Raw genomic sequence first — 130659 nt, forward strand, 5'->3', positions numbered from 1 at the left:
TGCCTGTGCTCCTTTTGCTCTCCACGTTACAGAGTGTGGCAGAGGCAAAATGCCTCATCAGAGTCCCCCACATGTGCCACGGGGCTGCTGCCCGGAGGAGGGTTACAGAGGCAGGGCCCTGTCCACTCCGGGGGTGCTCTGTCCTCCTGGAGAACGGACACTGCATCCCACAGAGACAAGCAAAGTCGCGCGGTGTCTTGGGGTCCCACCTCCCCCTCTCCCACTGGAAAGGTCACTGACCCGAGTGTGTTCGGAGGTGGCCAGTGAGCGCGTCCCGCCGGCGGCAGGCGTAGTTGCAGAAGGGGCATTTGAAGGGCTTCTCCCCGGAGTGCAGCTTGATGTGGCGCAGCAGGTTCCCCTTCTGGGTGAAGGAGGCGCCGCACTGGTTGCAGTGGAAGGGCCTTTCGCCTGCGAGGGAAAGGAGGTGCCGGGGACTGGCTGTGAGGGACTCTGGAGGCTGAACCCAGCCCCCCCGCCCCCACCCCTGCCCCACACTGGCTCAGGGAACGGGCTCAGAACACATTTCTGAGAGGCAGGGCTGTGCCACTCATACTGATCCTGCTTGATACAGATCCCCAGGGCAGTCTGCTCCTGGGAAGGTGTGGATAAGGGGCTGTGGCAGGGAGAAGCGCGCTAGGCCTGGAACATGGGGCCGAAAGACCCTTATCACAAACCAAGCCCCATCGGGCTCTCACTGCCGCAGGAGCCCAGAGCCCAGGGAAGCTGAGAAGAGGCTTCTATATTCCGTATTTTTTCTTTATTCACCGATGGGAGGGCCTAAATAATACCCAGGAGTCCTATCCCCATTAGGTATAGGATCCTTCTCTCTCTCTTTTTTTAAATCCTCACCCGAGGATATGTTTTTTGGTTGTTATCCTCATCTGAGAATATTTTTCCCCGTTGATTTTTAGAGAAAGTGGAAGGGAGTGGGGGTGGGGGGGAGAGAAACATCAAAGTGAGACACATCAATTGGTTGCCTCCTGCATGTGCCCAACCGGGCCAGGGATTGAACCTGCAACCCAGGTACATGCCCTTGACCGGGAATTGAACCCACCACCCTTTGGTGCACAGGCTGATGCTCTCAGGATATGTTTTTTTTTTGTTTGTTTGGTTTTTTAAAACATATTTTTATTGATTTCAGAGAGGAAGGGAGAGGGAGAGAGAGAAATATCAATGATGAGAGAGAATCATTGATTGGCTGCCTCCTGCATGCCCCACACTGGGGATCGAGCCCGCAACCTGGGCATGTGCCCTTGATTGGAATCATACCCGGGACCCTTCAGTCCACAGGACAACGCTCTATTCATTGAGCCAAACCAGCTAGGGCAAGGATATTTTTAAAAAATTAATTTCAGAGAGAGGAAAGAAGAGAGAGAGAGAAACATCTACTGGTTGCCTCCCATATGTGCCCTGACTGGGGATTAAACTACAACCTAGGTATGTGCCCTGAGCAGAATCGAACCCGCAACCTTTCGGTGTATGGGATGATGCTCCAACCAACTGCGCCACCTGGCCAGAGCTAGGATCCTTCTTGAGGCTACAAGACTTTCCCCTCCCTCACTTCCTCAGAAGAGTATTGGCTTTTCTTTATAATAAGAGCTGAAGAAAGTGCCAGGAAAGTATAGGCATTCAGGGAGGCTGAATTTCAACCCTTTTTTCCCCTCCCTCAGCTAGAATATGTGCCAGGAGAGACCCTACCTTTTCCAAGGCTACCCCCCCCCCCCTCCCCAAGGCATGGCCTCCCAGCACTGCCTCTGCCTCTCGGGCCCACGTGGGAGTTCCTCCCTGGTCCCCTGGCTTACTCACCTGTGTGACTGCGTTTATGCACCATGAGCACGTTGGGTCCAATGCAGACCATGCCACAGACATCACATTTGAGCTTGCCATTGGGCAGCCGGATGCCACCAGGGGAGTGAGGCTCTGGCCCACTTCCATCACAGTAGCCCAGGGGCTCCGACAACGAGTCTTCCACGATCACACTATCGTCCTTTTCCAGGAGCCGCTCATCTGGCCCCAGCAGTCTACTCGACTCCTCATCGCTGTACATCTCCACCTTGATGGAGTTGGCTGGAGGGTGGGATGGTGTTTAGGACAGAGACAGGCAAAGGGGAGAGCCTTCCCCCAGGCCAGAATGGCCCTCCTGAGTCCAAAGGAGTCTCTGAGCCCTGAGGCCTTCAGGCTTCAAAGGAGGCCTTACCCTAGGTGTCCAGAGTGGTGACACCAGGGTCCTGCTGGGACCCGAAGCAACCTTGTCCTCCTGCCCCACCGGGCAGGCAAACAGGCTTCGAGGGAAAATCACTGGGGAGAGGAGGAAGCTAAGGGGAGCCTAGTTCTCCCCTCTCTGGTCATTAAGCAAGATGTCTGACTTGGCCCTGGGCAGGAAGCCAGCAAGTAACAGTGTCAGGAAAACAGCCCTAGAAGTCCGAAGAGACAGGGCTAAAGAGAGAGTAAAACTGGGAGACCGACACGGCCTACATTCTCCTCCCACCCCGTAAGACTGAGCCCCTCTCCTCCCCTCCATCACAACCGGAGCGGGATGGAGGAGGGGGAGCCATTGAGGAGAAAGCTTTGGCTCTAGCTCTGACCTACATTCCTGGCTATTCCAACCATTTGGAGAATGTCACAGATCTGGGGCCAGCTGAGGAGAGGCAGTCCTGGGGACCCTCTGGGCAGGAGACTCAGGGGGGTGATGAGGAGACCCTTCTCATGTCTGTTGTTTCCTGTCTACCTCCAGCTCGCGCCCATTGCTATCGACCTGCTATTCTCACTCCAGACTTTCTCTTTGGGGCCTTTACCTTCATCCCACCCATGCCTCTGTGAATTCCACCCTTGCCTGGCAGTGAGAGTTCATTCTTCTTTCAGAAGTGAGGGAAATCCCAGACACGGAGCTCCTTAGTGATTTGAGAGACTCTGAGCAGGAAACCAGAGGGAGGCAGCGATGGGGAAATGGCTGCCAATGGAAGATGAATCGAGGGCCAAACACAAACAGGGACGCCTTGTGCCAGGCGAGGGGAGGGGGGCGCACTTACCACTGAGTGAGCGGCTGGGAGAAGAGTGCTGGCTGTTGGGGGTGCTCACCGAGGGCCCCACTGGGGCCCCAAGGAACTCCTTCTCCAGAGATGAGTCCCCGCTACCTTAGAGGAGAGAGCAAGAGGGCAGGTGAAGCTGTCGCCATTAGTAAACTGCCTCATCTTTTCAAAACTCAGTTACATGGATCTTGTAGCCGTGTACAAGGCCGTGTTGGATGCTGGGCACCATACCTTGTGCCCTGGCCAGCCTGGGTGCCTGTGCTGACTCCGAGAGCTCCGTGGCTGGGTCTTGCCCACCCTACCTTTATCTAGGCCTGAGGGGAAGAGCATCACTGCCTGACGTCCACAGGAAGCAGGGCTGGGGCTGGGCGGGCCGGGGCAGAGAGGAAAATGGGGGCCTCAGCAGGGAGGCGTTCAGGACAGCCGGCTCTTCCCTACTGTTCCTCTCCGGAGCCCCCAACACCAGGTACGGGATCTGCAGGAGGGGCGGCTGGAATTGTCCCTGAATCTAATGATAATAATAGCAATCATAACGATGGCAGCTCACATGAACTGAGTGCTTACTATGTGCCAGGCAATGTTCATACACCTTAATTGAACTATTTCATTTACAACAACCCAATGAAGTAGGTACCAATATTATCCTAATTTCGCAGGTGAGGAAACTGAGGCACAAAAAAGGCTGCATTACTTGCCCAAGGTTATATAGCCAGTAGCGGTAGAACTGGAAGCTGATCACATAAAAGAAGTGCCCATGTCCTTAACCACCACCTACCCAGCCAACTGGGACTCACTGTTTCAGGAAGGGGGATCTGGGCCCATTAGATTTTCTAAAATTAGCGAAATTTGACTACTCTAGAAAGCGTCCTATTTGATATGACTCCAATCAGATATTTACAACTTGGTATTCCCTTGACAGTGAAATAATCAGTTTATTTTCATTATATTCATTTTAACTTGTTGACAAATTGCATTGTAAAAATGCTTTTTGAGAAGTTCATATATCTTTTAAAAAATCAGATAACACACCTAAAGATATAAAAAAAATCCCTCCTCCCCACAATCATTTACACAAATACATAGGTGAAATAAAGCACATGTAGACAAACACACACAGACACAGACAAGATCACATATGTAGATACACATACAGAGAACATACCTACTGGGATAAATATACTCATAGCCTCTACAGTATCTGCTAACATGAACATGCATGGATGTGTGCAGACAGCCCTAAATATGGAAGAAAGAGAGAGTGAGAGAGAGAGAGAGAGAAACCCTAAAATTCATCCCTAAAATCCACCTATTAGTACTTTACCCAATTTCCCAGCTATGAACATACTTACTTTCACAAAATAAAGATTCCATTATAAAATGGTTGGAGTCTTGGGCCTGAGGCAAGAAATCCGGAACACACCCTCCTGAGGGATCCCTCTCCAGCTTTGGTCAGTGGGAAGAAAACAACCACTCAGGACTTTGGGACCATTTCCCATTCATATCCTCTCCTAAAAGTCCCATTTCCCGCACGCTATCCCATCAAAGTCTAAGGAAATTGTTTACTACCTATAGGAAAAGCTTTATGGCTTAAAACCGAGTTTCCCCAGCTGGGGCTCTTTAGATGAGCCATGGTTATCTACAAACGTTGCCCAAATCAGAACCACACATATCACAAAGTGAGCATCTCAGTGTGAGCTGAGACTTGGAGACCCAGACCCAGTTTTAAAATATGTCATTTAAACTACGCGGAGGGTTTACTGAGGTGAGAAGGGTTGAAAGGGCATCTTCTCGTTCCTTTTCAATCCTTAGTGCTGACTTGCCCTAAATCTCTCGATGTTAGCAACCGGGAAGAGCAGGGCTCTCTCTGGGCCCTGGCCCTGAGTCCTTGACCCTGAAAGGAGTAGGACCTCCCTGGAAGTCCATCGCTGGTCCCAGCCTACTAGATTGAAGCTGCCTCTTGGGGCCAGAGCCTTGATATATGGGGAGAAATATCCTTAAAGGGATAGGTAGAGACATTAGGGGGAATATCCTCTGTGGCTCTCCCTGTTACGGCCTGGGAACAGGAGGAAGAGCAGGTGCCTCCAGGATCACGTCAGTAGTTCAGGAGGCTCTCTGATGCCGCTGCCCTCCCGAGGATCAAGGCCAGAGGGGAAGCAGGCTCAAGTCTACTTCAAGGGGCTAACGCATACAAGTGAATCATTCCGGGGCGTAGACAATCTTTATGGGGCCCCAGGGATCGTGATTTCCAGCGAAGGGGAGAAGGGGACTAGAATCAGATTTGGGAAGTTCAGCAGTTCTCCTCTCAGCCTCAGAAACCCCAGTGAGGGAATTTCAAATGCCTGGGACTCCCAGGAAACCCCAGACTGTCCCAGCCAAGCATTAAGGCTGCTCTCAGGTCTCAGAGACATTTTCTTGGTCAAAGTCATCATCGATTGCCTGGACCCCTGGAGGGCAAAGCCAAATCATGAGGCTCACCTCAGAGGCACGAGGAGGTGAGTCCGGGGCAGAAAGGCAGGAGGGAGACAGACATCCCCCAAGCTAAGGAGGGAGTCCGCCGCCTGCTCCTGCTGCCCTTCCTAAACCCTCCGAGGGGCTCCTTCTAGGGAGGGCCGGGAGGCGGGAGAGCCTCCACACTCCTCTGCAAGGGACCTCGTCCTACCGCTTTCCCTTTCTTGCCCAGCAGCTCCAAGGTGCCGGGATGCTAGCTGCCCGCAGCGAACAGCGGGTCCGGGAGCAGAGAGAGCCGCCCATCCCCGGCTCTATTGTGGGGAGGAAGCCGAGGCCCCTCGCATCTCCGTTCCAGGCGGAGGCATCTGCTGCCAAGGCGCCTCTTCACCTCGACCCTCCGCTACCCATGCCCACCCGGGCCGTCTCTGTCCCGGCATTTCCCCGGGACGGCTCGCAGCTGTCCCCAAGGCCTAATCAAGATGTCACCACGAGCTCCCACTGTCCAAGTCGCAGCCTGCGCTTAGCAACACCAAACACCCTCTCCCATCCTCGGCGGGTGCGAGGAGGAACGCCCCCTCCCCCGCCACACACGCGCAGCCCCCATCCTCTGCCTCTCCTCCGTCTCGGGAGTTGTGGCGGCATCGGCTCCCTCGCCCCGGCACCCCCTCGCCCCCCGCCGCTGACCGCCTTCTGCCTGGACTTACATTATCCTTCCCTGGCCGGTGAGACCCCGGGGTGCGAGCGCGGCCGCCGCCTTGGAAACGGCGAGGGGGTGCGGGTGGTGTGTGCATGTCTGCGTCTCGGTGGCAGGCAGGGGTGAGCCCAGCCACTCACCTTCCAGGAAGCGTGGATTCCTGGAAGTGAGGGGAACCGCCGTCATTTCGCAGGCAGCGGCGGCGGCACGGTGAGCAGGGGCCCACGGCTGCAGCCAGCAAGAGCTCAGCCCAGGGTGTATGCATGTGAGTGTGTGTGTGTGTGTGTGCGCGCGCGTGAAAGAGGAGAGAGAGAGAGAGAGAGAGAGAGAGAGAGAGAGAGAGAACGCTTGGATGTGCTTGAGGAGGGGGCTGCAGAGAATGTAGAATGTATATGTGTGTGTGTGTGGGGGGTGCTAGGCTACAGCATCTCTTTCCCAAGCCAGTGCAGGGGCGGGGGTGGGGGGTGTGCACAGGGAGCGGGAGGCAGATGCCGTGGCCCTCGTGCCCAGCAGACAAAGAGGAACTGCACAACAAATGCCTGAGAGAAGCAAGTGTGTGCAAGAGAGAGATGGATGGGCCCTCGGGGTGGGAGGGAGAAAGGGGGCCCCCAGGGAAGGCCCAATCCTCCGCCAGCTGGGGAGGCCAAGGCCCCAAGAGGTCATGGGGCCCAGGACGTGGGGCAGCTTCAAGGCGCTCAGATCCGCAGAAAGCCCCTCCCCCACCAAACTCAGGCACTGATTCCCTCCTCTCCCTCCTCCTCCAGGAGGGAGGTCGCTCTGTCGGATCTGGGGACGGACAGTTCCCTCCTTCTGAGCGGTGAGAGGGCCCAGCACAGTCTGGTCTCAGGCCGGTGTGGCTCTGTGGCCCTGAGCCCTTTCAGATCCCGGGCAAAACGCTGGTCTAGTCTCCCCGCCGCCCCGCCCGGCCCGTGCCCCTGGGGCCGGCTGCCTGCCTGCAGCCCTGGATGAATCCGCCCTCTATCAAGACAAGGCCTCCGCTCCCTTCCCTTCCAGAGGAGCTGCTCAGTGACGTGCTGACCTACTTTGGAGACTAGGTTTTCTGATTCCAAGAATTTGGGGGTGGGAGGGGCTGTGAAACTTTGGGCTGCCTACCCCTGGATCTCTTTCTACTGAGGTTCCCTTGAACATTTCAGGGTCCCAGAAAACTTGGGACAAGCACTGCTCAAACAGTTGTCTGAGCCAGTCCCAGCAACTCGGCTTCCCTGGAGAGAGGGAATGGGGAGGGGAGAGGCTCTGGATGGTAAATCAATGACTCTTCCCTCTCCCCGCCCCCAGGAGGGAATCGTCTGCACCTTTAGAAAAGATGGGCTTTCAGAACTGGGTTCTGTGCGGTGGGAAAACCCGGGTGAAGAACAGGAGAGACACGCCCTTCATCAAGTGGCCAGTCGAGGAAAGGCCACCGGGTGTGGAGTCAGAAGAGCTGGGATGGCCTCGCAGGAGCCACTGGGGTGCTTTGGGAGGGTGTACACTGTGTCAGCCTCCCCCGCTGCCTCCATATCACTCCAGGAGAGATGGGTCAGATGGCCTGCGGGTGGACTGTCTCGGCGATGCTCAGTTCTGCAGGGGCTGCTACTTTTCAGGGCTCATGTTGGCCCTATCTGGGTTTTCCCTTCTCCCTCTCTAAGGTAGCTGCTGACGTCTAGAATTCTCAAAACACAGGTAAGAGGTGGCTGACCTCTACTTTCACCCAAAAAGCCATCCTGTGCAGAGGCCTCTACTTATACAGGACATGCCAACCTGCTGAAAGCAGGGGAAGTTTGGTTTCATAGCACAGTAAAGCAAACACCCTCAGAAATTTTCCTCTAATATCCATGATTCTCCAGAGATAGGGCTGAAAAGAGCCTGTCGTATTTCCTCGCCCACCTTCCTGGTTTCTCTTCTGCCTACCATGGAGCAGGGACTGGTTTTCATCCGCCTGAGCGGTCCCCGGCAATAAAGCAGGGTCCTGAGTGTGCTTGTTGTTCTGCAGTGGTTTTCTGAATAGGTTTAATGAGCAGGAGGTGGGAGGGTTGGCTGGTTCCTCAGAAAGGCTATGGCTTTCAAACCAATAAAGCCTCTTTCAGTTATGTCATTCCCCTTGGTCCCTGTCACCCTGTCCAGACGTGGCAGGTACTGAATGCCTTTGCCCATTCCAATTCCTTCCCTCCTGAAATGAAAAACGGGTCAGAGTTGTCTTCCCTTACATTAATCAGGAGTTGTCAGTGACTCTTAAATGTGTGCCTGATCCACCCTGCTATCTCCCTCAGTGCATGCCCATACTTCCTCCACAAGTCCCACTTGAGGGGAAAAAAAAAAAAAAAGCTAGAAGTCACTTCTACAATGGTGCTTGAATATCTGAGGGGGATACTCATCATGTCAAAACCCAATTCTGGCTTCCCTGACCTCGTATAATCATTTCCTGCCCTGGCATGCTAATGGTCCAAAAAACGATTCCTTCCATCTTAGACACACTCTGTCTTGGGCCCTTTCCTATACCCTCAGAGCGGGAGCCAGATAAAGTTCCTCCTTTCTTTTCACCTTGTTAAACTCTGAGAGCATCCTGATAACTTTCCTATCTCTAAAAGCCAGGCATACCATGAGCGATGATCTCTTCTGCCTCAGTAAGAGTATCCGGCAGATATGAAAAGCTGTATGTTCTGATCATTGAAAAGGACTGGGGGAAAGGAGAATTGAGCGCTGTATCTCCACTTCAAAGGCTGTAAGGCATTGGTCCACTGGCCAAATTCAGCCTATAGATAAGTTTGGTTTGCCCCATGAAACATTTTCTTTTTAAATTGAGTCATTATTTTTATGTAAAAATAATGATTTTTGATTTCTCTTAAACAATTGGAAGTTTTGGCCACACTGGCCACACACACACACACACACACACACACACTCCCACACGGACACTGAAGAGCTGTTGCTCCTCGAGGAAGGACGTATGTTTTCCAGTTCATGACAGTCCCCACCATTCTCTTCTGCTCATTATTCTAACCCAGGTCATTCATTTATATACCCATCGGCCCCCTGCCCCTCCCCCCCACACAGGCCTTTGAGGTTTGAAACCCTGCTCTACTCTCTATTAAATAAATATCATGTTTGCTGGCGACTTCAGAGAACAGAAGGAACTACATCTTCCTTCCATCTCTTTGCCTCAAATCATTCCTCTCTAATAGTCTCTACTCATATTCCTCTCTTATTCCCTTCTATCACCCAAGAAGCCTGGGAAGAAAATCACGAAGGAATGTAAAATGACCAAAATAAATGATTACTATCAAGCACTAATAAGTGTGGGTGTCGGCTCTGTGACTAGGGCACTCAGGTCTGCGGGGCTGAGGCGCTGCTCTACAGGGGTGTCTGCTCCCAGCCCCTTACAAAGAGAATGCACAAGAGGGCATACCAGACATATAGGAGCGGCCATTGCAGTCTTCTATGTCCATCTTAGATTCTGCTGAAAAAGAAAATAGCTGCTTTTAGAAGCCAGAACTGGGAAGGGAAGAGGTTTCTCTCTAACATCCTGGAGTTAGCAAGAACCCTAAAAGATCACTTAAGTGTGCTCTGAAGAAGAAAAACCTCATCCCTTATCCTGGTGAGGAAGACAATGTACCCTGACTTACAAACCCTGGGGCCTCCTCCAACCCACACCTTCTGTTTCCCAGGCTCTGGGGTGGAAATGCTCTCATTTCAGAGTGGTCCTGGTTGTGTTGTTCTGAGAGGAGACCCTTTCCTTGTGGGTGGAGCTAATGTGTAGGAAATGAGGCAGGTTACAGCTCAGCTCAGCCCAGCCCTTGAGAGGCAAAAAAAAAAAAAAGTTCCATAAGGGCTCTATACCTTGTTAAGGATGGGGTAGTAGTAAGAGGAGGAGGCAGGATTCAGTCGTTCAAGGGATTCTGTTTTGTGTGTGTGGCAGAAGGGAGAGGACAGGAAAGTAGAAGGTGGAGGAGAGCAGCCCACCGCAGGTTCCGTGAGGAGAGTTCTCTACTGAAGGTAGATAAACAAATTAAACCTTTTAGTGGCCCTCCCCACCTTCTTGTCAATACTTTGATATGCTTATTGCTTTTAAAGAAGGGGGGACCCTAAATTTGAAATGCAGGTTAGCCCTGGCCTGTTTGGCTCAGTGGATAGAGCACTGGCCTTTGGGCTGAATTCCAGTCAAGGGCACATGCCCTAGTTGCGGATCCATCCCCACTAGCGGGTGTGCAGGAGGCAGCTGATCAATGATTCTCTCTCATCATTGATGTTTCTCTCTCTCCCTTCCTCTCTGAAATTAATTTAAAAATAAAATAAAAAGAGTGGGGCAAGGAAATGAATAGCCTAAGCTGCCTCCAAGATTCTTGGTTTTGAAGGATCTCACTGAGGCAGGTAGATGCAAATTTAGTTTGCTTATAATATTATATTGATAGAGCCAGGGGTGGGGCTGGGGGTTCTGAAGGGCACACAGGGGTAAAATCTATTTTTTATTTTTCTGCTTTTTCCCCCTCCCTGGTTATTCCTTTTTTTTTTTTTTTTTAATCCTTACCTGAGGATTAAAAAAACATTTGTTTTTTAAAAATGTATTTTCATTGATTTCAGAGAGAGAGAGGGAAAGAAAGATAGAAACAACAATGATGAGAGAGAATCGTTGATCTATCTGCTGCGTCCTGCACATTGCACTCGGGATCAAGCCCACAATCTGGGCATGTGCCCTTACCAGGGAATCAAACTGTGACCTCCTGGTTCACTGGTTGATGCTCAACCACTGAGCCACACCGGCTGGGCTTTACTGATTTTAGAGAGAGAGAAAGGTAGGGACAGAAAAAGAGAGAGAGAGAAACATTGATGTGAGAGAGAAATATTTATTGGTTGCCTCCTGCACATACCCTAACTGGGGATTGAATATGGGACAGCGCTCCAATAACTGAGCCACTTGGCCAGGGCATCCCCACCTGGGTTATTCTTGTCTAGTTCTGAGAGACATCATACGTCTCTAAAAACTCTCATGGAAAAGCCTGAAACATTCCCAAAGCAAATCCCTTATATTTAATCAGAGAGATTGCTAGTCTCACCCAGGAAGACAGGGTCTGGACAAAACATTTCTCTAAGTCCTCCCTGGGGTGTACTGAGCTTTGGAACCAGACAAGCCACATTAACAAGTGGTTCCTTAAAAGGTTCCCTTAGGGGCAATGATTAAAAGAGCCCAAGTCCACAGGGGTTAATGAACTTGTACCTTCTGGAATTAGCCAGAGAACTTGCAGTGGTCAGAGATCCAAAGATGGGAGAGGGCAGCCTGGTACTCGCTTTCATTTCCAAACCATTAGCTCCATAATTGCCCTTTGGGATTGTTCAATATCACTGCAAAGTTCAAGATGCCACAGGTGACTTCCCTAGAACCTCCTGATCCCCCGAGTGCAGGAGAAGCAAAGTGAGTAGGAGTTTCTCAATTTTCTGCTTGGAGAAACTGAGGCTCATTGCAGTTAAGTGACTTGTCTCAGGGCTCATGGTGAGACTGAGGAAAATGTATACACGTCTCCTGCCTTTCGGAGACGTGTTCTCTTCATTAAACCATCTTGCTTCCTTTCAAAAGCCAGATTACTCAAGGCCTTCGTGGATCACTTGCTTTTTCCTGGTTCTAACATCAATTAAGGCATAAGGCATCTTTTCCTTTGGTGTGATCCCTGTGGGAGTGGGGTCTGTTACTTAAAAAGAAAGAACAGCCGAAACCAGTTTGGCTCAGTGGATAGAGCGTCGGCCTGCAGACTGACAGGTCCCAGGTTCGATTCCGGTCAAGGGCATGTACCTGGGTTGCGGGCACATCCCCAGTAGGACATGTGCAGGAGGCAGCTGATCGATGTTTCTCTCTCATCGATGTTTCTGGTTCTCTGTCTCTCTCCCTTCCTCTCTGTAAAAAATCAATAAAATATATTTAAAAAATAAAAATAAAAAAAGAAAGAACAAGTTGAACAGGTTCTACCAAGAAATATGCTAATGTAATTGTGTGTGTGTGTGAGAGAGAGAGAGAGAGAGAGAGAGAGAGAGAGAGAGAGAGAGAGAGAACCAGGGGCTAGCTAGACAAGCACTAGGTGGGCAGAGCAGTTGAAGCATAGCATCCAGCTAGCCCTGGCTCTCACTCTTGGACACCTGCCAAAATGGCCCCAAAACAATTCCAAAAGGATCTGAAGGAGTTGGTTTGAGTTGGACTTTGTTCCTAGCAGTAAACTGAGCTCTTCTGCTTCTTTTTTTATTTTATCATTTTTGTTGTTGCTAATCCTCACCCAAGGACATTTTTCCATTGATTTTCAGAGAGAGTGGAGGGTATTTTTCCATTGATTTTTAGAAAGAATGGAGGGGGGGGGGAGATAAGAGGAACATTGATGTGAGAGGAATATCGAACCTGCAACTGAGGTACGTGCCCTTGACCAGAACTGAACTGGGACCCTTCAGTCCTTGGGCGGATACTCTGTCCACTGAGCCAAACCGGCTAGGGCAGCTCTTCTGCTTCTTAATTCCTTTTAACAGGTGCTCTATGACACATCTTGGGCAAAACAAGTCTTTAGCCGCCTCTAACTGGTCTAAATACCAGTTGGTAACCCGGAAGCCAGAGGGCATTGAGATTCTGTCTTGGTATTCTGAGGAACAAATCAGTAGATGAACTTCACTATTTGCTCAATCCCCAGGTGGCACATCCCTCCCAACCTTCCTGCTCCCCATCCCTCAAAGCACCTCCTCCCCTGCCTGGCCAGGCAGGCAGATCTTAGTGTCCCCTTAGAGCAGCGGTTCTCAACCTGTGGGTTGTGACCCCTTTGGGGGTCGAACGACCCTTTCACAGGGGTCGCCTAAATACATCCTGCATATCAGATATTTACATTACGAATCATAACAGTAGCGACATTACAGTTATGAAGTAGCAACGAAAATAATTTTATGGTTGGGGGTCACCACCACATGAGGAACTGTATTAAAGGGTCGCGGCATTAGGGGTTGAGAACCACTGCCTTAGAGGAACTGGGTCAAATTAGGCAGTGCCAATTGGAGACATACCACAGGGGGAGGAGGTACAAGGATCGAGAAGTTAGTTACACCAGACAGGTTTGGCTCCGAGATCTTGGGAGGAAACTGGCTTCACAGCAACACAGATTCAGTGATAGAGGTAGGCACACTATGTACGGCAAATTCCGTTTAGCGAGCTGCATACAGGACGACTAGAAACAGCTAGTCTCCCAATTCAAAAGGAAGTATCTCTGTGAGGACAGAGAAAAGGCTGGTCACTGTAATCTCTGTAGACAAATATTTTTTTCTCTGTTCTTTTGAATCCACTTGGCACCATAACAAGAGTCCTCCATGGCCTTGGCTTTCTCTCATCAACACAATGTCACATATGAACAGGAAAGGGCATCCCTCCCAGACAGATTTCCAATCACACTTCCTGACAAGTAGCAGGTGAGGATCAATCCAAAGTCTGGCTCCCAAGGTCAGGTCAGGCATCAACTACCATCCCCATCTCCTCAAAAACATTCCCGCAGTTTTGCTGGTGACAAAAATGTCAGAAAGTCAAGTTTTCTCTATGTAGTGTCTCTGGAAACCTGAAATAAGATGGATATCACGAGGAATTAAAACTCCTCAAATCCTCCAAGGAAAACGGTTTGATCCAGTGACACTCCAAAATTGAAATTTAAACACACTCCATGTAGCCTAGGCGGTGAGGGGGATATTGTTGGGAAAGAGGATGAAGGTGGAGAGTGTCAAGAACCCATGCCATCGTTTGATTTTTAGTCCTGAACTGCAGCAGGGAGAAGTGGAAATTGTTTCTCTGGTCTGCCTTAGGACCTGGGATCTGAGGTAGAGCCCAGTGATTATTAACAAACAGACCTTCCCACATGCCTGGGAGGGAGGACTTCAGGTACTACAAATAGACCAAACCCACACTATCACTCTCCTTCCTGTTCCTTTCTGAACTGAACAAACAGGGAAAAACCAGGTTGGAATCACATAGCTGGCCCTGCTCTCTACCAAGGCTTTGCAAAATTGCGGAGGGGGAAGAGGTGGAGGGGAGAGGGAAGAGGTGGAATTAGGCATGGTCTGCAACCTGACTGCACACCCCTCTCAAGGAAACAGACCTGGACATGGAGCAGTTTGTGGCTCTGAAATGATCTTTAGGGACAACCTAGCGCCCTCTGAAAGAAACCCACTAACCTTTCTCAGCTCCTGTGTCTGTCTGTACAGCAGAAAGATCTGCCTCATTTTTTCATCAGGCTGTAGGTGGTCACCTTCTGTCTACACGTAACACAGACAAAGACATCTCAGCTTCATTATCCACGTGTGTGGGGAGCAGTGCAGAGGGGGTGAGTCCCCAGGTCACTCTAGGAATGGCCAGCCTCTAAAATAAGAAGGGGTAACAGCTGGAAACAAAATACCCGGGCGGTGGGAAAATATCACCTTTGTCTCCTCCTAGATCTCAGGTGAATGCATCTTTTCTCTTGTTCATTGCGCTCCCCTGTCCTCCCCATGTACACTGTGGAAGAGAGAGAAAGCTAAGGTTTATGGGTGGGAGGAGAGACAATCCCATCCCTCCTGTACCTCATTTCAGAACTTTAGGAATAAGAAAAGGGCCAAACTAAACAGTTTAAATCACTAGGTCTGATGCACATGAGATGATACTGAGTTTTTTGGAGTGCACTCTTGAATATATAGAAAGGCCCCACAGTCACTGTGTTCAGTTGTATGTTTGGGTAGGGTTGGGGAAAGTAGAGCAGGGGAATTCAATTTGAGTTTTATAATGATCAGTTTTGAAGCCAAAGATGTCCAAAACAGGGTTAGCTATATCAGGTGAAGTTTGAAATCACGTAGAAGTTGCGCCCTGGCGGGTACGGCTCAGCTGGTTGGAGCGTCGTCCTGCACACCAAAAGGAGGCGGGTTTGATTTCAGGTTAGGGCACATACCCAGTTTTCACGTTCAATCTCCCATCAAGATATGTAGGGGGCAACTGATCAAGGTTTCTTTCTCTCTTTCAAATAAAATTTTTAAAATTACATAGAAGTTTCAATTAATTACTTTGACTGGGGTAGGGTGGCAAAAAGGTGGAAGAGATAGGAACAATTGCTTTTGGTGGCAATCCTGGACAGAAGTCCCTAACGCATGCTGATCAAAACAGCTCACTGATGTTTGGGCCAGAAGGATGTTTTCAGGCTCCTCCATAACAAAGAACCTTGCTCAGACACCCCAATTTGGTAAGCCTCTCCTCAGGTGGAGGGCCTTGGAGCAGGGGTACTCTAGGAGCTGGAGAATCTTGGAGCTAGAATGGAGTTGAGAGATATCTCCAATTTCTTTTTTTTTTCCCCCCAATTTCTTGTTGTCTTTTTTTGTGTTTTTTTTTTTTTTTAATTGAAGAAGAAACTAAACCTAGAGTCACCCATTTGGTTAGTGATAAATTTAGAAGTAGGACAAATAGAACCCAGGTTACCAGTCTGGGGGTCTTTCTACTGTGGCATAAAGTTAAATCTTGCCATAGCTGGAAGGTTTGGGGCCACCCTGCTTGCTTTTCTCTTGGGTGATAACATGAATAGTTTGGGGTTTACATCTTAGTGATTGAAATCCTTGAACTAGAAACACAGGTTTATAGATGGGGAAATAAATAATTCTCTAGCTTCCATGTTTCTTTTCAGAGATTACAGGACTGAGAAAAAAGCTAACCAAGACACTCACTAAATATCTTTAAGGTAGAACAAGGGCTTCTTGGCTCAAGGATCATACAAGCATATATATGATCCTTCCAGCAGAGTTTACAAATTGATGCTATCCCCAGAGGGACCAGGCCATTCACATCACCACTACTCTTTCTTATATGTTTTCATTTGATAAACCTTGAACTTGTCTCTGTGTTTCCAATACAGAGTCCACAGCTGTCTGAGAAGAGGATGCAAATCCAACAGCCTGGAATTCAGAGCCTTCTCCAGCAGGGTCAAGAGACCAACAGAAGGGAGTCCCTCTGCCTGTGGCACTGTCTACACCCACAGGATCCCACACTCTTATTTGTTTCCACAAAGTAAAATGAGGCTAGAAATAGCTGCCCAACAATAATTTATCTTTATTTTTTCCTTGGCTATTTTGTATGTGTTCTGAGGGAAGAGAGATGGCCAGTTTGAGAGAAAATAATTCCTTTGTGGATGTTGTGGGGGAGAGGCTGGGTGTAAAAGGTGGGATGTTCCTCCCATGTTGGGGAGTATGGGCTGCAGATTTAAATTAAGAGGAAATAAAGAAGAAAATTTTGGTTGCATTTTCACTGGAAAAAAGTCAGGACTTATTTCTGAGCCAACTCCTGAAACATGCTGTATCCTGAACCTACTGTGAGGAAGGGGGCTGCCCAGAAGCTACAATTGAACTAACTGCCCTCAGTGAGCAACAAAGACATCATGTTTTGTGCTTGAGACTTCAGCCTCTATTGACTAGAACAAGATATAATTCTGAAACTGCCAAAGTGAAGGCAGCTCCCACCACTCTGGGGCCCACCCAAGAAGCACTATTGAAACCTCTCCTGCTTTCCAATGGTAAGGCTATTTTCTTCTTTTAAGACTTTATTTTTATCTCTGGAGCCACTCTTCGGACTGTTCTCATGACCTAGGGAGTTGTCTGGATTCTCTGGTTTTAGGCTGTTAGTGGAGAAGGCTGAAGTTCCCCACACACCACAAAGCAAGGTTCGCAGACCCATTAAGGGAAGAGGGACTCCTGGCTAGGCATTAAGCATACTCCTAACACAAGACCCTACACTTTCAGATGGTCTGATTTGGACTTTTATCTGGTCTTGTCCTCAGAATCTGAATTATATTAAGTGGAAACATTCTAGGTAGTCAGACACCTGTTTTTAACGCTTCCTAAGGATATGAACACATGAACTTCACCCAGGCTAAGTGAGCAAGTAGCAGTAAGGGGAGATAGCCAGGCCTCAAAGGCCTTCAGCTTGGCCATGATGATGGAAGACCTAGAGCTGACATGTGAGTGAGTCAGGACCACCACGCTTACCACCGATGCTTTGAGTGCTTAGGGCAGGGAGAGTAGGGCACAGCTGGACATGTAAATGGGAGTCAATAAGAGTCCAAACAGTAGAGTTTTGCTTACAAGAGAGGGGATTGAGGCAAAAGAAGGTGTGCAAAGCATGATACGTGGTAACGCAGCAAATCTTTCTGGGAGCAGAGTTAGTAAATTCTTGACCTTGGAGAGGGGAAAAAATGTACCTTATTTCCTACACATCTCATAACCAGAGGTCCATGTTCCATTAAGCATTTCATTGCCCCAGGCCGGGCCAGTAATGATAAAAATAAATCCCAAATTCAAAAAGAGAGAGTTTACAACCAGCAGACAAAGGGGGAAGAAAATAACTAGAGTTTACAACTCTAGCAGACCACGGGAAGAAAACTGGACGGGGCTGTGTGAGGAGGCACCCGGAGGGCTGTTTTAGTTTAGACCTGCTTCCTAAGTCTGTCGCTCCCCCTGCCTTCACCCCCCAGATCCACCCAGGGCTTCCTCCGTTACCTTCCTTTCTTAGGCTCACATGCCGTGAATACCTTCCTTCTCGGGTCCTCTCGACTTCTCACCCTACACGGTACCCAGAGAGCACTTTTCACTCCACCTTAAGTTTCTTCTCTGCCACGTGTCTCCCACTTTGCTCACTGTCTCCACGATCTTTCCCACCTAGGCCCGTCCTTCCCTGAAACCTCGACCAGACCCTGGCGTCCCTGGCTTTCCGCCCTAGGTACCTTCTCCGCTTTCCCTTTCTCCGCGGTCCCTCCGGTCCACCCCAGCCGTACCCTGACCTCTCGTATGCCGGCCTCTGCATGTCATTGGTCCTCTGGCTTGACCCAGCTCCCGCCTTTTAGCACCCCTAGGTCTCTGCTACCGCCCCCCCAATGCTGGGCCCCGCGCCAAACTCCCCAAGGCCAGCCTCTTTCCCTCGGGCCGCAGCCACGCGGGGACCCTCCCGCCGCCAGCCCTGCGTCAAACCTCCCCCACGCCTCCAGCCCCAGCCCCTCAGGCCCCGCCCCGCCGCCCGAGGCCCCGCCCCCGCGCTTCGCCCAAGCCCCGCCCCTCACTCACCTGAGGCTGCTCCGCGCGCGCTCAGGCTGCGGTGTGAGCGAGGGGACGGTATTGGGGGAGACGGGGGCGGGGCGGCGGGGGTCCCCCACTCTGGCCCGGGAAGCCCAGTGCGGGGGGAGTGGGGGGGTCACTGAGGCGGTGGCAACCGGGCCGAAGCCGGGTCCCGGGTGCTCAGCGGCGGCGGCTCCATATCCATCAGCAGCTTCACCTGAAGAGGGACGGCCCCCCCGGTAAACACCCCCCCATCCCAGCCGTCTCCCCTCCCCTGAACAACTTCCGGTCCCACTACCAGGCGACAGGCGACGTGGCCGAACACCGAGCGCCCCCAAGCCAGGGAAACTGCTGGGGAAAGAAGGGAGAAGAGCTAGGGGAGAGTAGCTGAGCGCAGAAAGACTGAAGTCCGAAAGGTTCGGTCTCGTGCCAAGAGCCGAAGATTGCCCCTTCACCTGCATCTAATTTGCAAACTGGAGGCACACTGGACACCTCATGTGTCCTGGCACATCTGCCCCTAGGGCCAAATTTTGTCCCTGAACCTCGTAAGACAACATTGACTTTAACCTCTTAGCGCTCGTTGCCATTCCTGCCAAGTGCGTAGCAATAGTGAGGGGGCGGGGCTTCGGGGTGGCAAATAGTTTTTCCTCTCTGGAGGGGTGTCTTGCGGTCAGTCTCCCAAGTAGCCCTGCAGATGTGACGGACCGCAGAGAAGGAAGCCCCACTTCTTGACTTCCCTGCACCTGTTTGCTTTCTCCCTTTCCTCCAGCGTTTGTTTTGAGTCATCTCAGGACACCTCCCAGTACCATGCACCTCCCTTCTGCAACATGCTCACTCCCCAGCCTGGAGAGGTCCCAAAAGTCACCACCTTTTCTTTTTGTAGCCTTGTAGTCTTAAAAGGATGCTTTATTGATATATTTATAAAAGTGTAATTATAAAGGAAGAGGGTTACACTGTTCACAACCCCTGGCAACCCGGCGGGGCAACAGCAAATCACATATCCATTTTTCTTACACATACATTCTCTGAAGAATCCAAGAAAAGCAAAATAAGGCCTCAGTGGTGATCAACATTGGAAGTGGAAGTGGGGTAAGAAGAGAAAATAGTGCGTGTTTCCAGAAATATTCTTCTCACTTCTAGCCCCTTGCTCCAATAGCTCTCACCTCCTGGCACAGAGTCAATGGACAGTAGTATGTGACACTGTCAAAGGAGGGTGGCGCCTAGGTGGAAATGTCCAATGTGTGTACCTGTGTGTGGCTTAGGAAGGCAGAGTACAAGTTTCTGAGAGAAGTGGAGAGATGGAGAGAAAGGTTTTTCTGTGGAAATGAGGCTAATGGATGGGTGTGGAAAGGGGTTGAGAAGGTGCTTCTGGGGAGTAGATGGTGCCATTTCACTTTCTCATGAGGCAACACGGACATGGACACGGTGCCACGCATTGCTGAGCACGCCTCGCAGGTTCCAGATTGGGGCCACGTTGTCTGGCTGCACATTGTAGCTGTCATCTACAGCCTTACAAACAATGTTCAGTTCCTTTTTCCCAGGTGGTACAGGGGCTTGCAGCTGCCAGAGCCGCCAGGCCCAGGCCTTGCGGGGGCGCTGTTCCTCTCTATCCAGCTCAGCCACCTGCCAGGTTAGGCCCCCATCCAGAGATACATCCACCCTGATCACAGCCCTTCCACCACCACTCCACGCATAGCCCTTGACAGTCACCTCCCCTGCCTCTACCATCTCCCCATCCTTGGGCTCTGTGATGGCTGACTGGACAGGAAGCTCCTGAATAGATGGAGAAGAGTCAAAATCTACAGAGTCCCAGTCCACGGAAGGACAGAAGCCTTTGTAATCTCGCCGCTGCCAGTGGCTGTAACTTTCCTCCGGTTCCACACTCACTTTGCCCAGCCATTTGACATGGCGGGCACCCACCACACCAGGAACCACCACCCGCACAGGAAAGCCGTGGTCACGAGGCAGAGGCTGCCCATTCATCTCATATGCCAGCAGGACCTCAGCTTCAGGGTCCATGGCCCGAGCCAGAGGGATGGATGCTCCATAGGCAGTCCCTGTGGGGTCCGAGTCCAGTCCCTCAAAGCAGACGTGGGCCTCAGTTTCACGGAGTTGGTGACCAGCCTTGGCTAATACATCACACAGTCGTGCCCCAGCCCAGCGTGCAGTGCTAATGGCGCCTGTTCTCCACTCCAGACCTCTTACTTCTTTTACCTGACTCATCTCAGAGCGCCGGTTGCCAGCACACTGCAGGGTGACCGTGATCTCGTGCTTGGGGAACTTGTGTAAGTCATCCAGGGACAGAGACAGTGGCCGTCTCCCAGGTGGTCCTACAATATGCAGGCGATAGGTGTCTGGGTCCAGGTTAGGTACAGGCAGATGGTTTCGAGTGAAGAAGATAGGATTGGGTGTGATGTAGGTTTCTGTCAGCAGCTCAGGGGGGGGCTCTGCATTAAAGGGGCGCTGGCTGTTGACCTTCAGAGCTGGGTGACGTACAGGATCATCAGCGTAAGGGTCAGAGGTCTTCAAAGTGGATGGCATCTTGTCTTCAGGGCTCAGCTCCCCGATCTTGTACTGAGCCAGTATCTCACGTATGTGGGACTGGTTGTGAACAGCATAGAGGGCCCAGAAGGGCTCTAGAGGACCCCCAGCTGCTAGCATCAGCTTTGATGGCCCCCCTGGGTGTAGGTCCACAAATTCTGTGACATCAAAGACCTCAGAGCCCAGAGTCACCCAGATCCTAGTCTCAGGGCTGCTGTGGGATTTTACTTCCTCTCTGGTGTATATGTGTGGTGACTCCTGAGCAGCCTGCAGGCAGAACAGGGGTGAGGCAAAAGGGAACAGAATATTAAGAAGCAATCACTGCAGCTCACCCTAAGCCAATCCACAAAGTCGTGGCCACTGGGAAATGGAAGTAGCAGATTTCATCTCTACTTGTGCATGAAGACGTGTCAACTGTGGGCTCTGTGGTAACACCCTGGCTTGCCTGGGAGCACACTAGGATCCCTGAGAGTGAAGTCTTTTCCTTTCCCACTTACCCTGCAACGACGGTCATGATAGGCCAACACTGCACCAAGGCCTAACAGGGTCCCCATGACTCTCCATCCCCTGGTGCTGGAGTTATCTGTAGAGAAGGCACGGCTGGGGCACTGATGCTGAAATGAATCATTTGTAGAGCAGGCCTGAATGCAGAGCCTTGAGTGGGTAGACTTGAATCTGGAAGAGAAAGTGAGTCTTCTTAGTAACACACTTCTGATCAGCGAAGGCCTGGGGTTTACCTCTCCCTGGCTGGCCAGTGGCTCCTTTAGTTGGAACTTGTTTTCTCCAGGGATAGGTGAGACAAGTGGGATCTGGCTTACCCTTTCCTTCCTTGCCACCATCGTAATTATCTTATCTGGCAGATAAGATACTGTACTGACAGGATGAAAGGGAATAGGGTTAGGGGGAGAAATAGGAATTTTCTAGAATCACCCATCTCCCATCTTCCACTCTACTTTTGGGCCTAAAAGGCAAAATTTCTTTCTTTTTTTAAACATAAAGATACTGGGGGTAAAAGATATGGGTTAGGAGACCTTTTAGGATGGGCTGGCCTACCTGCAGGCGGGTCTGAGCCCCAGGGCTACAGCTCTATGCAGCAGCAGCAGCATTGTGGCAGACCTGTAGGAGGAAGATTCTGAGATCAAGATAGGAATTCCTGGGAGGGGATGCTATTAGGGCAGTTTGAGGGAATGAGTGGGAGGAAGACACAGAGGAGGTCATCTGGAGGGACTTTTTCTGTGGTAATGAGGCCAAAGGGTAGGAGTGGGGGTCCACATGGGCCCTTAGAGAAAACCTGGAGCATTTCAGACACAGACTGTACTGACAGGATGAAAGGGAATAGGGTTAGAGGGAGAAATAGGAATCTTCTAGAATCACCCATCTCCCACCCTCCACTCTACTTTTGGGCCTAAAAGGGCAAAATTTCTTTCTTTTTTTAAAATATATTTTATTGATTTTTTATAGAGAGGAAGGGAGAAGGATAGTTAGAAACATCAATCAGCTACCTCCTGCACATCCCCTACTGGGAATGTGCCTGAAATCAAGGTACATGCCCTTGACCGAAATTGAACCTGGGACCTTTCAGTCTGCAGGCCGCTCTATCTACTGAGCAAAACCGGGTAGGGCCAAAATTTATTTCTTAATACAGGAGAAGACAACTGAAGGGCAGATTGACTTAAACAGGAACAAAAAGGTAAAAAAGGTAGTGGCAGCCTAATGGGGTGCGGGACCTGATTCTGGAGTCAAACTGCTTTGAGAAACCGGCTCAGCCATTAACCAGCTCTGTTCCCTGGGCAACATAACGAACAAAGCCTCCCTGAACTTGCTTCCTCATCTAGGAAATGAGATCACCCATAGCCAGCTGCTGTGATCAGTAAACAAGTAATAACATTATCTCTGAAGGCCTTTCAGTCCCCTCCTCTCTCTCCACCCACCCTAAAAAAATTGAACCCAGCTGGGAACTGGACCCCAATCCCAGGTCCCCACCCTTACCTTGTCTATGCCACTCCAGTGAGCTCAGCAAATTGAGGCGTCAATGGCCAGTGTGTCAGGGTATGGGCTAGAGTAGGAAGAAGGTAATTATTCTGTTCTCTGCCCTGCAACAGTTTCTTCCTCACAGCACTGAGCAGATCACTGACCCCCACCAAGACCGGAGGAGTGAGTAGAGTCCCAGTGGCTGATGAGATGCTGCAGGGCAGGCAGAAAAACTGAGGGAGAAAGAAGTAGGAGCAGGGTCTGCATTTCACTCCTGGGCCATGGGCCTCTCATTCTCCCTTCCTCCCACCTGCCCTCAATCCCAGCAGCCCACTTGAGTCAGACTGGAGTGGTGCAGGTAGGGCTGACCTGCAGGGGAACTCAGTCAATTCAATGTCGCAGGTTTTAGGAGAGGCAGCCTTCTGCTACATAAAAGATGCCACGCCTTGTGCGGGTGGTGGCTCCCCACTCCTCAGGGGCACTGTAGGTAGGAGGATATGTCCAGCACCAGGGCATCTGGTCCCCATGCCACCATCCAGAAGCTGGCACAAGAGTGTCTTGTAGCAACACCCCGTGCCCCCGGAGCACCCAGAGAGCGGGAGTGGAGGTGGGTACTGGCAATTTTGTTGTTCTTGGAGTTCCAAGCACCCCTGGGTGCCAAGGCCCCCACCGTGGCCCAGGGCACTAGCCCTTCCCCCTCCACTTCCCTCTCCCGGCCCCAAACCCCTTACCCGGTTTGAGGTCCGCGTGATGGACCCGTCCGGCGCCGGAGACCGCTGGTGAAGGGGCGAGGCCAGCGCTGTGACGTCGGTTGGAGTTGAAGGATCATTTGCGTTCCTCGGCTGGTCGCCCAGCCATTGGCGGGCCTGCGAGCTGCTGGGCCCGCCTCCTGGAGCCAAAGCAGGCGGGGCGCCTCCAGGGCTAGAAGCTAGGGCAGTTTGTTTTACACCCTCGCCGGGCAGGGAATGGGACCCTCACTGATGTCCGGACCCTGGGCAGTGGAAGGTGACGAGGACTCCAAAGGTTGGGCTGAAAGATGGAAGACTGGGATGCCCCCGCCCCGCCTACAGCTGAGAATAAAGGTGCGTTCACTGGACGAGGCCGCGGGATCCAGCCCGCTTTCTCTTGGCGGGGAGGCTCGCCTCCACCCTGTTTTTGATCAACATCTATGTTGCAGCGACAACAGCCCTGTTTGCCTTTTAGAAAAAACAAGGTCAAGCGATTCTTATATACAAGAATGAGCAGAAACGAAGCCTAAATAGTGGTTCAAAGACTTTGAGATTTCGTGGACTAGTCAAATTTCTCCCCAAATTAGGGAACCATCAACACAGAATAGCCACGTTTTTTTAATTTTGATTCGTTAAGTCAATTTTTCAAAATCGTCGTTTAACAAGAGCAACGACATATATAACACCCCAAATTAGGAAGATTATAATCGCTCATAATCTTAGAGCAAAGAACACTAATACAAATAATTTGCTCTAGCATTTGGTGCAGGACTAAAAATTGTTTTGTCATTGGCTGGCTGTGAACCTGGGGCAAAGATATCTACACTGCCCTCTAGGGAACAGAAGGTTGAGCTACAACCTTACTCACTTTACATTAAGGACTTCATCTCTAATTTTGGAAGATCATTCCCCCCAACCCTCCCCTTTCTGATCTCTTAAACTGAACTAGAGATATTACCAGGAATCCAGGAGCCTGGGGGAGTACTAAGAAATATACAGAAAGGGGCAATGACACTGAATAGGCTCTAAAGATTTTGGCTCTCAAGTTTTCAGAAATATTTTCAACACAATTAAATTTGTATACAATTAAATCATTGGAGAGGCCTGGTGCAAGACCTGTTAGGTCTGATCAAATAATTGAATGGATACCCCTCCCCTGGAAACTGATCTTTAGGCCACTTCACAACGGACATTCCCTTTCCCTTAGACCACATTCCACTTGCTAAGACCATTATCCTTCCTCTCTGGACCTTCCCAGGATCTGGACCCTCCCAGAAAAAGCCCACCTGGAGTCCTTTAAAATCTAACTCCCCTTTGCTGGGTGCTGGCACTGGTATCCAGATGACCTAATCTATCTATCTATCTATCTATCTATCTATCTATCTATCTATACATATATATATACATATATATATGAGCCTATGCGACCAAGAGACTGGCCAACCAGTCGCTATGACGCACACTACCAGGGGGCAGACGCTCAATGCAGGAGCTTCCCCCTAATGGTCAGTGCGCTCCCACAGCCAACCTCCCGCAGCAGGCCCACTTCCCGCAGCCCCTCCCCGACTGGCCAACCTCCTGCAGCCCCGATTGGCTCCAATCGCCCGCCAGGCTGAGGGACCCCACCTGTACACGAATTAGGTGCACCTGGCCTCCAGTCCTATATGATAAAAGCCTAATATGCTAAGTGTCCAGTTGTCCAATCAAAGCATAATATGCTAATGATATGCTAAGGTCGCTCAACTGCTTGCTATGACATGCACTGACCACCAGGGGGCAGACACTCAGACTGGTAGGTTAGCTTGCTGCTGAGGTCCGGCCAATCGGGACAGAGTGAGATGGGCTGGACACATCCTGGAGCCCTCCCATGACCCCTCCCTAGCTGGCCAACCTCCTACATCCCTCCCCAGCCCTGATTGTGCACCAGTGGGGTCCCTCGGCCTGGCCTGTGGGATTGGGCTGAAACCAGCTCTCTGATACCCCTTGAGGGGTCCCAGATTGTGAGAGGGCGCAGGCCAGGCCGAGGGACCCCACTGGTGCATGAATTCGTAAATTTATAATCCCTTACCACTTTAGCCTTGTGCATTCCTCCTTTGACAATCCTAACACTATCTTACTAGTCTTTTTTTTTTAATTGGTTTCAGAGAGGAAGGGAGAGGGAGAGAGAGAGAGAGAAACATCGATGATGAGAATCATTGATCAGCTGCCTCCTGCACACCCCCTACTGGGGATTGAGCCAGCAACCATGATCTCCTGGTTCATAGGTCAACTCTCAACCACCCAGCCATGTCGGCCTGGCTTTACTAGTCTTAAAAATCAGGCTCAGGCCTGGCTGGTATGGTTGACTGTCAATCAACGAACCAGGTCACATGCCCTGGTTGTGGGTTTGATCCCCAGTAGCGGGTGTGCAGGAGGCAGCTGATCAACGATTCTTATCATTGATGTTTCTATGTCTCCCTCTCCCTTCCTCTCTGAAATCAATAAAAATATATTTTAAAAAATTTAAATATATATATATGTTTTAAAAAATCAGGCTCAGCCCTGGCTGGCATGCTCATTGGTTAGAGCGTCGGCCTGTGCACCTAAGGGTCTTGGGTTCGATTACAGGTCAATGGCAGGTACCTGGGTTGCAGGTCAGATCTTCACCCTGGGTTGGGGCATGAGTGGGAGGCAACCAATGGATGTGTCAAAAAAAAAAAAAAATAGTCGTCTGAAATTAAAAAATATATATATATATATATAAAAAGTCAGGCTCAGCCCAAGGATAAGAGTATTTTTTTTTTTTTTTTGGAAGCGTATGTCTTAACAACAGTATATCTCCTTGTGTGACATACACATGCTCTACATAACTGACCTTTAAACCACAACTTTTCTTTGTTTTACAGAAGAAACTGAGGCAGAGAGCAGCTAAGTCACTTATCAAGGCCACAGCTGGTAAGTTGGCAAGAGACAGGACTGGAATGCCAGGTCTGTTTAGCACCAGTCCTCTTTCCTTTCAGATTCTTTGGAATTTAAAACTTCTCCTGCATCCATACCTAGTTTTTTCTTTGTATCATTCTCTCCCACCCACCTCCATTTAGACTGAGACTAAAGGGCTTCACATACAGCAGGAAATAAAAGCAGATCCAGGATAAATTTTCCTGTTGGGGTAAAGCCACATGATCAATAAAAAATGCTAGTTCAGTATTTTTTTAAAATCCTTTTTCCATTGATCTTTAGAGAGAGTGGAAGTGTGGGAAGGAAGAAGAGAGAGAAACATCGGGGATCAAACTTACAACCCAGGTATGTGCCCTTGACTGGGAATTGAACCCTTGACCCTTTGGTCTGTGGGCCTACACTCTAACCACTGAGACAAACCGGCAAGGGCAGTGATTTTTTTTTTTTTAATCTTTTTTTAAGTCATGGTCCCCTTTGAGATACTAATAAGGCAAAGGACCCGCTCCCTACAGAAATACATACATTTTTGCATAATACTTCACAGGAGTCACAAATTCCACCTCTCCAATCTCATCAACTATCTGCCCAAAGGTAATAGACACCCCTCCACCCCCAATATATATGTTCTGTTAAGAGGACCTAAAAAAAAAAATAGCTGTGGTCAGACTTGATGAGCTCTCTAGTGGCCTGGGAATAGGAGAGATTAAACAGCAATAAAGCCCGGGGCTGGTTGGTTGAGTTTCCTGTACACCAAAAGGTGGCGGGCTCAAATCCTGGTCAGGGCACATACCCAGGTTGCAGGTTCTATCCCTGGTTGGGGCCTTTATGGGAGGCAGCCAATCAATGTTTTTCTCTCACATCGATGTTTCTCTCCCCCCACCTCTCCCTCTCTCTAAAAATCAATTAAAATATTTTTTAAAAATTCCAAAATACCCCCCAAAACAAACAAACAAAAAAACAGCAATAAAGATGCTATTTTCCAAGTTAAGTTATCTCACTATTCAAGAACAGATTAGAGGGAATAAGGAGGCACCAACATGCAGGGGAGGGTGTGTTTCTGATGCAATAAAACTACTGGGTGCCCTTTCTTCCAAATTTCTCATGTCAGACAAAGTTAAAAAAAAAAAAAAAAAAAAAAGAAGCAACACTCCAATACGCTTTTCTTTTTTTTCCATTTTTACTTACATTAAATACATCGGTAAATCAGCAGTCGCATTCTGTTACCACGATTGTTATGTTGGAAGAGTAAGGGGGGGGGGGGGGAAGGCAAATGCTTTCTTAAAAGAAAAAAAGGGAACCCCCCCCCCCCAAAAAAAACTGATAGAAGGAAAAAATGAAGAGCTGCGAAATAAAAACTAAGATTTCCAAGCCCAAGAGAGCTCAAAGAAAAGCAGAGAGCTGGTAGGAAGTAGAAGGAAGGCAGCAGATAGGCCCAGAAGCTAAGGCCAATCCTGTTCCTAAAGGGGCTGGAGAGGGAGAAGAAGCCTGCAGAAATGGTTTCCCAGCCCCAAGGCAATGAAACCTCCTCACTCCTGCTCCATGGGGAAGGCTACACAGAGAAAGAACTTCATTTCTAAGAGACTTAAGAGAGCCATCCTAGTTCTTCCACTTGTAAGAATGCACTGGGTGCTGTTGGGGGCTGGTGAGGTGCTGGCAAAGGAAGACAAAAATGTGTATGTATTTCAGGGCCACGGGAACTAAGGCTGCCCCTGGACAAGGAAGGGAATTGAAGCCTAAATGGAAGAACCTAAGCGGGGTCCTTTAGAATCTCAGCCTCATGGATTTCTCAGCTGCTCTGGGACAGAAGGAAGTCTGTAAGCCACAAGGGCAGAAAGGTTCCAATCCTAGGTCACTGAGGCCTTTCCTATATTACTTTCCCCAACTTTCCAAAACCCTAGGCTGGAACCAAAAGAAGTTTAGAATGCTCTCCTGCCTTGCTGGCTTCCCAAAGACATCCTAAAATACCCGATGAGGGATGTGAAGAGAGGCTAGAGATTTAGAAAGGACCAACTTCGTCTGGTGATGAGAGACAGTTGTGAGGGACCTTCAGTGCCAGTCTCTCTGACCACAGGAACAGGTGTTGTATTTTAAGGGGGCCACAAGTAGGCCTCTGTGGTGCTAGCCCCTAGTGGTACATGGATTAAGCCACTGGTTGCATGAGGGATGAGTATGGGCATAAGCATGGAGGGGCTAAACTGAAGATACTAACAATGGAGAAAAGAAATAGGGCCTGATAGGGGGGGTGGGGGTGGGGGGAGAACAGACTGTACAGTGGGAATAAAGATCATACCTATGTACAGGGAAGTAGAAAAGACATGGTAATGGGTGGGTCAAATTGAACATGAACCCTGGGGAAGGAGAGAAAACTCCTCCCTCTGGCCTGACTCCTCTTCACCCCTACCATGGTCTGTGCTATCCTGAGACCGCTCTCCAGTTGCTTCAGTTAATTCCCCAGGAAAGGCAAACCTATACCCAAGAATATAGGCTGGCAAGAATATAGGTTAAGAATCAGAGTTGGAGCAAGATAGCATTGGAGATTGGGCTTGAGTAGCTGCCACTCGACAGTCCCTCCCCAAACCTCATATACATCTTGGATTCCATTTAATTTAAAAGGTGAGAGGGCAGGTAAATCAATCAAAACCCCCAGAAAACAAGTGTCCCAACTGAACCACCATCAATTAAAGTGCAAACTGCAGGGGGATACAATGGCTGGGGCTGAGGCCATCCAAAGGCCAGAGAGGAAAAAATGCATATGTATAAATCAGAGGATGGGTGTCAGAAACTGGTCCCTCCTCCAATTAGATCACAGCAGAACCAAAGATGCAGGCAACCAGTGAAGATTCTTTGGAGGGCTCTGGGGTCCAGAGTTTCCCCCACTGTGGAGGAGAAGCTACCTCAGAGACTGAGTGAAGGGAAACTAGGCCTTGGAAGAGTTCCAGAGCCACAGATGACACTGTACCTCCACCTCCGCCTCCACCCCCGCCTCCGCCCAGGTAACTAACAACACGACTCCCAACTGGTGCCCAAGAGCTTGCCTTCCCATCCTCACTCTACCTAGAAACACCTTCCACAAGGCCAACTCATGGATGCTGCAGTGTTTTCAAATATGAGAAACTCCAACCAAATAAACCAAAAAGGAATTTTCCTTACTCCCTCCTGCTCTGAGCCTTACTCTCCCCCAGGGCCCTTAATATGACTGAACTGGAAACCTCCATCCTCAGTTCCTGGGTTCACCACCTCCATCCAAGGGAGAGGAGGACAAGGGGATCAAGGACAGGGATTGACCAAAGCAGAAGGGGCAGGAGACAAAAAAATGTTTTCTGAAAAAGTGGGGAGGAGAAGGAAAGGTAAGTAGGTCACTGTCTTGCACCTATAATACAAAGTGAAGAAAGACTGTTTTGGAAGGTAAGTCCTGGGGGATCTGACCCCCAAGCCCCAGAGTAGGGGTAGGAGGTCAGTGGCAACAGCTGCCTGGTGTTGGTTGCTGAAGCGTTAAAAAGTGCCATGACGGAGCTGTCAGGAGGCAGCCCTTGGGAGCCAGGGCTCAGTGTGCTGTTACCGTAGGGGCTGTGTGCTGAGGGTTGGGAATGGAGGTTATTTCTTAGCTCTCGTGCTAGCTCCATACTTGTTCGCTGCTAGCTACCCCCTCAGTTGCTACAACACTGGCTCTTGTTCTGCTGGGACTGCTCATGGAGATCCACACCTCGGCTTCGGCCTGCTGCACCCCCCAGATTCTGGGGTTCACTCTTTGGCAACTTCTTAGCTAGAGGCAAAAGAGAAGGGAACAAAGTGTGGTAGATTTTAACTCATCCCCCCAAAAAGACTATTGGGTGGGGGAGAAGGGGAAATGTGAAACATTAAAAGAATGCTCTGAAGAGGAGAGGGTTCACTATTTGTAAATTATATTAAAGACAGCTAAAGGATGGAGGTCACAATAGAAAGTTAAGGTATTTCACCAGAGGAGACACTCCCATTTATCCTTATGACTTGGGTTAGTGATCTTGCCTAGAGGTAAGGGAAAACGACAGGAAGACCTCAGGCAGCTCTGACCTTACCTATTGCCAGGAAGAGATCATTCACGTTCATAGCTGTCTTGGCTGAGGTCTCCATAAACAATAAGCTGTTGTCATCTGCATATGCCTGGGCCTCCTGCAAGGGATAGGGTATAGTGGTGCTCAGAATGTAGGTTAAGAACAACTATGGCAATAAAATATATTAAAAAAAAAAAAAAAAAAAAAGAACAACCATGGCCTTTCCACTCCCATGTAGCACCAGAGCTAGGCAATGTCCTAGGTTCCTTCACCTTAACTCTCCTCTGAGCCAGTGGGCTCTGGATCCATATTTTGGTGACAACTCCCTCAAGGATAACCTATGGTCTAGACCACTTTATGCAACGAACAGATATCACGAATCCTAATCATGGAAAAGAAAGGTAAGCTGGTTGGGGGCTTTTGGGTTCTGACCCTTGAACAGTCCCTTACCTTAAATTCAATTGCTCCCTCCTTCCTGTTTTCGCACTGGTACTCCCACAGCTGGTATTCCCTACCCACCTCGCTGCTCTGGAATGTTCTCTGACTCCTCTAAAATCTCCTGGCTATCATTAGGGTCACAGTGTTGCTGTTTTTAACGTGGTGCAGGACTGGGGAATGACATGATGAATGTCCTCAGATGAGGTTTCTAGAGAGGGCAGGTTTGGACAAAAGAGGTCCCAAGCACAGAGGGAGTGTATTAGAAAGGAGCTCTATGGGCCATCTTACTTCATACTCCACCATGCGCTTGTTGGCCAGGTCAGCTTTGTTCCCCGCCAGGGCAATAACAATGCTAGGACTGGCCTGTCGCTGTAGTTCCTTTACCCATGTCTTCGCTCGGGCGAAGGTTTCCTAGGAAAACATGAGGAAGAAAATAGGTGGGCTGGAATGACCGTCAATCTAGGCCCATCATCTTTAAAGCCCAGTCTCAAAACTCACCTCTTCTAGGTGGTCTTCCCTCACTGAAACCACCCATCTATACTAAGAATAGCCTAGGTCAGTGGTTGGAAAACTGCGGATCGCGAGCCACATGCGGCTCTTTGGCCCCGAGTGTGGCTCTTCCACAAAATACCATGTACGGGCGCGCATGTACAGTGTGATTGAAACTTTGTGGCCCATGTGCAGAAGTCGGTATTTTGTGGAAAAGCCACACTCAAGGGCCCAAAGAGCCGCATATGGCTCGCGAGCTGCAGTTTGCCGACTACTGGCCTAGGTGGTTGTCATGCCCTCACTCCATGATGCCCTCACGCCGTCACAATCCCACAATCCATCAGTAGGAGGCTGCATGCTCAGCGGGTGGGTGTGGGTGGGCGGGGACTTGACGCTGCATGTGTGGAGGCGGGGCCCAGTGGCCACTCCATGCGGCCAGGCCTGGGGGTCCCATGGCTCTATGCGGTGCAGAGGTGGGACCCCTGGGTCCGTCCTACCTCTTTGGGGCAATCCATCGAGGAGCCCTGGATGGGTGGGTGGGGCCTACCTTTGGGACAATAGGTCTAGGGGCTCTTGCACTGTGAGAGGGCACAGGCCAGGCTGGGGGACCCTCCCCCCCCCCCCGCCAGTGCACAAATTTCTTGCATAGGGCCTCTAGTCTCTGATAATTTATTACCTTTGTCTTCTTAGCACTTGGAAGCATAATTTTGTTATTTTGAGAACTTGTTTTCTCTCCCCCACCTAATTTAATTCCTTTAAGTGAAAGCAAGGATCACCCTCTCAGCCCACTTACCTGATTAGTAATGTCATACACCACAATTGCAGCTTGGGCACCTCTGTAGTACATGGGGGCCAAGCTATGGTATCGCTCCTGCCCTGCTGTGTCCCAGATCTCAAACTTGACTGTTGTGTCATCTAGGCAAACGGACTGGGTGAGGAAGGCCGCTATTGATAAGAGAATGGAGAAGCAGTGGTGAGAGGATGAATGGGTACATTTCCACACCCCTTCAAAATATCTCCACTCTTAGCCTAAGACCAATCATGACTTGGGCAATTCAGCTACAGGAAAAGGTTTAGTGTTCTCTTTATATATATTCCTGGAACCAGGAGTAAGACCACAAGACCACACTTGGCTAAGTCCTTCCTGCAGAAGTTTCTCTCGTCTAAGGAATGGGTGCACATCATAAATAAAGTATGAGGGACAGAAAGAACTGGCACTTACACTAGAGTCATCCCTCTTCTAACCAAAATAAGAGATAATGACAGAGATAATAAGCTTCAGATAAAACTCACATCAAGAACTGAATAGAGAAGAAAAAAATTAACTGATTAGAAGATTTTAAAGTTTGATGGGAGGTCCCACCTTTATCAATGTTATTTGTCTGTTACTTTTTCTATAATTTTCTGCTAGCCTAAGACCACCACATTTTCTTTTTTTTTAAAGAACATTTTTTTTATTTATATTTTGTTAATCCTCACTCGAGGATATTTTTCCATTGATCTTTTAGAGAGAGTGCAAGAAAGGAAAGACAGGGAAGAAACATCAATGTAAGAGAAACACATTGATTGGTTGCCTCCTGCACACGCCTCCTGCACGCGCCTCAACCAGGGCCTGAGGTGTGTGCCCGGAACTGAACTGGGGACCCTTTGATCTGCAGGCCGATGCTCTATCCACTGAGCCAAGCTGGCTAGGGCAAGAATACCACATTTTCAAGGTGACTAGTACAGGCGGGAAATAGTAACATGGAGTTCTTATAAGTGATCTTTTATTGAATTAGCAACCTACTTTTGAGGTAGTGGCAGGGAGAAGGTAGCAAATGTGGGAAAGGCAAATGGCCTTTATCTTTCATATTTAATTCCAGCCTCTATTTTATCAGATATGTGCATCAGAATGCACATACATATATGCCTACACCCCTACCTCCTTCAACACTAATCAGTAGATCTAGGGTAGGGCCCAAGTATGCATAGGATGAAACGTTCCCCAGATGATTCTGGTGTGCATCTCTGATTATGAATCTGCTCCAAACCACCCCTGCTCAAGATGACACTCAGCTGAACCTGACTGGGATTCAGATGAGAATAGGGGGAGGGAGACAGATAAAAATTAGTGGTTTTATTGGTGAGCTAAGGGCAATCTTCTTTCTTGTAGAAAGCAAGAAGATGAATATATACCTGCTTTTTGGCATTATGGCTTTTTCTTTCTGTTTTATAAAGGATTTCCATTCCAGGGAGCTAAGACAGCCAGCTTCACAGTTAGGTCCCTAGATCTCCCTTCAAAAGCCTTACTAAGCATTGAACCTTTTCTTTCCCTGAGATACTCACCTCCAATGGTGCTCTCCTGGTACTCATGGAATTGCCCTTTGACAAAACGTAACACCAGGCTAGACTTTCCCACTGCAGATTCACCCAACAGGACCAATTTGAACTGGCATATTTTGCTGGCCTGGGGCTGCCCATTGGGCCTGGCTGTGCTTCTGCTAGTCATGGCTAGATTTTCAGAGTGGGAAAGGGTGGAGGGAGGGGAATGCCACAAAGCGGCAAAGGGGGGAAGGGGGAGGGGAGGGGACTTCCAGGCTTCAACAGTCCTGTAAGAAAAAAATCGGGTAAAATTAAAACAGACCCATTATAGTTACAATCACTTTTTAGACAAAGGATAGAATCTCTTCATTTCTTTGCTCCTATCTATATATAAAAGGCTAATATGCAAAGTGTCCCCTCGGGAGTTAGACCGGGAGGCCAGGAGTTTGATTGCTTGCTATGATGTATGCTGATCACCAGGGGGCGACATGGAATGAAGGAAGGTCCTGGCTGGTAGCCGGAAGGCCCCAATCGGCCCTGATTGCTGACCAGGCCTAGGGACTCTACCTGTGCACGAATTTCGTACACCGGGCCTCTAGTGATCTTATAATCATCCACTGTTTGGTTACACTACTGAGTGTAACCAGGCAGCTGACACTCAGTGGTAAGAGTGGAGAACGATAAAATAAGAACTGCATCTGAAGTAGAGTTTACCCTACTACATAATCCCCAAGTGCCAACAGAGCCAAAATGGAGACTGAAAACGGTGTAGAAGAATCTTTACTCCTTCCATTAATTTCTCACCATGTCTTTAAAGAATAGCAAATTGATCAACTTTTAGTTGGCCTGAAGAACATCTAGATCCACCTACAAGTACCGTAGATCCTCAGTATCTCCCTGGTTTCCTGAGGCTGTCCTTTTTTTAAAAAATGTTTTTATTGATTTTATTTTTTGTTTGTTAGTGTTTTTCTTTCTTTTTTTAAAATTGATTTTAGAGAGAGAGGAAGGGAAAGGGAGAAACATTGTTGGGAGAGAGAAACATCGATGTGAGAGAGAAACATCGATTGGCTACCTCTTGTACACTCCCTACTGGGGATCCAGCCTGCAACCCTGGCATGTACCCTGACAGGGAATTAAACTAGCGACTTTGGTGCACAGGACAACGCTCAACCAACTGAACCATACCAGCTAGGGCTTGGGGCTGTCCTTTTTCTTCCTCCTGCTCTGCTTTTTTCTAGCTTTGAAAAGAAGGGATTCATTCTAGTGGTGTGGGAATGTCAATCCTCCTAATAGTGGAAGGCTATCTTCTGGTTCTGTATCCTTCATATATGACCAGTCTTCTTGATATTTCTGAAAATCTAACCAAGGTCCAATTGCCAGAAAATATACTCATTTATGGTCAAAGGTGAGTAGAGAAATATCAACTCTTTCATTTCGCTTCTGCCACCTCTCCACGTCTGAAAGTTTCTTAAGTCTAAGAGTCAGTAGGCTTGACCTGCTCTCAACTTGCAGCTGTCTTCCTAGTGCTTAGGGATTAGATTACCCTCCATACTAAAAGGGCCTAACAGCTGTAGTCCTCCAAATTAGAGACAGAGAAAGAAGGTATACCTTCTAAACACATGCAGGAATCTCCAGGGGATGGTGTAAGAGTAAGTCTTCAAGCAATAAATATTTGATGGAAGAATAAACTTGAGGTGTACAGGAGGTAGCCAATCGAGCCTTCTCTACCTTCCTTCCAAGAGGCTAGGAAAGCTGGTGCTGGAGGAGGCAGAGAGAGAAGTAGGGCTTCAGGAGGCTAATCATGCAAACCTGAATACTTCATCAATCTGACTCTGAGGGGGAAAGAAACTAAGGCATTGAAAGAAGTTGTTAGTATTATCAGAGCATGCAGAACTTCTAAAATCTAAGCATTGCTTGGGTTGTACTTTGCTTGTTCAAATGAATTTTTCCCTTCTCCAGTGTGAATAATTTTTCCCTTCTCTAGTGACTCCACAATCATCATACTCTACAGCAGGGGTCCTCAAACTTTTTAAGCAGGGGGCCAGCCAGTTCACTGTCCCTCAGACCGTTGGAGGGCCGGACTATAGTTTTAAAAAAACTATGAACAAATTCCTATGCACACTGCACATATCTTATTTTGAAGTAAAAAAACAAAACGGGAACAAATACAATATTTGTATTTGCATGTGGCCCGTGGGCCGTAGTTTGAGGACCCCTGCTTTACAGTATATGTGGGGAAACATTTTGTCACTATAGCAAGTTGTTTTGAAGTCAAATCAGGGTTAAAATCTCTGCAATCCCAGTAAAGACAGAAAAATCATATAGGAGGCAGTGCAGAGTCCAATTCTGTGGCTGTGGAGTCCAATTCACTGGGTTTATTTTACAGTTCTGCTTATTAGCTGCGAAACTTTGGGCCAGTTACTAAATCTTATCAGTGTACTCCTTTTCTCAGCTGTAGAATGGGTAACAGCCTTATGAGGACCTACTTCCTAAGGTTGTGAGGATTCAATGAGATAATACACATAAAGAATTTGTGTAAGTGTTTGACTTTAAGTGCTCAAATGATTATTAAGTTACTAATCATTATTAATATGACATCAAGAAAAATTTTCTGGCCTTGGCCAGGTAGCTCAGTTGGTTAGAGCATTGTCCCCATAAGCCAAGGTTGCAGGTTTGATCCCCTCAGGGCACATATAAGAAACCAATGAATGCATAAATAAGTGGAACAAATAGAGTTTCTCTCTCTCTCTCTCTTTCCATTCCTCTCTCTCTAAATTCAATTTTAAAAAGAAAGAAAAAAATATGTTCTGCAAGTCTTACCTTCTACTTTTATAAAATGGAAAAAATGCCTACCTCATAGAGTGGCTATAAGGACTAAGTGAAAGATTTATTTTGCATAGTGTTAATAAATGAGATAGTTTTGCTACTGAGTGGCCCTAATTCACAGAAAACATCAATTTAATATACTAAGGTATAATTCAGAATTGGTTATCAATATATTCCTAAAAAGCAACCATAACATAAAAGAGATAGAGAAAAAAGAAAGTGTCGGCTCTGGCTGGCTGGCTGAGTTGGTTGGAGCATCTTCCTGATATGTCAAGGTTGCGGGGTTGATCCCTAGTCAGGGCACATACAAGAATCAACCAATGAATAAGTGGGAACAGCAAATCAATGTTTCTCTCTCTCTAAAAACAACAACAAAAAACAAACAAACAAAAAAACCCCACAGAAAACTATAAAGAGAAAATTGGAAGAGGAACGAGATAGAAGTGAGAACTTAGAAAAGTATATTAGAGTAAGACAGAGGAATGGAACAAATTACTCTGATCCTGCTAGGTATTCTATAGTCTCTTAGGCCAGTGTATCCTAAGAATCCAGATTCACATATGCCATTTTTTTATTAAGTTTTCACTGGTCTATGATGAAATGATAAAAATAAAGACAATATAGCATGTTTTTCATAAAACTAAATTTATTAAACTTGAATATATCCTTTATAACAAGATTTATAATTTCTTAGAATTAATTTTCTCTCATATATATATACACACACACACACACACACACACACACACACATATATATATGAAAAACCTCTAAAATCTATTGTGAAGTAAAAAATATGCTGTAGACTAAAACATGTGGTTGGATTCTATTTCTGTAAAAAAGACAATCCTGCACAGAGAAAAGTATGGAAAGATACACATCCATTTGTTAACAGTGGTTACCTCGGAAGAGAGTGGAAATGAGGAAAATGGTATGTGAAGGATTCAGATTTTTTTCATTCTACATAATTCTTTTTTAACAGGAAATATATTTTTTAAAAACTTCCTAAACAACTGTTTGGGTGGGTTTGTTTTTTTTCAATGCTTAAAAAATTGCCGAAACCGGTTTGGCTCAGTGGATAGAGCGTCGGCCTGCGAACTGAAAGGTCCCAGGTTCGATTCCGGTCAAGGGCATGTACCTGGGTTGCGGGCATATCCCCAATAGGAGATGTGCAGGAGGCAGCTGATCGATGTTTCTCTCTCATCGATGTTTCTGACTCTCTCTATCTCTCTCCCTTCTTCTCTGTAAAAAATCAATAAAATATATTTAAAAAAAAAATTATGGTGACAGGCAGTAGTAAACTTTCTAAATATAATTACTTGGGGAGGGGGGGAACAATTAAAATTAATTGGTCCATGAAACCCAAAATTCTGTAGTGCAAGAATCAGTATTAATTAGCTTCTTAACCAATGTTATAATTCTTTAGCTGTTTTCACCCTCAAACCTTTAGTTTCTCAAACTGAGGCTATAAGCCAATAGTGGCCGTGAAATCACTTGGTGGATGATGATAAGTATATTAAAAAGAAAATTAAGCGTAACTACAAATAGTAAGCATAAGAATCATGTTGTGCCCTGGCCTGTGTTTCTCAGTGGTTAGAGTGTTGGCCACACATTAAAGCAGCGGTTCTCAACCTGTGGGTCGCAACCCCTTTGGCGGTGGAACGACCCTTCCCCAGGGGTCGCCTAAGACCATCATGCATATCAGATATTTACATTACAATTCATAACAGTAGCAACATTACAGTTATGAAGTAGCAACGAAAATAATTTTATGGTTGGGTCACAACATGAAGAACTGTATTTAAAGGGCCAGAAGGTTGAGAACCACTGCATTAAAGGGTCTTGGGTTTGATTCCCAGTCAACTGGGAGTACCTGGGTTGCAGGTCTGATCCCTTTCCCAGTCAGGGTGTGCGCTGACAGCAACCAATTGATGTTTCCCTCTTTCACCACCCCCCCCCCCTCCTTTCTACTCTCTCTAAAAAAATTAATGGGAAAAAATATCCTCAGGTGAGGATTAATAGCAAAAACAACAAAAAAGAATCATGTTGTAAAAATGTCTCTTGTATATGTACACACACTGAATTTTGATGTAAAACGCCTTTTTTTAAAAAAGTGAGTCATGATCAAAAAAATTTTAAAAACACTGCTTTAGAGAGGCCTGACACTGAAAGATGGGGTAGCAGGGGATGGAAGGAAGTCTAGTCTCTGGCCAGCCTATAGGCCATAGTTAATTTCACTCCTAGATGGAATTAAGATGAGGACTGAGTACAGGGATTAGAGGATTCTCCAATCCTGCTATTAAAGTTATGAAAACTGAAAGCCAAACTAGACAGACACAGTCCCATGTAGTGGTAAGGGCTTTGTTACTGTGCAAGCCTGACTTTTATTCCCTTTCTCAGTTAACCCACTGTGATCTTAGGCTGCTCACTCTGATTTGCCTTTCTGAGCCTCAGCTTCCTTATCTATAACGATGAACAGGGGAGAGGGGAGAGTAGCAAAGAGCAGGATTTGAATCCAAAGTTCTGGGTACATTTAAGAAATTTGTTTCTCTTAGGGTTACTCAACTTCTGTGAGGATGAGTTATCTTTTTAAATATATTTTTATTGATTTTAGAGAGGAAAGGAGAGAGAGAGAAACATCAATGATGAGAGAAAATCATTGATCGGCTGCCTCCTGCATGCCCCCTACTGGGGATCAAGCCTGCAACCCGGGCATGTGCCCTGACCGGGAATTCAACTATGACCTCCTGGTATACAGGTTAACACTCAACCACTGAGCCATGCCGGATGGGCAGGATGAATTATTTTTAAAAACCTATTTATGTGGCTCATATACATTGTTTCATAGGAACAGAGGCTAGGTCATCATAAAACTCTACACTTTAAATTTGAAAACAGATGACACAATCGAAAAATAACTACATTAAAAAAAATAACTGCGGGGGGGAGGTTGGGGGTTAATGGGGGGGGTGAGGACACCCTTGTAATACCTTAACCAATAAAGAAATTAAAGATGAAAACAAAAATAAAAAATAAAATATAAATAACTGCAGATGATAAACTGATCAAGTTTTCTTTAGGTGACATTAGACTATACTCTTTTTTAAATCCTCACCTGATAATATATTTTTATTGATTTTTAGAGAAAGAGGAAGGGAGAAACATCGATCGGTTACCTCCCATACATGCCCTGACTGGGGATCAAACCTCCAACTTTTTGGTGTATGGGATGATACTCCAATCAACTTAGCCACTCAGCCAGGGCATATATTATACAGTACTCTAAAGAAACAACAGGAAAAGTTACTAGAATCTTCAAAAACTTATTCCTTTACCTTTTTAAAAAATATATTTTTTTATGGATTTCAGAGAGGAAGGTAGAGGAAGAGATAGAAACATCGATGAGAATCATTGATCAGCTGCCTCCTGCATGCCCCCTACTGGGTATGAGCCCCCAATTCAACTGCCCTGACTGGGAGTTGAACCGGTGAGCTTAGTTTCTGGATGGATGCTCAACTGCTGAGCCATACCCAGCTGGTCTACCTTTTTATCTATTTTAAAACATATGATCTAAGGGGCAGAACACTAAGCCTTAATGTTACTATTCTACAAAATTAAAACATGAAAATTAGAGTAGACTGAATTCTCATGGGCAGACACATCACTGTAGGCTTGGGAAAACAGTAGGGAATTGGGGAAGAGTGAAGATAGGAAACAGTCAAAGACATATGCTGGTTGCAAAGCCTTGATCAATAACCCCCACAGACAGTAAGTCAAACCAGAGCTCAGACACACAATCAGCAAACTTTCTTGCTACTAAGCAACCTTGGCTTATCAGAGATCAATAACCAGTGGGTTATAAAAGACTACCTCCCACCCCAATGTGTCACCCTCAATATGTCCTCCTTCCCTGTTCACAGGAATTGAAGGGCTGTCCATCGCTATGCCTTGATCTTTAATCCCAGCATATTTATAAGGGCATCATGGCTTTTTTTATGCAACAGCTAGCTAGACTCTCAAAAAATTAGGGGTACAAAAATGAAATATCTGTAAGATTCAATTGATTTCACTATTCTGGTAGTGACTTTTTTTGCTAAGAGTTGATAGTGGGCAAATGATCCATTCAAAGGTAAACAATAAACCACAGCCAACCAGTCAAGTAGTGTGATGATTATTACCTCTAGACCTGAGACAAAAATAAAGAGGGAGGAAGGAGATTTTCCTTTCAACCCTTTCAGTTCAGAAGAGAAGAAACCAGATTTAACTTCCCTTAGAAGTGCAGCTCCACAAGAATGACTTATCAGATGACCGTTAACTAGGGAGGACTGAGGCTTGACCCTGGCAACAGCCCACTGGGAGAGGGGAAAGAGGGAGGATAAAGGGGCAGGAAAGTATGAATAGGAAGGCTTTCTCAGCCTGCTGATCCCAGCTAGAACACAACTCTGTTCCTTTGGCTTCCTTCCACTTGGTAGCATAGGCCTACTACATATGAAGCCTCTCACCTATCTACAGAGACTGAGTTCCAAGTACATAGACACTAGAGTCTAGCTCTAGCCCATTCCCAAATGTTAGCCGTGTAAAGTCAGTTTGCCAGGTAAGAAGCAATCTAGAGGTCATCTAGCCCAGTCTCTGTATTTTGTAGGTGAGGAAACCAAGGCACATAAAAATCACCTTGCCTGGTGACACAGCTGTTTAGTAGCAAATCTTCTCTAACAGGTACTCCCAGTCAGGTACTCTTGCTACTATTATACCACTATACCTCCTAGGGAAGCAATAGGTACTGAACTCCGAAGAGGGCACCAGGACAGGAACAAGAGCTGAGATTGGATAGAATTTCTGCCTCTATTCATTTTAGATAAGTACTTCCTTTGGGACTAAACGTTAGGAAGACCTAGGCTTTCCCTGGGTACTGGGATCCAGTCCCACATCCTTCTGACAAAAGGACTCATTATTATGCCTTTCTACAAGGTCTTGACCAACGCCTGCCAGGACAGCTGAAAGAAACAATTTAATGGAAGGTGATAGGGAAAGAAGTGGTAACTTTTGCAGAATTCAGTGGGCCTTGGGATTAATGGGAGAGATTTATTGAGTATGGAAGATAGGGCAGAAGCCAGTAAAAACCTTCAACTTGCAAACTTTACTTAGATTCCAAATTACAAACATCTTGAACTGAGAGCTCCGCTATTTGGCTCAGCTCTTTCATTGTGTTGATCTAGTGTTAACCAGTGAATCACTGGCTGGAGAGAGTCCTTCCACTTCCCCCTCTCTTTCCCTTATATTTCCCTAAGAGGCAAAAAGCATACTTCTCTCTTATCAGCATGGTAGTACAAACTCCCTACTACTGACCTAGGAAAGATTGGAATGCCCTTTCACACCTTGCCTGCCTAGCAAACTTCTAATGTATTTTTTAAAGCCCAGCTCAAATGTCACCTTCTCTATGAAATTGCATAATTACCCTCACCCCAGCAGTATTCATCACTGCTTCCTCTGGGGTCACACAGTATTAAGACTGTATTACCATCACAGCATTTATTATGTCATATTAGTTTAAACTATGTACTTCTCAAAAAGTGTGACTACTTTTTATGTTATCTTGAATCTCCAGAGCAGAGCACAATACCTGATCCCTAGTAGATGTTCATTAAATGCTCCTTATATTAAGGCCAAAGCAATCCTGCTTCCTCCCTCCATTAACTCCTCCCCTTCCATGCCATCTGGATAGCTTCTTACTTATTTCCAGTTGGAAAAGTTTTTAATCAGCCTCAGAGAACCAATTCTCTCCCCTGGCTGCTTTCTGATCTCCCTTGGATGGAGGGCCCCCTAGGGACCCAACCCACAAGGTACTGTTGCAACTCATATGGGCTAACTGCTTTTCCTGTCACCCGTTACTATGCCTCAAATGGCCTAATCACACCGAACATGTGGCCCTCCCACCCTAACACTGAAGCAACTATGGCTAAATAAAAAAATTCCCTGAATTTTCAGTTGATATTAATGTTCAACAAACTTTGGGCCATTATCTCTATTAATTTTTGATCTTGAGAAACACAAATTAAAAACAAAAAACACAACACCTCATACAGCCCTAGCTGGTGTGACTCCATAGATAGAGTGTTAGCCAGCCTGGGGACTGAAGGGTCCTGGGTTGGATTCTGGTCAAGGGCACATACCTCGGTTGCAGGCGCAATCCCTGGCAAAGGCATATGGGAGGCCACCAATTGAAGTGTCTCTCTCACATCAATGTTTCTATGTCTCTTCCTCTCCCTTCCACTCTCTTTAAAGAAATCAATGGAAAAATATCCTTGGGTGAGGAGTAACAAAAACAACACACACACAAATACTCATACCACCACAGAGCTTGAGGACACTGAAAAGGTACCCGCGGTCCCTAAACAGAAGCTACAACCTGGTTCAGAAATGTGCACAGAATTTGCTCACACGGGTGGCTCCTTACTCAGCTTAGTTACTATTCAGTCAATGACTAAATCTTTCCTAAAATACTCTTGGGAAGTGGGAGTGTATTGTGTAGGGTTTTAAGGTATCCTTCCTCCTAGAGAGCTGTTGCATTTCCTTAAGTCACTGTCTTACACTTTGTTTACTTTCCAATCTGAATGCCTTACGAATAGGAGCTATACACTTACTTCTCCTACCCTCTGCCTCCTCAGCAGTCAAATCCTTATCTATGCACACAAACAAGCAAACTATAGAAGAGCAATCTTGCTCCTGGGCAAAGTAAGAGAAGATATAAGGTATGACTTCAAGGGCAATAGGAAAGCCCCCTTCTCCAAGTAAATTTTTGTAACTCAAGGTTTATGTTTGAAATTCTATATTGATAATTCCACTCCTTAGCTCCTTCTTATGAAACAAAAACTCTTGGGAAGATTAATACTTTAAGGGACTATTTGTTACTTACACCTTAATATGAAGCAATTCCAGATCATTTCTTAAAGGTCGGCTTTGATTAAGGGGAAGGTAGAAAAGACCAAGAAATATATAAAGAAAGGGACAGGATATCACCAGGATGTAGAACACGGCAAAGTCTAGAGAGGATTAAAACACACATACAAACTCCTACAATTTTCTCTAGGACTGGCTTTGCCGGGAGAGGAAATAAAAACTCTTGGGGGACACAGTCAAGGTTTCTGTACAAAGGCTGGGCATATCAGAGGACTTCTAAAGCCGGTAAGGATAAATTCAACAAGGAGGTAGTATGAAATGTCCCAGTTGTGCTAGGTTTAAAGGACAGCCAATTTCTTATCTAGAGAAACTTGGGAGCTTCTCATAGAAAGATACAAGGGACCCTTAGGAGAACCATCATCTTCTTTTAGGATAATGAAGGGACAGTCATATAATCTACACAGGCAGAGACCATGAACAAGAAGATAGAGGTCTCAAATTTCTCATTTAGCAGAGATGCCAATAGTACTCCCAAACAAAATGATTCTCCTTCATGTTTTTTTCCTGCTCATAAAAGAGAAAAAAGTTTTGGCCATCTATCTGGGCATTTTCTAAGATACCCACTGCACAACTGGGGTGTGTGTAAGGTGAGGGATAGCCCAGAGTACAGCTCTTTGCTTGTCTGAATTTGATAGAAGCAAGACAAGAAGAACTGTGAAGGAGCACAATAAATAACAGAGTATCATCCCAGAAGGGAAACTGAAAAGAACAAGACCAGCGTTTGGTAGGAACATAAAGCAAAATTGCCTTTGGTGGCACATTCCCCAACGCAAGCAAGATTAGTCTCATCTGCTCTCTCTTATCTCTGACCTTTCTGGATGAAATGTAATTAGTGAGATTATGTGTGGGGGCATTTACACTTTTTACACTTATGTACAGCTTGAATATTTAAAAATATGTACATATTACTTTTCACATTAAGAAGGAATGTAGTGACAAAATACAATGGTATAAAAGGAAAAAAGGAGGAAGTATAAGGGAAAACCCAAAAAGATCCAATCTATGGGAGACTAAGGTCAGAAGACCATTAAAAACATATGGGAGGAGGGGACTCCTGTGCCTTAGAAATACATCTTCCTTTTCTCTACTCACCCCTTCCCCCAAGTGTCTTACTGTTTGCTATTTTTTAAAAAAATATATTTTTATTGATTTCAGAGAGGAAGGGAGAGGGAGGGATGGAAACATCAATGATGAGAAAGAATCACTGATTCTTGCCTCCTGCACGCCCCCTACTGGGCACCCAGCCCGCAACCTGGGCATATGCTCTTGACTGGAATTGAACCTGGGACCCTTCAATCTGCAGGCGGATGCGCTATCCACTGAGCCAAACCAGCCAGGGCTGTTTGCTATTTCTAACCGGGGCTCCTGAAGAAGTAAACAAAGAACAGGGGTGATGGCAACCTTGTGGAATAGAATTTCTCTTCCCCAAATCCCTTCCTCAAGTGATATCACTTCTTATTTCCAGGGTTGGTTCCACCTCATCATTACCTGCCTAGGAAACAACCAAGTCTAAGTCCTACAAAGTTTCACTGACTATGGCTGGAAGCTCTCCTGGTGGCTGGGGAGAGGAGCTGGCTCACTCCCCACTTCCAAGTGCGAGCTATGGTATCCACCACAGACCACATTACTGCGTGGGAAAACAAGCAAACATCCCCCAAATCCAACTTCTCAGCTCTTGCACAAGCACTGCACCCTAAACCATCCGAGGCTGGTAGGAAGAAACAGAGCGTGCACTCTCCAGGTGAAGCCAAGGGAAAGTGGAGGGTCTGAGTTTGGAACAGCCAACAGTCACAGGAGAAAAAAAAAATTACGTTTGTTTTCATTGGCTACCCTGGGAGTACCCAAAACTTCCAGTTACCACATCTCCACACTCAATGGGAACAAAAGGGTGGGTCCTCCCAAGCCCCAGAGCCTCCAGCCCACCCTGGAGCGAACCCACAAGCTGCACGGTGACGCCAGGCCCTGCGTCCAGCTCCCCAGCTACCTCAGCCTTCTCGGTTAGGGAAGCTTTCTTCGCTGGCCTCACGAACCCAAATCCTCCTCTCCGCGCAACTCCGGGGCACCCTCGCTATTGTTATAATTGTCACTTTCCCGGAAAAAGAAGGCTTCCTACCCAACTCAGAACCCTTCTTGGGCCCTTCCAATCAGACCTCTCGAGAGCGCCAGCCCCGGTGACGCTCGGGGCCGGGCGTTGGGGCTGACCCCTCCTCACCGCCCCGCAGATGGGCTTACCTCACCGGCTGCCCGGCCTTTCCTCCAGCTCCTCCCTCTCAGCGCTGCTCAATGAGGCCTGCCCTGCCCTCACACAGACCGGGGCCTCGCGTGCCCACTCCCAGCCCCGCCGCCGGCAGAACCCAGCCTCACCAACTTCGGGCTCCCAGCCCGCCTAGCCCCCTCCCCAGCGCCCCCATAAGGCCTGCCGGGGCCCGGCCCCCTTCTCCCCTCTCCAGCGGGCCGCTCTAACCCCATCGCTGAGGCCCAGACCCGCCTCTGCTCTCAGGCCAGGCTGCTCTCCTCTCCCGGGCGCCTCCGCCCCTACCCTACAGGGCTCCATCAGCCCGGTACCTGGGGCTCCGTCTCCCCCGTCGGGCCCAAGCCTGTGTCGAACAGACAAACAGCCGCAGCTCAACCAAACCCTCCAGCCCCTCCTCCTCCTCCTCGCCCTGGGGCGGGGGCCCCGGCCAATAGCACGATTACGTCTACCATCAAGGGTGGGCTCTGTGTGCGCCGCTCCGCCAATCCTCCGGAGAAAGGCGGGCCTGTTTCGGCGCTGTCACCAACGAGGACGAGCCTGGGACCGGACAGGCGTGTCCCCAGGCCAATAGGAAGAGGGAAACCTTGAATATGGACAGGGTGAGGAGCCATTGACGAGGGAGCTCCCCGAGACAGGAGGCGGTACACTGTTGACAGGCGTACAGACCAACCAATAAACTCTTGACACCCTCATGACCCCGCCCTTTGACTCATAAACATCTAATCAGGTGAGTGACGGAGGCGGGCCGAAGGGAAACTTTAACCAGTACTGCGAAAGTTCGGGACTTGAATGGCAGGCAAGGCGGGGTTGAAGGAAGCCTCTGACCTTCGCCCCTCCCCCCGGATTTGGCAGGGACTGACGAGCGCCCCTCCCTCTAGGACCAATTTGCGGGCGTGAAGGGAAATACCTCCCCGTGGTAGCCGGAGCCTGGGGGTTTAAGCAGCCTTTAAGCCGGGGCTTCCTCCTTTTAGTGGGGCCTCAGAGTACAGGGAAGTTTACGGTGGGCGGTCTGAGATGACTTTAATGAGGGGAGACAATGGCAGCCCCACGAACCGGTAGCTTGGGGAGACTTTAGCCCCTTCATGATAATATTTCATCCATACAATTGACACTATTATAAGTCGTGTTATAAAGGTGAATAACGTATATTTAGAAAACTTTGGTGTTTGTGATATGCAACAAAAAGGAAAAATGACGAGCTTACTGGGAAATGCAGTGTCGAGGTGAAATCCGTGGAGCCCACCTGCAATCATATTGCTGCTCTCAAGCCCTTCCTAACACTGGAATTCCAGAACTCAGTATATGTGTCTGTGGTTATATGTGTGTTGGGGGAGAGGGGTCGGGGTGGGGAGGGAAGGGGTAGGGGGAGATGCAGGTTTGTGGGGAAAATATGAAGGCTTCAGTTTCTCCAGCTGTAAAACAGGGCAATAATTCCCACTTGCCCACCGTCGGCACTATCCCAATTTCATCACAGAAGTCAAAATGCGGTGGGGTGAGTAGGCCTGCTCAGAGAGATGAGGAAAAGTGGGGGTCTGAAACCAATGATCATATATACACATTCATATTCTCTCACACCATTCTTTCAATAAATAAGTACACAAAAGTAAAGGAGGGAAGATAAACTATAAATAACACTAGTAACATTTTTTAATGAATTACAAATAATGTTAATAGCAAGAACACTCAAGGACAAGAGGTAAGAGAAAAGAAAAACAATATTTTTTTTAAACATTTGCATTACAAAACCCCAAGGTGCACATGGCAACAAATTCACCCACTCCCACTAAAAAACTACTATAACCTGAAATATAAATATAATTATTCATCCTTCTTTTAAAGAAATATTTTATCTCCGTGCTCCCACTCATTCACAGCCCTAAAAAAGTGTCAGTATTCTCAAAATGATGTCTAATCTTTACTTCCACTCCTATGGGGGTGGCTTTCAGAGGAAGATTTGCCCTGCCACCTGAATAACTAAGAATTTTAAAAGAGAAAATCCAAATATCTTTCACTTGCCTCATAAGGCTGCGGTGAAGCATAATCCCTGTCCCAGACATCCCTTGCCTATAGGAGGGACAGGAGGGGCAGATAAGGGCACTGGGGGCAATCATTTCTACTGTAGCCCCAACAGGATTGCAGAGGCTGGGAGTCCTGACACTCTCCGACTGTTAGGGGAGAGCAAACACTGAAACTAGGGTATAAACTGGTTGGATCTATTTTTTAATTTTTCAAAACAGGCCCCTCTCTATGTTTTTGTTTTGCTTGGTTTTCAAAATTCCAATTGTCATCAATTGGCCTAACAAACACAGTGGCAGCAGGAGGTTTGGGGCCTCTGTCATCTCAAACACAGGAAATAATAACTGTGGGGCTTTCAGAGATTGGAATGGCAAATCCTATGGGGGGGGGGGGGGGGGAGGAAAGAGTCAGTCTTTTTTTTTTTTTTTTTTAAACACCAGCTCTCCTTAGCAATGACTAAGGAGGGTTGGTAGAGGCTGACTTAAGTGCATCTAATACTGAAGTTTCCTTTTATTTTTTCCCCTCCGACCCCTTGTATCCCCAGAGTTGGCTGGCTAAGAAGGAAGGTAAGGAGTGTTAAGGCAGCCAGACAAGATAGAGGACACCCATAGCCCAAGGCCAAGCCAGATCAGGCCCCCCACTGGAGGAGAGGGTGAGACCGGGGGCTTGGAGAAGGACATCAGAGTCGAAGATGGGGTACTGGCTTGGTCACATCCTGGAAGAAAGGGTGAGTCAGAGCTGCCTTTGCTGAAATCCGTTTGTTGGGGTCGTAGTGCAGCATTTGCTGGAGGAAAAGATGTATATTGACTTCAGTGATGTGACAGCGGGCTTAGTGGACAGCAAGTATTCCAAGAATTCGGGAAACCAGAATTCATTTTACCCAAGGCAGAGTTCCCATTTCCCTCCTCGCTATGTCTGTCCGGTCAGTTGGTATGCCAACAGGAAGACAGAAGCAGGAGCTAGGGAAACACTGAGACTGAATCCAGGGGCTTACCCTTCCTTCCTCCAGGAAAAACCCTGCCCTACGGTAGTCAATGAGAGGAAAGGGAGCCCACCCCCCATTCTCACCGATAATAAGCTCCGTCCATCTTCATCCAGGGGAGGTACAACTTTACTAAAATCTTGCCGGGCCCACTTGGGGAAACTTGGCTTATAATCAGGCATAGAAGTAACTCCTGGCCAAACCACCTCATCTGGGGTCCCCAGAGTCCGAAAGATCCGGAAGAGTTGGTCAATCTCAGAATCTCCAGGGAATAGGGCCCGGCGAGTCACCTGAAAATGGGGAAAGAGGAAAGGCCGAGACCCACATTGGCGTCAGTGAAAACTGCCCCTTGTATAACGGAGGTTCCCGCAGGCGGTGGAAGGTCAGTAGGGCCCCATGACTCCCTCCCCAGGGCCTTTCATGGGGTCAGTCACACAGAGCCTGAGACAATAAAGTCCCTTCATCCGTCTCCTCGCCCCCTCCTTCCTTCCCCCAACCATGGTTTTGCAGATCCCCAAGGCTGGGTGGGACTGGGAGGGGGTGAATGTCTGGGGTGCCACTGACGTGTAGCAAAGGGATCCCAAGCCACTCACGGGGTGTGGGGTAGACACTGCGGTCATCCCCCCTCCTTGTGATGCAGCCACTTCTAGATAGGAGCACAGCGTGCAGAGACTGTGTCTTCCATTTCTTCTGTGTTCCCCACAGCACTTAGCATGGTGCTGGGTACACACTAGGTGCTTAACAAATATTTTTTGATGAATTGAGAGAGGAATATGGGCAATTGTAAAGTAATGCACTGGGGGATAAATGCACATTATATATATAGGCTAATGGTCTCCAAGCCCCCGGTTACAACCCAGATGAAGGACCATAAAACATATTGATTTGGTTTAAAAACTCAGCCCACTCCATTATTGTATTAAATGGGACGACAGTTCACATATTCAGGCTGGGCCTCAGGGATCCTTTAGTCTCAAAAGCCAGAGGTTGAGTGGGGACATGAGCTAAGTTTGCAGTTTAAGTAAAAAATGTGGATAAACTGAACACAGGTGGCTTCACTGCATTCCTCACACCGTACAAGACGGTCTCCAGGCCAAAGGAAGGAAGCACTAAATGGAACTCATGCTACCAAATATAGGCAGACTAAAGCGAAAGCAGCTACAGAAATTATTTAGCTTAACTTGGGGATCAGAGATGTACAAGGATGCTAAAGCTATTTGAGGCTATCCTAGCATTGTGGTTGACACCAGGTCCTATCCTTTTCCCACCACCCCTGAGTGCTACTCTAGAGAAAGAACCCTGTGATAATAGAAGGGCCATGGATCTGGGCCAAGAAACAGTTCTGTTGTTGAATGCGGGGAGGAGTGGGCCAGGGTGGAACTCAGGCATGTATCTGTACCATCTCAGCAAAGATGCAGCCGAGGCTCCAGATGTCCACAGCTGTGGAGTAGTATTTGCAGCCCAGAAGGATTTCAGGTGCTCGGTACCACAGAGTCACCACCTGAGGACAAGAGTAGGAAGGGGAGGGTTGGCATATGGGGCATGGAGATTCCATCTCAGTTCCCCAGCACTACTCTAACTCCTCGCCTCTTACCAAGCAGCTTCTTTCCCTCCATCCTTCCCTTCCCCCTGGATTTCCCTCAGCAAAATGACTACATACATCTTAGCCCAGAATGAGCCTAGCCTGTGACTCTGGGACCATATTTTCTGAACCCCCAATTTGTGACCCGCATGGAAAACTTGAGAGAACTGGTCATAACTTTAATGGTGAGCCATCCAGCTCGCCTGGCTTGGTACCTATCAAAGCCCAGTTAGCGCTGCAGTGTGAACTCTGTGCATACGCTAAGACCTCTTGAGGTGTCAGGCATACTCTCCCTCTAGAGTGGGGGTAGGGAATGTCCAGCTGTGGGCTTTATAAGGCCCAAGAAATCATTTGGTCTGGCCCTGCCAAGGCATTAGGGGTGCGTTAATTAAACGTTTGATTATCAGACTGATTTTTTGTTGTTGTTGTTAATACTCACCTGAGGATATTTTTCCATTGATTTTTAGAAAGAGTGGAAGGGAGGGGGAGAGACAGAAAGAAACATCCATGTGAGAGAGACACATCAATTGGTTGCCTCCTGCACGCACCCCAACTAGGACCAGGGATGGAGCCTGCAACCAAGGTACGTGCCCTTGACTGGAATTGAACCCAGGTCCCTTCAGTCTGAGGGCCGCTGCTCTATCCACTGAGCAAACTGGCTAGGGCTAGCAGGCTAATTTTTAAGTTGGTAATTTTGTATAGCCCTCGAATGATGTTATAAATATCCAAATGGCCCTTGCCAGAAAAAAGGTCCCCCACCCCTGCTCTAGTGAGAGAGAAACTGCTGTCCAAATATTTTTAGTTACTTTTTGAATGTCCTTGTTAACACCTCCCAGGGAGTTCAGAGAAGAAATGTGGAGAGGGACTGACCTCATGGGTGTAAGTACGAACAGGGACTCCAAAGGCTCTGGCTAGTCCAAAGTCTGCTAGTTTGATGGACCCCTCTGCGTTGATAAGCAGATTCTGAGGTTTGAGGTCTCGATGCAGGACCCGGTGAGAATGGCAGAAAGCTAGGCCCTGGAGCAGCTGGAACAGATAGCTCTGACAATGGAGAGAGAGAGAATCATGTTTCTTTATCACCTCCAAAGCTCTACTACAGCTTTTCCTATATTAGATTATAAATGTGTGTTGAATAAACATTTGTTGATAGAGTGAAAGTAGTTTGGGGAGTAAACAACTCAGCTGTAATACAGAAAATAGAGACTCACTGGCTATTTCTCCCACCAAACAGGTAAAAGGACTTTTCTGGAGCAATGTACCAAGTGCCCTCAAGTCCCATTTATCTGAGTTTCATCTGACCTTCTACCGGAGCTGTTATGTTGACTCACTAGAGTTTCAACATTGATTCTCCTGCCCAGCCCTAGGGTTAATAAGCATAATGAGCAGTGAAAGAGCCACAAAAGAAAGGTGTGTGTGTGTGTGTGTGTGTGTGTGTGTGTGTGTGTGTAGGGAGATGAGGACTGGGAAACCAATATCACAAATCTTTATTTGGTCTGATTTGCCTGGCCTTCAGTCCCCACAGGACATGACCATGTCGGGGAGGAGTTGATGAGAAGGATTACCTTGATGAGGGGAAGAGGAATGCCAGTAAGAGCAGAGGCATCCATGAATTTCTTGAGATCTTGGTGCAGAAACTCAAAAACCAGGTAGAGTTTGTTTTCTGTGTGGATGACATCCAGCAGCCTAGGGAAGGGAGGTGCAGGAATGGAGGTGAGAGAGCAAAACCGCCAGACGACACAGAGGAGAGAAGGCATCCTCCTTACTACCAAGCACCTCCCATTTACATACTTACTTGACAATATTTGGGTGGTTAAGCTCCTTAAGCAGAGAGATCTCTCGAATAGCAGTACTGGGGACACCCTCTGTCTCACTTGGAGAGATTGGGAAACAGAGATGGGAATGTGGTTACAAATATTCCTTTTCTCCCAGCCCAGGCATTCTTTTCTCCCCAAGGAGACACCACCCCAGCATCCCCTAGTAAAGTGAGAGGAGAGAAAGTGTGCTGTAGTTCATTCATTCATTCATCCGGGACAGAGAGTGGCTTTTGGACATATGAAGGCCATTATTTCTTTTTTCCCCCCCGAAAGGCAGGTGAGTAAAGCCTGCTGGTATAGCGGGAGAGAAGGTCACAGGGGAAATAGGGGGTAGCAGCACCCAGCCTCCCTAGAGGGGCCAGTGAGGCTCAACTGCCATTCTTCTGAAACAGGGAGAGAATTCTAAGATGAGGGTGGGGCTGGGGCAGCGAGGGGGGCGCTTTATGCAGAAAAGTGCTCTTCACCGGTCCCCACAAAACCCACCTCCACGGGGAGGACCGGACCCCAACTCAGAGGCCTCCTGCCCCTTCCTGGGCCTCCCTGGCTGCACATTCGGGGGCTTCGCCGGGCTCCGGGGAGCGAGTTTCCCACGGCTGGGGCACTACCCTACCGTCCCTGGAGGGGAGCCCTCCACACTCCTCCACCCACTTCTCCACTTCAAAGAAGTCCCTCCCCGCGACCTTCCGGTCCCCGGACGGCTTACCCGCCCGCGGGGTGGGGCGGGGGCCCTGCAGGAGTCCCCGAGGTGGGAGCCCCAGGACGGAGGCCACTCACGTGTCCAGGCGGATTTTCTTAAGCGCCACCACTTCTCCCGTCAGCTTGTTTTTGGCCTTGTACACCACTCCGTACGTGCCCTCTCCGATCTTTTCCACTTTTTGGAAGTTCTCCATGAAGCGCTCGAGCGAGTCGGGTCAGCCGGGCCCTGGGGCGGGGGCCTGGGAACCCTGCAGGAAGCGGACCCCGGTTCTCCGGGGCGGAGGAGGGGGCAGCAGGGCGCGGCACGGCGGCTCCAGGTCCGGATGGAACGCAGGGTTACCTCTCGCTCTTGTCAATTTGTCCAACTCGAAACAATGTTGCCGCCTCCCTCCGGTTCCCCACCGCCGCCGGAGGCCCCGCCTCTCCTTCCCGCGTTTCCCCGGCCCCGCCCCCGGCCCTTCCGATTGGCCAACGTCAGAGCGGGGGGCCGAACCCCGCGCCCCTCGCAGCTAATGAGCCAGCCGGGCGCAAGTTTGGTTCTGAAGAGGCTTCAAGGCAAGTTTCTGCCTCGGTGGGGAGGCCGGACACCTCCTTCCAAACTCACCTGACCTGGGCTCGAATTTCCCACCGTGTCCTGAGTTTGTAGGGATTTCCTGACCTCGCCGTTTTCACGACCCTTAGGGAAAATATATATCAATCTAAGATTAAATGCCACCTGGCCCTGGGGCCTCCTTCAAAAAGCAGGAAGCTGGGATGTGCTCTCCTGAATAATAAATTTAAGTAAAAAAATAAAAAAATAGCCAAACCGGTTTGGCTCAGTGGATAGAGCCTCGGCCTGAGGACTCAAGGGTCCCAAGTTCGATTCCGGTCAAGGGCACGTACCTTGGTTGCGGGCACATACGCAGTGGGGGTGTGCAGGAGGCAGCTGATCGATGTTTCTCTCTCATCGATGTTTCTAGCTCTCTATCCCTCTCCCTTCCTCTCTGCAAAAAATCAATAAAATATATTTTTTTTTAAAAAATAAATATATATATTTTATTGATTTTTTACAGAGAGGAAGGGAGAGAGATAGAGAGCTAGAAACATCGATCAGCTGCCTCCTGCACACTCCCCACTGGGGATGTGCCCACAACCAAGGTACATACCCTTGACCGGAATCAAACCCAGGACCTCTCAGTCCACAGGCTGACGCTCTATCCACTGAGCCAAACCGGTTTCGGCCAATAAAATATATTAAAAAAAATAAATAAAAGCAGAAAGCTGGCAATCTCTCGTAAGGGTTTCCTGGGTGTCGGAGGAGTCTTGGCCTCAGCCTCTCTGCCTACCCTGATACTATCTCTCTCTCTCTCTCTCTCTCTCTCTCTCTCTCTCTCTCTCTCTCTGTTTTTGGATGCAGGATCTCTGTTTCAGTCTTTTTGAGGCTCCTGGTTTGACTCGAACAACAGATTGATTTAATCTCCCATGATGAATTGTGCACATGGGGTACGTGTTATGTAGCTGCCCTTCAGCCAATTCTTTCTCAGTCAAGATGAGAATGAACCTGTGTCCAGGGACCAGGATCCCTTGTCAGTTCTCCGGTTCTCTTGCCCCTCCCAGACCTCCCCTGGAGGGAGAGGAGGAAGGACTATGCAAATGAGTACCCCTTTCTTATATAGGGGCTTGTCCCAGCCCCTCGGTGCCTTTGGTTGCTGGAAGAAAGACAGGATGGTTCCTTTAAAATGCCTTCTCCTTGTGGCTGTGCTGGGTGCTCTTCTGGCTGTGGGGGCCACAGAAGGTTAGTGTGGGGCGTGTGGATATGAATAAGTGCATTTGGGGTTGCACACCTGCTCTGGTTTTCCCCCTCCTAATGGGAGATACCAGCAACACTTCAGGCTTTTCTCATTCATTTGATTTAGTAAGGATATGCGCACTTGAACTCTGAATCTGGGACTGAATCTGAGAGTAATTCCATCTGCTTGGAAGGGCAAAAAAATGGAGGGTCTTTGTGGCCATAATTCTGAGGCCCCCCTGGGGCAGGGGCTCCAAGGGGGGGTGGGGATGAGTGGGAGGCTCTTTTAGGTGATGTCTCGGGCACTTGGGATAAGGTATTTAAAGTGAGGAGTAAGAGAATGTGGTATTGGATAAAAAGAGTAAGGAGGCACCATCAAACCTCTGTAGGGTGGGGATGGGTGAACACAGTCCAGGCTTTTGTCCTGGGCATGGAAAAGACAGGCAGAGGGGTCTCAGCTGAGCATCACATGAAAGGGCTCTGGAGGATTGGGGCCTCGTGACAGGAGCAGGAGGTGGGGGTGAGGAGTGGTGAGAGGATCTGGAATGTCCCGCGGGGCTCTGAGGAGGGAGGGTTGGGAGTGGGAAAAGAATGGGGCATCTTATGATTCTCTTGCTCTAGTGGTAGGATGCTCAATGAAGATTCCAGCTCCTCCCCCAGCAGAATCAACTAGATTTCCAGTACAAATTACAAATGGAGTGAGGATAGTTTCTGCTATTCTGAAATACATGCATCATATCTCAGTTTCCTCTTTTTTTCCCTTTTAATGTTTTTTTATTGATCTTTGAGAGAAAGGGAGAGGGCTGGAGAGATAGAAACATTTGTATCAGTTGGCTGCCTCCTGCACACTACCTACTGAGGACTGAACCCAAAACCCAGGCATGTGCCCTGACTGGGAATCAAACCAGTGACCTCTTGCTTCATGGCTTGATGCTCAACCACTGAGCCACACCAGCTGGGCTCTCAGTTTCTTCTTTCTCACAGACTTCAAGAAAATTCTTCTTGATCTGACTTTCCTCATTCATGCTGCTGTTTTAAGTCTTTTTCTCTTACTATGTTCCTTAGTGTAGTCTGGAAACATTCTATTCATTCTTGTCCATCTGAGGCTCTTAAAGGACTGTGCTTACTTTCTGGATCCTGATTTTTTTTTTTTATATATCAAAAGCCATTTTTATTTATTTATTTATGTATTTTATTGATTTCTTACAGAGAGGAAGGGAGAGGGACAGAGAGTTAGAAACATCGATGAGAGAGAAACATTGATCAGCTGCCTCCTGCACACTCCCTACTGGGGATGTGCCCACAACCAAGGTACATGCCCTTGACCGGAATCGAACCTGGGACTCTTGAGTCCGCAGGCTGACGCTCTATCCACTGAGCCAAACCAGTTAGGGCCAAAAGCCATTTTTAGATATTAATGAATTTTTTATGGACTAGGTTTGATATTTTGTTTCGTGTGAAGTAATACTTATTCAATAAAATATTCATTTTAAAAACAGATACATACTGAATTTGTTGGGTTAAAATAACAAGATGCCTGGGATTAGCTTTTAAAGACTTTAACTAAAAACAAATAGGAGACCTGACTTGGGGTGTTGAGCACACAATACAATATACAGATAATGTATTATAGAATTGTATGCCTGAAACCTATATAATTTTATTAACTAATGTCACCCCAATAAATTCAATAAAAAATAAAACAACAAAAACAAACAACAATAATAACGTATAGAAAAAGCAAATGTGGCCGAAACCGGTTTGGCTCAGTGGATAGAGCGTCGGCCTGCGGACTGAGAGGTCCCGGGTTCGATTCCGGTCAAGGGCATGTACCTGGGTTGCGGGCATATCCCCAGTGGGAGATGTGCAGGAGGCAGCTGATCGATGATTCTCTCTCATCGATGTTTCTAACTCTCTATCTCTCTCCCTTCCTCTCTGTAAAAAATCAATAAAATATATTTAAAAAAAAAAAAAAAGAAAAGAAAAAGCAAATGTGACAAATGCGATAGTTGTTGGATCTGGATGAGGGATATAGAGATTCATCATATCTCTTTTTCTCAGACTATTCTCAGTCAGTTGCAATAAATTTGTCTGCTGTGTCCCCAACCCCAACCTCTGCCTACTTCTGTTTCATCTTCCTCACTGTTTGCCAGGTATCCTTCTAAAAGACAAATCTGATCATATTAAAAAAGATTCTGAAGGGTGAATTTTGTGTATGTGGATTACAGTTCAGTAAAATAAAATCTTCTGAGGTGGCCTTGCCTATAGAGTTAAAGGCCAAAATCCTTCACCGGGCACTCAAAGCCCGCAAGGCGGCCTTTTGGTCTTGTCTTTCCCAGTGTGCATTAACCACACTGCTAGTAGTTCCCTATCATGCCATGTGCTTCCATGCCTCCATGCATGCATCTGCTCATGGTAGGCCTTCTGCCTGGAGTGCTTTATCCCACAGGCCGACTCCTCATTGAAGTCTTTCCTAATCTGCCAGAGTGGAACTATAGAAATCTGTTTAGACTGTCATTCTGTAGTACTTCATGCATGTCTGCTATGGCTTATATTAAATAGTGCCTTGATTTATAGCAATTTACATATATGTCTATTTCCTATACTTTACCTTGAATCCCTTCAGAGCTATGTCTTATTCATTTCTTAAGTCCTTTGTACCTAGCATAGTCCTTTGTACCTGGCACCTAGAGGGCATTCAGTAAATCAAAATGCACTTTGAATGTGAGAATGAGTGGAGTGACATGGGGCACTATTGTCCCCTGAGAAGGGACTGAGTGAGGATCCTAGGGCCCTCATGGTACTTTCCTTTTAGGATCCATAGGCCAAGACTGGCTTGGTGTCTCAAGGCAGCTTAGAACTAAAGCTTGGAACAAGAAGCTGTATCCTGAGTGGACAGAAAACCAGGGGCCTGATTGCTGGAGAGGTGGGAACTTGGCAGATTCTGGGGAGGGCTTGGTGGAAATGGAGTGGGGAGAGAACTGGGTTGAATGTAGCTTGAGAAGAGAAGAAGCGGAAGGGTATATGGGGAGGGGAAGCCAAGGAGTCCCAGCTAATGCAACTGCCTTTTCCAGGTGGCCCAGTGTCCTTGAAGGTCCGTAATGATGGGCCTACTCTGGTTGGAGCAAATGTCTCTTTCTCTATTTCCCTGCACTTCCCTGAAAGCCAAAAGGTGCTGCCAGATGGGCAGGTCATCTGGGCCAATGACACCAGCGTCAATGGTGAGTACCTCTCTGTCCCAGGCCCTCATTCCTATGTCCCAATTCCCTAGTATGCCTAATGAGCTCAGGGAATGCCCCCTTCCACCTCTACTTTAAAAAAAAACAAATTATATATGTAATGCATATTCATTGTAGAAAAAGTAGAAGACACAAAGTGTGTGTATGTGGGGGGGGGGGGGGCTATTATAGTCTCCCAAATGGGGGACAGAAGACCAGTGGACTTAGAAGTTGGATGGATTTGGATTTAAACTTGTTACTAGGATGTGACCCTGGGCAAACACGTGTTTTGTGCTTCCGTTCCCTTATCTGTAGAATGGGGATGATACCTACAATGAAAGGTTGTTGTAAGGACTAAAATGTGATAATATATAAAAAAATTCAGCACAAGGCCTGCCCTGGCCTATAGTAAAGGCTCAATAAATATTAGCTGGTGCTGTTATTTTTATTTTTATCCCATTAGTTAGAGCAAATCTCTCTAAATATATGGCCTTGATATATGGCCTTCCAATCTCTTTCCTATGTAAGTATATACATATGAATCTTTAATTGTAGTTTCCATTCTTTCCACTACCCCCCTTATACCAAGGGTAATACACTTTGCAGCTAGGGAGTATTCCCAGACCACCACCCCCAGAGCCATATTAGGGGTTTGGTGTAATGCCACGGTTTAAAGGTGACGCTGTTTCTGCTTTTCAGGGAGCCAGGTGTGGGGAGGACAGCCAGTGTATCCCCAGGAACTTGATGACACCTGCATCTTCCCCGATGGGGAGGCCTGCCCATCAGGCCCTTGGTCTCAGAGGAGAAGATTTGTTTATGTCTGGAAGACCTGGGGTGAGGGACTCCCTGCTCTGGCCTGTCACCCACACTTAGATTCACCTCTTCTTACCTGATTCTCTTTCCTTTTGGTCCCATCCTTTAAGCTCTGCAAGTTTCCCTAATCATTTTCCCCCTGACTCCTGCCTCTTCCATAGCACCTAGCCCCCTCCAACTCTATAATAGTTCTTTCTGGGAGTCCTTCCCCAATTATAGTCCCATTCCATGGAACCACTCATTAGGACTCCTTCCCTGGCCCCCATATCACCACCTTCCAAATACCATCTAAAATTACCGTCCTAAATACAGCTGACCTTCCTTCTCTGGTGCTATCTCTAATCAATCTTCTTCAACCAGTAACCCTCACTCCCTGCTTTTCTTTCCAAAACCTTCAGGCCAATACTGGCAAGTTCTGGGGGGCCCGGTGTCTGGGCTGAGCATTGGGACAGACACAACAGTGCTGGGCACAAACACCATGGAAGTAACTGTCTACCACCGCCGGGGGTCTGAGAGCTACATGCCCATTGGTCACGCCAGCTTAGTCTTCACCGTTACTGGTAAGGATTAGGAAGGGGCAAGGCCAATCCTACAGCAAGAGAAGAAGGTGGAGAGGTTTGGCTGGACTAGAAGGGGAAAGGGGAAATGTGTATAACCTTAAAGGGGCAGAACCAGGACAACCTGGGCAAAGGAATATGGGGCTCGGAGCCAGTGAAGAGACAGTCATCTTGGGGGTGGAGGGTGTGGCTGTGAAAAGAGAAGCTGTGGCCCAGGTGTGGTTCTGACCTTTTCTGGTTCCAATCCCAGACCAGGTGCCCTTCTCTGTGAGTGTGTCCCAACTGCAGGCCTTGGATGGAGGGAACAAGCACTTCCTGAGAAACCAACCTCTGGTCTTTGCGCTCCAGCTCCATGACCCCAGTGGCTACTTGTCTGGGGCTGACCTTTCTTACACCTGGGACTTTGGAGACAGTACTGGGACCTTGATCTCTCGGGCGCTTGTGGTCACTCACACTTACCTGGAGTCGGGCCCAGTCACTGCCCGGGTGGTGCTTCAGGCTGCTATTCCTCTCAGCTCCTGTGGCTCCTCCCCAGTTCCAGGAACCACAAATGGGCTTGTGCCAACTGAAGAGGCCCCTGGCACCACAGCTGGGTTAGTGCCTACAGCAGAAGTTGTAGGTACTACACCTGGTCAGGTGCAAACTGCAGAGTCCTCTGGAACCACAGCTGTGCAGGTGCCAACCACAGAAGTTTTAAGTACTACATCGGTGCAAGTGCCAACTGCAGAAGGCCTAGGTACCACACTTGCAGGGATGCCAACCGCAGAAGGCATAGTTACCACACTTGCAGAGATGCCAACTACAGAGGCTATCGGTATGACCCCTGAAGTGTCAACTGGAGAGCCCTCTGAAACCACAGTTGTACAGGTACCAACCACAGAGTTGGTGGAGACCACAGCAGGAGAGGTACCCACACCTGAGCCTGAGGGTCCAGATGCCAGCCCATTCATGCCTACAGAAGGTATTACAGGTAAGAGGGCCAGTGTGAATGAGGTTTATTGAGGTGGGGCGTTTGTTTTTTTTTGTTTTTTTAAAAAAAATGTATTTTATTGATATTTTACAGAGAGGAAGGGAGAGGGATAGAGAGTTAGAAACATCGATGAGAGAGAAACATCAATCAGCTGCCTCCTGCACACTCCCTACTGGGTATGTGCCCGCAACCAGGGTACATTCCCTTGACCGGAATCGAACCTGGGACCCTTGAGTCCACAGGCCGATGCTCTACCCACTGAGCCACACCGGTTAGGGCGAGGTGGGGCATTTGTAACTAAAGAATTGAAAGTCTTCCCCAGGACCCAGTTGTTATGCAACCCTTTGCCTAGCAATGGAGTCCCCTCAGAAGCCTCACTGGTTTTAAAGCCCTCACTGGTTTTAAGGCCATGGAATAGATGTGTTCAGGAAGTCAGGGCCTTTCCCTAGGGCCTGGGGGAGAGAGCTCATTGCTTCTCTATCCCTGAGAGCTGTTCTCTGAGGGACAGGCCAGGGAATGACAGACTGTGGTTATTTATAATATTTATATCTCATTTTTTGCTCAAGCGAAAATGCATGGAAATCTTTTCCAGATTCTGACACCATTTCCCACCCCTGGATTCTCTTCCCAAAGCAGATCAGTCTGGAATTACAGCACTGAAAATGGGAGAGTAAGAAAGTGACACTTAGATGAGTTAAACATATGTTGAGCCTAGGGCCTGGCACACTGTATGGTATTATAAATACTTGTGATTTTTAAAAACTCTAACTCTACCCCATCTGTGAGACTGGGGCAGTAATGTCTCCGTCAGGGCCTCACTTTTCTTATCTATACAATGAGATTTCCTAGGTCTTGTCAGATTCCAAGCCTGGATCTAGTAGCTCTGGCTCTTCTGGGAATAAGCCTGCTAGGCTTCTGTTTCCAGGTGAGTCATTTGTCTATTGACTTCTCTCCTCTCCTGCCAGGCTCCCAGAGCCCCCTGCTGGATGATACAGACACCTTAATCCTGGTGAAGAGACAAGCCCCCTTGGATTGTGTTCTGTATCGATATGGTTCCTTTTCCCTCACCATGGACATTGTCCGTGAGTCCTGCCCACTGTGGGGGCTGGCGGAGGGAGGTGCGGGCTGTCTCAGGTTGCCAGTGGAAGCGTGCTGTGGAAGGAGTTGCTCACATGAGCAAGAATACCTACATCCCAGAGTTTTCATTTGAAGGCATGGGGATGGGATTAGGGAAGTAGCCTAGGGATTTCCTGTCTGTGGGCCTTTAGGGAATCCTGATAGAGGAATCCCAGGCTTAAAATCTTGCAACTTTGCAGAGGGCATCGAGAGTGCTGAGATCCTGCAGGCTGTGCCATCCAGTGAAGGGGATGCATTTGAGCTGACAGTGTCCTGTCAAGGCGGGTGAGTGTCCCACTGGTGGCCCTGAGAACTCCTGGGTTGACTGTTAACCTACTCTCTGGTATCAAGTGTTCCTTCCCAGACCCCCTGACATAAGATGTCACCTCTCCCAGGCTGCCTGAGGAAGCCTGTATGGACATCTCATCGCCAGGGTGCCAGCCCCCTACCCAGCGGCTGTGTCAGCCTGTGCCACCTAGCCCAGCCTGCCAGCTGGTTCTGTACCAGGTACTAACAGGCGGCTCAGGGACCTACTGCCTCAATGTGTCTTTGGCTGATGCCAACAGCCTGGCAATGGTCAGCACCCAGCTTGTCATGCCTGGTAGGTACTTGGACAGGAGCAGTGATGAAGAAGGGCAGTGGGCAGAGGCTATCTGTCAGGGAGCAGACCCTGAAGCAGAGCCTGGGATTCTACTCACAGGTCAAGAAGCAGACCTTGGGCAGGCTCCCCTGTTCGTGGGTATCTTGCTGGTATTGGTGGCTATGGTGCTTGCATCTCTGGTATACAGGTGAGAACCCCACCATCCAGCTCACACTCCCTTATTCCTTATTTCCACCACTCACTCTTCCTCAAGGGGAAGGACGGTGTCCAGGAAAGAGCCCAAACTTGGAAGTTAAACAAGTGTGGGCTGCATTCTTGCTGGTGGGATCTTCGGGAAGTAGCTTAACCTTTTTGAACTTCTGTAAAGTAGGAAAACTAACACTTATCCTGTGGGCTATTGTCAGGATTAGAGACAATGTGGCTAAAGCACCTGGTTCTGAAGCAAGAATGCAATAAGTGACTGTTGTTATTGGCAATATCAAAGGTGGAGGAGGTTGGGTGAACTGATGTCTCCACCTGCAAAAAGGGCAGATCTCTAGGCCTGGAGTCCTCAAATAGGGAAGATCGTAGGGAGAGGGGAATGGACAGAGACTACCACAGAAACAAGAGAGGATGAACCCTGTTGGTGAGGAGAAGGTTGGGGAGCAAAGATCAAGGCCAAGTAAACCTGAAATATGGGTGTGTCCTTTGCAGAGGCACAGACAGGCTGCCCTTGGCCATTGCTAACCAGTTTTCTCCTCCTTCTCCCAATATCAGGCGCAGGCTTATGAAGCAGGGCTCTGCTGTCTCCCTTCCCCAGCTGCCACAGGGTAGCACCCACTGGCTGCGTCTGCCCCGGGTCTTCCACTCTTCCTCCATCGGTGAGAGCAAGCCCCTCCTCAGCGGGCAGCAGGTCTGAGTACTCACATGGGATGCCATGATTTACCCAGGGTGGACAGCAATGCCCATCTTTTCTCTATGCAAAGGCTGCCATTACCTGAAATAAATACTCAGAACCTGATGCTGTTTTTTTCTTGCTTCTTGCGAGAATCTATGTCATTTATAGAGTGAAGGTATAAAGGAAGGAGGTATACCACTCACTTAACAGATATCCCAGTGAGGGAAAAAAAGTCATTTTATTCAGATGAGGCACTTTCAATGTATGTGTTTGTGGTGTGTTTGTGTATGTGTGTGCGCACACATATGCGTGGGAAATAGTGGAGGTGGTGCAGGATAATAAATACTGTAAGGGTGAAGGAACACTGCCCTGAGCTGGCAGGAGGGTGTGGCAGCAGTGTACAGAGCCTATGGAGTAGAGTCCAGGGAGGTGGGTTCAAGGCTGGCTTGGAGGCTGAGGTGTCCCCCTCAACACAAGAAGCCAAAGAAATTGGAGGAGCGGGGTGGTGGGCCCATGAGCATGGGCATCTGGTTCTTGTGGGTGATCTTGATCTGGAAGGGAAGGGGGCATGTTCAGATGCAGAACCTGGTGTTTTGGGGCTGCAGCAGCAGAAATTTGGAGGAAGACCCATGGGTTCAGGGTGGGTTGCTGGAGGAAGACCCATCATACATAGTAGGATGGCCAGGGGCTGGGAAGACAGGGTATGAGAGGAATGGTGCACAGGGAAACTTCAGGCATCAGGAGGAAGTAAAGAAGCTATGGCATGGAGATTTAGGATCCATGGAGCCTGAGGGTTCAATATTTGGCAGGCATAGGCAATACTCACCGTACAGGGCGACTGCATCCAGGGTTCTCCATCAATTTGCATGGGAAGGGTTTTTGTGGTGCTGTGGGAGGCCAAGGCAGATTGGTGGAGATTTCCTTACCAATCAAATACCAAAACTCTGTTTCTTAGGTTGGCTTTCAGACCCTTTAGCACTGAGATCTCCTAGTACAGTCCCTCCCCACCATTCCCAAGACCCGGGTGCTCCCGGCCCAACTCCTTCCCTCAGAGCCCCTGGCCAGAATTTTCCTTACTGAAAGGTGATCTCAGAGCACTTGGCCAGCCGACGTCCAGCACTTTTGAGCTTGGTATAGATCTGGCCCATTTCAATTGCACCCTCCAGCCCTACTACTTCCAGCCGCTTGTCACTTGGGTCTGGGGGTGGAAAGTAGTGAGATAGGTTTTGCAGAAGCAGGGTGCCTTCAGAGAGTCACACCTTCCCCTTAGTCCCGCTCACTCCGCTTCCAGAGCTGCTCCTCTCACCTGGGACACTGGTTTTCAGGATGTCAGGGTCGGTGATGACTTTAGCTGCAGAACCTAAGGCCTGGTTGATCCCGTGGATGTCCCCATGGGGTCTCTTGGTATCACCCCAGAGGTTGGATCCACCATGCGTGCTAGGAATGTTCAGGACTGCAATACCTTCTAGAGATAGGGAACTCAGATCTAATGGTTTCCCACAGATCTGAGGGTAGGAGAAAACAGATCCTTACATCACGACATAATCAAGGGCGTGACCTCTTCCTCCACCAAATGACAAATAGGGGAAAGCCAAGATTTTGAGTTTTGCAAGGGATGGAGGGAAATAGGGACTAGTATATCTTGAGAACTTGGGAATTCAAAATTGGAGAACTGGGAGGTCAAAGCAAAGGTTCAAGAATATGGGAAGTTCTTGAGGCACCTGTGTAGAGAGAAACTAAGATATAAAAAGCTGAAAAGGATATAGGGTTAGGTTTCATCATACCCACCTCAACTGTCAAAGACTCCTCCAGCTTTTTGCATGTTGAGAAGATGGATTCAGATGTGGCAAATTCGAAATACCATAGCTTGTTCTTCATTCTGTATCAGCCCCAACACAAGACCCAGTAGGGAGGGGACAAATTATGCAGTTAGCAGTGACAGGGAAGGGCATCAACCTCCTGACTCCATACCCATGCAGAACAGGGTACCTTTGGGTTGAGGGCTTTCCTAGAGGTGTTACTACCCATATAAGTGCTCGGGTCACACTTGGCCACAACTGGTCCCTGCCACTGTGTATACATACCCCCACCCCCACTTTCTCTCACCTGCTGTTGAACTTCTCAGGATATTTCTCTCGCATCATGTGGAATCGGTGAGCAATAGAGGCGTCCTGGGGAGTTCAGGGCATGTAAGATCAGAGGCCTGCCACCTCTCAGCACATAACTTTCTTTAACTTCCCCATTTGGGAGCAGTATGCCTCATGTTCTTTTCTTGCAACTCACACCACTGGGCCCCACCCCAAATTTTCCTGTGGATAGCTTCCTTAACCTCTACCTTTCCAGTCTGCCCTCCTCCAGCCTGTGCCTGCTTGACCCCTACTTCCTCCCTTCCCCCATGCCCACTCCACTGACCACACCAATGGAGAAGTAGTTATTGATGATTTGAAAGGGGACTGGGTCACACTTTTCTTCAGTTCGTTGGGGTATCACCTCCACAGACCATCGATCCATATATACCACTTTACTCATCTCTAAATCCTTGAGGATCTTCCCCAAATTCTGTCCCTCATAGCCTAGGGAGGGGGGAGAACACAGGTTAGCACTCAGCCCCAAGTCTCAGAGGGACCTCCTCTTAGCTCCTAGCTCCACAAATTCCCAGGGATTCTCTGTCCTGATTCTGCAGACTCTCCCAGCCCTTGCCAGTGGAAGGGAAGGGTGCTTGGGCATGGACCTTGCTGAGCCTTTCTTCCACACTGTCATGGAGGATGAGTGTTCCCAGTGTGTGTACCCATCTAACAATCATGCAAAGTTCATCTGGAAGACTAGAGAAAATAGCCAGAAAAATTTTAAAATGAGTGATGAATGGGGAAAATTCATTCTCTATCTCTATCTCCATCTCCATCTCTATCTCTCTCCCTCATTCCCTGACACTTTCTCTGTCTAAACAGTGTGATAAAAGTAAATAAAGTAAAAAGTAAAGGACAGAGTGCCGAGAAATAGAATGAAGTATATATGAGAGTTTAGTATATGATGACATTTCAAGTAAGCAGGGAAAAGACAGATTATTCCATAAATGGTGCTGGGTGTAAAAATTACTCCTTATACCAAAATAAATTCAAGGTGGATCAAAGAATTTAAATGTTAAAAAAAGGAAGCAGAATTTGTACTAGAAGAAAGCACAATGTTTTAACAATCTTGAGTGGAAAAGGCCTTTCTAAAGCATAATACGTACAAAGCTAGGAGCCAAAAAAGGGAAAGACTGATTAACACAAATATATTAAAATTACAAACTTCTGTATGGTGAAATAAATAACACACTTAAAAAAAAAACAACACAGACAAAATAGCCCTACCGGTTTGGCTCAGTGGTTGGAGCGTCTGCCCACAGACTGAAGGGTCCTGGGTTTGATTCCCGTCAAGGGCATGTACCTCAGTTGCAGGCTCAATCCCCTGTCCCGGTCAGGGCATGTTCGGGAGGCAACCAATCGATGTGTCTCTCTCACAGCAATGTTTCTCTCTGTGTCTCTCCCCCACCCTTCTGACTCTGTCTAAAAAAATCAATGGAAAAATATCCTCAAGTGAGGATTAACAGCAACAACAACAAAGACAAAATACAAACTGAGGAAAATTTTCTGCAGCACAGACAACAGATTAACTTCCCCAACATTCAAAAAAAGCTTACAAATTCTATATTAATAAAGTCAATAGAAAAACTGGCAAATAAGGCAATCAAGCCAATCATAGGAGAAATACAGCTCTAGCTGGTTTGGCTCAGTGGATAGAGCATCAGCCTATGGACTGAAGGGGTTGTGGGCTCAATCCCCAGTAGCGGGGTGGGCAGGAGGCAGCCAATCAATAATTCTCTCTCATCGTTGATGTTTCTATCTCTCTCTCCCTCTCCCTTCCTCTCTGAAATCAATAAAAATATATTTAAGCCGAAACCGGTTTGGCTCAGTGGATAGAGCATCGGCCTGCAGACTGAAAGGTCCCAGGTTCGATTCTGGTCAAGGGCATGTACCTGGGTTGCGGGCACATCCCCAGTGGGGAGTGTGCAGGAGGCAGCTGATTGATGTTTCTAACTCTCTATCTCTATCCCTTCTTCTCTGTGAAGAATCAATAAAATATATAATATATATATATATATATATATATATATATATATATATATGCCTGGCCACAGGAGATCACGGTTCAATTTCCAGTCAGGACACATGCCTGGGTTGCAGGTTGGTCCCCAGTGTGTGGTGTGCAGGAGGCAGCCGATCAATGATTTTCTCTCATCATTGATGTTTCAATCACTCTCTCTCTCCCTTCCTTTCTGAAATCAATAAAAATATATTTTAAATAATAATAAAAATATGCCGAAACCGGTTTGGCTCAGTGGATAGAGCGTCGGCCTGCGGACTGAGGGGTCCCAGGTTCGATTCCAGTCGAGGGCATGTACCTGGGTTGCGGGCACATCCCCAGTAGGATATGTGCAGGAGGCAGCTGATCGATGTTTCTCTCTCATCGATGTTTCTAACTCTCTATCTCTCTCCCTTCCTCTCTGTAAAAAATCAATAAAATATATTAAAAAAATTTTTTTAAAATAATAATAAAAATATATTTTAAAAAAAGAAATACAAATGGACAATATGCATATTAAAGATGCTCAAATTGACAAAGTATAAAGAGATTGATAAAATCAAGCATTAAAGGGATTATGAATAAACTGGCGCTCTCATTTGCTGTTAGTTGGAGCATATATTGTTATTTCGTTTTTGGAAGACAATTTGGCAATTTTTATCAAAACGTTATCAAATTTTATCAAAACATATCCTTTGATGTAGCAATTCCACTTTTAGGAATTTCACCTACAGAAACTAACACACATGTGCACAGCAGTGGATATACAAGTAAGTTTGCTGAGGTACTTCTAAAATAGCAAAATATTGGAAAAAATCTAAATGCTCATCAGTAAGGGAAGGTTATATGGATGGTGGCAAATCCATGCCATGAAATAATGAGCAGCTACTGAATGCAAAATGAAATCTATAGAAGCTAACATGGAAAGAGCTCCAAGACACATTAGGCCATGAAAAAAAGAACCAGAACAATTTGGATAGCATGATCCCATTTATGTTTGTTTAAAAGTTCCGTGTGTGTGTGTGCATGTGAAAACAGAAAAATGAGTGCAAATAGGAAGCAGTGGGAGGAATGTGGAATTTGGTGAGGAGTAAGGAAAAAGAGACCTATATGTGAAGACTTACACATTTCACTTTTCAAAATTTTTTACAGTGAAAATGTACTGACGTATTACTTTCTTTTTCTTTTTAATATGGAATGTTTCACAAATTTGTGTGTTGTCCTTGCACTGAGGCCATGGTAATCGTCTCTGTATCATTCCAATTTTAGTATATATACTGCTCAAGCAAGCACTATTTTTTTTAAAAGAAAATAACTAATCAAGTGTCAAATCTTTATGCTCTTGGAGCCAGCAATTTCACTTCTTGAAATCTCTCCTAGAGAAATTCTCACATCTGTGTGCAGAGATAGATGTGCAGTGTCCACGGCACATGGTTTGTAGTAAAAGACTAAATGCTACCCAGATGTCTATCAAGAGGGGACTGGTTAAATAAATTATGAAAGGCACGTTCCCTCCCAGGAGCACATCCATGCTTTTCTTCCCCGACAGGCATGCCTCTCCTAAACTCTAACAGTCCCCACAAGACTTGCAACCAGGGGAGCCATGGGCAGCAGCTGCTCCTCCCGGGCTAACCCTCTGAACCTGTGTCCAAGGCCCCATTTCCTCTGACTTTCCAGTGAGCGAAAGCAGCCCCACCTTGGCTCACTTCTTTTTTCCTATAACAGTTCTAGGGACCTTAAGCAGCCTCGCCTGTCTCTCTCCTGTTGCTTCTTCTATCCTAAGCCCTTCCTCCTTTCGCTATCCTTAGCTGTAATAAACATGCTCTCAAAATAAAAATAAATAAGTAAATAATGACATTCACAGAGCATAGTGCTATTCAGTAATAAAAGGAGTGAGGCAGCCCTAGCAGGTTTGGCTCAGTGGATAGTGTTGGCCTGAGGAGTGAAGGGTTCTGGGTTCGATTTCAGTCAAGGGTACATGCCTGGGTTGCGGGCTTGATCCCCAGTAGGGGTGTGCAAGAGGCAGCCAATCTATGATTATCTCTCATCACTTGATGTTTCTATCTCTCTCTGCCTCTCTCTTCCTCTCTGAAATCAATAAAAATATATTTAAAAAAAGAAATATAATGACAACCAAGATGAACTGTTTCGTTAAAAAGAAGAAGAAAAGCATCTGTAAAATGACCTTGTTGTTTAAATACAGATTAGTATGTCTCTAGAAAGAAAACCATGTGGAAATAGACTCCAAAACTTCAGGGAGCAGATTACAGAGAACTTTCACTTTCTTGGCACGTATATCTGAAACGTTTGAAGTATGTTTTACCACAAGCACGTATTATTTTTGCAATCAGGAAGAAAAAGATTACAAAACTGGGTCTTCACTTCCTCACATTCCATTGGTGGTTCAACCCACTGTAATTTGCCTTTCACCATACAACCCTGCTGAAACGCTTTTGGCAAAGATGCCAGTGATTCCTGCCAAAACCAATAGTGTATCTTTAGTTCTTATTTTAACTCATGGAACTGCTCACTTGGTTTCTAAACTAGCACTCTCTAAGTGACAGAGGGCCCTCTCTAACTGCTCCTTCATAGTATCTGCGGCGGGCAGGATAATGGCCCCTCGAAGATGTCCACATCCTCGTCTCCAGAATCTGTGAATGTGTTGCCGTACACAGCAAGCGGCTTTGCGTGTGTGATTCAATTAATGATTTTAAAAATGGGGAGAGTATCCTGAATTATCTAGGGGGGCCCAAGGTGATCACAGGGGTCCTTATAAGTAAAAGGGGACCCCTAGAGCCTCTAAACAAAACACAGCCCTGCCAGCACCTTGACTTTAGTGCAGTAGGACCTATTTTGGACTTCTGATCCTCAGAACGTTAAGATGATAAATTTGTGTTGTTGTTGTTGTTTTAAATCTATTTTATTGATTTTTTTACAGATAGGAAGGGAGAAGGATAGAGAGTTAGAAACATCGATCAGCTGCCTCCTGCACACCCCCATCTGGGGATGTGCCCGCAACCAAGGTACATGCCCTTGACCGGAATCAAACCGGGGACCCTTCAGTCCCCAGACTGATGCTCTATCCACTGAGCCAAACCAGTCAGAGCTGTGTTTTAAACCACTGTTTGTGGTGACTTGTTATAGCAGAAACAGGTGACTAATATAGACTCCATTAATAATTCATCTTCCTCTGCTCAAACCTTAAATAGGGTGATTACCAGGATCTGCCTGTTCTCATCCACCTTCTCTTCTTAACTCTTTTCCTGGTAACTCTTCTCCAGATGTCAATTACCACCCAGGAGCAGATGACTCTCAAACATGTATCTTCAGCCCTGACTTTTCTGCTAAATTTTTTAAAATTGTTTTATTGCTTAAAGTATTACAAAGAGTATTACATATGTCTCCTTTTTTTTCTGCCCTTGACAATCCCCTGGCCTCCCCTACCCCCCAGTGTCTTATGTCCATTGGTTATGCTTATATGCATGCATACAAGTCCTTCAGTTGATCTCTTACCCCACTCCCCCACACCCCCAACCCTCTCCGGCCTTCCCACTGTAGTTGACAGTCTGTTCGAGGTTGCTCTGCCTCTGTATCTATTTTTGTTCATAAGTTTATGATGGCCTTTATTATCCATAAATGAGTGAGATCATGTGGTATTTTTCCTTCATTGACTGGCTTATTTCACTTAGCATAATGCTCTCCAGTTCCGTCCATGCTGTTGCAAATGGTAAGAATTCCTTCTTTTTTACAGCAGCATAGTATTCCATCGTGTAGATGTACCACAGTTTTCTAATTCATTCATCTACTGATGGGCACTTAGGCTGTTTCCAGATCTTAGCTATGGTGAATTGTGCTGCTATGAATATAGGGATGCATATATCCTTTCTGATTGGTGTTTCTGTTTTCTTGGGATATATTCCTAGAAGTGGGATCACGGGGTCTCCTAAATTTTTAACATTGACTTCTAACTACCCACCACACACTTCCATCTGGGTGCTCCACTGACACCTCAATGCAGCGTGTCTAAAAATGAATCTTTCTTCCTTAAACTGGTCCTCCTCCTGTATCCCATATCTTAGTAAATGCCATCCCATCTGCTCAGTCCACAGACCTAGGAAATGTCTTAGACTGGTCTTCACGTCCTCCTCCACAACCCATTAGTTACCAAACATTGTGGCTTCTACCTCATGGCTCTGGTTGGGGTGCGTGCGGGAGGCAACCAATCAATGTGTCTCTCTCACATGATGTTTCTCTCTGTGTGTGTCTCTCCTCCTTCCTTCCACTCTCTTTAAAAAATCAATGGGGCCTTGGCCAGTTTGGTTCAGTGAATAGAGTGTCGGCCTGTGGACTGAAGGGTCCCAGGTTCGATTCCAGTCAAGCGCACATGCCCGGGTTGCAGGCTTGGTCTGCAGTGTGGGGTGTGCAGGAGGCAACCGGTCAATGATATTTCTCTCTCTCTCTTCCTCTCCCTTCCTCTCTGAAATCAATAAAAATATTTTAAAAAGAAAACCAATGGGAAAAATATCCTCAGGTGAGGATTAACACAAAACAAAACAAACAAATAAATAAAATCTGGCCAAAAATTTACATGGTAATATGTATTCAAAAATATTCCTAGCCCTAACCGGTTTGGCTCAGTGGATAGAGCATCGGCCTGCGGACTCAAGGGTCCCAGGTTCGATTCCGGTCAAGGGCATGTACCTTGGTTGCGGGCACAGCCCCAGTGGGGAGTGTGTAGGAGGCAGCCGATCAATGTTTCTCTCTCATTGATGTTTCTAACTCTCTATCTCTCTCCCTTCCTCTCTGTAAAAAATCAATAAAAATACATTTAAAAAATATTCCTAATTTCTGGAATAATATTTTATATAGAGAGGGTATAATATTTTACTTTACTTTTAAATATATTTTTTTCTTGATTTCAGAGAAGAAGGAGAGGGAGAGAGAGATAGAAACATCAATGATGAGAGAGAATCATTGACTGGCTCCCTTCTGCATGCCCCACACAAGATTGAGCCCACAACCCGGGCATGTGCCCTGACTGGGAATTGAACCATGACCTCCTGGTTCATAGGTTGACATTCAACCACTGAGCACACCGGCCAGTGTATACAAGAGTATAATATTTTACATATATTTTTCATGAGTTTAAGAGCTCCCTATGGCCAAAACCGGTTTGGCTCAGTGGATAGAGCGTCGGCCTGCGGACTGGAGGGTCCCGGGTTCGATTCCGGTCAAGGGCATGTACCTGGGTTGCGGGCACTTCCCCATTGGGGGATGTGCAGGAGGCAGCTGATCGATGTTTCTCTCTCATCGATGTTTCTGACTCTCTATCCCTCTCCCTTCCTCTCTGTAAAAAATCAATAAAATATATTAAATTAAAAAAAAAAAGAGCTCCCTACGGTTCAGGAATTGCACATTCAAATGCCTCAGTTGTTAGAAAGGTAAAGTGGACAAGTGAATAGTAGGAAGCCCAGGGATTGTGGGAATTTGAAGAATACATAACCCACTTCTTAGAAATAACCAAAGTCAAAAAATTAAAACGCTGCAAGGTAGACAATACAAATAATTTCTGTGGGCTGTCAGCTTGCAATCTCCAGCAGGATGAAGTTAAAAACTCCTCAGCACAGCATTTATGACCCTCCACAATCTGGACTCTAGAAAACTCAGTCCTCCTTCTCCCCATTCCCCATTTCACCCCTTATGTCCCAGTAACAATGAATGACTCACACTTTCCCCTAATGCACCACCACATTGTTTGGTGGCTCCAATGGTTTTACATAATTTCTTCCATTTAAAACACTTTTTACTCTCCTTAGAAGACCCCTATTCTATAATCTCCTGTGACATCTCACAGCTTTGAATCCAGCAGCTCAGCTCCAAGATACCTCAAACTCAACCTGCCCCACACTGACATCTTTAACCACCAATGCCTTCAACTCTTTCTCTTTGAAGGGAGCAAAAGACTAGAAATGGGAGTGTAGTTAGGAGACTGTTGCAATACACTTGGGAAGAAATTATAATGAATGAATACATGACCTGATTAACTGGTTGAATGAATGGATGAGTCATGGCCAATCTCCCTACAAGTTCCATCACTCGGCATCTGGCTTACATAAAAATACGTTTTCATTGATATGAGAGAGAGAGAGAGAAGAAGGGACAGGTAGAGAAAGAAACATCAATCTGCTGCATACTACTGGGGATTGAGCTGCAATCCAGGCATGTGCCCTGACCAGGAATCGAACCAGCAACCTTTCTCTGTGCACGGGACAATGCCCAACCAACTGAGCCACACTGGCCAGAGCTGGCTTAGCTCTTATACAACCTTTCTTATTCCTACATTGTCCTCCCTCTACCCCCATTTTCCCTGATGCTCTGGGCCCTAAGAATTGGTTGGGAGAAATAGAAGATTTTTAGATTTATAGGGGAGAGAACCATCACCCTTGACCCTTCTATGTTCAGACTGTGATCCTTGTTCCTTCCACAGCTCTCTTCTTTTGGGACAATCCACTTTGGTACCCGCCCATCTCTGCCTATTCTTCCCAACCCTCTTTGTTCACCAGACGCCTAGATGCTTTCTAGGTGTCTTCCCCTTCCAACCAAACTCCACCCATTACCCAAGAAAAAGTTTCTAATCATTTACCTCCTCCCCATCTTAGACAACGAGCTAGATCATTTCCAGTGCCCAGGGGTAACACGGCAACAGGAGGCACAACAGGCAAGTTGGCTTTGTCTGGGGAGGCAGGTGCGGAGATGCATGGAGGGAGTTAGCTCTGGAAGGCCACTGCCCGAGTGCCCTGCCCGGAGCGCTCCCTGCACTGACCAATGGTCTCGAGGATCCAGCCTACTGTGCCATCTCCACCACACACCAAAATCCGGCAATCGGGAACTTCTCTGAAGAATCTAAGCCTGAGACAAAAGGTGAAAGAGAAGATGAGGAACGATAACTGGAATGAGGCTACCCAACTCCCGGACAGGCAGATTACTTTTTTTTTTTTTTGGACTTTGCTTATAATCCCCTTCTCCTATGTCAAAAGACTTATCTCTATTAAGGGCAGAGAAAAGGTACAATGGGGAGAGTTTATAGCTACTCCTTAGTAGTTAGGAAAAATTGGTATCTCCAACCGTTGAGCAGAACAATGATGAGGCAGAGCACTTAGAGGACAGAATACTCAGTGACCCTAGTGAAAACAGCATTCTGAATTCTGATTTCTAGGGGGTCCCTTGGCCCTCCCCTCCCAACATGCAATCTTTCCTGCTCTCTCAACATACACAGATAGGCAGACACACACAAACATTGTGCTATAGCTCCCAACTTACACTCACCCTGGCTCAGGACCATCCTTTAGGAGGTTGAACACCTGTCGAGGGTTTAGCAGATACTGGAATTTCCAAAGCACCCTATTTGAGGGAAAAAGGAAAGCTCATGGCAGGGGATGGAGTTTCTGTACCCCACCTTCTTGCTGTCCTCCTCAAGGAAAGTCCTCTCCATACACACAGATTCCAAATCTCTGTCGGTCTTCTCCCTCCATCTCAGAAGACCCAGTATTGTTTTCTCACCTCTCTCCCTGCTTCCCACCACTCTTAGGGTTGACAAAGACCAGAAGTGGGTGGGTGTTAGCAACAGGGTCAATCTGCATGGAGGAAGAAAACAAGGATAAGGAACACAGGGTTTTGTTAGAGTTCAGATGGACCCTGGAGACAGGAACAGAAAGCTGTTATTCCCCCAAGATATTTTTTCCCCTCCTCTACCAGGGTGGGGCTTCTGGAGAGCAGGCACAATTCCCCAGGTTTCTACTTCATTCCCCCCAGGAGGGTTCCAGTGAAGGAAAACCATTCCCCACCACATGAAGCCCAACCCTCTCAGCCTTGTACCCGCAGAGCCTCAAACGTGCTCAAATTTAAATCATCCACGATCTTCTGGCTTGCTTTGCTACTTTTATGCTCCTGTCCAGAGGCCTAGGAAGGGAAGCAAAGGGAAGGAAAACTGGATTGTGTGTGAATCCCTAAAGAGATGAGAGTTTGACTTGAGTCCTAAAAGTATAGGCTCTCTGCTCTAAATGGCATTGTGTGCATGTGTATTTTTAAATCGGAGAAGCACTCGTGTCCCCTCCCAGCCACTTCCCACAGCACTCACCAAGACGCTGGGATAGATGGAAGATGGGGGCAAGATGTGATCCCGGAGCAGCCCACAGTCACACTCATGGCCCACAGCTTGCAGGCAGTCATCATGGATCTGAAAGACAAGGTGGGCATGGCGAGATCGTGGAGGGAACCTCATCACTTCTCAACTTGGGGATCTGGTACTGAAAAGAGAGCCCATAGGGGCTGTAAGGGATAAGCTGTCTGGGAGGCGAGAAGACTAGAGATAAAAGAGAAGACAGGGCAGTTTAAGCAGGGGCCCCAAGGCGCAGCCTGTAGACAAAGCCTCTGAACTGACCTCTAGGTGGCACCACACACAATGCAGCCCAACTAGACCGTGGTAGATCCGGATTTTTTTCTGACAGCGGTCGCATCTTCCAGATACACAGCCTCCTCGCACCCACACATGTGATTGGACCTTGGGGAGAAAGGCAATCCCAGTCTGAGAGGGTCTGAGCAAGGACTGGGGAAGGGTTGAGGGTAACAATGGGCCAAGGGCTGGGGCCAGGCTATGGATGGTGATGGGGTAGGCATGGGGGTCACTCACACCAATGTCCTTCCGAGACTTGGCATAGGTGCTGACTTCACAAGGCAGGGCCTTCATGGCACATTGGTCGTGAACGGTGTACTTACAGACTGGGCAAGGAGGAAGAAGGTCAGAGCCTTAGCTAAAGCCCCTCTCTCTAGTTCCTCCTTACCCGGGGGTGAGGTAGGATCACTCACTGAAACAAGACATATAATCCCTTGCTGTGAGGGTATGGTAGATAATTAAAGTTTGGGGTGGGGGTTCACCTCCAAGACCTATGCCTTTTGCTCACTCTTCCCCCTAAGAGAGCAATTGTTACTGCATGACTACCCCTACTCCCTCCGCGTGCCAATAACTGAGTTGGATGATCCAAAGGAGGCCCAGATATAAAACAATAATAATAACTAATTTTTATTGTAGAATTAATAGTAGGTACATGCACTGGATGAAGCACTTTCCTTGCAACAACTTAGTTAATGCTCACAATGATCTCAATTTCAGTTGAGGAAACTAAGGCTTAACTAGGTCACATAACTAGTCAGTGACAGAGGTCAGAGTTCAAACCCAGGTTACACTGAGTTCAGAGCACCATGCTCCCACAGACAGCTGGGCTGCCCCTCTGCTCCCACACTCCCAGGCCCCATCACTCACGGTTACAGCACAGGCCCTGTTTGCCAAGACCAATGCTTGACTCGCACAGGTTGCAGTAGACTGGTCGGGGGAACCTCTTAGGTCTCCACATGTGCTGCCCATTGTCCTTCAGGGTCTAGGAGGGCACAGTAAATGCTAGGGAGTGTCTAAGCCCTTAGAGAACTAACCTCTGGCAAACAACCCAAGGCAGCTGTCTTAACTTCCTTACAGGTCTCTCTACTCACCATCTCCAGGCCCAGCAGCACTAGCAATGGCACCGTAGTGGCCCCAGCCCGCAGCCACTCAGCCAGGGAGACAGAGCCACTGCCATCATAGTCAATCTCTTTCATCATTTCTTGAAGAATCTGAGCAGAGAATGGGGAGACTCTTGGTGTGAGTGGCCCCTCAGATCTGACACCTCTCCAAGGCCCCCCAGGACACCCTAGACCAGCCATCCTAGGTAAGGGTAAAGTAGACTCACCAGGGAGAAAATACAAGAAGGGACATGAAGGAAGAGCTGCCTTACCGGCTTCAGCTCAGACACATCCCAATCCAGGTATTCAGCCACTCGCATCATCTGTGTGATGATTTTTTCCACTTCCTGTGGGCCAAGAGAGTAAGAGCCACAGCCATATCCCACCTCACTACCACCATTCAAACCGTTCTCTAGAAATCAGAGTTCTTACATTCCACCCCAGACCCATCTCTCATTCTCAGGTGCCTATGCTAAGTCTATGTGTGTTCATATGTTTGCAAGGCAGTCCCCAATTCATGTCTCCAGCCTCCTCTTTTAGGGGTCAAGAGCTTGGGACCTACTCCCAAATTTAGTTCTACAAGATTCAACTTCTCCCTCTAGCTTCCTCTGCTTCTTAAGATCCTGGAAGAGTTGAGACAGGAGGGCACAGACAAATGGACACATACTCCCTTGCCCAGCATACAGGTCCCCCAACTCACTGAGCTGTCCAGGATCCCATTTCTGTCCATGTCGTACAGCTTGAAGGTGACTGTGGGGTGTTTTAGGGGGGCCAGGGTCAGTTTGTGAGGGATACCCAAAGAATTCATCATAGAATACAGGGGAAACAAAGAGATAGGGAGAAACCTTTTAGATGAAGAGCCCAGAGCTTGGGGTTGGGACTGAAAAAGGAGACAAAAAGGGAGGGGAAACAGGTCTGGATTCCACCCTCAGTGAACCTGATAGGGGAGATACTACACACCATCTACATCCCAAGAACACCCCAGGCCACCTACATGAAAATGTACAAAACATAGGAACTCGGGTGACTATGGTGGATGGCATTAGGTATAAGGAGTCTGGGGGAACAGAGAAAATGGGCTCACTCTCTGGCCCCACCTTTGTCGGGCCCTGTCGGTCTTTAGGAATCCTGAAAAAATTAGGGAAGGAAGGCTGGGGAACACCCTCTCTCCCTTCACCTTCTTCCCCTCCCCGAGTCCAGAATGGCAACTCACATTCTAGCTTGTCTTCCGGTCGGCCACCCTCCAGCAGGGAAAAGTAGCAGGAGACATCACTGAGACACACCATATCTGGATACAAAACGTACAGTAAGTCTGAGGTGGGGCTCCCTTCACTCTGGCTCTTCTCTTTTCCTTTGTTTGTCCCAACTCTTCCCTTTAACTTTCCTTCTTCCGGCTCCCAGAGACCTCTACCTCTGACCCCCAACCCTAACCCCAGCATGTGACTCAATTCAGCTCTCACCCCAAAACCCATGACTTTTCTTCAGGAGGCTGGGCCCATTCCCACCTGTGTGACCATACCTTTCTTTACAGTCTCTTCTAAGGAGTAACTAGTCTGGAAGGATTGAAACAGGGCCAAGCTTAGGTGACTGGGAACATCATCCACTTCCAGGTAGATTTTCAGGAATTGCTGGAATCCCTCATACCCAATGGCCTATGATGAGAGCAACCATTATCCTGGGGAGTCTGCAGGATGGGAGTTGGGGATTGAAGAATTGGGAGTAGTGGGGACAGAGACAGTAAGTGCAGAATTGAGAAGCACCCAAGGCAGGAGTATAACTTCTTAGGTTGAGTCCTGAATTACTAGAATCTCTTGCTTTGTCCTAAAGCAATAGCTGCAGTAACAATGAATGTTGGGGTATCTCGAGGGAAGAGAGCATGGTTGGGCCCAGAATAATCCCTGGAAGTTGGGGATCCCAATGGTGTAGCAAAAAACAAAGATAGGAGGAGTTGGTCCAGGAAAAGATTTACCAGCTGCCACTCACATCTTCTTGGACATATCCAGCCATTTCACCATCCTCAAAGAGCTTTAGGACATCACTGACCTTCTTTGTGGAGTCTACGGTGTGAAGAGAGTAAAAGAAGAGCATTAGTCTAGTTTAGCTCTCCCTGCCCTCTGCCAGTGTCCCACCCAGACATCCAACAGGAAAAAAGAGTCAAGTGAGACGAAGAAAGAAGAAAGTCTGAAATGCACAGAAATACAGAAGAGAATAACATTTCAGATCCTCCAAGTGGTACCCCTATTTTTTCTTCTCTGAGACTTGGAACAGGCAGTCAAGGTTCAGAGAAGGTAGATGGACAGCTGAGACCCCAGACATCTCCCCATCTCCCTCTCCTCCCTTTCCTAGTCATGGGCATATCTTAGGAGCTGACTGGTTCAAGATCATGGGGAAAACTGGGGGTGAGGGGGGAAAATTGAAGGAAGAGGAGGAGCTCTCTGGGGTAAGGTCTCCAGAACTAAAGGACTGAGAGAAAGACTCACATTCCATGTATTTTTGCAGCTGGGCAAAATCATTGGGGCTTATTAGGCCCCTCTCCTTGGCCATCTTCCTTTTTTTCACAAGGGTGGCCACAAGGGCAGCGTGGTAGTACAGCTTGTGGTGCCTGGACGTGGGCTTCCAAGGGTAGGTCTGGAGGATGACAAGAGCATGTGGCTGAAAGAGCCAGCATGGTCTCTGTGGTTGTCTACTCCGTTAATTCTCCACTCCCACTATTATTTCTGTTCTTTCCTTTTCTCTGAGTCTCTTCTGTGCCTTGTGTTCCTCTCCATGTGTCTCTATCTCTCCCTGACAGACTGTCCTTTGTCTCTGTTTTTGACTCATCTCTTACTCTCCTCCATTTCTGGATCCTTCTCCAGCTCTCTTATTCCCCTCGCCCCCCAATCTGTCTTAATTCATCTTGACCACCCTCACCTTCCCGCCCCCACACCCGCTTTCCCAGTGTATATGTCTTCGTGAGTGTGTCTCTCGCCTGCTTCTACCTTTTCTCCCGCCACCCCCAATCTCTGCAGTCAATTCCAAGCCCGTGCTCTCCATCGCGGATCCCACATCCCGGCCGCCCTGGTGGTTCTCACTGCGCTGTTGGCACGCCTTCCGGGCCAGGACCCCATTTTGCTCCGCCTCCAGCCTCGGTCTCCAGCCCCGCTCTGCCACCCACTCCCCGAGCCACCCACGCCCCGCAACGACCTCTAGCGCTTCTGACGCGCGCGACACAGAACCAACTCTGGTGGGTCCCCAACCTTGGCCCCGCCTCGCCAGTGTCCAGCTCGACTGAGGAAGGGGGGAAGCCAGGCACGTGAGATTGGGAGAAGTTAGGGGAAAGACATCTATCTGCCTGGCTTCCCGGTTGCAGCAGGGTTTAACTAAATGTGGGAGTCTCAAATTATGGGGTCTTCCTTCTACCCACCTAGGTTGGCTAACAGTGTTTAGGGAGCTAATTTTTTAGCTCTGGGACTCAGAGACCAAAGAGGAGCCATCACGTGGATCATGCTGACCACTGGCCCAGAGACCAAGTAGCAGAGGGCAACTTGCCCTGAGTATTGAAAAACAGCAATAATAATATCTCACATTAGTATGGCACAGCATAGGACAGCACCGTTTTGGAGTCAAACAGAACTAGGATTAGTCATATCTGGGTTCTATTTTTAGCTCTGATACCAGCGTCTGATTTGGACAAACTACATCTGTAAAATGGGGAGAATGACACCTATCTATCACAGTTGTGAGGATTGTCAAATAATGTATAAAAAGTACCAACTATAATGCCTGGCATACAGAAGGCCTTCAAGAAACAGTAGTTATTGTATTAACAATTAAAAGAAAATTCTATGAGATAAAAAATGATTGGTATAGCCATTCTATAGGTGAAGAAACTAAAGCTCCAAGAAGAGGTTGGGACTTCCCAAGGCAGGAACCAAACTGCAATCCAAGAATTGTGTGGCAGGGGCCCCTGCTTGTCTTTCTGTATATATATATATATATATATATATATATATATATATATATATATATAAAATTTTTTAAAATTCATTTCAGCCGAAGCCGGTTTGGCTCAGTGGATGGAGCGTCGGCCTGCGGACTGAGGGGTCCCGGGTTCGATTCCGGTCAAGGGCATGTGCCTGGGTTGCAGGCACATCCCCAGTGGGAGATGTGCAGGAGGCAGCTGATCGATGTTTCTCTCCCATCGATGTTTCTAACTCTATCTCTCTCCCTTCCTCTCTGTAAAAAATCAATGGAATATATTTTAAAAAAATAAAAATAAAAATAAATAAAATTTATTTCAGAGAGGAAGGGAGAGGAGTGAGGGACAGAAACATCAATGAGAGAGAATCATTGACCAGCTGCCTTCTGCATGCCCCCTACTGGGGACTGAGCCTGCAACCCCTGAATGTGCCCTGACTGGAAATTGAACCCTGACCTCCTGGTTCATGTGTGGATGCTCAACCACTGAGCAACACTCTCCTCTTCAAACACTGCCTTTTAGTCTCACTGACCTCCTTTCTGATCTGCAAACATACCAAGTTCTTCCCTGCTCAGGGCCATGAGACTTACTGTTCTGTCTGCCTGGAACACTCTTCCATACTCGTGGGCAGAGCTGACTTTTTGCCAAAGCTGAAATGTCAGCTCCTCCAAGAGTCCTTCCCTGATCATTCTAAAGTAGTCCCCTCCTTTGCATAGCACCGTCATTTCTTTCATAGAACATAACACAGCTAGAAATTATTTTTCTCTTTGAACCCTATTTTTTTCTTTGAACCATTTTTTATTTTTCAACTACAGTTGACATATATTGTATTAGTTTCATCCCAGTGATTAGACATTATATAACTTACTAAGTGATCATCCTGATAAATCTCATACCCAATTATTTTCTTTCCTGTTTGTCTTCTCCTACTAAAATGTAAGTTCCTGCCGAAACCGGTTTGGCTCAGTGGATAGAGCGTCAGCCTGCGGACTGAGAGGTCCCGGGTTCGATTCCGGTCAAGGGCATGTACCTGGGTTGCGGGCACAGGATGTGCAAGAGGCAGCTGATCGATGTTTCTCTCTCATCGATGTTTCTAATTCTCTCTATCTCTCTCCCTTCCTCTCTGTGAAAAATCAATAAAATATATTTAAAAAAAAATAAAATGTAAGTTCCACAAGGGCAGGAACTTATCATTTTTTAAATTCTATTTCTTTAATCTTTTGTTTCTTTTTAAAATATATTTTTATCGATTTCAGAGAGGGAGAGGGAGAGAGAGATAGAAACATCAATGATGAGAGAGAATCATTGATCGGCTGCCTACTGCACACCCCCTATTGGGGATCGAGCCAGCAACCTGGGCATGTGCCCCTGACGAGAATCAAACACAGGACTCTTCAGTCTGCAGGCTAACGCTCTATCCACTGAGCCAAACCAGCCAAGGCTTGTCAGTATTATTCATCACTGTAGCCCCAATATCAAAAACAGTGCCCAAACATGATCTCACTCATTCGTTGAATATAATGAACAACATAAACTGATGAACAAAAACAGATCCAGAGACAGAGAAGCATCGATCAGACTGTCAAACCTCAGAGGGAAGGTAGGGGAGGGTGGGGGTAAGGGAGAGAAATGAACCAAAGGACTTATATGCAAGCATATAGGCCTAACCAATGGACACAGACAATGGGGGATGAGGGCATGAGTGGGGGGGGGGGGTAATGTGGGGATAAGGACACATATGTAATAACTTAATAATAAAAAAAAACCCAGTGCCCAGCATGTTGTAGGTGCTCCATATTGGTTGTACAAATAGTTATGTAAAGTTAAGGAGTCATATTTTGAGAATAATAATACAAATATGGTTAAATGGGATGCCAGCGTGTCCATCTTGATAGGCAGGGGAATACGTGAGACAATTTGGAGCACATATAGTAGGTGCTAAATAAATATTTGTTAAATGAATGAATAATGTTAATCTGACCTCTGCCTCCCCTCTGCCCACTTATTTATTCAGGCTCAAGGAGGCAGTTAGAACCTATGAGAATTTCTTTTCTGGTGGTGCAAGAATCTACTCTGTAGCCTCTAACCTTGGGACATCTTTGCTGCCCACCTCTATGTGTATAACATTCCTCGCCTGGGGGCGCTCTGGGAACACTTAGGGAGGGGTTCTGTGACACTGATATTCTGGAGAAAGGAGTCCACCCCTCTGGCCCTTTTCAAAGACTATAATCCAACTTCTACTGCCAACAGAGCTAATGAATACATAATAGTCTTATGGCTAATGGGCCTGTATGGCTTAATTAGCCACTCTGATTACCCCTGGGAATTCTTAGATGGCTCCAAGGTTCTAGGACATCTGCGAGAGAAAGTGACAGGGAGAGAGCAAACAAGGGACAAAAGGACAATACTTCTTTCTTGTCTCTCTTTTCAAAAAATGATCCTTCCTAGCCTCCAAGGTCTTAAATGTAGTATACAGTAGAGGTTAAGAGTATGGACTTTTGAATTCGATAGGCATGGATTAGAATCCTAGCTCTTGGGTGAGTTATTTCATCTCCCTAAACCTGTTTCCGCATCGATAAAATGGTTACCTAGAGAAATTAGTCACCATGTGAGGATTAAATAAGGTAATACATGCAACATACTTAGTAAACTTCATGACACAGAAGAACTCTATAAATGTTAGATAGTATTATTTTTGTTATTTTATTATAATACAAGGATGGTACCTAGAGAAACGCACATCTGGAGTTTAGGGAAAATGATATCTTTGACCCAGGAAGGCATAAATTCTAGGGACTCCCAGTAGCAGTGAGGCCCAATTGTAGACTTTCCCCCGTGTCAGGCACCGACATGTAGCATTAGGATTCTGCATTTTGCCTATGGGGAGTGGGGGGCGGGGGGGGGGGTGAGGAGGTGGCTGCAAACTACACTGTCAGGGTCCAAGGATACTCCTGGGCTGCGACCTTGGACATAGGACTCCTGGGATCTTTTCAGCCATCCTTCGGACTTTCCCCCCGAAAGTTTAGCCACCCCAGTTGCTGGAAGGCAACAAACTGCAGGATCCTAGAACCTTAAAGACCTATAACAAGTCCAGGTTTGTCCTCCGCTCCATCCCAACCCTGAGTCTACAACCTGGGCTAGTCCAGGCGGCTGCTAGGGTTGGGAGGGTGGGGTCAGCTGCCAGCCGCCAGCTACTGTGACTCACCCTTCCCTTCCCTCCTCTGCTTTCCCTGCCTGCCTCTTCCAACTCGGGGTGAGAGAGTTAGTTGACTTGGAGGCAGAGAATCGTCGAACATCCTCAGAGCTGGGAGGAAACTGAGGCCCAGAGAGAGGGCAACCGTCTCAGGGGGACACGCAGACTCCGCACAGCCTGTCCCGGGTCCATTTCATTAAACCTTCGTGCCTCTGGTTCCTAGATCTTATTTTAAACATCACATACTAACATTGCTGGTAACCGAAAGGTAAGTATGCTTTCCAAAGCCAGTGCTAACATTTACAGTTTCCCTTTTCACCTCAACACTCATTGCTCACATTCCAAGTCCCAGGAGTTTACCATTACTCAGGGATCAGCTCTGCCCCCACAACATTAAGGCTGACCCAGCAAGGAACCCCAAGGGCAGGCACTGGTCCTTGAGGGCCCAGGACTGAACCTGGACTTCTGAACCGTTAACCACAGGAGAGCCTGCATCCTCCTCTTCCCTGCCCATCGCTGCCACTAGTTTAGTAGCCCCCTAGAGGGAAGCATTTGGCTTGGCTTGAAGCCTCAAAATTCGTTAAACCTCCACAAACCTCACAGATGGCAGTGTTGCTTGATTAAGGGGGTGGGGTGTGGGGGTGTGGGTGGGGGGGGGGGGTCATTGTGCAGCGCAGGAGGAAGTTCCGATGTTGGCACAGTTGGGGCATGTGGGCTCATTCGTTCTGAGGGTGAGAAGATGCCCAATCATATTTGCGTTTCTTCTTCAGTAAAGCTCATTTCCTCCCCCGAAGGTGAAAAACGGGACTCAGACCCCGGGAGTTTCAGAATCCCGGTGACAGGTGTGGAGACGATACGGGTGGGAAGTCGGGGACCAGGAGGCCAAAACAAGAAGCCTTTTCCAACGTGCAGCGTTGTCGAGGTTCCCAAAATGGACTTTCCTCGCACTCGGGTCCCTGAGAGCTGGGCTTCCCCATCCCTCCGAGACAGGGAGAGGAGGCGGGGAGCTCTGGGTGCACCGCTGCCTCCCCGGCTCCGGCCGAGCCCTCCCGCTGCCCCCGCGCCCCGGCGCTAACCCCGCGGGCTCCCCGCTCCAGCTGTCACGCTTCCTCCTCCGCCGCCCAGCAGCCCTACCCCGCCCGGGGCCGTGCCCTCGCGCGCCCCCGCCCTCCAGCGCCGAGGGCCGGGCGGGCGGCGGGGGCTCGCGGGGTCTGTACCTGCCTGCGGAGGGCGCGCGGTCGGAGCTGCAGCGCGGGAGCCGGAGCCGGAGCCGGAGCCGGGATGCAGGGGCCGGGCCGGGCCGGGCAGAGACGGCCGCCGCGGGGCCGCCCCTCTCCTGACGACACAGCTGCCCGCCCCTCACCCCGGCCGGCCCGCCCGCGCCCGCGCCCGGGGCCCCCAGCACCGGGATGCCGGTCTGGAGAGGCCCCCGTTCCAGCTCACCCAGCCTCGCTCCCCCGCTCCCGGTGTCTCCAGGGCTCCGGTCTGTGCCTCCTTCTCCACCTCCTGCCCGCGCTGCTCATCTTCTTCCCGCCCCGGGGCCCGCTCTGCCGCTGTTTCCCCTTCCTTCCAGCCACTCACGGCCTCTCCCTGCATTCCAGCCCCGGGAGCTCGGGATGATCGGGGGCGGGGGCGGGAGCGGACGGCACAGGGGGACAGCTGCCCCGGGCCCGCGCCTCCCGCTCCTAACTGCTGCCTTCCCAGCTCCGGTGCATCCACTATGGGCTAAGTCCATACCCCGGAGATCTCTCGGCAGCGAGGCCAGAGTTCAGACTCCACATCCTGAGACCCCAACCGCCCCCCCACACACCCACCAGGGGCCCCACTACCTGCCGCTACTTGAGAAAAGCTGCCCCCTTACCTCCAGGCCCCTCACCTCAGGAACACCCCGACCCGGACGCCTCACACTTGTCTTCCCAAGTGTACGGACACTTCCTTCTCGCAAAACCCAGATGGCTCCCTTGATTCTGGGGTGGAGGTTTAGGTGCAAAGAGCACTCTGGCCTGTTCCACCCTTTCTTTATGTCCGCACCCTCCCACGTTACCTGCTGGTCCTGGCAGGTGGCATAGAAGGCCTTGGCCAAAAGTCGGGGTGAAAAGAGGTCTTTTCAGCTTCTTTCTGGAATCTGTTCTGGAGTGAAGACCCTGGGGGCAGCACGGTGGCAAGGGAGAGAGACGGAGGCCAAGGGACTTACTGGTAGGCACTGGGGACCCTGGCATCCTGCTTCCTGGCCCCGCCCCGTCTCCCCCTCCACACACACACACACACACACACACACACACACACACACCTCCTCTTACCCTTCATTGAAATAGGGCACAATAACAAAGGCTTGAGTTCCTGGAATCTTCCTTTTTACACCTGGTGGCAGAAGAAAGGGGGGGGGGAGCCCTGGCTGGGAGGGTGTATGTGTGTTCTGTAAATGTTGTGTGTGTACACACACACATATAATATAGACATACTTCTACATTCTTCGGTGGGGGTTGAAGAGGAGGAATGAATACATGAGGACCTCTAGTGGAAACAGAGGGGTGCAAGCAGTTCTTGATTGTTTTAAGACAATCAAGACAGGCTTGTTGGAAGAGACTCCTCCATTTTTTAAAAAAAATATTTTATTGATTTTTTTACAGAGAGGAAGGGAAAGGGATAGAGAGTTAGAAACATGGATGAGAGAGGAACATCAATCAGCTGCCTCCTGCACACTCCCCACTGGGGGTATACCCACAGCTAAGGTACATGCCCTTGACCAGAATCGAACCCAGGACCCTTCAGTCCGCAGACCGACGCTCTATCCACTGAGGGTCCCAGGTTCAATTCTGGTCAAGGGCATGTACCTTGGTTGCAGGCACATCCCCCATAGGGAGTGTGCAGGAGGCAGCTGATTGATGTTTCTTTCTCATGGATGTTTCTAACTCTCTATTCCTCTCCTTCTCCCTTCCTCTCTGTAAAAAATCAATAAAAAATATATATTTTTTTATAAAGGCCTATTTTGCACCAGGGCTTGTACTTAGTTCTGCAAGACAGCCAAATACAGAGCCTAGTTTAGGGGTACACCATAGAGTGGCCTGGTGTGTGCGAGTGTGTGTATGTGTCAAGTGCCTGCCCCTCGAACCCACCCTAAACAAGCATATGGTATCAGTTGAGAACAAGTCCCCTAGAGCCTCTTCCAATCAGTTTTCTGTCCTTGAACCTCTCATCTAGAAATACTAGAATGCCCCTAGCTGGTTTGGCTCAGTGAATACAGCATCGGCCTGCGGACTGAGGGGTCCTGGGTTTGATTCCCATCAAGGGCACATGCCCGGGTTTCAGGCTCGATCCCCAGTAAGGGGTGTGCAGGAGGCAGCTGATCAACCGATCAATGATTCTCAGCATTTACGTTTCTATCTCTCCCTCTCCCTTCTTTTCTGAAATCAATAAAAACACATTTTTTTAAAAAGTAGAAATACTGGAATGATACTACTCCTTAAAGCACTCAGCTTTCCTTGCAAATAACACTCCCAGTGATACACCCTATGTATGACCTGAGTTCCTCATTCCCTCCTCCTCATCAGTTCTGTCCCTACATGAGGTTAGAGAGTCCCCTTTGACGACATTATTTGAGACGTCCGCGTGAAGCAGGAGGCGATTTCTCTAGTGAGGAATGAGGTGGCATCAGCCTGGGCGCCTGTGTGTCTTCTCTGGGAACGGTGTCACGCCCCAAGTCGGTTACTGGTGGGGGTAGGATGCAGAAAGGCCAAGTAACATCTCAGGAGGAAGCGTCTGATGACTGCAGTTCCAGGTGCTCATTTCTTTAATCAACCACATCATAAAAATCAGAAAGAAAGAAACCGCAGTGAACAAAGGGAAAGGAAAAAACAGCCTTGTTCTCCTCAGCCTCTTCTTTCCCCTCTTCCTCCTCAGGGTGGGGGGCCACATCCGGGCCGGCCGGGGCCCAGGCAGGTCTGCCAGGCAGACACTAAGTTTCACTTCCTGTCAACCTCAGAGCTGAGGCAGGATGTCGGGGGCACCGGGGGGCCCAGGGCTGGGTAGTCAGCGGGGGCCATCCAGGATTCCCTCTTGCAGAACCTTCCACAGAGCAGCTGGAGGCGAGCACCTGCACTCCTCAGGTGGTGCAGCCGAGGCCATGCACCCCCTAGTTTTCAGGGGCCTCCACACTCTCTCCTCCAAGGAGTAACAAGACTAAGGACAGGACGCCAGGTCGGGCACCTGCAGCACAGGTAGTGAGAGAGCAGAGTTGACAATGGCCGTGTGACAACACTCGCAGGAACTGTGCATGGGACGCAAACACGTTTTTCTAGTCTTTTTGAGACCTTCCGAGTTGGGCTTCTGCTGAGAGTCAGCGAGGTGGAGGGCAGGCAGGCAAGCTGTTACCCCAAAACGTTTGAAGCTTCATTTCGAAGCCTTCAGTCGTTCCTAGTTAGCCATTGCTCTCATTTGTGTGTGTGTGTGTGTGTGTGTGTGCGCGTGTTTTAAGTGGGGCAGGGAACTTGGTGATGGAGGTGGTCAATAACATCGCCTCCTCCCTCCCTGGTTTCAGCGCTGCTGTGGGAATGAACGCGAGCCCGTGTAGGGATTTGGAAAAAGGTACCACAGGGTAGAGAAGGAAAACACAGCACGGGGTTGGGGGAGGGCGGCAGTGACACCGGAGGAGAGGAACCCGCCGGCCCCTCCCAGGCTGCAGGGGAAACGAGTTTAGCAGGATTTCGCCCTGAAGGAGCAGAGCTGCTGGAAAGAACCGGGGAGGGAGAACCTTGGGGTCCCATAGAGACTAGGCAGGGCGGGGCAGGGCGGGGCTGCAGAAGGTGTGGCCGCTCGGGCCGCACTCCTGGCGAGTGGCCCGCTCGCCATCCCCGTCGCCCAGAGACGGGGAGGAGGCTCATTCGAATACGAGCGGGCCCCGCCCCGTGGCTGCACCCCGCCCTCTGACCCTGGCCCCGCCCCGTGGCTGCACCCCGCCCTCTGACCCCGGGCCCCGCCCGAGCCGGCGGCCGGGGTCGAAGGTCAGAGCAAGTCCGTCACTTCGCCGCCCGGATCCGGGGGCCGCCGCAGGCCGGGCCGAGCCTGGGCTGCCTGAGGTCGCCGCGACCGGGGACCGGCCGCAGCGCCCTCCGCCTCTCCTCGCCTGGCGGGTCTCTGTCCGGCGGGTTGAGCCGGGCGGCCGAGAGCAATCGGCGCGCGATTTCGACTGCCCATCTTCTGAGGATTAGGGGTCTTCCATTCGCCCCCAGCAACACCAGTGCGCCTGCCCCGGTGCATTCCCGGAGTGTGCCCGACCGGCTCCATGTCCCCAAGCCGTTCTGGGATCTGGGCGCAGACCAGGGCCTGAATATTCTTTTCCTCATTTATCAGCCCCCCCCTTTTCGGGTGCAGGTGGGCCTTGCCCCCTTTTCCCTCGCAGGTCCTGTACGGACTAAGAGTGCCTGTGAGGGGAGGGCTGTGCCTCAGCATTCTTTCGGCGCCCAGCGGACTGCTTTCCACGCAGCAGGCGCTCGATAATGGTATCAGTGACAGTAAAAGAGCCCATTGTTTTCATTTTACTAACGTCTTCAGCTTCTACTCCCTTCCTCCTCCTCCCATCTTCGTCCATGAAATTGTGTACGCTCCCTTTAAGACTAAAATGGTGGCAGGCTACGATCGGGACTCCACTTCCGGTGGGGAGGGGGCGGGACCCCAGCCCGCTCACGCCGGAAGTGGTTTGCGCTCTCAAGATGGCGACTCCCTATGTAACTGACGAGACCGGCGGTGAGTGCGGGAGGCGCGAAGCCGTTTCTCTCCGGGCTCTCGGGGTAGGGGTTCGGACTTGGAAAAGGGTCTGTGCCCCGCCCATCCCGGGGCCCCTCCTTTGCCCCGCCCTTCGGACCGCCTTCCCCATTCATTCCTACGGGGTGCCACCTGCGCCCCCTTCTGGTCTCGAGTTTAGGGGTCTCTGCTTCCGGTCACCCAAACCTTGGGGTCCTTCAATGCTGGCCCCTACTCCAAGGCCCTCACGGGCCTTTAAGGTTTTCTCTAGCAGTCGAAGCTCCAGCATCTCTCTTTTGGGTTCTCCAGCCTTGGGGGTTCCAACACTTAGTTCCCTCCAATTCCTACCTTCCCTTTCTTCCCCTCCCCCATCTTTTAGCTGTACCTGCTTTCTGCGCTACCCCAACCACATTTAAATTCTTTTTCTGGGAGCTGTGTCTGTAGATCTTCTCATTGCTCTATAGCGCTTTTCCCACTTTCTCCCTCATCTTTATTGTTGGTCCAGAGGCGTGAAGGGATGAAGATCCTAATAGAACTTTCAGCACGAGTTTTCTCCTCCATGGCCCCACCCTCCTCTGCCTTCTCTGTCGATAGTGATAGGAGGTGAGGGATCTAAGGTGGAAGAAGGCAAACCAGGAACGCGTCTAGTGGTCTCTCAAGCCCTCTGACAAGTTGATAGAAACCAGTTATTCCTTCTGGCTGGAGAATTCCCAGTCTTGCTGATTGAAATGCTGAAGTGTCTGCTGCATGTGTGAGCTTTATGTGTTGAAACCTGAAAATCAAGATTTTCATTGTGGTTTTGTCCCATCCTAATTTCCTCATCTTTAGAAAAATGTGCATAGGACTATCTAGTCATTGACAATCAAATAAGATAGTATATGTGAAAGCAATTTATAACATGCTGCGCAAGGCAAGGTGTTACTGTTTTCTCTTTTGTGAAGCCTTCAGTGTGTATGTAGAGCCTCCTGTAGAAGGGATGCTGTGCCTGTGCTGTGGTACGTACGGTCTGTTTTAAAATGTGCCATGTATGCTTCTTGCTTTGCTACTTTTCATGTCCTCTATATCCCACCCCACCTCTCCTATGATATCTAATGACAACCCTGGTCTCTGCTACCTCTCCCCAACCTCACATTGTAAAGTGGTGGGTACAACCTTTCCTGCTCTCTGCTCAGTAGGTCCTTCTTCAACTAGCTTCTTTTAATGTGTGCTTTGAAAATATTATTCAACTTCCAATTTGCAGTACACTTCTTTATTCTTAACTGTTTTTTGTTATTGTTGTTACTTTTTTATTGACTTGGGGGAGGGGGGGAGAGAGAAACATTGATGTGAGAGAGAAACATCAATCGGCTGCCTTCCTCACCCACCCTGACTGGGATTGAGCCCACAACCTGGGCATGTGCCCTGACCCGGAATCAAATTAGTGACCTCTTGGTGCGTGGGAGGATGCTCAACCAACTGAGCCACACCTGCCAGGGCTTACCTGTTTTCTTAAACTGATTTAATGAAAATCCAGATATTGCATCTCACCCTACCTTCCTACCAAGGATTATTTTCTGAACTCTGTGACCATGTGGAAGAGGAGAAGGAATCACATTGCTTCTTTGCTTTCTCTTACTGCTTCCAGATCATTGATCTACCACTGTCACACTAATACTCATGGAATACCGGAAGCCGGTCCACCCTTGCTGCTTGACACAGTGGCTGCAGGGAAGAAACATCTGCACAGCTTATGTTTTAAGGGACCTGGCGTATATGGCATATGTTTGCTCCCCCTCTTAGCGCCATGTGTTTTAAACAGGGCCACCTCCCCGAGAAAGGTTGTTTCCCCAGGTGAGGATTTTTCCCTGGAGTTAGGGATTAACAGGACTAACAGGATTAAGGAAGAGAATAAAACCCCTTAACTAAGTGCCAGGCAGGTAATTAATCACTTTAACTACGAACAATCACACTTAAGCTACATAATCTTTACTTAGGATAATCTCCTTCAGTTACTTCCTTGTAGTTTAACAGAACAATAGAGTAGTGACCTTGGAATGGAGATAACAAACGCCCTAACCTTTGGAATAGAATGGATAGGATTAAAATCAACTGGTATAAATACAGATGTAATAGGAGAATAAAGAACAGAACCTGGCTGGAGACCCTGACTAGAGAACCTGGCTAGGCTGCTGATCAACTGAACGTTGTCTCCGTGTCATTCCTTCTTTGCTGACTCCGTCCACACCTTTGGGAACCCCTGGACCTGCTGGGGCTGGACCCCAACAATGGAAGGTATTGCCATGCAATTATAGCTTTTTCTCTAAAACTTCAGGGCCATCATTCTTTTTCTCTCCACTGTTTCTTGCTCTCATCCTCAGTATCTCCAGCACCTTTGGATACTTTGATCTTATAGTTCCTCAGCATGAGACCGTTGACTTTCCTTTGTATTTTCAAACCAGCTACACATCAGAGTCACTACAACTTGGACCTTACCTATGATACTGCTTCCCCTTCATGTGCTCTCCATCACTTATTTTTGCCTCCTTACTAGTCACTTTTTTCACTACGTCACACCCACAGAAGCAGCGTTTTGCCTTCCTTAGGTTCTCTGGTTCTTGACCTTTCCAATTTCATTGAGTCTTATCACTACCTTCATGACTATCATTGATGCTGCCCTTGCTAGACCTCTGTGACCAGGCACTTTGGTACTATCCTCATTGCTTTCTTCATTTGTTTTGATCTATACTAAGCAAGCACTTATGTTATTTTGAGTCATACTCATCAACTGTTTTCTTGGCTTCTGCTTCCAGGTCACAGCATATAGCTAGAGAAAAAGCACAGAAACTAGCAGATCCAGTATAATATAACCTAATGTTAACTTCTGCCAAGATCACAGTTTCTCTCGAATTCTTCTTTCTTGGTTTGCTTACAGTCTACCATGGCCATTTCCCCAACCTTTTCTGGCTCTCTGTAACCTTCCATTTATTTATTTATTTTAAAAATGTAAATAATTTTTTTTATTGATTTCAGAGAGAAAGGGAGAGGGAGAGAGAGAGAAACATCAATGATGACAGAGAATCATTGATCGATGCCTCCTGCATGCCCCCCACTGGGGATCAAGCCCGAAACCCAGGCATGTGCCCTTGACTAGAATCAAACCTGGACCCTTCAGTCCGCAGGCCAACGCTCTATCCACTGAGTCAAACTGGTGAGGGCTATAACCTTTCCTTTTAATTCTCCCTCTTGTGGCAGATGACCTCACTTTCTATTTCATTGAAAAATCAAGGCCTATCATTTCTGTTTCTTTCCTGTCCACAGTTTGATTTCTTGAATGTCAGTTCTATACATACTGTTTCCATTTCCTCACTGCTTAAGAGTTTCCTTAACTCTTTACAGTTTTTACTTTTTACTTTTAGCACCAACCTCTCTCCTGAGTTGCCAATTTCCTTTCATAATTGTTTGGTAAATAGCTTTCATTCATGGATATACTGTCATACTTCAAATACAATCTGACCAAAATCAATATCAGTTCTTTTTCCTTATTTCTGTTAAAGGCACCATTGTATTAGCCAACCAAAGATGAACTTTTTTTGCATTCTCTCCCTCTTTCTCTCCTTAAAATTTTATTTTCTTCTTAAAATTTTAAATAGACTTTATTTTTTAGAATATTTTTAGATTTAGAGAAAACAATTTTCTAAAATTTTTACTTATTGATTTCAGAGAGAGAGAGAAACATTGACTTGTTGTTCTGCTTATACATGCACCCAGTGGCTGCTCCATGCATGTGCCCTGGCCAGGGATCAAACCTACAACCCTGGTGCATTGGGCCAATGCTCCAACCAACTGAGCTACCTGACCAGGGCCTAGATTTATAGAAAATTTGAGAAGATGATATAGACAATTTCTATATATACCTTACATTCAGTTCCCGCTATTAACGTCTTACATTAATATGGTACCATTATTGCAATTAATGAACCAATATTGACACATTATTATTAAAGCCTATACATTATTCAGATTTCCTTACTTTTTTTTTTTTTTAGTATATTTTATTGATTTTTTACAGAGAGGAAAGGAGAGAGATAGAGAGTTAGAAACATCGATGAGAGAGAAACATCGATCAGCTGCCTCCTGCACACTCCCCACTGGGGATGTGCCTGCAACCAAGGTACATGCCCTTGACCAGAATCGAACCGGGGACCCTTCAGTCCGCAGGCCGACGCTCTATCCACTGAGCCAAACCGGTCCCGGCGATTTCCTTACTTTTTACCTAATTTCTTTTTTCTGTTCCAGGATTCCATCCAGGGCACCATATAACATTTAGTTCTCATGTCTCCTTAAGCTCCTATTGGCTGTAACAGTTTCTCAGACTTTGCTTGTTTTTGATGACTTTGACATTTTTAGGAGTACTGGTCAGGTATTTTGTAGGATACCCCTGTATTGCAATTTGTCTGATGTTTTCCTCATGATTAGACTGGAGTTATGTGTTTTGGGGGGGATTAACCACTGAGGTAAAGTGACATTTTCATCATATCATGTCAAGGGTAAATAGTATCACAATGATTTTTTACTGTTGATATTGACCGTGACCACCTGGCTAAGGTTGTTTGTAAGGTATTTCCACTGTAAAAGTGACTCTTTTTCCCTGTCCTTTTCATACTGTATTCATTAGAAGAAAGTCACTGTTCATACTTTTTAAAAAAATTTTCAATGACAGTTGACATTAAATATTATATTAGTTTCAGGTGTAGAGCATAGTGGCTAGACATTTTTATAACTTACACTGTGACCCCCCAATAATTCTTGTACCTACCTGACACCATATACAATTACGATTTTATTGATTATATTTCCTAAGCTGTACTTTACATCCCATGACTGTTGTTTAACTGTCAATTTGTTCTTCCTAATCCCTTCACCTTTTTTACCCAGCCCCCTCAACTTCCCTCTCATTTGGCAACCATTAGTTTGTTCTTTGTATCTATGAATTTGTTTCTGTTTTGTTGTTCATTTTGTATTTTAGATTCCACATATAAGTGAAATCATGGTATTTGTCTTTCTCTATCTGGTTTATTTCACTTAGAATAATACACTCTTCAGTGGTCGGCAAACTGCGGCTCGCGAGCCACATGCGGCTCTTCGGCCCCTTGAGTATGGCTCTTCCACAAAATACCGATTTCTGCGCATGGGCCACGAAGTTTCAATCGCACTGTATGTGCGTGCCCGCACGTGGTATTTTGTGGAAGAGCCACACTCAAGGGGCCAAAGAGCCGCATGTGGCTTGTGAGCTGCAGTTTGCCGACCACGGCTCTAGGTACATCCATGTTGTCACAAATGGTAAAATTTCATTCTTTTTTATGGCCAAGTAATATTCCATTGTATATGTGTACCACATCTACTTTATTCATTCCTTTTTGTTTGTTTGTTTGTTTTGTTAATCCTCATCCGAGGATATTTTTTCCATTGATTTTTAGAGAGAATGGGGGGGGGGGAGATCGATGTGAGAGAGTGAGAGAGACACATCGATTGGTTGCCTCCAAAATGCGCCCCAACCACTGGGAATTGAACCTGCATCCCAGTTACCTGCCTTTGACTGGGAATTGGACCCATGACCCTTTGGTGCTTGAGCCAATGCTCTAACCACTTAGGACACTGGCCAGGGCTATCCATTCCTCTTTTGATTGGAGCATTGAATCTATGTAAGTAATTATTTCTTTTCTCCTTTTCATGTAAGTAATTATTGATAAGTATGTAGTTATTGCCATTTTATTAATTGTCTTCAGATTGTTTTTATAGTTCTTCTTTGTTCCTTTCTTATTCTCTTGCTCTCTTGTATGTTGACAACTTCTGTAGTGTTGTGTGTGGATTCCTTTCTCTTTATTTCTTGTATATCTCTTGAAGATTTTTGGCTTGTGGTTATCATGTGCTTCATATATACTACGCTATGCTTATAGCACCCTGTTTTAAGTTGGTCACTTAAGTTAGAATGTATTTCTGAAATCACTACCATTTTTACCCCCTCCATGTTTATATTTTTGTCATTATTTTTTACTTTTGTCTGTGTGTATCCCTTAATTTATTGTTGTAATTACACGTGATCTTACTATTTTACCTTTTAACCTTTGTACTAGCTTTAGTGTTAGTTGATCCACTCCTTTTATTGTTTGCCTTTGTCAGCAAGAATGTGTATTTTTTCTTTACAATATTCTCTTTTCTTTTTAAAAAAATATATTTTATTGACTTCAGAGAGGAAGGGAGAGGGAGAGAGAGCTAGAAACATCAATGATGAGAGAGAATCATTGATTGACTGCTTCCTGCATGCCCCCTACTGGGGATTGAGCCCACATCCAGGCTCAATCCTTAAGAAAATATCATAAAGAGTATTGTAGGCCCTAGCCAACAATAAAAATTAATAAAAATTATACAGGTTTCAGGTATACAATTCTGGTCATGTGCCCTTGACCAGAATTGAACCTTGGGCTCTTCAATTCGCAGGTTGATGCTCTATCCACTGAGCAAAACCGGGTAGGGCTCTTTTCTTTTAATTTATTGGAGTGACATCTATAATAATAAAAGTGTAATATACAAATGGCCAAACAGCAGAATGACCATCCAGATGACCACGTTAAGACACGCACTGGTGCCAGGCCAGCCAAGGCGGGTGCGATGTGATTGGTCAGGGGGACCCGCCATTGCCCCATGATCTCCCCGCAGTGGGATGCCCAGGCCAACGGCCAGTGGGGCAATCAATTGGGGGGCTCTGCGATTGCCCCACAGAGGGAGGTCCAGGCCACCCTCTGCAAGGTGATCGATCTGGGGCCTCTGCGGAATTGGGGGGGTGTGGCGGCGGGCAGCTCCAGGCCAAGGTGGGCGGGGCCATGAAGCCGGGGGAAGGAAGGCCTACCCTTGCATGAATTTTGTGCATCGGGCCTCTAGTTGGTTAATAAAAATTACACAGGTTTCAGGTATACAATTCTACAATACTCTTTTTAAAAAGTATATATTTTTATTGATTCAGAGAGGAAGGGAGAGGGAGGGAGAGATAGAAACATCAATGATGAGCCCTGGCCAGTTTGGCTCAGTGGGTAGAGTGTCGGCTAGGGCCTACAATACTCTTTATGATATTTTCTTATTCATGTTTTTTTTTTTTCTTCTCCTTTCTCCTTCCTCCTCCCTCCTCTTCCCTTTTTCTTTCTTCTTGATACTTTTTTTTTTTTTAATATATTTTATTGATTTTTTACAGAGAGGAAGGGAGAGAGATAGAGAGTTAGAAACATCGATGAGAGAGAAACATCGATCAGCTGCCTCCTGCACATCCCCCACTGGGGATATGCCCGCAACCCAGGTACATGCCCTTGACCGGAATCGAACCTGGGACCTTTCAGTCCACAGGCCGACGCTCTATCCACTGAGCCAAACCGGTTTCGGCAACACAGTGGGTTCTTAAACTGGACCGGAGGGCCAGTACTGGTTTGGTGGTGATGAACTCTTTCAGCTTTTTCTTGTCTGGGATCAACACCTACACTTGAAAAGTGGAGGGTTATGCTCCCTTCCTTAAGGAAGGATTATTTACATACATTATTTGGAATTCTTCTGAACAGGAGATTTGTCTCTCCTCCCCCATATATTTATTCAATCATTTACTTATCATTATGGACTTCAGGTCATAATACAATATGTTTTATTTATTTTATTGCTCAAATGTTCCTGCTTTGAACATTGGGCGCTCTTTTAGTTGGCCTGTGTCCCTTTGGTATACCCCACCAGTGTGGGTTTTTGGTTTGTTTGTTGTTCTTTTTTTAGCTCTTCCTTATTTTCTGCTTTAGGATGCTTTAAGATCATCTTGTATATTTCTACTCCAGTACTAGAACCAGCCATTTCTCTAAGGAGTCCTTGTTTCTTTTATTGGGGAATGATAATAAGAAACCAAAATCAGAGCACTAGGAGTTTTTGCTGCTTTGGGGGTATTGTTTTGTATCATTTACACCTCTCTTGCTCCTCATCCCTTCCCCGCACCAGCTGTCAAATTATTGATCTTCTATTCCCACTGCCTTACCCTTATCCAATTTTCTTTTCTTTTTGTGTGTTAATCCTCACCCAAGGATATTTTTCCATTGATTTTTAGAAAGGGTGGAAGGGAGGGAGAGAAACATCGATGTGAGAGAGACACATTGATTGGTTGCCTCCCACGTGAGCCCTTACCAGGACTGGGATCGAGCCTGCAACTGAGGTACGTGCCCTTGACCAGAATCAAACCCAGGACCCTTCAGTAAGCAGGCCTAAGCTCTATCACTGAGCCAGATCGGCTAGGGCAGCCGTGGGCAAACTACGGCCCGCGGGCCAGATCCGGCCTGTTTGAAATGAATAAAACTATTGAAAAAAAAGACCGTACCCTATTATGTAATGGTGTTTACTTTGAATTTATATTAGTTCACACAAACACTCCATCCATGCTTTTGTTCCGGCCCTCCGGTCCAGTTTAAGAACCCACTGTGTTGCCGAAACCGGTTTGGCTCAGTGGATAGAGCGTCGGCCTGTGGACTGAAAGGTCCCAGGTTCGATTCTGGTCAAGGGCATGTACCTGGGTTGCGGGCATATCCCCAGTGGGGGATGTGCAGGAGGCAGCTGATCGATGTTTCTCTCTCATCGATGTTTCTAACTCTCTATCTCTCTCCCTTCCTCTCTGTAAAAAATCAATAAAATATATTAAAAAAAAAAAAAAAGAACCCACTGTGGCCCTTGAGTCAAAACGTTTGCCCACCCCTGGGCTAGGGCCTCTATCCCATTTTCAGTACTTGTTAGGTGTCTGGCCTTGGGAATCTAAGCCTCAGTTTTCTTATCAGTGAAATAGGAATAACTCCTAAACACAGAACTAATTGAGAATTAAAATTTAAATGAAATGATGTAGCCCAGTTGGCATGGCTCAGTGGTTGACCTATAAACCAGAAGGTCACAGTTTGATTCCTAGTCAGGGCATATGCCTGGTTATGGGCTCAATCCCCAGTGTTGGGTATGTAGGAAGTAGCTGATCAGTGATTCTCTTTCATCATTGATGCTTCTATCTCTCCCTCTCCCTTCCTCTCTGAAATCAATAAAAATATACTTTCAAAAAATTAAATAATGTACATGTGTGGCACATAGAAAGTGTTCCACAAATGCTTCTGTAATTATGTGTAAGGATTATTATATGGATTAGACAGAATTATACATGCAAAGTATCAAGCATAGTACTTCGGTCATTCTAAGTACCTGATAAAATTCTAGTTTCCTTATCCTGCAAATAGTGCTATGACCTCCTAAGTAGTAATCTTTTTTTTTTAGTTGATTTTTAGAGAAAGAAGAAGGGAGAGGGAGAAGGTGAGAGAAAGAGAGAGAGAGAGATCAGAGCACAAAATCGATTGGCTGCCTCCTGCCCACAACCTAGGCATGTGCCCTGACTGGGAATTGAACCAGTTAACCCCACAGGTACACAGGATGATATCCAACTAACTGAGCCACACAAGCCAGGGAAGTCTTTTTTATTTTTATTTTTAATTACAGTTGACATACATTATCATATTAGTATCAAGTGATTTAACATTATATAACTTACTAAATGATCATCTCAATAAATCTTGCATCTATCTGACACCATATAGTTATTAAAATATTGACTATATTTCCTGTGCCTATTCTGTAATAACTAATTTGTACTTCTTAATCCCTTTACCTTTTTCATCCATTCTCCCAACCCACCTTCCATCTGGCAACCATCAAAATGTTCTATGTGATCTATGAGTCTGGTTCTGTTGTTTTGTTTTTTAGATTCAATTGTTTATATATAATATGTATATATTTTGCCATTTTATTTTTCATATCATTTATTTAATTTTCTTAAAGAAGACCCATAAACATTTCATATAATACTGGTTTGATGGTGATAACGCCTTTAGCTTTTTCCTTGTCTAGAAAGCTCTATCTGTCTTTTGTTCCTAAAATGAAAGTAACCTTGGTTGTAGGTTCTTGCTTTTTATCACTTCGAATATTTCTTGCCAAGCCCTTTTGGCCTGCAGAGTTTCTGTTGAGAAATTAGCTGACAGTCTTAGGGGAACTCTTTTGTAGGAACTGTTTTTCTCTTGCTGCTTTCAAGATTCTCTCTCTTTTTTTTTTTTTTTAAAAAAAAGGGTAATCACATTCTTATCACATCATATCAAGTACATGCTATTTTTTAAATTTTATTGATTTTTTACAGAAAGGAAGGGAGAGGAATAGAGAGTTAGAAACATCGATGAGAGAGAAACATCGATCAGCTGCCTCCTGCACATCTCCTACTGGGGATGTGTCTGCAACCAAGGTACATGCCCTTGACTGGAATCGAACCTGGGACCCTTCAGTCCGCAGTCTGATGCTCTATCCACTGAGCCAAACCGGTCAGGGCTCAAGATTCTCTTTTTGTCTTTAAACTTTTGTTATTTTTTTTTTTAATCCTCATCTGATGATATTTTTCCATTGATTTTTAGAGAGTGGAAGAGGGAAAGACAGAGAGAAATATCGATGTGAGATCAACACATCGATTGGTTGCCTCCTGCATGAGCCCCGACCAGGGTGTGGGCTGGAGAGGAGCCTGCAACTGAGGTACGTGCCCTTGACTGGAATTGAACCCAGGACCCTTCAGTCTGCAGGCTGATGCTCTGTCCACTGAGCCAAACTGGCTAGGGCTCTTTAAACTTTTGCATTTTCATTATGATGTGTCTTGGTGTGGGCCTCTTTGAGTTTATCTTGTTTGGGACTCTCTGCACTTCCTGGACTTACTTGTATGTCTATTTCCTTTACCAAGTTAGGGAAGTTTTCTGTCATTTTTTCAAATAGGTTTTCAGTTTCTTGCTCTCTCTCTTCTATTCTGGCACCCCCATGATATGAAATGTTGGTACCCGTGAAATTGTCCCAGAAGCTCTACATTATCCTCATTTTTTTTTAAATTCTTTCTTCTTTTTGCTGTTCTGATTGGGTGTTTTTTTGCTTCATTATATTCCAAATTGTGGATTTTCTTGGCTTCATCTACTCTACTGTTGATTTCCTGTAAGTTATCCTTAAGTTAATGTATTCTTCATTTCTGACTGGTCCTTTTTTATGCTGCTGAGGTTCTCACTAAATTCATGGAGCATCCTTATAACCAGTGTTTTGAACTCTGAATCTGGTAGATTGTCTGTCTCCGTTTTGTTTAGTTCTTTTTCTGGAGTTTTGTGTTCTTTCATTTGGGACATGTTTCCTTGTCTCTGCATTTTGGCAGCTTCCCTGTGTTTGTTTCTATGTATTAGGTAGAGCTGCTATGTCTCCCAGGCTTGGTAGAGTGGCCTAATGCAGTAGGTGTTCTGTAGGGCCCAGTGGCACAGCTTCCCTGATCACCCAAGCTGGGTACTCAAGATGTGCCTGATGTGTGGGCTGTGTACACCCTCCTCTTATAATTGAGCCTTAATTGCTATTGGCATGTCAACGGGAGATATTTACCCTCAGGATGATCAAGCTGCAAGGACTGGCTGTGACCATTGACCACCAACTTCCAGTCACTATGGAAGATCAGCTTTGCAGGGTCCCACCCCACAGAGCACAATTTACTTCAGCAGGGCTCTGGTGCTTGCTTGAGTGTGTTGCTTGTGGAGATGGTTGAGGGTAGTGTTTTGACGTTGTCTGAAGCTGTCCATTCAGTACTCTGGCTCTGGGGCCTCCCAGCACATGTAGGCCAAGGTCAGCGACTGTCTATTTTCTGCCTGGGGCCACCTGGCATGAGTACAAAGCAATCTGCAGATTGCCGCTACTTGTGCTGGGCTTAGAGGTGTTCAGGCAAGGTCAAGAGCTGAGGCTGGGTGCTGCTAGTGCCAGGCCTGGGGCCACCTAACAAGAGGTACAGGGTTCATGGAGGCCAGATGCTGCTTATTTGAGAGATTTTGGGAAAATCTGAAGCATGAGCCAAGACAGGCCATTCATATGGAAAAGCTACCGGAAACAGCTCGGATGGGCGCAAAAGTTGGGTGGGGCAGGGCCTCAAGGAATCATCAAGGTGGGACAAACTTTGAGCCAGGTTGATGGATTCTCAGATTTGACGCCCTCCTGCTGGCTCTGTGTGGGGAGAGCTCATCAAAGAAATAATGGCCTCTGCCAGCACTTCTATCTGGGAGAAAGCTGCCCCCCAGATCTTGGTCTGATACTACACAATTCAGTTCCTCCCCATAAGTTTCTGGTGCCTGTGAAGCTGCTGTCCCAGCTCTGGAGCTCAGAGGGAGTGAGTCTGAGTTAGTATGTGCACAAGCCCTTTGAGAGGAACTGCCTGGGACTCTAGTAATCTCCATCTCCCTGAGCCTCAATCCTTGCTGGTTTTTACAGCCAGAAGTTATGGTGACTTCTGTTCCTGGCACTGGAATCCTGGTCTGGGAGGCCTGGTGTGAGGCTGGGACCCCTCACTCCACCGGGGGACCTCTGCAGCTGAGATATCCTTCCGATTATCCGTCACTGGTGGTGTGGGACTAGCCTGTTCCATGTCTCTGCCCCTTCTACCAGTATCCATGTGACTTCTTTTTTAATTTCCTAGTTGTAGGACTTCCATTTAGCTCGATTTCAGTTAGTTCTAAATGATGGTTGTTCTGTAGATTAGTTGTAATTTTTATGTGGCTGTGGGAGGAGGTGAGTACTATCTTTACCTATGCCATCATCTTGACCAGAAGTCAGTAGTAGTCTTATCGCTAGTCTGCCTGTTCCAGTTACACTCCCTGAAACACTATTATCGGATTATTGCTCCTTACGTACAAGTTAAATTATGTAATTTTTGTTCAATTTAATTCATTCACCAAGAGTCCACTATTAAATTTGTCATATATCCTTCTGATCTTTATTTTTTCTGTGCCTTTAAAAAACACTTTTGAATCAGAGGATATATACATTTTTATATCTTGCCTTTTATTTTATTTTAAATGTATTTTTTAAAATATATTTTTATTGCTTTCAGAAAGGCAGGGAGAGAGAGAGAGAGATAGAAACATCAATAATGAGAGAGAATAATTGTTTGGCTGCCTCCTGCACACCCACACTGGGGATCAAGCCCGCAACCCGGGCATGTGCCCTGACTGGGAATCGAATCATGACCTCCTGGGTCATAGGTTGATGCTCAACCACTGAGCCACACTGGCTGGGCTATATCTTGCCTTTTTATTTAACATTATGAAAAAAATATTTTTCTTAATATTAGAAACTCTTTGTAAACATCTTTTTTAAAAAATATATTTTGCCGAAACCGGTTTGGCTCAGTGGATAGAGCGTCGGCCTGCGGACTGAAAGGTCCCAGGTTCTATTCTGGTCAAGGGCATGTACCTGGGTTGCGGGCATATCCCCAGTAGGAGATGTGCAGGAGGCAGCTGATCGATGTTTCTCTCTCATCGATGTTTCTAACTCTCTCTCTCCCTTCCTCTCTGTAAAAAATCAATGAAATATATTTTTAAATTTATTTTTATTTTTAAAATATATTTTATTGATTTTTTACAGAGAGGAAGGGATAGGGATAGAGAGTTAGAAACATCGATGAGAGAGAAACACCGACCAGCTGCCTCCTGCACACCCCCCACCAGGGAGGCGCCCGCAACCAAGGCACATACCCTCGACTGGAATTGAACCCGGGACCCCTGAGTTCGCAGGCCGACGCTCTATCCACTGAGCCAAACCGGTCAGGGCTTTTGTAAACATCTTTTATAGTACTGGCAGAATGTTTTATTGTTTGGAAACATACCCTTTTTTATCTTTCTTTTGTTATTGGACTTTTAGATTGTTTCCAGAATTATTATTATTTATATTTTTTGGTCTGGTTTGCAGTATCATACATGATCATCAAACTGCTGCTAGAATGTTCACACCTGTTGCTGCAAATTCAAGACCCAAGAAAAACTTCTCCTGGGAATTTACTTTAGGTCAGGGTAGGGCTGCTTGGTTCGAGGCTGCACTCACAGCTGGCCAAGTTCAACAACACAGGAAGCTTTCCCCGGACCATTCAGAATTTTAATTATAAGAACTCTATAAATATTTTTGTGCATAAAATTTTGTCTGCATTTAGGGTTATTTTCTTAGGATAGATTTCCCAGAAATAGAATTATTGGGTTGGAGGGTACAAGCATTTATTTATTGTATATTAATTATAAAATTAATTCTTATTGATTATAGCAAACTTGGAAAATATTTTAAAAGGTTGTATAAAATATGCCACTCACATGTTTGGTAATTTCAGAATCCAGAAATGACTACAGTTACGTTTTATTTTAGTTTTTCTTTCTATGCACACATATAGCTTACCTATATTTAACATAACTGGGATCATAGCAAATGGCTGTATTTCCCAAAATATGATCCTCAGAACACTTACTAGTCCTGTGAAATGTGCTACAAAATAAATAACTGAAATAATAATAAGATTCCTGGGTCAAATACATTTGAGAAACACTGTAGACCATATTCCCATCTTGGATAGTCACATGAATAAGAACATATCAACTCGGGCACCTCACTCTCTCTCTCTCTCTCTCTCTCTCTCTCTCTCTCTCTCTCTCTCTTCCCCCCCCCCCCCCACTCTCCCTCTCCTCCTCCCTCTCTCTCTCTCACTGAAGCCTGAGGGCACCTTTCCCCCTCTTCTCCCAGGGGAGTTTTCTTTGCCTTTCTTTCTCCTAAGCTCCAAGGGAGCCTTTCTGTAACTTATTTGTCTCTGTAACTTATTTCTCACTTCTTCCACAGCTCGTTTTATCTACCCCTTTGACTTTCTAAATAATCTTTTGCTTGTATTTGGGCGGGGGAGGGGAGGGAGAACATTAACTCACTTAAGTCTTGCTGATAAAAAACAAGTATTTTTTCTATGTTTAACCCAGAATTCCCCAAACTTGTTTAACAATTTTTTTAGGTAACCCTTGTTAATGTCTTATGGAAGTAGTGTTTTATATAACAAAAGTTTTGGGAAATGCTGAAAAAATGGTAGGATTATCTTATATTCTCTTGCTATGTTAGCCAAATTGTTTTCTAACGGGTTTTTATCACTGATGATATATGAATATGCTGGTTTCACCACTTCTTTGACTGTATTTGTATTCTCATCTTTAAAAATCCTACTTCTTTGAAGAACTTTGGAACCCACAGCCTAGGTTTGAATTTTGACTTTGTAACTTTGAGCAAGTTATTAAATTATCATAATCTGTGAAACTGGAATAATCATTTATAAAGTTGTGAAAATGAAATAATGCATACGAGTACTGTCCTTGGCATGAAGCAAGCACTCAATAAAGGTTGGTTGACTATAAAACTACCCTTTATTGAGTTTATTTAGAATTGACTATAAAATTTCTATATGGATCATTAACTCTTACACTCACTACTATGAGCACAAACCAGTTTTCAATATAGTATCATCACATACTGCATTTCTGCCTATACCCTCCAATGAAACTGAGCTATCTAGTATAAGACAGATGCAATAGTAGTGTGCAGATGTGTAAACTTCGGCATCAGAACTGAGTTCAGATTGCAGGTACCCAATGCCTTTGTGATCTTGGACATATCATTTAACCTCTTGACAACTTTGTTTCCTCTGCTGTAGAGGGTAATACCTGCCCATTGCCTAGATTTAAAAAGGTAATGTAGATGAAGTTCTTGTAGCTACTTATCCTATCTATACTAGTGGCTCAGTGCACAAAATTTGTGCACAGGCGTGGGGGGTTCCCTCAGCCCAGCCTGCACCCTCTCCAACTGGGGACCTCTTGGGGAATGTCTGACCAGCAGTCGGACATCCCTCTCACAATCTGGGACCGCTGGCTCCTAACCGCTCACCTGCCTGCCTGCCTGATTGCCCCTAACCTCTCTGCCTCCCTGATTGCCCCTAACTGCCTCTGCCTGCCTACCTGATCACTCCTAACTGCCCTTCCCTGCTGGCACTTCACTCAGATTTGGTTCTGATTGGTTGGTTCCTATGCCAGTCAGTGTCTCTGGGCCTATCAACAGGCCTGATCAGAGAGGTGGGGCTGATCAGCAGCCCCAGCAGATGCCCGAGAGAGAGGCATGGCTATTGGCCAGGCCCGGAGAGAAAGAGAGGCAAGTGCTGATCAACAGCTGCCACAGAGGCTACAGATCAGACCCTGCTTCTCTCTCCAGGCCTCTCTTAGGGCCTGGTCTTGGCCCTGGTTCCCACCTGCTGCGGCCGCCAAGGCCAGGGGCCTCTGCAGTCAGTGCTGGGTCGGGGTGCCTGCAACGGCGGCAGGCAGTGCAGGGTCACCACAGCAACCCAGCACTGACTTCCAGTTGGTCGAGCCTTCGGTCGTTTTGGATGTTATGGACCCTGGGTTTTTATATATTAAGGTAATAAAAGTGTAATATGCTAAGTGTTCAGCTGATAGGGCGACTACTCGACCAGCCGCTATGACATGCACTGACTACAAGGGGGCAGACACTCCGACCAGTAGGTTAGCTTGCTGCTGGGGTCCGGCTGATCAGGACTGGGTGAGAGGGCCAGACACACACTGGAGCTCTCCTGCAGTCCCTCCCCGACCCCCAGGGGGTCCAGGTCAAGGAACCCCACCCATGCACGAATTCGTGCACCGGGTCTCTAGTTAATTTATAAATGTTCTTTCCTAATTCTTCTTAACATACTGTGAGTTTTCCATTGCTATGATTTTGCTTGTTGTAATTTCTCTTAGAATGCCCTTTCCCTTTTCTCTGCCAGCAGAAATAATGAGCCACTGATTTGACCCTAGTCTTCAGGGTCAAGGTTGTCATGACTTAGCCCTGGCCTTGTAGCTCAGTTGGTTAAAGCGTGTCCCCTTATGCCAAGGTTGTGGGTTCCATCTCCAGTCAGGGCACATATAAGAATCAACCAGTGGCCCTGACCGGTTTAGCTCAGTGGATAGAGCATCGGCCCGTGGACTGAAGGGTCCCAGGTTCGATTCCGGTCAAGGGCAACAAGAAATTAAAAAAAAAAAAAAAATCAACCAGTGAATGCATCAGTAAGTGGAACAACAAATTGATCTCTCTTTTTTTCCTCTCTTCCTCCCTTCTCTCTCTAAAATCAATTGTAAACATTTTTTCATGATTTTGTGTCACCTTCCACCATGAAACAGGGTGTAATAATTTATTCTCTTGAAATCTCTTATCAGTCTGTATCAGTGTCTCTTAGGATACTTAAGACATTCATATTTTTCTCTTATTATTTGTTTGCCTAACTTACCCACCCTCCTTACTTAGACTATAAATTTCGTGAAAGTGGGACCGTTTTAATCCCTGTAGCATTTTGTATAGTGCTTTTCTCCTAGGAGGCTTTTAGTAATTTACTAGAGGCCTGATGCACGAATTCATGCAAGGGTCTTGGCCCTGGTCCCCACCTGCCGTAGCCGCCGAGGCCAGGGGCCTCTGCCACCTCTATCTCAGTCCCCACCCGCTGTGGCTTTGTCTGGAAGGACGTCTGGTTTAATTAGCATATTACGCTTTTATTATTATAGATTGCATTTAATTAATTTGTAGTCTGGCTTCTGACCACTTTGCTTTTCTGAGACAATATTCTTGGAATAACTAGAGATTTCTAAATTGTCAAAATCCTTTCCTTAATCTCTCTTCAGTATTTAATACTGTTAATCACCTGCCCTTACTTAAAACTCTTTTGGTCTCCATGGCATAGCACTGTCCTGGTTCTTCTTTCCTAGAATCATTTTCTCTTGTTGCTGACACCTTTTCTTCCTTGAGGATTATGATTATGACCATTTTTCCAGGTCATTCATCCAAATTGGATCTTTGGCCCTGACTGGTTTGGCTCAGTGGATAGAGCATCGGCCTGCGGATTTAAGGGTCCCAGGTTCGATTCCGGTCAAGGGCATGTACCTTGGTTGCGGGCACATTCCCAGTGGGGGGTGTGCAGGAGGCAGCTGATCGATGTTTCTCTCTCATCGATGTTTCTAACCCTCTATCCGTCTCCCTTCCTCTCTGTAAAAAAATCAATAAAATATATAAAAAACAAAAAACAAATTGGATCTTCGTATATTTTTTCTGTTTTAGAAACCTGGGTCTTATCATTGTTGGCCCTGAGATCATCCTTAAGCTCAGATATGTGACCCAAATCTCCTTTCTTTTTTTTTTTTTTAATATATTTTATTGATTTTTTACAGAGAGGAAGGGAGAAGGATAGAGTTAGAAACATTGATGAGAGAGAAACATTGATCAGCTGCCTCCTGCACACTCCCTACTGGGGATGTGCCCGCAACCAAGGTACATGCCCTTGACCGGAATCGAACCTGGGACCCTTGAGTCCACAAGCTGACGCTCTATCCACTGAGCCAAACCGGTTAGGGCGCAAATCTCCTTTCTTACTTGAAGCAGGTCCTAGGGATTCAGCACATCTTGAGCAGTCACTTCCACCTAACCCCTTGGAGTTCTCCCACTCCTTGCTGTGTTTTTTCTCCACTGTCTTCCTGCCATCACTGAAAACTTTTGGGCCCTTTCAGTTTAAGGAAACAGTCTGAGGATTACAAAACAGCAAATGTCAGGAAATAACAAAGCTTACAAAATTGTTATAGTAGCAGTCTCTAATCTGTAATTTCTGGAAAATCCTGATAATCTGCCTTTGGTTTTTATTTCTAGGGGTAAAAACCTTTTCCTTCTTTTTGACTTTATCTTTGGATACCATTAAGAACAGAGAATGAAACCAATATAACATAAAATAAGTGCTTCTTTGTGATAATAGGCTGTGTGTATCTCTGAGGGTTTCCAGTTAAGGTGGCCATTCATAAAGCTTCTGCCCTATCTATCTATATGTTATTGTTGACAGTATTATAGATGTCCCCTAATTTTCCCTCCCTTTTCTCCCCTCCTTCCAGCCCCTGCCACACCCCAGGCCTTCACCACACTATTGTCTGTGTTCATTGCTTATGCATATCCTATATAATCCTATATAATAAAAGCTTAATATGCTAAGTGTCCGACCTTTCGTTCAACCGTTCGACCAGTCGCTATGATGCTCACTGACCACCAGGGGGCAGACACTCCTACTGGTAGGTTAGCTTGCTGCTGGGGTCCGGCTGATTGGGACTGGGCGAGATGAGCCGGACATGCCCTGGAGCGCTCCCGCCGTCCCTCCCCGGCCGGCCAAATTCCCATAGTCCCTCCCCTGCTGGCCCGATCAGCCCTGATCGGCACTGAGCAAGATGGGCCAGACTCACCCTGAAGCCAATCTCCTGCAGTCCCTCCCTGGCCTCTAAAATATTTCTTCTAATTAATTTCCTTTCAATGTTCAGGAATCCATCCACCTGGCCTCTAGTATGTATATAAGTTCTTTGGTTAATCTCTTTCCTGCTCCCCTCTGAGATACACCAGTCTGTTCCATGCATCCATATCTCTGGACCTGTTTTGTTTGTCAGTTTTATTTATGTTCATTAGAGTCTACATATAAGTCAAGATCATCCCTAGCTTTATCTTTACTAGCCTTAAGGCTTCCACTGTCATCTCTGGGCACTTAAATATATGTTTCTTATTATTCCTTTTTCCTTAATTCCATGTAAAACACTGCCTATCTAGAATCGAATGTTATTTTCACAAGGTTTTCTTCTCTATACTTTCTATCACTGGTTTTTATTCTCCAAATTTTCCACATTCAAAAGTGATATTGTAATTAGTTTATTTGTGTTTTTATTACCTTTTTACCTCACTAGAACTCATGCTACAAGGAGGCTAGACCCTTGCCTGTTTTATTCGTTGTTGTATCCCTAGGTCTTATTACAGTTAAGTGCTCAATAAACATTTAAAATCCATGTGTGAATAAATGTTATTACCATATGCCCTATCTACCCACAAGTATGTTGTGAAAAATAAGAATACATGTGAAAATCACCAGATTAATTCCACTGTATCACTGTTTCAATTATTCCCTTTCTCTAATTCAAATCTTGGCAGTCTTCAGATCCTGTTAACTTACTCTTCATGATGATTTATTTTTCCATTTTCCTTTCAATACCCAAACAAGTATCTAAATCAAGTCTTCTTGCATTGCGACTATATTTTTCATTTTTTTCCTACCTTTAGTTTATGTTACATATTTTCAGGTTAATCTTAAAGCATTGCTTTGAGAAGATCATCTATACTCCCTTATTGGCCTTCGGTGTCCTACAATTTGAAGCTCAAGTCCAAAGTCAAGAGGAGATTGGATACCTTTTATCTTCTGACTAAATTACCTCTAAGTCTCTTTTCCCATTACATATACTTTTTGCTCAAAATATACTGGATTCTTGCTGTTCCCTAGTATGAAGCATTTTTATTTATTCATTAATTTGAATTAATTCTGTGGGGCAGGTACTTTGCTTTAAAGATCAAAGATAAAGTTTCTGCTCTCAAGCAAACAATTATGTTAAAAATTAGAGTATGATAAAGACCAAAACAGGTACTGTAGGTACACAAAGGGCTACTTCTAACCTGGCTTGGGGTAGGTACATCAGGGAAGACTACATTGAGTAGTTTATATTTGAACTTGACCTTTAAAGACCAATAGGAATTAACTAACTTATGATTCAAGGAAAGTCTATTCCAAGCCAAAGGAAGAAAAAGCATGAGAATAGAGACACCTTAGGGTAAGATTTGTGAATATTTCAGTGGCTGGAGCAGAAAGTGTGAATAATTGGGTGTTAAGAGGCTGGAAACTGGATCAAAAAGGCCTTTGTATGTGGTTCCATTTTCCATGTACATACTCTGAGGCAACAGGAATCCAGGAAGAATTTTAAGTAGGAGTGTGACTAGTCCAATTTGTTCCTTTGCTTATGTTGTCCCTTATGCCTGAAATACTTCCTTTTCTCCTTTCCTCATAGTCCCACCCCATGCTTCCACCTGTCTAAATCTTGCTCATCTTCCAACGTACACAACAAATGCTGTGTCCTTAAAATAACCTTAAAACTCACCTGGTCAAAAGTAATTTCACTCTCCTTTGTGTACCCACTCTCCAAGCCATTTAGGTTTGAAACCTAAAATAAGATATTTTTAAAACCCACAATATAACAACAATAATGGGAATTTTTATTTATTTATTATTATTTTTTTAAATATGTTTTTATTGATTTCAGAGAGTGAGAGAGAGATAGAAACATCAATGATGAAGAGAATCATTGCTTGGCTGCTTCCTGCATACTCCATACTGGGGATCGAGCTCACAATCTGGGCATGTGCCCTTGACCAGAATTGAACCCGCTCTAGCCACTGAGCAAAACCAGCTAAGGCTGTTTCATCAATTTTATTTTATTTTTTAATATACTTTATTGATTTTTTTACAGAGAGGAAGGGAGAGGGATAGAGAGTTAGAAACATTGATGAGAGAGAAGCATCAATCAGCTGCCTCCTGCACACCTCCTACTGGGGATGTGCCTGCAACCAAGGTACATGCCCTTGACCGGAATCAAACCTGGGACCCTTTAGTCCGCAGGCTGGTCAGGGCTATTTCATCAATTTTAGAGAGAGGAAAGGAGAAAGAGAGAGAGTCAACATCAATGTGAGAAAGAAACATTGATTGGTTGCCTCCTATACACACCCTGACTGGGAATAGAACCCAAAATGTAGGTATGTACTCTGACTGGGAATTGAACCCACAACCTTTTGGTGTACAGGATGACACTCCAACCACTGAGCAACCTGGCCAGGGCAATAATGGAATTTTAAAAAAGAAAAAGTATTTATAATCTAATCACCTCAACATAAATTTTCATGTTACATACTTTTTCCTAAACGTACAAATATGCCTCTTGCTAAAATAAATAAACTTACAAATATGTATGCTATAAATAAAATCATGGTGTGTGTATATATATATATACACATATAAAATTATGCTTTATATCACATTACATGATTTAAATTTTAAAAATCATTTAAAAACAATTTTATTGATTCTTTAGACAGAGGAAGGGAGAAGGGGAGAGAGAGAGAGAAAAAAGCATTGATGTAAGAGAGAACAATCGGTTGCCTTCTTTACTCCCCCTATCGGGGACTGAACCCACAACCCAGGCCTGTACCTTGACTGGGAATCGAACTGACAACCTTTTGGTGCACAAGAAGATGCCCAACCAACTGAGCTACACTGGCCAGGGCTTAATCATTTTTTAAAAAAATATTTTTATTGATTTCAGAGAGGAAGAGAGAGATAGAAACTTCGATGATGAGAGGGAATCATTGATTGGCTGCCTCCTGTAGGTTGGACCAAGCCCACAACCCAGGCATGTGCCCTTGATCGGAATCGAACCTGGGACCCTTCGGTCCGCAGGCTGACACTCTAGCCACCGAGCCAAACCGGCCAGGGCAGGGCTTAATCATTTTTAATGGGTGTATTATAAATCATTCCTGTATAACTGGATGTGGAGTTTGTTTTAATTTTTAGCTATTTATAGGTAATACCATTTTTATGTGATTTATTTTTTCCCGTTGGAACTATTTTCTTATGCTAAATTATCAAGATTAGGATAACTAAAACAAACTGTTTTGCATTATCTTTGACTTTAACCCCTAACCCAGTGGTTCTCAACCTTGGTTGCACATTAGAATCACCTGGGAATCTTTTTAAAATCCCGATTTCTGATTTTTAAAATCCGGAGGAGGAGGCCCAGAAATCAGGATTTTAAAAAGATTCCCAGGTGATTGTAATGTGCAGCCAAGGTTGAGAACCACTGCCCTAATCTATACCCTTTCCCCAATTAGTGAATTACCAAGTGTTGTTGATTCTTTGATAATGTACTCTTCCTTTCCATTCTCACAAGTTCAGCCATTTCTGTCCCTATGCCAGGATTATTGCGATTTTTTTTTTTTTTTCCTAGCTGATTTCCCCATCATCATGCCAGGGATTAATTGTCCTAAAGCACTGCTTTGGGTAAAAGATTCATTTGTTTGACAGATCCTTATTGAATGCATGCCATGCAGCAGACATTACATCCCTTAACTGGCATTTCCAGGTATGAATATCCTCCCCTCATTTACTTTTGCACCAGCCCTCTGATCCAGCCGGACTGGTCTAGTCACCATCTCCTGAACATTCCGTCTACATTACCATGTCTGAAATTTTGTTTTAGAATGAGCTTCTGTTTAGAATCCATTCTGCTTCCCTTTTCTCAGTTTTTGATTATTTCTTCAAAGCCCCATTCAAGTTTCAGCCCTCCCTCCCTGAAGCCTCTCAGTTTTTTCATTACTCAGTTTTTACTCTTGTCTCTGCACTTGATCTTAGCCAAAAGGCCAAGAACCAATTTTTCTCTTGTCTCTAAACTGTCACAGCTAAGCAAACAATATCTTCATTCTCTTTTATTCGCAAGATAAAGCTCTGAATTCCTTGACCTTGTTTTTAAGTCTTTCTAAGATCTGGCCCTATTTTTTTTTTAAATTGATTTCAGTGAGAGGAAAGGAGAGGGAGATAGAGAGGGAGAAACATCAATGATGAGAATCAATCATTGATTGGCTGCCTCTTGCACGCCCCCTACTGGAGAAATCTGGCCCCATTTTTTATTTCCAACCTGGCTTCCTATTATTCCCTAAAATGAACTGTGTGATTCCTCTCGACTCCTCTACTTTCTGTTCCTTAAACACTCCATGCTGCCCTGGCTGGGTTGCTCCGTTGGGTAGAGCATCATCCTGATACATCAAAGTTGCTGGTTCAATCCCTGGTCAGGGCACATACAAGAATGGGTGAATGGGTGGAGCAATAGGTTGATGTTTCTCTCCCTTCCTCTCTCTCTAAAATCAATAAATTAAAAAATATTCCATGCCCATTTCCACATCCATGCCTTTCTTTGCTCATGTTTGTTCTTTCTCCCATCCCTTTTAGCTGTCAAATCTTACTGATTTTCTTTTTGTTTTTTAAATGTATATTTAAAAAATATAGAGAAACATCAATAATCAGAGATAATCATTGATTGCTTGTCTTCTGTATGCACCACACAGGACAGAGCCTGCAACCCAGGCATGTGCCCTAACCAGTAATCAAACCTTGACCTCCTGGTTCATAGGTTGATACTTAACCACTGAACAACACTGGCTGGGTACAGATTTTCTTTAACACTTTTTTTGTTTTAATTTATTAATGATATTTTCTTTTTGAACAACAACAAAAAAAACAACTCCTGTTACAATGTATAATCCATGTGGGAGGCCCATATACTTAAAAATGAGTAATACAAGATATGTACTAGTAGTATAGGTGGGCAAAAGTAAATTTATAGTTTGTATGAAAAAAAGACATGCAGGTTATGATTATTATAATAGCTTTATTAACTTGTGTTTTGATAGTCACCACTGTAAACCTACTTTTGTCAAACCCTGCATATATATATATATACATATATATATATATATATATATATATATATATATATTCACATATTCACTTGAGGGCTTGAATCTTATCACTGCAACAAACACTGTCAGTTGTTTTCCTTAAAATGACAGGCTCACTTCCTGTCATTTTAAGGAAAACAACTGACAGTGTTTGTTGCAGTGTCATTTTAAGGAAAACAACTGACAGTGTTTGTTGCAGTGATAAGATTCAAGCCTCCAAGTGAATATATATATGTATGTATATATAGATATATAATTTTTTGTTAATGGTTTCTATTACCTATCCCTCTTAAGGTAACTCAAATGTCCAGGACACTTGGAGGTTTCCTAAGACCTTTACAGGAAATCTACAAGCATAACTATTTTCAGCATATATAAGATGTTATTTGCCTATTTGCTAGATTGACATTTTTACTGATAAGCAAAAGCAGAGGTGGGTAAAACTGCTGGCCCCTTAGCACTAATCAAGGTAGTGGCACCAACTATACTCATCATTGTATTTTTCACTGCCATATGCTTGCAGTAAATAATGCCAGTTTTTCACTTAATATCTTTATTATTAATTTGATTAAACCCTGGCCCTTAAAATAAACATTTTTGTTTATTATTTTTCCTGGTTTTATTGAGATATAATTGACATATAACATGTAAGTTTAAGGTATACAGTGTGATGATTTGATATTTGCATATATTGTGAAATGTGTACCACAATAAGGTTAGTTAACACATCCTTCATCTCACAGAGTTACCATTTTGTTGTTACGATAAGAACATTAAAGCGCTACTCTGATAGCAAATTGCAAATATACACTTCAATATTGGTAACTATAGTCACCATGCTATACCTTAGATCCCTGGAACTTAACGCATCTTATAACTGAAAGTTATACATCTTTTTAATGTTCTCTCTGGACTAAATGGGAAGTAAACGTGAAACATTTTGCTGCACACTGTGGATGGTGTCTCAAGGAAAAGTACTGGCGCAGCTGTACCAATTACAAGCTAAATAAGCTTCCTTTTCATAGAACACATTTTTACTTGAAAAAACCACTGACAAACTGGTAATTCAGGCCTGGATATCTGATAGGCACTTTGCTGAAAATGAAGGAAGTGAGCCTGCCCTTTTAAGGAAAACAACTGACAGTGTTTGTTGCAATGATAAGATTCAAGCCTTCAAGTGAACATTAGAATTTTGGAAAACTTGTATCTGCCACCGAGAGCTTGAAAGCTTTCCAATAAAACTTTTTTCTGATGATATTAACAAATATTGTATGGTTAAATGCATAATATTACAAAATATGAGTGCTAGGGGGAATCATGAAATAAAAAAATGTTTGAGGATCACTACCTATTTTTCTGCAACTTACTCTTTCACTTAGTATATTTTGAACACCAGTCAAGGTCAGTGCATTTATATCTAAAATTCTTTTCCAGTCCTGGCCGGTGGGGCTCGGTTGGAGTGTTGTCCTTTAAACTGAAAAGTCATGGGTTCAATTCCCAGTCAGGACACATACCCAGGTTGCAGGTTTGATCCCTTCAACCAAGCTATGTTTTTCTCTCTCCCTCTCCTTTCCCCTCTCTCTAAAATCAATAAAAACATATCCACCTGTGAGGATTAAGAAAACAAAAACAGCCTCAGCTGGTTTGGCTCAGTGAATAGAGCGTCAGCCTGCAAACTGAAAGGTCCCAGGTTCGATTCCGGTCAAGGGCACATGCCCGGGTTTCGGGCTCAATCCCCAGTGGGGGGCTTGCAGGAGGCAGCCGATCAATGATTCTCTCCATAATGATTCTCATTATGGATGTTTTTATCTCTCTCTCCCTCTTCCTTCCACTCTGAAATCAATAAAAATATTTAAAAAAACAACAACAACAATAAACTTCCATAGCAGAATGGTGTGCCATCATGGGGATGACCCATATCCATTTAATCATCCATATATTAATGGCCATTCAAGTTGCTTTCCTCTTTTTGTTAAATAATGCAGCAACAAACATTATTTTTTAATCATCACCCAAGGATATATTTTTTTAATTGATTTTTAAAGAGAGAGAGGGAAAGAAAGAGAAACATTGATGAGAGAGAGAAACATCGATGGATTGCCTCCCATACACACTGTGATTGCACCCTGACCAGGATGGAACCTGCAACCCGGGTATGTGCCCTGACTGGGAATCGAACCCACGACCTTTTGGTGCATTTGATGACAGTTCAACCAACTGAGCCACACCAGCCAGGGTGCAACAAACATTCTTTACATATATCCTTGTGCATTGATGCTTCTTATATCTAAAGTATGGATTCCTAAAAGAGGACCTGTTTTTACAATCCGTCTCAATAAAACTTCCCTTCTTTCAACATCTTCTCTGTTATTTCTCTTTGTTTTACTCCTTTTCAGCCTCTTAATAATTTACTGTCTTTTGATGTGTACATGCTATTGTCTTGCTTTTAAAGACTCTTCCTCTGTGCCTTTCTTGCCTTGCCAACTAGATTATGAAACTAGAAGTGCCCTGATGGAGGGATGGTGTGTTTTACAGTGTATATATAGACACTCAGTAAATAATGACCAGGGTGGGATTGAAGGTTGCTAAGAGAAAGGGACACCTTAATGGTCCATTTAGTGTCCACATGGATGCTGAGGAAAGCTGTGTGCATTCATGCGTTCTTTCATCTTGGGAATGATTTGAAAGTTAGAGTAACTCTACAACTTGATTCTCTCATTTCAGGCAAGTACATTGCCTCAACACAGCGGCCCGACGGGACCTGGCGCAAGCAGCGGAGGGTGAAAGAAGGCTATGTGCCCCAGGAGGAGGTCCCCGTGTACGTGGTTAGGCGTGAGGAGGGGGTATTTAACGGATCCCTACAGAAAGAAAGAACATGTGTGCCTATGAGTTCAGGGAAGAATTTTCTGATGCCCAAATCTCAGGAATGCGAGGGGACAACTGAGAAAGGAGAGGCAGGGGTTGGGATACAGGGATGAGTGAGGGTTACAAGGGACTGGTCATGTTCCTATGGCCTCTGTTCATCAGAACCTCCAAATAGCATTCAGAGATCCAGAGCTCTGAGACCTAGGGACCCTTCTAAAACCTGGAAAGCAGAGGAAAGTTGGGGAGGGACCAAGGGGGAGAAAGCAAGCAGAGAGGTGAAAAGGGTAAAGTGATTTGGAAGGTTAGGAAAAGGGCTCTAAAGTCAGTGATTCTCTAACTGTTGACATCTCCCTGCAGGTATGAGAACAAGTATGTGAAGTTTTTCAAGAGCAAACCAGAACTGCCCCCAGGGTTGAGCCTCGAGGCCATTGCTCCTGTCAACCCATCAAGGTCTGAAGGTGGGGAACCAGGCCTCTCCAAGACAGCCAAACGCAACATGAAGCGGAAGGAGAAGAGGCGGCAGCAGCAAGAGAAAGGGGAGGCAGAGGCCTTGAGCCGGACTCTGGAAAAGGTGTCCCTGGGAGAGACAGCTCAACTCCCCAGTGCTCCACAGGGCTCCCGGGCAGCTCCTGCAGCTGCCTCTGACCAGCCTGACCCGGCTGCTATCACTGAGAAGGCCAAGAAGATAAAGAACCTAAAGAAGAAGCTTCGGCAGGTGGAAGAGTTGCAGCAACGGATCCAGGCTGGAGAAGTCAGCCAGCCCAGCAAAGAGCAGCTGGAAAAGCTAGCAAGGAGGAGGGTGCTGGAGGAGGAGCTCGAGGACTTGGAGCTCGGCCTGTGAGGCCTTTGGGGAATTGGGAATGGACTAAAACAAACCATGGGGCTTTCTGGGGTCCTGGGGAACATGGCAGCAGCAGTCAGGAGGGGTACCCCCCCATACTGGCTCACTTCCATCTCTCATGGCCCAACTCTGTCCTCCAGAGCCTAGCCTCTCCCTCATTCCTTCCCTTTTCTTCCAAACTCCTATTTTTTAGACGTTTCCCCTTCCCATTCCCAGTGTTCAAAAATCTCAGTGACTCCCCCAGGCTCCTTTGCTGCTGATTTGGGTGTCTTATTCAAAAGAAAATTGGGTGGGTGGGACTCTCGGGAACTGAGGTTGAGGGTAGGGGGAGTATGCCCAAGTCTTGGAGTCTTGATTCCTGTTCACAGTGTTTATGGGTTATTTCCCCCTCAATACCTGACCTCTTTTTTTTTTTTTTTTTTTTTTTAAGAACAGAATAAACAAGTAGACAAATTGTCTAGCTTTGCCTCTTTCTTTTCAGCTTCTAGTAGGTATTTTATTCCTTCCAGTTTGGCCCAGGAAGACAAGTTTTGGGAGTAATCATTTTTTAATTTTTTTTATTAATCCCCACCCAAGGATATCTTCCCATTGGTTTTTTAGAGAGAGTGGCAAGGAGGGGGAGAGACAGAAACATCCATATAAGAGAGAGACATGGATTAGTTGCCTCCTGCACAGGCCAGGGATCGAGTCTGCAACCAAGATATGTGCCCTTGACTGGAACCAAACCCGGGATCCCTCAGTCCACTGGCCAACGCTCTATCCACTGAGCCAAACCAGCTAGGGCTAGAGTAATAATTTTTCATTTTTATTTTTTATTGATTTCAGAGAGGTCGGGAGAGAGAGAGAATCATTGATCGGTTGCCTCCTGCACTCCCCACACTGGGGATTAAGTCCACCACCTGGGCATGTGCCCTGATTGGAATCGAACTGTGAACCTGGCTGGAGAAATAATTTTTTTTTTAATTATAAAATATATTTTATTGATTTTTTACAGAGAGAAAGGGAGAGAGAGAGTTAGAAACATCGATGAGAGAGAAACATCGATCAGCTGCCTCCTGCACATCTCCTACTGGGGATGTGCCTGCAACCCAGGTACATGCCCTTGACTGGAATCGAACCTGGGACCTTTCAGTCTGCAGGCCGACGCTCTATCCACTGAGCCAAACCGGTTTGGGCTGGAGAAATAATTTTTAACAGTTATAAAGGTATGACCAAATGAGCAACACTGATTTCTGTATGTTTGGTTAGATTTCAGTGAACAGAAATTAGTGTTATAATAAAATGAAGTTTAGAACAAATTTCATTTGACATGTTAATTTGCATGTGTCATCACTGTGTTGCATAGCAGTGGGGCCTTTGTAACACCATTACTTTCTTTCTCACTTATCAGGGTTCTCTCCAGCGAGTCTTCCGGTCATTATTCAGGAAGTTTTTCTGTATTTTAGTTGTAATTCCAGTTTGGTCCTGGGAGGGTATCTGTGCATCATTCACTTACTCTGCCACCATTTTTAATCTTCCCTTACTGTTTCTTTCTAAGATAATCAACTTACTTCACAGCTTCATTGGGGCAGCTCATCTGAAATTTTATCTTATCAGATGCCACCCTAAGATAACATTGTGGCGCAAATTAATGATACAAGTAAAGAAATTTACAGCCAAAAAAGAGCTGCCACCGAATGTTTTCATGAGCTCTGATTTCCACTCCTTCACCTATCAATCTTTCTTTCTAGTCAGCTGCTGGTGCAGAAACCAACAGAGGGGGAAGTCAGTAATGACCTTTCTCAGGAGTCCCAAGTTCTTAGTCTGACTCTAAAGGTCTCACTCAATCTGGCCTTGTTTCTTGCCATTCCTCAACTCTGGTCAAACTGCTCCAACTTTACTGTACGATTTTCAGTTCATCAACTGAGTCATATTCTCTCTGAACCTCGGTCATTTACCCTTACTGGTTCCTTTGCCTACATTCTCTTCCTGATCCACTCTTCCTAGTCAACTCTTTCTTATCCTTTGGATCTTTAATGTTATCCTCTCTGGGAAGACTTCCATTACCTTCCAATGCTGATTTAGGTGCCTCTCTTAACTTGCTTCCTTATCACTTGCACTTAACCTTTGTAACGGTGTGTATTACCTTATGTTGTCACACTGTTTACTTGTTAGCCCCTCTTTTTTTTTTAAATAATTTTATTGATTTTTTACAGAGAGGAAGGGAGAGGGATAGAGAGTCAGAAACATCGATGAGAGAGAAGCATTGATCAGCTGCCTCCTGCACACCTCCTACTGGGGATGTGCCTGCAACCAAGGTACATGCCCTTGACCGGAATCAAACCTGGGACCCTTCAGTCCCCAGGCCGAGGCTCTATCCAGTGAGCCAAACCAGCTAGGGCATTGTTAGCCCCTCTTCCTCACCAATCAGGGGTGCAGCTTGTGTTTAACATCATTGCATCCCAGTGCATAGTAAATTCTCAAATGTTTGACTGAGTGAATGAGGCTGCAAGCCACATGGAGAAACAGAAGAGGAGGGATCATTTGTGCCTTGCCAGAAAAAATGAGGACTCGACTAGGCACCTCAGTGTGAGATCAAAAGCCTGCGCTCTCTTGTGTAGGACCTCTACACAATTATAAGGATTTTATAAATAAGGTTTAATTGGCTTATATGGAGGAGTTTGATGCTTTGTAAGTTTAGACATTTTTGAGGAATCTATACTTTTAAAACCATTATTTGTTTTGCAAAAGGATTCACTTCAGTAAAGCTTTAACTTTCTTGGGTCTTTCGTGGTTTGATTAAAGTTTATTTTGTTATTTGTTGGGCTCTGTCGGTCATTTTGCTAGTTGGGAGGGATGCAATTATGAATACATTGTAGACCCTTCATTTGAAAAAGCTATTAAATTGTGCAAATCACAAATTAAGTGCTTGACAGATTTAATTAAGTTCTATGGTAGAGGTATCAGCAATGTGTTGAGGGAGAGCTAAGAAAATTTATTTTGATTTAGGGTATGGAGAGGCTTAATGGTGGAGTTGGGTTTTGAAGAAGATCATTACTTGCATCTCAAGAAAGGCAGGGATGCCCTAGCCGGTTTGACTCAGTAAATAAAGCGTTGACCTGCAGACTGAAGGGTCCCAGGCTCTATTCCACTCAAGGGCACATGCCTGGGTTTTGGGCTCGATCCCCAGCAGGGGGCATGCAGGAGGCTGCTGATCAATGATTATTTCTCATCATTGATGTTTCTATCACTCTCTTCCTCTCTGAAATCAATAAAAACATATTTTTTTTAAAAAAAAAAAGAAAGGCAGGAAGGCTCTGGCCGGTGATCTCAGTGGTTAGAGTGCCGGCCTGTGCACCAAAGAGTTGTGGGGTTCAATTCCTTGTCAAAGGCACGTACCTGTGTTGCAGGTTCCAGCCCCAGTCAGGACTTCTGCAGGTGGCAACCGATTGATATGTCTCTTTCACATGATCATTGATGTTTTTCTCTCTCTCCCCCTCACTCCCTCACTCCCTCCCTTCCCCCTTTCCTCCCTTCCATTCTCTGTAAAAAGCAATGGAGCCCACCAGCGTGACTCAGTGGTTGAGCATTGACCTATGAACCAGGAGGTCACGGTTCAATTCCCGGTCAGGGCACATGCCCAGGTTGCAAGCCCCAGTGTGGGGCATGTAGGGGACAGCTGATCAATGATTCTCTCTCATCATTGATGTTTCTATCTCTCCCTTTTCCTTCCTTTCTAAAATCAATAAAAATATATTAAAAAGAAAAAAAGCAATGGAAAAAATATCCTCAGGTAAGGCTTGGCATCATGAAAGGCAGGTATGAATTTGCTTTCAGTTTTTCTTTCCTTTTTTTAAAAAATTGATTTCAGAGGAGAAGGTAGAAGGAGAGATAGAAACATCAATTATGAGAATCGTTGATTGGCTGCCTCCTGCACGCCCCTTCCTGGGGATCGAGCCCGCAACCCGGGCATGTGCCCTTGACCTGAATCAAACTCAGGCTGACGCTGTATCCACTGAGCCAAACCAGCTAGGGCTGCTTTCAGTTTTTCAGGGCCATATTTCCTTACATAAAATCAATGTTGCCCAGCCAGTGTGGTTCAGTGGTTGAGCATCAACCTATGAACCAGGAGGTCACTGTTTAATTCCTGGTCAGGGCACATGACCTGATCACCAGTAGGGGGTGTGTAGGAGGCAGGTGATCAATAATTATCTCTCATCATTGATATTTCTATCTCTCCCTTTCTCTCTGAAATCAATAAATATATTTTTTTAAAAATCAATGTTGCCCTAACCGGTTTGGTTCAGTGGATAGACCGTCAGCCTGCGGACTGAAGGGCCCCAGGTTCGATTCCGGTCAAGGGCATGTACCTTGGCTGCAGGCACATCCCCATTAGGGGGTGTGCAGGAGTCAGCTGACTGATGTTTCTCTCTCATCAATGTTTCTAACTCTCTATCCCTCTCCCTTCCTCTCTGTAAAAAATCAATAAAATATTTTTTTTAAAAATCAATGCTAATCACCTGATACAGGATGAAAATTTGAACATAAGCTGTGTTTTTCTAAATGTGGGTAATGAAGTGAATTTAGAAAGTTGTGACTAGTATAGAAAATAGCAGATATTGATGCTTAAAAAGGGTAAATATGTCTCATGATACTTTTGTTTCAGAAGAAATATTTCTTACCTTGGTTTGCAGGAAAATACATTTGAAAGCCACCAATAACATCAATACTGAGGGGCTGAAGCAGCACACACTCCCCTCTGGTCTGCGTGTTTGCCGTGGGTGGGCTGGGAGGACATTAGTTTAACTATTTCCCAACAGACCCTTATTTGCTATGGCAAAGTAAATTCGCCCTGGCTTTCTTCTTACTCCTGAAGCTATATTACGATTCATTTGGAAGTTCTTTCCTCGTTGCAGATGATCCCCTTCTAATGTATAAATAGCAGATTCTAGGATCTAGAAGTGAATTATCGTAGGACTGACTGGCCGTTTACTCTCATGGGCTCAGAGCCCATGTGTTAGTTTCTTACTGTCCACTAGGTGGTACTGTGAGGGGCCAGTATTTGTAAGTTATCTTGTCCCTCAGCTCCAGCTTGTTTTGAGATTAGCAGACAGGTTTATCAACAACTAGAAAATCTTTTCAGGCTCCCAGGAATCCCAGGAGAGGGTACCTAGATCTCCCTCCCCTCTGCAACTATAACCTAGTCCAGTGGTCGGCAAACTCATCAGTCAACAGAGCCAAATATCAACAGTACCTCTTCAAAAAAGACTCGCCCAGGCTGAAAACCGACTTCTGCGCGTGGGCCATGAGGTTTCAATCGCACTGTACGTGCGTGCCCACACGTGGTATTTTGTGGAAGAGCCACACTCAAGGGGCCAAAGAGCCGCATATGGCTCGCGAGCCGCAGTTTGCCGACCACTGACCTAGTCTTACAAATTGAGGAAGTTAGAGAATCTGGGATTCAGAGGTTACAATTTTTGGTCAATATTGCTGTCTCTCAAAACAGATAAGGAATGCATTTTTTTCTCCCTTGGAGATCAAAGAAGATGTTAAACAGTAAAAGTGATGGAAGTTATACTCCAAAATGAGTAATTGACTGAATGCAGGTAATGTAATTGGCTGAGAGGAGGAGAGAGAGGAAATGTTAAAGGATCTTTTGGGAAAGCAACAAGTCATGGAATTTTATTAAATTCAGAAAACACTTTTTTTTTTGGTTAATCCTCATCGGAGAATATTTTTCCATTGATTTTTAGGGAGAGTGGGAGAGAGAGGGAAAGACAGAGAGAAACATCGATATGAGAGAGAGACATCGATTGGTTGCCTCCTGAACTTGCCCTGACCTGGGCCGAGGATCGAACCTGTGACTTTTCAAGCTCAAGCCAACACTCTAACCACTAAGCAAATTGGCTAGGGCAAGAACATATATATTCTTTAAAGATTGAAAAATATAAACAGAACTTCAGAAAACTATAGGACAATATCAGAAATCTAATATACATAAATGTAATTAGAGTCGCAGAAGGAGAGGAAAGAAAGAATGGGGCAGAAAAGACTTTGAAAAAATAATGACTGAAAAAACTTCCCATGTTTGGTGAAAGACATAAATTTTCAGATAAAAGAAGTTCAGCAAACCACATTTAAGCACATCACAGTCAAACTGTTGAAAACCAAAAAGTAGAACCAATCTTGAAAACAGAAAAAAAGGACACATTATATACAGAGGAACAATGATTTGAATTACCATGGACTTCTCAACAGAAACTATAGCGATCAGAAGACAGTTTAAAGTACTCAAAGGAGAAAAAACTATCAACCTAGAATTATATATTTAGTTTTACATGGCATAAACATGGCTGCTGGAAGCCAGCCATCTGATCCTGTGGGAGAGGGACAGAGAAGGAGTAATCATTGTGAGATGGACAAATTCCTGAAAGAAGTGACCATCACAGTTAAATACTCACATCTACCCTCTGAGCATACGTTTTCATAATCTACCCGAGGAATTTTGTCAGAAAAGTTTAAGAAGCACTGACAGATTCAATTAGTGAAGCAATGAATGATGGATGAATACAACTTTTGCCAATACTCTACTAATGCCCCGGGTCTTAATCTAGCATCTAGAAGGGTTCAGAAATCTGGAGAAGGCGCTATGTGTAAATTAATAAAGAGTCCAGAGACGAAACATAATTTTGGAAGGCATTTTGGGGAGTCAGAGAAGACTTAGCTAAAGGAACTACGTTCTCCTTTGTCTCAGGATCCCTTGCTATTTATTAGCACAAATTGTCCTAAGGCAAGGTAGATATACACATCAAAGGCCAGGGTTTTGTATACAGAATCCATTGTCAGACTGGAAGAATTGCCTACAGCTGTTCAGGTGTTTGTCCAGTAGGAAGCAATAACATGCAGATTGAAATGCCCTCAGCTGTCTGGCAGCAAGCAATCATTTTATGCATCCTTTTCAGGTTTGGGAAATGCCCTCAGCCATCTCCAGATGATTCAGCCCTGCTGACATGCTGGAATTGGCTTCCAGTACTGTACTCATTCACCCAGTCTGCTAGCCAAAAGTAGAACTCTTTGGCTTTGCCCTCAACACATGACCTTAGCCCAGTGATGGCGAACCTATGACACGCGTGTCAGAGGTGACATGCGAACTCATTTTTTTGGTTGATTTTTCTTTATTAAATGGCATTTAAATATATAAAATAAATATCAAAAATGTAAGTCTTTGTTTTACTATGGTTGCAAATATCAAAAAATTTCTATATGTGACACGGCACCAGAGTTAAGTTAGGGTTTTTCAAAATGCTGACACGCTGAGCTCAAAAGGTTCGCCATCACTGCCCTAGCCCAAGCTGGGTTTGGTTTTCCATGCTCCTTCAGCTCCCCATCCTGATTGCCTCTTTCACTTGCTTTTTTAAAATTCCCTTTTTGTCACCGGCTACCACCATTAACACCCTTGCTGATCAGTTCTCTCTGATGTTATTAACCATCCTGGCTATGGCCATTCTGGTCAATGGTCAGCCTTGCTTTGTGGCCAGTGATCAACTGGATTATTTTTCACCCGTTCCAGCTCTTGGTCTTCAAAGATCAGTTAACTCTTTCCTCCCACTGTGCTCTGATCCCATCAATATCTGGCACTTCCTTTTTGAAAGAAGGCGGACAGTTATCTCATTTTTTTTTTTACAACAGAGTATCACTCCTATAATAAAGTGCGCGCACCTGCATGCGCTCCTGCACACACACACATCCTTAAGATTAGCTTCTGGCTGAGGGGTGGTGCTCATTGTGCCAAAACTGCATGCAGCTCAAACTCAAACTGGAATTGTGCCCCTCTGGCACTTTAAAATGTTTTAGCTCTTCCTCCCTTTGTGAGTACACACTTGTACACAATGTCAGCTTCCCCCATTGTCAATTAACGAAATCAATAAAAAAACAAAACCACACTGGTAAACACCCACTATCCTTCTTAGGTAAGTTAGGGCAAAACAGGAGATACAGAGGCAAATCCACCTCCTGTATAGCTCCCCATTAAGGGCAGCCTTCTTACCCCAAAAATCCTCTCTTCATTGCTGGCCTGGCAGAGACAGAATTGAGTCTTTTCCAGGTCTCCCTCCCCTGTCTAGTTATTACCCTCTTCAAAGGGGGAAGTCAGTGTGAACTTCTTCCTCTGTCCACACCCTATCAAATGCTTTTGCCAACAAAAAAAGAGCCAAAGATGGACTTTCCAGGCCCAGGACAGTCCCCAAATATTAGGACAGATCTGTTTCCTGGGGTCATGGAGTGAGGACACAAGGCCAAAGCCTCCCCACATTCCACTTCCCTTGGGAAAAGCAATAAAGATCAGTTTGGTTTTTATTAAGGAAAAAGCTGCCGAAGCCGGTTTGGCTCAGTGGATAGAGCGTCGGCCTGCGGACTGAGAGGTCCCGGGTTCGATTCCGGTCAAGGGCATGTGCCTGGGTTGCGGGCACATCCCCAGTGGGAGATGTGCAGGAGGCAGCTGATCGATGTTTCTCTCTCATCGATGTTTCTAACTCTCTATCTCTCTCCCTTCCTCTCTGTGGAAAATCAATAAAATATATTTTTTAAAAAAAAAAAGGAAAAAGCTGTCATTCTCAGAAGGAGCAAAAATTCCTTGTAACCACCATTTCCCTATCATTCCAGATGCTGAAAGAACACTTAAGCTCCTTATTTCTTTACTAGTGACCTGGTGCCCGAAATTCTTGCACATTAAAAGGGAATTACGCCCTGACTGGTTTGGCTCAGTGAGTAGAGCGTCAGCCTGTGGACTGAAGGGTCCCCAGTTCGATTCTGGTCAAGGGCATTAAAAAAAAAGGAGAATTAATTAGAGGAAATATTTTAATATTGCTAGTTGCCCTTTCTCTATAATAGAAGTGTCAGAGATGAAAGAAAATTAGTAAAATGTATATTAAACTCTTCCTCAGAGTCTGGGGTGCAGCATGGGAACCAGAGTCAAGTCCCCACCCACCCTTGGGCACCTTGAAATCATGCGAGACCCAGACCCAGCCAGCCCCACCCCAATTGGGCTAGAGCTAGACCTGGCCGGCCCCACCCCCATCAAGCCCTGCTAGGCGGGGGGAGCAGCCTGAGGTCTCCTGTCAAACTCCCCCAGGTGGGGGTTGCAGCCTCAGGTCCCTGCTGATTGCTCATTAAGGCTTGTTATGGGAACTCAGCCTCCACTGTGGGTGCAGCCATCTTGTGTTATGGAATCCCTGCTTCTGCTGTGGGCACAGCCATCTTGACCATTATGGCATGATGGTCAATTTGCATATTCCCGCTTTATTATATAAGATTCCCTTCCTTGTTTCTGAGGCTAGAATTTATCCCTGAATGCATCCCTTTGGCACTCTGCTGAGTTATGGGACCACCAGCAGAAGCCTACAGGGGAGTCTGGTGGGATAACACCCTTTCTGTGAATTGGAGAAGGGAAGCGGATCTTGGCCCTCTTCACACTTTGACAAGAGCCGGAGAACTTAAGAATTGGGTCTGATGTTTTTTCCATTGAGCCAGTTCAAGGCAGGGCCCCCGAAAGTGTCCTTAATGGAGGTCCTCAACCAAGTTTGGTGTCTCCTGAGAACAGAATGTGCTGGCCCGGACCTGAGCCATCCCCAAACTCCTCCCACTTCCCTGGTCTCTAACCAGTTCCAGCTGTGCACAATCCCAGCCATGACTTCCCATCTGGCTTCTAGGAACTCATGACTAATTAAAGAAGTGCATGTATGTGGGCGGAGTTCTTCTTAAAAACAGACGTTTCCAGAGTAAGTGGCTTGGAGAGAACTCGATCCCACTCAGCCAGGGAGAGTTCCCTTTATCCTAACTCCCTGAGCGGAAAACCAGCGTCTCTAGACCAAGAGCACGCTGGCCTTAACTCAGTTACAACTTAGCTTTTTCTCACATCCCGTTTCCAGTTTCAGGACCCAGACTTGCCCTTTAAAAACCAGGATGTAGCCCTTCAGTCCACCCCATTCCAGTAAGGGTGTCTGTCAGAGGGGGTGGGGGACAGTGTAGAGATTGGCTTCTCTTGGGCTTAGAGATCTCTACAAACCTTTGCCCCCCAGCCATAGCCCCATAGCCTCTGATCATTAGAACATACTCTCAGATTCTAACCTAATCCCTCCCGTGACAGTTTAACACATATAATGAAAAATATTTCTATACACTCTTCTGTGGGCAGAGAGGGAAACCAGACTGCAGGAAGGGAGCAAGCCAGCCAAAGAACCTCGGAGTTCTTTCTCTCATGGAATCGAGTTCTCTTTTTGTGGCGGCAGACCACATGTTCTGACCCTTCACACACATCCCCCCAGCTCCCCCAGTGAGCGATGACAAATCAGAGGGAAAAAGAGCTGGATCAGCCTGGCTCAGGGGGTGGGGGCTGGCAGAGGGGTGGTCATGACGCCATTATGGGGACAGACTTAGTCATGCAGTCCTTGTACTTACGCCCTGCCTGCAGCTCCTGGCTCCAGGGGCTTTTGTTTGGGTGGTGGTGGGGGGGGGGGGGGGGGTTGGGGGTTGGGGGGATTGGGGGGGAGCGGTTGCAAAGATCATAGCTGGAGCCTGAGGCTCTGCTCCTTCTTGCTGTGTGACCCAAAACAACCTTTTAGAGACTCTTTTTTTTCCTTTTCTATAAAAAGGTGATAATATCAGCCCTCAGAATTGTTGCTGAGATTTAAATAAATAAACCAATAAATTATCTGGCAGCTTTCACTTTTTTCCTCTATTCTCTCCCGGATTCTTAGTATCTAGAACAGCCGTGGGCCAACTGCCCGCGGGCCGGATCCCGCCCGTTTGAAATGAATAAAACTAAAAAAAAAAAAAGACCGTACCCTTTTATGTAATGATGTTTACTTTGAATTTATATTAGTTCACACAAACACTCCATGCTTTTGTTCTGGCCCTCCGGTTCAGTTTAAGAACCCATTGTGTCCCTGGAGTCAAAAAGTTTGCCCATCCCTGATCTAGAATGTGGTTCTATCCCCCAGGGTCTCCGGAGGCCAGAGTGCCCCCTCTGTCACCTTTCATGATAACCACCATCTCTCTCACCAACACACACCATCCTAAACATCCACGATGGTTTTATTTCTTATATGAGGTGCCTGGGGGAGTAATTTGCTATCAGGTTCACCTGAACTTTACTCCTTTTCCTTGTATCCTCCTTGTCTGTATTCTCTCGCCGCCACCACCCTCAGCTCCCGACCCGCCCCCATGATCCTAACTACTTTCTCTCGCTTTCTCTCCCACCCCAGCCAGTTTCCAGGGGCTGCGCCTGGGCAGGCAGAGCTGGAGCCAAACTCAAGGTCACAGTTCCAAGTAACTGTATCAAAGTTACTAGTAGTTCTCTTCTGTGTAGAATTTACTGCTGATCTTCCTTTTCTTCCTTGTTTATTTTGGTATTTTCCAAATTTACTATAGTGAGCAATGAATAACCTTTATTCAGAAAAACACACAAAACAACTTTAATCAGAAAAATATTATCATTTTCAATTGGTTCATGTCTTGTTCACAAAAGCAGAGGGACTGAGGGGTGGGGTGTGGAAAAGAGGAACAGATGGGCAGGGTGAAGAAAGAGCCCTGTAGGGGGCTGAGCATGAGCTGGCCCCCCAATTCCATCATTTCCTGGGGGCATCAACCTTAGTGATGGGCTCATCAGCCTTTCCACAGCCTCTGTGACTCATCGGTCAGAGGCTCTCTGTCCTCCCTTGCTGGTCACTGGCCGTTTGGGACTTAGTCACCTGATTGTTACCCAGCTGGGTGCTGGGTGGATGAAGGTGGCCAGCATCACTGAGGGCAGCAATATGAGTCAGGAGTCTCCCCCACCTCCACCCTGGGTGTTAAGTGTTCCCCTATAGTCTATCCACCTTTCAGGCTGGGGTGTGGGGAAGGCTCCAAATTGGAGTCCTACTGAGAATGTGAGTTTAGTAACCTTTCCCCCCATTCCTATCATTACTTCCCAGTGTATTTGAATGGTATGCAAATGTTGTGTAATGCATAATTGACAGTGGAGCCTTCCCTGGCCCCTAACCACTTAAAGAACAAAGCTCTAGCCCTGGCCAGTGTGGCTCAGTTGGTTGGAGCACCATCCCATGCACTGGAAGATTACGGGTTTGAACCTGGTCAGGCACAAGCTTAGATTGCAGGTTCGATCCCAGGTTGGGGCACGGGTGGGAGGCAACTGATCAATGTATCTCTGTCATCTCTCTCTCTCTCTCTCTCTCTCTCTCTCTCTCTCTCTCTCTCTCTCTCTCCAATTAAAAACAAAACAAGAAAGCTACGCGTCAGTGTACATGTGTTATGGAGTCAGCAGTAGGGTTCAAATACAGGCCAGACCAATTAGGAGCTCCATGTCCTTAGTCATGTTTCTCGTTTTGGCTCTTCATTTTCTCTTCCAAAAAATGGCCAGAATTATTCTTCTCTCATAAGGGTTGTGAGATTGAATGAGATAATAGAACTCAACTAACACAAAGTAGGTTTCTAAAATGTAACTTCCCCCCTCTTCCTTATATATCATTCAGGACTTTCTAAACTCTGGTTCCCACCCTGATCATTTATTGACAAAGATTTATTAAGCACCACCTGAAGGATTAAGCTAGCCTGGGGTAGGCACTAGGGACTCCGTGAATGTGCAGTACAAACCCTCAGCACTTATGAGCACAGCTGGCTTTTCTCAGCTCTACACTTTTACTCAAGGACTGCACTGTCCCTGTCCCTCAGTACCCTTTCACCCCATCCAGCTCATAGGCAGCCTCCAAAATTTGCCTTCTCAAGGTGGGGGGAGGAGAAACTGACTGGGGAACTTCTATGCATAGCCCATGAACACAGGCAATAGTGTGGCGAAGGCTTGGGAGGGACAGGTGCAGGGAAGAGGGGCTCAATGGGAAACAAACAAACAGGAAAAAAACAAGGAGGGCATCTGTAATACTTTCAACAATAAAGATAAATTACAAAAAAAAGAGTCTGCCTTCGCAGCAAACCTTTCCACAGCCCCATGACCCTTAAGATGGGCACCTCTTGACTGGCATCCTGGTTCCCCTCATTTCAGGTTCTTGGGCTGCCCTTACCCTGTCTGGAAGCTCCCTGTGCACAGCCTCCTGCCCTTTACTTCTTTGTGCCCTTGTGAACTCCTACCTCCATACCAGGCTCATTAAATTCTTGAAATCATGACTTTTTATGAAAGCAGACAAAAAGTCAGCTTCAAGAGCATTTAAATTTCAAACTTGGGCCTTAGCTAGTGGTTGGCAAACCGCGGCTCGCGAGCCACAGGTGACTCTTTGGTCCCTTGAGTGTGGCTCTTCCACAAAATACCACGTGTGGTTGTACTGTTGATATTTGGTTCTGTTGACTAATGAATTTGCCAACCACTGGCCTAGCC

General features: G+C 46.3%; 7 protein-coding genes across 19 annotated transcripts in view; 2 read left to right on the forward strand and 5 right to left on the reverse strand.

Annotated features, from left to right (window-relative positions):
• IKZF4 (IKAROS family zinc finger 4) overlaps positions 1 to 6268 on the reverse strand; it is a gene marked incomplete at both ends in the record, with an annotated part of 11775 nt that extends 5507 nt beyond the window's left edge. Inside the window, 5 exons of one of the 2 annotated variants that reach the window (XM_081082925.1) lie at positions 241 to 408; positions 1807 to 2067; positions 3030 to 3130; positions 4375 to 4472; positions 6182 to 6268. In XM_081082925.1, coding sequence (XP_080939051.1) covers positions 241 to 408; positions 1807 to 2067; positions 3030 to 3130; positions 4375 to 4472; positions 6182 to 6268 — 715 coding nt within the window. Of the gene's footprint in view, positions 1 to 240; positions 409 to 1806; positions 2068 to 3029; positions 3131 to 4374; positions 4473 to 6181 lie in introns of those variants that run through there. The other variant, XM_081082924.1, reaches the window with a different exon arrangement.
• A 12839-nt stretch (positions 6269 to 19107) lies between these two features.
• Positions 19108 to 24379, reverse strand: SUOX (sulfite oxidase). 2 transcript variants are annotated; one of them, XM_081084922.1, is made up of 5 exons: positions 23472 to 24379; positions 22759 to 22825; positions 21823 to 21885; positions 21267 to 21444; positions 19108 to 21036 (listed from the first exon to the last, which is right to left on the reverse strand). In XM_081084922.1, exons 3-5 carry the CDS (start codon positions 21873 to 21875, stop codon positions 19627 to 19629), a joined length of 1641 nt encoding a protein of 546 aa, XP_080941048.1. In that variant the 5' UTR covers positions 21876 to 21885; positions 22759 to 22825; positions 23472 to 24379; the 3' UTR covers positions 19108 to 19626. The 2 variants fall into 2 exon arrangements, with proteins under 2 accessions (XP_080941048.1, XP_080941049.1); XM_081084923.1 differs by lacking the exons at positions 22759 to 22825; positions 23472 to 24379 and having other exon boundaries at positions 19114 to 21036; positions 21823 to 22150.
• A 3179-nt stretch (positions 24380 to 27558) lies between these two features.
• On the reverse strand, positions 27559 to 46111 carry RAB5B (RAB5B, member RAS oncogene family). 2 transcript variants are annotated; one of them, XM_081082928.1, is made up of 6 exons: positions 46013 to 46111; positions 33689 to 33951; positions 32157 to 32308; positions 31163 to 31285; positions 30461 to 30554; positions 27559 to 30168 (listed from the first exon to the last, which is right to left on the reverse strand). In XM_081082928.1, the coding sequence occupies exons 2-6, from the start codon at positions 33849 to 33851 to the stop codon at positions 30053 to 30055; spliced, it is 648 nt and encodes a 215-aa protein (XP_080939054.1). In that variant the 5' UTR covers positions 33852 to 33951; positions 46013 to 46111; the 3' UTR covers positions 27559 to 30052. The 2 variants fall into 2 exon arrangements, with proteins under 2 accessions (XP_080939054.1, XP_080939055.1); XM_081082929.1 differs by lacking the exon at positions 31163 to 31285 and having other exon boundaries at positions 46013 to 46093.
• A 1195-nt stretch (positions 46112 to 47306) lies between these two features.
• Positions 47307 to 53222, reverse strand: CDK2 (cyclin dependent kinase 2). Of its 2 annotated transcripts, XM_081082926.1 has the most exons (8): positions 52870 to 53220; positions 52074 to 52151; positions 51844 to 51964; positions 51152 to 51322; positions 50099 to 50200; positions 49293 to 49436; positions 48786 to 48989; positions 47307 to 48501 (listed from the first exon to the last, which is right to left on the reverse strand). In XM_081082926.1, the coding sequence occupies exons 1-8, from the start codon at positions 52983 to 52985 to the stop codon at positions 48397 to 48399; spliced, it is 1041 nt and encodes a 346-aa protein (XP_080939052.1). In that variant the 5' UTR covers positions 52986 to 53220; the 3' UTR covers positions 47307 to 48396. The 2 variants fall into 2 exon arrangements, with proteins under 2 accessions (XP_080939052.1, XP_080939053.1); XM_081082927.1 differs by lacking the exon at positions 49293 to 49436 and having other exon boundaries at positions 52870 to 53222.
• Positions 53223 to 57380: 4158 nt separating this feature from the next.
• PMEL (premelanosome protein) lies at positions 57381 to 62833 on the forward strand. Its single transcript, XM_081082930.1, has 10 exons — positions 57381 to 57485; positions 57634 to 57780; positions 58477 to 58611; positions 58989 to 59150; positions 59398 to 60117; positions 61083 to 61199; positions 61434 to 61518; positions 61629 to 61834; positions 61934 to 62021; positions 62591 to 62833. The coding sequence occupies exons 4-10, from the start codon at positions 59069 to 59071 to the stop codon at positions 62730 to 62732; spliced, it is 1440 nt and encodes a 479-aa protein (XP_080939056.1). The 5' UTR covers positions 57381 to 57485; positions 57634 to 57780; positions 58477 to 58611; positions 58989 to 59068; the 3' UTR covers positions 62733 to 62833.
• A 97-nt stretch (positions 62834 to 62930) lies between these two features.
• DGKA (diacylglycerol kinase alpha) lies at positions 62931 to 86128 on the reverse strand. 8 transcript variants are annotated; one of them, XM_081082932.1, is made up of 25 exons: positions 85840 to 86128; positions 85584 to 85683; positions 78869 to 79016; positions 78372 to 78445; positions 77908 to 78040; positions 77602 to 77676; positions 77089 to 77138; positions 76661 to 76735; positions 76380 to 76499; positions 76156 to 76270; positions 75526 to 75614; positions 75277 to 75396; positions 74974 to 75072; positions 74712 to 74795; positions 74397 to 74470; positions 74163 to 74237; positions 73660 to 73745; positions 73480 to 73569; positions 65124 to 65284; positions 64818 to 64882; positions 64500 to 64590; positions 64018 to 64216; positions 63789 to 63909; positions 63538 to 63598; positions 62931 to 63262 (listed from the first exon to the last, which is right to left on the reverse strand). In XM_081082932.1, exons 3-25 carry the CDS (start codon positions 78930 to 78932, stop codon positions 63179 to 63181), a joined length of 2205 nt encoding a protein of 734 aa, XP_080939058.1. In that variant the 5' UTR covers positions 78933 to 79016; positions 85584 to 85683; positions 85840 to 86128; the 3' UTR covers positions 62931 to 63178. The 8 variants fall into 8 exon arrangements, with proteins under 8 accessions (XP_080939058.1, XP_080939060.1, XP_080939059.1 ...); XM_081082934.1 differs by lacking the exon at positions 85840 to 86128 and having other exon boundaries at positions 85584 to 85774; XM_081082933.1 differs by lacking the exons at positions 85584 to 85683; positions 85840 to 86128 and adding an exon at positions 85401 to 85572.
• A 3097-nt stretch (positions 86129 to 89225) lies between these two features.
• Positions 89226 to 117754, forward strand: PYM1 (PYM homolog 1, exon junction complex associated factor). Of its 2 annotated transcripts, none has more exons than XM_081115368.1 (3): positions 89226 to 89281; positions 116315 to 116408; positions 116813 to 117754. In XM_081115368.1, exons 1-3 carry the CDS (start codon positions 89248 to 89250, stop codon positions 117294 to 117296), a joined length of 612 nt encoding a protein of 203 aa, XP_080971494.1. In that variant the 5' UTR covers positions 89226 to 89247; the 3' UTR covers positions 117297 to 117754. The 2 variants fall into 2 exon arrangements, with proteins under 2 accessions (XP_080971494.1, XP_080971495.1); XM_081115369.1 differs by lacking the exon at positions 89226 to 89281 and adding an exon at positions 90779 to 91549.
• The last annotated feature ends 12905 nt before the right edge of the window (positions 117755 to 130659 follow it).

Source organism: Myotis nattereri (genome assembly GCF_964212035.1).
Source record: "Myotis nattereri genome assembly, chromosome: 2".
Taxonomy (NCBI): Eukaryota; Metazoa; Chordata; class Mammalia; order Chiroptera; family Vespertilionidae; genus Myotis; species Myotis nattereri.

Bases quoted from the DNA above. Each gene is read 5' to 3' on its own strand.
- SUOX (XM_081084922.1), bottom strand. From the start codon at position 21,875: ATGCTGCTGCTGCTGCATAGAGCTGTAGCCCTGGGGCTCAGACCCGCC. The intron at 21,445-21,822 runs GTAGGCCAGCCC...TTTCTCTTCCAG, and splicing joins GGGCTCAGACCCGCCTGCAG to ATTCAAGTCTACCCACTCAA. The intron at 21,037-21,266 runs GTAAGTGGGAAA...TTCTGCCTGCAG, and splicing joins ATCATGACCGTCGTTGCAGG to GCTGCTCAGGAGTCACCACA.
- RAB5B (XM_081082928.1), bottom strand. From the start codon at position 33,851: ATGACTAGCAGAAGCACAGCCAGGCCCAATGGGCAGCCCCAGGCCAGC. The intron at 31,286-32,156 runs GTAAGTGGGCTG...ATGTTTTCCTAG, and splicing joins TGTATGACATTACTAATCAG to GAAACCTTCGCCCGAGCGAA. The intron at 30,555-31,162 runs GTAAGATGGCCC...TATCCCTTGCAG, and splicing joins AGCGCATGGTGGAGTATGAA to GAGGCCCAGGCATATGCAGA.
- CDK2 (XM_081082926.1), bottom strand. From the start codon at position 52,985: ATGGAGAACTTCCAAAAAGTGGAAAAGATCGGAGAGGGCACGTACGGA. The intron at 52,152-52,869 runs GTGAGTGGCCTC...AATCTCTCCAAG, and splicing joins AAGAAAATCCGCCTGGACAC to TGAGACAGAGGGTGTCCCCA. The intron at 51,965-52,073 runs GTAAGTATGTAA...TCCCTTCCCTAG, and splicing joins AACCACCCAAATATTGTCAA to GCTGCTGGATGTCATCCACA.
- PMEL (XM_081082930.1), top strand. From the start codon at position 59,069: ATGGAAGTAACTGTCTACCACCGCCGGGGGTCTGAGAGCTACATGCCC. The intron at 60,118-61,082 runs GTAAGAGGGCCA...CTCTCCTGCCAG, and splicing joins GCCTACAGAAGGTATTACAG to GCTCCCAGAGCCCCCTGCTG. The intron at 62,022-62,590 runs GTGAGAACCCCA...TCCCAATATCAG, and splicing joins CTTGCATCTCTGGTATACAG to GCGCAGGCTTATGAAGCAGG.
- DGKA (XM_081082932.1), bottom strand. From the start codon at position 78,932: ATGGCCAAGGAGAGGGGCCTAATAAGCCCCAATGATTTTGCCCAGCTG. The intron at 76,271-76,379 runs GTGAGTAGAGAG...GTGCCCTCCTAG, and splicing joins TGCTGCTGGGCCTGGAGATG to ACCCTGAAGGACAATGGGCA. The intron at 75,397-75,525 runs GTGAGTGACCCC...TTTCTCCCCAAG, and splicing joins AGTCTCGGAAGGACATTGGT to GTCCAATCACATGTGTGGGT.
- PYM1 (XM_081115368.1), top strand. From the start codon at position 89,248: ATGGCGACTCCCTATGTAACTGACGAGACCGGCG. The intron at 89,282-116,314 runs GTGAGTGCGGGA...CTCTCATTTCAG, and splicing joins TGTAACTGACGAGACCGGCG to GCAAGTACATTGCCTCAACA. The intron at 116,409-116,812 runs GTACGTGGTTAG...ATCTCCCTGCAG, and splicing joins CCCCAGGAGGAGGTCCCCGT to GTATGAGAACAAGTATGTGA.